Source organism: Dryas octopetala, chromosome 3 (assembly GCF_963921425.1).
Source record: "Dryas octopetala chromosome 3, drDryOcto1.1, whole genome shotgun sequence".
Taxonomy (NCBI): domain Eukaryota; kingdom Viridiplantae; phylum Streptophyta; class Magnoliopsida; order Rosales; family Rosaceae; genus Dryas; species Dryas octopetala.
In genome coordinates this window covers 13,079,863-13,185,851 of record NC_141368.1, presented here as the reverse complement: position 1 = coordinate 13,185,851, position 105,989 = coordinate 13,079,863, and the positions used below count along the sequence as shown (strand labels likewise).

Genomic DNA, 105,989 nt, shown 5'->3' with positions numbered 1-105,989 from the left:
AAGTCCAAGATCAACAGAGAAATAGATGGATGAACATATATGGTATCGCCTCTGGTTGAGTATGTAACAATGGTTCATGTATTTCCAGTTTCCTGCAGTTGAGAAACAGCTTATTTTATTGGTTTGATTTTGTTCTGATATGATGGTACATTGGTTACTGGTAGCCAGTAGCTACTGTACATGGGAGAGGCACAGTTTGCACATCTCTCTCTGACTCTTTTTGACCATGTCCATTAATCCAAGCTACCAAGTAATTAGAGCTATATGCATCATGTATGTATGCATGCATGACTGCATGTATGTATGTGTCCATGATACTAATCATCAATATGCATGAAAAGTCCATGAGCATTGAAAAGGTTCAAATTAATTAGAGCTATATGTGTGTATGCATGCTACTAATCATCAAACTAAATTATAGATACATTGCAAAAGAAGATCATTAAAGAATTGGGGGAGGGAAGAACAAAGATATTGATTTTTGAGTGTTAGAGCATTAATTCCAGTTCCAAGGAAAAAACTAGTAAGGTAAGTTAAAGATGGTACAATTAACGGCTAAATAAATATGATCAGCTGGAGGGCTCACATTTTTTTCATCTCTGAAAAGTTTGTCAATGTCTCATGAGTCCGGCATGCACATGAAAATTTGATGCACAATATATCCCATTAATAATTTTATAGATTTCAAATCAATGGTGCTGATTTATTTGATAGCTATATGGAAAAGATCAAATTAATGCCTCCTCCCTGATCAACCATATATAACTTTATATAATCACACTCTCAAGTCTCAAGTCTAAATAAGTCTCAAATCTCAACTAGAGCCAGGCGCTACTCATCTTCTTCTCAGTTCTCATCATCTTCTTATAATTCTCCACTCTTTTTTGCCTCCTCCTCTTCTCATCTTCTTTACTAATCTTCCCATTATCATTTTCTTCAGTAAGCAGCAGTTGGTATTACTTAATCTTTGTTTCTTTCATATTCTAACCATAAGGAAGAGCAAAATATTAGTATGATATTTCTTTCCAATTGGATTCAGTGTTTTAAAAGAGATTCCAGGGATGCTTCCACTATTTGGATCGATGATAAGGTTTTATAAGATTTTCAACCAGAAATCACAAGCATTTTGAGATGGGTGGTATAGGAAAGAAAAAAGAGGTATCATTTTTTTTTTATCTTTTGTTATCACTTGTTATAGCCTGCTTGCTCTATATGATATTTTCTTATGCTAGCTCTTTAAAAATTCACAATCTGTTTTTGTTATTTCATGTAAGCCTCTTGTTCAAGAGGATATGCCTGCGATTGCATATTTACTCATTTTTATGTTAAATATTTTTTCCATTGTCCATTACAGATATTAAGGGGTGATCCATGCACTACCAAAAATGGAAGAATGTCACTCATAACGCTAAGCGCCACTCAAAGGAGGGTATGAGGTTTCCAAGACATTTCTTGCCACAACAGTTGTCACCATAATGTCAGCTAAGTTCCTAAGCCTCATTTTGGCAATGTCATTTCTTTTGTAGAGATTGACAATCTCAACTTCCACAAGCCCTACAATAGACATAATGAGTGCAATCCACTGCCATCACTTTTTGGTCATTGAGTGCCCATTAATACTATGTAACAAATTAACTTTTTATCAGTTATTATTCTTATTCTTCCCAATCTTATTGAAAAAAACTTTCTAAGTTGTGTATTTTGAATGTTAAAAGTCAACATGTGTACAATGATAATCGTTTCTACATCTTCATGGGAGACCATGCATGAAAAAAAGTATTTGTTTTTAAAATTACTTATGTATTGATCGATATCACAAGCATCGCATTTTCATCAAGAATTAAAGAAGTCAACTTGTTACTTTGTTGTATGCATATGTAACACATGCGAAGAAGTCAACTTTTTACTTAGTTTTCATGACATGAGTGAGATGGGGTGAATGGGAAATCCTACCTAGGTTCGATTCTCCTTGTAACAAAAAACGACCATACGATAGAGTGCCTAATTACTATTTACATCTCATAAAAACTGATTCACTCTGCATATAGCTAGCAACAATGTAGGCATAAAGGCCTCCATATATAGATTTGATGCACAAGCCATAGATTTCACAATCTTTTCTTGCATTTGTCAGACTTCCTTCAGTTAGTGTATGCAAAGATATATAACAAGTAGCTAAAGTTCAACTAAATGGCAACAGCAGTTTGCTAATCAGTTACACAACAAATAGCATTAATTTGCGACCATGAGGAGGAGTCAGTGTTGTCATGTAGAGTATTCTTGACATCCAATTAGTGACTACTAGGAAGACTCTTAACTATATCTAGAATATAATTAGCTTCACTTAAAAACTCATTACGTTTGCCAACTGGTAGTATTTTGAATGACCTCACTAAAAAATATGTGCAACCTGATTTAATAAAGATGAGGCAACTTAGGAGACATATTAGCTGTGGCTTGGCAAGTTTGTTTTGTTGGTGTTGTGGGCTTAACTCTCGTGGTATCTTCTCTTTCTCCAATGTAATTAGTACTCTCTTTGGCTGTTACTTCTACAGCTGCTGTGATAATTTTTCATGCCAAGAAGAAAACAGGTTGATGTTATCAAATCACACAATGATTCTTTACTTTGATGGATTTAGGTTAGAGATAAATACCACTAGCCAATGATTAGTTAGTGGGCTTAGTTAAACTATGGCCAACACTACTTGATAGTTTGAACTACCTTACCAACTAGCTTACCACCATTTTGTAACAGTGTTAGCCAGTAGCCAAACAGTTGATCTTTCTTTTTTAAAAACGAATTATTATTCTATTGAATCTATTGATTCATATCTTTCTTCTTTATGCTTGTTAAGTAATTGTGAATGCTTTAATTTAATGCCTTTTAAATTGGAGTATATATAAAGCTCCTCCCTAATTAATGTTATGATGGAGGAATTCACCAGGATCCAGCCATGCGACATATTTTACACCTTCCAGAGGCGGCTTGATCAAACTCAATTTATTACAAAACTAATTTGAAGCGAGAGTAATATTATTATACCAAGGATTCAGCATTCTGAAATTTTCAGAAATTGGGTTTATTTGTCAATACAAATTTTTCTTTTTTTGGTGCAAAATCACCTTTCAAGAATTTTTCCAATTGGAGCTCTTTTTCCCACAGAAGCAAAAAGGGGGTAAAATATGGGTATTTTCTGATCAACCCCCAAATGGAGCATTATTCCCATAATTATTACTACGAATCTTAAAAATAGAATACAGTCACAATATAAAGACTAGAGGGGTACAATACGCCTCAATTGTATAGAATACAATAACCTTCTATAATATGTGACGACGAGCACGAGGAATGAAACCTTCAAAAGAATACGGTATATGCAGCTAACAATAGCATCACCTGAAAGAAAGACATCATTGAAAAGAAAACATGTTAACATATTCATTTGTTAAATAGTGAGCGAGCATGTGTGACTACGCACGTGCATGCATGCGCATTTGTCAAACTTCTTTAACAAAGTCTTCCAATTGTCCCCGTTTTCATACACTACAGAATATATGAAGTGAATCTAATTCCCAGTGCAGAAAACATTAAAGGTCCACTTCATATTAGGGTCATAGAGAGACTTGCCAGAGAAGCAAAATCATGGCATCAGGTACCCAAGCATTACTAGTTTTAGAATTATAGTGTACCTTTTATGGTCTGTGTATGTTAGTTGGTACAAAAATTTCCATGTTAATATAACTAGAGAATTCTTTGCTTTAAGCATGGAAACCCTTTTTGGGTACTACTCATAAGACATGGTTATTTGAATGTGATCAATAGAATACTTAATTCCATTTACATTGCTCATGCATCTCAGCTTGCCAAGCAGTGAAACAATGATTAATTTGTTTTGACCAGAGATTATGAAAAAGTTAAACAAGGCATATTACAACAAATTTATGATTTTACTGCGACAGTATTCAATGTTTCAAAAGTTTATGGAGAGAGATACCAACCTCTTATTAACTTAACAATAAGAAAAGAAATTTCATTTATCATTATAGTTGAATACAGAATTTTTACACTTTTAATCTCAATTAAGTTTCTCAACCCTAAAAGTGACCAGAATAGCTCAGATTTCTGGACCTAATTGGAAAATTATCGCCACAGTTGCCTCCATTCCATTCAAACGGGGTATGCCACATGAATTGTCATCTTGCATTTTTACCTATTTACATGCAATATCTATTTTATTCAGGGTCCTAAATGGAAGAAAAAAAATGTGTCGTTATGTGCAAAATGAAATTTCCACAGAATTAAAACCAGATAATATCATTCGACACGTACATATTACTCTTGTGGTTCAAAATGAAAATTTTACCTCAATAGACATAAGTTCTGAAATCTTGGACACGACCGCAACAATTAGTCAGCCTGCAGACAGACAAAATTTGCATCAATAGCAGGGACAATGCACATGTTCAACTGCATGCTAGATTCCACAGGGAAAAAAAGAGTATGCTCACTTCCAGAGGAAAAAAAAAAAAAGCGTGCCCGATTCCACAGGGAAACAGGTGTATGCTAGATTCCACAGGGGAAAAAAAAAGTGTGCTAGATTCCACTAGGGTAAAAAAAAGGTGTGTGCTAGATTTAGTAAGTGGAACGAGAAGAAAGCATATCCAGATTTCTCTTAGTGCATGTTATTGTTACTCATAGTTTGTTATTTTTATCCATCCCCATCTCTTTCAAGCTCAAATCCATTTGTAAACAAACATGTCAAATCATTATGCTGGGCCCTGATCTGAACAGTAAGAAATCTCCGACTTCCATTTTATTTTCCTCCTCTTTGGTTTTACCTAGCCAATAGTAAGTACTCTTGTTTTAAATCCCAACATCCAAAATACAGGCATATGCATATATGTGCTGTTCCTACTTTGATCTACTTTGTTTCAATCCATGCATCTGATGGGTAGCTATATTCTGATGATTACATTAGTTTACACATTTGGTTTGTCACAATTATGATTACAACTATTACTAATGAAACACAAGTCAATGATAAACTGCATCAAATTTGGGTCATTTGTAATTCTAAGAACAAACCTCATTCAAAAAATAAAAAGCTTAATGTCCTCTTTCATTATCTAATGAAGTTGCTTTCCAATGTAGGCTGCCAACAAAGCTCAGTTCAATGCTGAACCATTTATGTTAATAAGTTTTTAGAAGGCATTTATTTCTCTAATTATATTTTAAAAACCACACTATTAAGACAATACACTCCCATTGAACAGCATGCATGAACTCCCTTCCTAAAGGCTAAAGTTATTTTACACAATTACATCCAAAACAAGAGTAAGCATTGCATCAAAGCAGGGCTACGGCCCTTTACCTTCTCATTTTTTGGGGAAAAAAAAGCTTTCACTGACTCATAAACCTCATTAATAGGCCTTCCAGCATCAATCTGCGGGTGACAACAACAGTGATCACAACAAACATGCAAGAACATATTGTTAAGAAAACAATTATAACAAAATATACATGCAATAACATAAACCCCAAAATAAAAAGTAAAATCAATGCCAAAAGATTACCTTTCGAACCTTCCCCTTGGAGTCATAGTACTCTACCACAGGAATACTAGACTGTAGGAAAACCTTAAACCGCTTCCTTATTGTTTCTATGTTATCATCGTCTCTCCCCTTCATTGACCCAATGAAAAGTATACAGATACAACGTCAACATAATTATTTTGAAAGAAAAAAGAGATGATATCATAATACCAAGAAAGCATACAAATTCCTGTACAAGGAGAAATCACATTTGTCCAACCTGATTCCTACCCAAAAGGCGCCTCTCCATCTCTCCTTCAGAACATTCAAAAAACAGGACAAATGCAGGCTCGATTTTAGTCTGCATAAGCATTAACACAGTTTGGCATTGGCTTCAACAAGTAAATGAACCATTCAAGAAAACTGGTCAATTACTGAAATTTGTACTTCAAGTCATGAAGAAACTTGTTCAGATGGCTTACCACAGCCTCAAATGCAGCACGATTTTCTTCATTACGAGGAAACCCATCAATGAGAAATTTGTTATTCCCACTTTCCAGCATTGCTTGTTGGAGAAGTTTAATTGTCACTTCGGAAGGAACAATCTTCCCTTCTTTAATCATGTTTGAAATCATGGTCCTGTCAACCATCAAAAAAGTGTTGTTACAGACATGAGACATGCAAAACAATTTTGATGGGGATCCATAGTCCAGCATAATTTTGCAATCATTTCTCATATAAAGAAACATAAAACAAGACTATGAAAAGAGATTTTCAATCTGAATTACACTTTGAAACTGCATCTTTCTTAACCTTTAGATGAATATTGCCATAAAAAGAGATTTAGATTTTCAGTTAATGCTTCAATCAATCCAAAAGGATTACAGTTTTAAAAATGAATATTTTGTACAGACTTTGAAACAAATATGCCATACCCATTTTCGGAACCAGATTTGATTTCTGCTCGTAGAAGATCACCAGCACTGAGATGGGTATACCCAAAGTGCTGAACAATGTTTGCACACTGGGTACCCTTTCCACTGCCTGGGCCACCTGGTCAAACAAAAGAAGCAACTGATAAAAGTCTCCATAGGTACTTTAAAAAAAGAGAAGGGGGTACCAAAAAAGTGGCTGGAGGATTTAGTGTAGCTAGTCAAAAGAAAAGAAAAGAATACCCCTAAGATAAAGAAAATAATGATGAATACTTAAAAGGAATGGAATAAAAGCGAAAAATATACTTCGTAGTGTAGTATTTTCAAGAATTGCAGCACATGTAAACTGTAAAACTATTTATGAAACAACCAAACACCGCTGTGAAGTTTAATCTAGTTAGAACAAATGGAACTAGCTATATGCTGTGCCCGCCTAACCATAGAGTGTATGGAGAAATGAAAATTCATGTTTTGGATTAAATAATTAGTCGGATCATTTCAGTAATAAGTCTGACCAGGTCAGGGTAAATTGAAATCAAAACTTAAACAGCCTATTAATCATACTTAAAGATCATCACTTTGACACAATAATTTAAATCATACACATGTAGGCCTACACCTATTAAGCAAAAGCAAAAATAGAAATTAAAAAAATAATAATAATAAGAACCAAGATTAGCAGATCTCCCAGGTTGATTGCAATTGTAAATCTCAGAAAAACAAGGATGTTTAGAATACAACTACTTCGAGTTAAATATTTTGCTTACCCAAGACAAAAACAACTGTAGGGTTCAGATCAGCTAAGCTTCCATTAGCCTCCTGCAAAAAGATGCATTTTTCAGGTTAAACTTCGAAAACTTGTGTCTGAATTTAAGCTTGAATTATTGATCGATTAAAAGTATAAAATAAATATATATTATGTGTATAATAAATTGAAATCACAAAAACAGCATCTAGAATACTGCCCTCGGGATAAGAAAAAATGAAAGCATTTCATTTCTAAGTTAATTTAGCACTGAACAAGCCAGAGAATGGAAAGTATGCAAAACTCTTGATTGAATAAAAGTATGAAATAAATAAGTATATGCTATACATGTTATATATTGAAATCACACAAAAACCACTTCTAGAATATTGTCCTTGGGATAAGACTAAACAAAAGCATCTCATTTATCAGTTAATTTAGCACTGAACAGGCCAGAGAATGCACTACAGTACATAATTGCAGAAACCTCTTATTGATACTAAAAAGAAAATATACCTTGTTAGCAGCATCAACAACTGTTCCCATTGGCACCAACTAATTGTCTCTGAATATTCCTATCTGCACAAACGAAAACATTGCAATTATAAACTTTTAAGTAGACCAAAAGAAAAAAGATCAATGCCATATTTGGATGTGCAATCTTTGTTCAGCTAACAAACTGTCATGTATGCATGGAACATCTATGTGTGCATTTGTATGTATGTGCATTTATGTATATAAAATTGCCATGAAATGTCTAAACTTGCCTTAATAACCTAGAAAAGTGCCTTTTAACAAATCTTCTAAACTGTGTGATCTACAAGCAGAGGCTATACAAATCAGAAACAAATTTTATTACTTTGCATCAAACTATGCAAATTCAATAAGCAAAACAAAAAGTGTAGAATAGATTTAAAGTGACTAGCAATTTTCAACTAAATGTAAAATTTTTCTGAGAACTAAGATCTTTCCATCAAAAAATTAAAATAATTCAATACAAATCCTTCAGTCATTCAGTTCTCCAAAGATCCAACACAAATAATTTTAGTTTTGATCTAATGCAAAAAGCTAGGTGATTTCTCTTACTTAAAAGGTTAATTCAACCATTAATTCTTCTTCTATTTTCCTTTGTTTTCTAGTAAACCAAATATCAAATTACCATCAACCTGAAAAAGATAAAATGGTTAACTGCACATTGCACAGATCCAAGCAACAACGCATATACCCAGAAAATGTAGGCTGAAGCTTAAAACTAAACCAAACAAAAAAAGGCAAAAGTAGAACAGAATGTTTGAATTCTCTACTCTTTGAAAGCCAATTCAACACATAAAAATTCAAAATTCTATTTTCAATATTTCCCTCCTTTTTCCTCAGGAACCAAACAGTGCGCATCAATTCAACACTGATCAGAACTACAGTTTATTTTGTGGGAGATCAGAACTACAGTTTATTTTATTGAAGAACAGAACTACAGTTGAGATCCAAGCAAATCGAAGCAAAATTTGCATGATCACAGGACGGAAAGGCCAAAATTCAAGAAAACAAAGATGAATTCATCAAATCATGCAAGGTGAACAGATATTAAAGCACAGGGAGACTTAGATCGAGCATTAAACAGAGAAATGTAAGCTAAAATTCCAAAGAAGAAAAAAAAGATCAACCTTTGAAAATGATTAAACAAAAAGGATAAAGCTTGATGTTTCTACTCCCTTTCGAAATCTAACAATGAAACATCTACAAACACAAAAATTCAAAAGCGTAAACTTTTTCCCTCCATTTCTACCAAACAAGCACGGATCAAAGCCACAGCGATCAGATCCACGCGAAATTTGCGGAATCAGATAAATGCGAGCTCAAAACAGAACAAAATCAATCAAATCAAACAAGGCAAAGAGATATCCAGCATTAACAAACACGATGCGAAACATCAAAGACACGAACAAACACGATGCGAAACATCAAAGACACGAACAAACACAGATCAAACCTAATTCCATTGCAGCAGAGCATGTATGCAATACACATATAGATAGATACATGTATAGAGATATACAGAGAGATGTACATGAATACAGCGAGCTATGCGTACCTTTGGAGATGTGAGGATCTGAGCTTCGTTTGCGAATTGTGCTCTGCTTCTTCTGCTTAAATAGATGGGAGGGTGTGTCTGTGTGTTTTGAATGAGAGGGAGACAACAACTCGGAGTCTCGGAGGAATATGAGCTTAATCGTGACCTTAATTTGAGCGTGTTGGTCGGTAGGGGTAAAATGGGAATTTTATAAAATAATATGGGAGTTTGCTTTGCGTAGTTGCAACTTGTAACGGCTAAAGCCCCCTGTTTAAATGAACTGAGATGAAAACTGTGGTCTCAGGAATTTACCTTCTCAGATTCTCAGTTAAAGAGCATAATTTATAGGAATTCAGTTGTAAAATTTTGTGTAATGTAAGACTGTTGAGGAGCTAAATTAAAGACTTAAATTTAGAGTTGGAGCTAAGTATTAATATGAGAATTACGTTGTTTGATAATTATTTTTAACTGTATTGTCTTTTGTTTAACAAGGTGGATAGAAATCGAAAGAAAAGAGAAGAGTAAACTAAAACAAATCGAGATCTAGTATCTAAATCATCAAGTAAAGTATGTTCACCTGGGACAATTGTTGACCTGATGAGGATAATATCAAGGAAATAATCAATCGAGATATAGTTAATGATGAGTTTTAGCATAAGTGTCAGTTTATTACTCACGAGTTGCTGAGGAGGTGTGAAAAGGGTGCAAAAGCTCCAATATTGGGAATAAATTGTTGGCTGTTACAGGGGAGCTACAGGGCTGGAATAATTTTTTTTGACAAAAATGACCTTGAAGACATAAAGTTTATGTTTATTTTTTTATTATATTGGAATGAATCGAACCATGAATGTAGCCTAATCTTAACATTTATCCCACTCACCTTCACCACTTGGGTTAAAAGCTTGTGTTAATTATAGAAAGAAAAAAAAAATTAGTTTAAGCCTATCGAAACCATTTTTTCGTCACTAGTACAAGGACTATCTCTCTTTTGGGTTTGGTCTCTCATTCACTGATGATCTATATGCATGTTTTTCCGACCACATTTTTTGAAATATATTGTTAATACTATTATAATTGTTACTCAAAACAATCGGATCGATTTAACTTAAATTCACACTAATACATTTAAGAGATAATTAGGTTTAAGTCATTTAGAAAAATAATTTTTAGATAGAAACCGCATGTGTTTTAAAATTTATAAGAAAATCATTTTAATTCATAATAAAGTCCTTTAATTTATAAGAATTTTTTTAATTCATAATAAAGTTCTTTAAATTTATAAGAAAATCTTTTTAATTCTCCCGATTTGAAGGGTATTTCCCTTCCTAGGGTGTAGAGTGGGTTTTATAGAGGCTTCATATTAGGTATTAATTCTGGGATTTTAGATGGAGCCCAAAATTCCGAAGTTAAAACCTAATATAAAGCCGTCAAAGAAAAAAAATAAAATGACTTGATTAAAAACTCTAAATCACTACCAGTCTTACTCTAAGAAACACTCATAAAATAAAATAAGCTCTAAGTCTCCCTACATTTAATTCAGATTCAAGACCTAAACTCAACTTGATCGAACTCGAAAAACTCAACTTATAAAAAGTTTAGTATTGTTTCAAAAATGATGACCAAATTTCTCATTTTAATGCCATTCCATATTAGATGAAGGATAACCTTATTCTGATAAGTGGTCCATGAAGTATTGGATAAAAGTAAAAGCTAATGAGAATAAATAAAGTTGAAAGCATATGTACCTGAAAACCTCACGTTTGAGCGATTGATGGCTTGAAAGTTTTTTAGAACAGTCAACTTGATCAATAAGTTTATAGTTTCATTCAGATTATGATTGAGTTAAGTATTAGAATTTTAGAAATATAATTAAAGATGTTGCAAGATTTTAATATTTTTAATATTTTCTATTTAATTAGAATGGGAAGAGCACAATTTTTTACTTTTCATTTCTTGTAACTTTTTCAGATGGTTCTTAAGAGCCTATGAATTACCTCTATTTTCATCATTTTCCTATTATTACTTAAAAGACTTTTTACACATTTGTTTTCACTCTCCAGCTTCTCAAATTTTTAGTGGGTTTCTTTAGCCAAATGAATGTGTTATTTTTTAATTGGTGGAGCCTTGGGCTCAAATATTGGTACTTTTTTTTTGTTGGTACAATCTATTGCATATTGGCCAATGTGAGTCATACAACAGTTGGGCTGTTGTATTTTGGAAGGAAAAACGTCAACAGAAACATTTATTGCACCGGTTCATGGTTTTAAAAATTGCGAGATTTTTGTGACTTATAAGTTAATGTCATTGCTTCTTACATATAACATTTTCACTTGGAATTTTGTTGTGTGCAAAAATTAGCTACGTACTAACTTTTTTTTTTTTTTAATGAAAAATTATATTATTTTTACTATATAAATACTGTATTTACTCCCACAAAAGAGAACTAAGAAAATTGTCATATTAGTTTGGGGTACGTATAGCATGAAATGATGAAACAATAAGTTGAGGACCTCAGTAATGACCATGAAACCCAAAATGTACTTCATGCATTAATTGATGCCTAATTATGCTAGGAATAACTAGAGAAAGAGCACATGGGAACATGTTACAAATGTCATGTTTTAAAAATGAAGTTTGGTATACAACACTTTTAATTTGTTACTAAGGAAAATTAAGTTGGACATTTCCAATCTCATGTGCCTAATTTACTTATCTTAAAGTGTTGGTAATGTGGTGTGGTGAGAGTTTAAGATCCAAGCAATCGATGGCAAAGTACTCTCTGGAGACATGGACTATACATGGGAATGGGATGATGAAAAATATATTCTTTCAATATTAAAAGGAATCAGATTCAATTCCTCAAACAAGGCCCATTATTTGTGGCCTTGTGGGGTACTTGATTCTTCTTCGGTTGCTCCTTAATTGGTCCTTACCATGATCTCTTTTCCACTCCCCATGCCATTTGACCATTCCAATTGGGTGAAAACTGAAAAGTCATGAACATTTTGAGTTTTTTTTTTTATTTTATATAAAATGCAGGAACATCTTTAGTTTCTGACCTTCATCTAAATTCATATCAATTGTAAAATTATAATAATTCAAATTGTTATGAAAATATTATTTTTTACTAACTAGCTACTAGTCTAATGCTATTTCCCGATGTTCCAACTCCTAAGTCTGAATTTCCTTTCCCTTAAACTATAAAAAATAATATTGGTAATGTTCCAACTCCCAAGTCTGAATCTCCTCTCCCTCTGATTAAAAAAAAAAATTTGTTTTGATCTAGGGAGAATTCAAACTTTAAATCCCTCCACATAAAATATAAAGAAATATCATTAGACTAATAACTAATTATCAAAAACAATAAAAAGACGAAAAATACCACTAAGTAGAATAAAAAAAAAAAAATCATGTTTGGAACAAGTCTATAGCAAATTAGCAATTAGGGGATTTTTGGATCCAGTGTCTCATCACCTCTATCTTAGTGGGGTATATTGTATATGAATTTTAAAAGACTTTTGTGGAATTTAAAAGTCATGTGGTATTCAATTAAGACTTTTAAAGACTTTAAAAGAGTCTGTAAAAATCTATGTGCATTCAAGTAAGAATTTTAAGGATCTATTCAATTAAGACTTTTAAAAAATCTATAAAAGTTTCTGTGTATTTAAAAAGTCATTGAATTTTATGGAATTCATTTAATGATAGATTTGTAATGACTTTGAAATACTTTTATGTGTATTTTAAAGTCATTATAAATTCAACCTCTCCCCTGTAGATTTTTAAGGAGTCCTATAGATTCTGTAGAATTCAGTAGAACTCTGTGAAAATCTGTAAATTTTGCAAAAGTCTATCACTTAAAAAAAGTCTACAAAAGTTTTTATAAATTTATATACACTATACCCCCCTTAGACTAAGCATGTGTGTTTTTCTAATTTTTGATTGCAGCTAGTCCCTACTTAAAAAAAAAAAAAAAAAAAGGTAACAATAGATTGCTACAATCCTAATTAAACAAAAATCATATTCATTTCTTAATTAATATATGAAAATGATCTCACTTCCTAAAATTATGGGATTGCAATTTATCTAATCCATATCCATTTTGTGAATTACTTGAAGTCTAATTGTACCAAGTTGTCGTTTGAAAACATACCAAAGCTAAAAACACCCAATGCTGGTCAGCCCATGTAGTTATGGGTGTTGGGCCTACTAGCCAAGGTTAAAATTAGCATTCACCCACGATATGATGAATGAATGGATGTTGGCCATGATCCACCCATGATGAAGATGAAGAGTGGGTCATGGGCCTGTTGGCTTGGCCCATATGGTTTTGACTGTTCCTAAATTGTTCATTGTTGAAATAAAGGATCAAGGGGGGGATGCAGACAGACTTGCTGCTTTGAGTCACAAGTTCACAACTTTAACTAGGGTCAGGAATTTGTATAGATCAAATACAAGTCCCTTGCTTTGGCATTCACGCGTCGATTGACTCCTTTTATATTTACATATTTGTATATAATTTACAGATTATGTTAAAATGAAGTCTGATGAGAATTAATTCGATGGGAGTAATTAAACCAATAATCTTTTTGGGTTATTTTTTTTTAAAGTCCATTTCAGAAATTAGGTTGATAATTGAGCCTATTTGCTCTAGAAAATTTCAGCCCGATCCACTTCAATAAGAAGCGCATAACACAGAAATCATTAAGCGCTCGACAATTGCCACTGTGCGACATTAGATATTTGAATTGCAAAAAACACTAGTGTTATACTATTATTAATTGTCACTGTGCGACAGTGGCAATTTGCCCTTAAAAAAAAAAAATTCTCACCAAGGGCTCGACGCCAAAAACATGACAAATCATAACGTAGGCTTTATTTGTACAAAGTAAACATATTTATTATTATAACTTTTTAGGTGAGTTTGTTTATCATTAAGAGCAGTAAAATGGATTTTAGATTAATTTTTTTAAATTTTTTTTAGGGTTATTTACAAAAAAGTCAATAAAACATTTCAAAATTACAAATAGGTCAATGAACATTTTATAAATCCCAAAATAGTCACCATTGACTAAAATGAATTAAATGAAATTATGCATTTTACAAAAAATGACATAACAAATACTAAAAATTACAGCCATTGCTATTACAATAAAAACAATGGGCTGGGGCAAAAGGGAAACCAGTAATGGGCTGGGGCTTGCAGAGCTATTGATTAAACCGCAATTTATGAAATTATATAATTGATTAAAAATTTAAAATGAGATATGAAATTTGGTATTGTCCTTTTTGTAATTTTTAAATGTTTTATTAATTTATTTGTAATTATCTATTTTGTTTATCGGAGTAAATAAATAAGTTTTTAAAAAAACCTAAATAGATAATTAAGTAACAACCAATAAAAGAGGCACCAACTTGTATCTAAATTGATGTAATAGATGATATATTAATTTATTAATTGCTGTAAATAAATAAGATCTAGAGGAGCCCGAATAAATGATAAACTCTTATATTAGTTGAGATTTATTAAGTTGAGATAAAATGTGGTGCATGAAGCACTAATCTTGTCTTTTTAGATTCCTAGCATTATTATTTTAACACTCAACTTAAAACTAAAGGGAATTAGAAAGGATTAAAAATTTAAAACATAAAAGTCTTTTTTGGCAATTTTTAGAGAAAAGGTTGTTTTTTTTTTTTTGGTTTAAAAGAAAGGTTTGTTTAGTATTTGCTAAAAAAAAAAAAAAAATATTCGTCCCCCGCGTATTAAAGACGGGCCAGCATGACTGGTTTGACTCAGAAAATTGGGCATTCCCAGTCTTTTCCAAGTGGGGGTGGTGGCAACTGGCAAGCGTTTACAAAGGGCTGGCTTTAATTTTCTCTTTCTCACAAACTTTACGAGCAACCGAATTACCAAACGAAGCAAAATTTTAGCAAAATGTAAAACCAAAAACAACACAAGTCACTCACTCTCCAGTCTCCACTACCAATAGCATCACAACACCTCCATTATTAGCTCTCCTTCTCACTCAGTCCTCGCTCAGTCTCACTTTCAACACTCCAAGACATAACAATGTCAAACTTCAACTCTCCGATCAGGCTCTCTTCCTCTCTCATCAAACGCCTCAAGCACAGAGTCAGACTGGGGACTAATCCTCTGCTACCCCACTCCAGATCCTTCACTACAACCGAGGGCAACCGCCCAATCATTGTACACAAGCGCAGCCTCGACATTCTTCACGACCCTTGGTTCAATAAAGTAACCCAAATCAAACCCTTTCGATATCAGTTCTGTTTTGCTTTATAAGTTGCTCTCTGAAGAGTACTGTTTTTTAAGATCAAGTTGTGGTTGGATTTGATTTATGTGAAACTAGTTTTGTAAATTGGATTCTGTGTGATGGGTTATGATTGAAGTGATTAATTATTCAATTGTTGCAGGTTAAGTTATATCAAACTAAATCATGTAGATTAATAATTTAATATACAATCCTATTATTGGAAATGGGGTATAGTTAAAGCAATGTGCCCAGTGTTTTGTTTTGTTGATACAGAACTCTTTTTGTATAATGTAAATTCAAATATGAACACCCGGTTGTTTGTCAGACAATGAAAATATCAAATTTGAATAAGTGTTGAATTGCAGTGCTTGATTATGGCTTTGTGTGTTACTTATTTGTTGCATGTGAATTGTGATGGTGCTATATCATTTTTTAGTTTCCAATTTTTGCTTAATTTTATTTTTAAGTTACAAAGAGTTAATTTTAATTTTAATTTTTATTAAATGATTGTCAAATAGGGGACGTCATTCTCCATTACAGAACGAGATCGTCTTGATCTTCGGGGACTTCTCCCTCCAAATGTTATGTCTACCGAGCAGCAAATTGAACGCTTCAGTAAGTCTATTCTTAGTGTTTTTTTTGTCAGTTCCCATGGATTTTTGCCTTCTTAAGCCCTTTGTGCTAATTCAATATGACCCAACATCAGTTTTGTGCTTTTGGTTATTTTATGACGCCAATTAATGGCAGTGCTCCTTGGAAGAAACTAGAGTGCTTTTTCTTCTTTGTATGTTTGATAAAGATGCCCACAAATTATATAAAAAAAATGATATGAACTCTTTTTTCATGCTTCCGATTGAGTGGTGTATCCACTGATTCCATTTCCCCTTATATCTTGTATAAAACAGTGTTAGGAACAGTTTAAAGGTTACTTTTTTCTCTCATAGTTAAAGGTTTTATTTGATTGTGTGATTGGCTAGAATTTCATCATTGGAGTTTTGACTAGAACATCCAAGTTATTGTTAATGGACTGATTTTTCAAAGAACATAGTTTTAGGTATTCTAAACTAACATTTGGAGTATTGACTACTCCTGACTGGTGGGATGAATGCTTATGTGAATTTCATGGTCAAGTTTCAATCAGACAGAGCTTACATGCGAGGGAGGCACTGTGGCTATGCGTGGGAGACATTGTGGATATGTGCAAAAGTATTACTAGTGTGGTAATACTTTTGCATATTTATGGATTTTTTTCGCAGCATTATGCTGAATGAACTGATGCATCTCAGCTTTTAAAAACCTAGCGATAAATCTTTTCTCACATTGTTTCACTCTTAGCTTTAGAATGTCCTAATCCATTTTATTGCCATATGAACTAACTGCATATTCCAGCAATAATGTTATAGAAATTTTTTAATTGACAGTGGCTGACCTGAAGAGACTTGAACTGCAAGCTAGAGATGGACCATCTGATCCAAATGCTCTAGCCAAGTGGCGGATACTTAACCGGTTGCATGACAGAAATGAGACAATGTATTATAAAGTAAGTCACAAACTTCAATACTTATGTACTCTATGTTGAGGTGTATTTGGAAATTTCTGTGTAGCATTTACCTTCATCAGGTGATAGTTCGAAATATTTGCTAACACTGGCAATCTTGGTTTTTTGTAAATTTTTTTTTATCTTGTCACAGAACTAATGAGAAAATATTTTATGATTATAGGTAGACTGGACTTTTACTCAGCATTAATTACAGAGAAAGCTTCTTCAATTCAAAAAGACATTTTCAAATTTAGGCCCTTTTGATGTCAAAATATTTCAGTCTTAGTTGCAGGAACAATGTAATATACATCTCCATCCCCAGAAAGAGTTTGATTATTGCCTTTGCCCTTCCCTGAATATATATGTATATGTCCATTTTATGTTGCAAGGTTTTTGTTATCTATCCTTCTCAAGTGGTACCCTTCAGAGCTAATTTCCTACTACTGTACTAGTGGATGTTGAAAAGTCTGAGCTTGAATTTGAGTTTTTTAGGATTGTGGCTTTAGTCTGTGTTATCATTGGCAGAACAGAAATGTTTAAAACTAACAAAAAAAAGAAGAAAAGGAAGAATCTGTTGGTACATGTTATGCCTAATAATCAAAGCTATGCTGAACCTTAAATTAGAAATTTCAATATAATCTAGCCTATAACACTGCACCACTGCACCACTGCACCAGGCAACACTGATCCACCAATAGGACTAATGCCAGAACTATGTGCTGTGCATAATCATAATCATCACTACACCACCATGACTACCACTTCCATAGCACTACCAACTCTCTTCCATTGATGAAATCAGTCTCTCTGTTTTGTCCTTGTTTTGGCTTAGGGTGCCTACAAGAAATTCTCAGCCTTGTTATGCATGCACGTACATATTCTTTGTATGTCAAACTTCTTAGATAAGTTGAAATGTTTCATATTTTATAATAAACTTGTCATCTTTGAATTTGACAGGTTTTGATTGCCAACATTGAGGAATATGCGCCTATAGTCTACACCCCTACCGTAGGTCTTGTTTGCCAGAATTACAGTGGTCTGTTTAGAAGGCCTAGAGGAATGTACTTCAGTGCGGAAGATCGTGGAGAAATGATGTCTATGGTTTATAATTGGCCAGCTGATCAGGTTTTTAATTGGTCGAGGGTTTTTTAATTAAATGGCCTGCTGGTTCACTTTGCTTGTATTTTTTCCTTTCCTATTAATATGATCTTCTCTGTTTTCTATTAAAAAAAAAAAAAATCCTCTAATGAAGTCCCTTAGAATCATCTGGTAAACAACTCTTAGACACTGAAATTTAGTCTCGGGTATCGTTATTTGAGTGTGTAGAGTCATTTCATTTTGCTTTATTTATCGGTCCCAGTTTTAGTTTTCTTAGTCTCATATTGTCTTCAGTATGCCAGTTTTTGGTGCTTCTTTTGCTATCTTCCCTGTATTTTACTCTGCTATCTAATAAAAGATACCAACAGGTTTGTTGGCTAGTTTTTAGGAAATTCTGTGGACTTGTTAACACACAAAACTTTAGAAGTACAAATATAGTATTTCAGAGTAAGAGATGTGGGTTTCATAATTGACTGGCTAACTTATAGATTATCCTTAATATGTGTCTGAAAATAAGATGTAAAAGGTTTCAAGTGTGTGTATTATGAGGTCAACTGTTGAAGGTGGAAAGTAAAATAGAAAACACAGGTCAATCTTGTTTACCCTTCCTCTCATTTTAATATTTGCCTTACATTGTGGGTTATGAAAAGTGAATACAATATGTGAATTTCAGTGTTGGTGTTTCATAAAAGAGTGCAGCTTAATTTATGTGATCAAACATGAAATTTGTTTGCAGGTTGATATGATTGTTGTTACGGATGGGAGCAGAATATTGGGTCTTGGAGACCTTGGAGTCCAGGGAATTGGAATTTCAATTGGGAAGCTGGATTTGTATGTTGCTGCTGCTGGAATAAACCCTCAAAGGGTAGGTTCTTGCTCATTTTTCTTTCTTATCTTATGTTTTGTTATTGAATAGATAATTCTGATGTGTTTATCTTAATATACGCATCCAAAAAATGTGGCAAAGGTGTTTACTCCTTTTAGTAAATTTGTATCAACGGACCCATTTGAATAACAGTGATCCTCATATGTAACATCAATATTCTGGACTTTATTGAGCTGTATGGTATTAGCAATGCCTTGGGTCATTTGGACCAAAAGAAATAAGAGAATCTTCGAAGAATATAGCGGGATTGGGTAGGGAGTTATGGGGCAATGTTCGATTTTGGTCATCTATTTGGGCATCCACTTCTTTAGACTTTAAGGATATTCCAATTTCTGCTATTTTGACAGATTGGAAGGTAGCTGCTTGTCAGCATATTTAGGCTTTGGGCTCTGTTTGTAAAGAGTATTTTTGTCCACCATTGCGAGTTAGTTTCTTTAGGCTTTGGCTTTGGATGTTCTGTTTTCTGTTAGTTTCATGTCGTATCGCTGAAGTGGATTTCTTATCCACTGTTTTTTCCTGTTTTTGAGTCTGCTTACTAAAAATTCTGTCCATTTAAACAAAAATTCTGAATTTATGACAAACCTGTTGACGTGCCAATTTTTTTCATGGGACGTCCTGGTGTAATGGGCTAAAATTTGGGTGGAACCAGATTTTCCCGTCTTTCTTTGTCTTCTTGTAAATTAAATTAATTTAATGTTTCTTATATATAAATATATTATATAAAATCAACTGCTAGTGGGTTCCTGTTGTAATAGTAGGGATACTTTCATATTTCAAAAAAATAAAAATAAAAATGGGTTACAACTAATCTTTTTATATCATTTTATATTTTCACTGTCACTTGACCTGGTGAACCTTCATGCTGGTTTGTGCTGTGCATCATTTGGCATATACTCTCCTCTTGGTCACTAATTAGTTGAAAAGTTCCTTCTTATTGTTCTTCACCCCTTATGCTCCACCCAATATAGGTACTTCCTGTTATGATTGATGTTGGAACTAACAATGAAAAGCTGCTCAAAGACCCCATGTGTAAGTATTTCCTCTTTCAATCTTGGTCAATACTTAGTAGATGTTATGATCTTTTTGCATTGTATATATGGTAATAGATGAAGACATTGAAGTGGTACTAAAAAAATTGGTTAAATTCATTTCATAATACAGCTATTCTATTTCTAAGGTTATGAAAACATGGTGCTGGTACGTGATGACAGACTAGAAACTCAAGTTTTCGGATTATTTCATTATTTTGTGTTCCATCATCATTTGATGCCATGCTATATATACAATTTAGGTTGTTCATGTGGAGTAATTTGTGAGCACATATCAGGTTTTTTTTTTTTTTTTTTCTTTAATACATGTTATATAATAGAGGAGCAGTACAAAAGGGGTAGGTGGTGATTCCTTTTCCTATAAGGCCGTAAAACAAGAATCTATTGCAATTGTGGGAAAACAGAACACACAAAATGAACACCTGCAAAACTTTTCCATTATGATATTATTTAATGAATGTTGATTTAAGTACCAATATCTCCTATTCTGCTTCTCTGATTGAACATGTTTCTTCACCTTCACTGTCTCTTAGATGTAGAAGTAAAAAAGAAAAGATAAAGAAAAGGCAAGTGGCAGTGGTATTATTGCAGTTTAAATTTTTAATTAAAACCCACTTACTGTTTTTAAAATATAATTAGGAGTGGGAGAGGCTGCAGCCATAGTTATATCCATTATAGTCAACTATAGAAAGCACATATTTATTATTTTATGTCTCATTTCGCCCTTTGTATGGCTGTAGAATTAAGTACATTCTTCAAGTATGACTTTTGACCTTCACTTCCAAGTTTATGCATCAGATGATTCGTATTTATTTCTGTCCAAGGTTTTTCCTCATGTACATGAATTCTTTAATAGTTGATCTTATCCCCATAGAAATCAACAACCATTCTTTTCTTTATTCTTAGATTTGGGATTGCAAAGACACCGTCTTGATGGTGATGAATATATTGCTGTCGTCGACGAATTCATGGAAGCAGTGTTTACTCGTTGGCCGCATGTGATTGTGCAGGTAATTTGAAGTGTCATACATCTTTATTTAGATACTAGAAGCTGGAATGCATTAATGCATCAATTTTCTTTTCCTTTTCCTTTAAAGAATTACTTACAAAATTTTCATGTACAGTTTGAAGATTTTCAAAGCAAGTGGGCCTTTAAGTTGTTACAGCGCTACAGAAATACCTATAGAATGTTTAATGATGATGTTCAGGTAATTAACTTTTTCTGTTTCACATGGTAGCATCTGAGCATCTTTATTAGAAGGTTGTGTTATCTTTTTTATTAATCAGGACTGACCCAAACTGCTTGCTTGCCATGGGGCCCCTTTTGAGCAAAGGCCTCATTCACAATTTTACTTAAAGTCATGTTTGAATGTCCAATTCTATAATTTTTACTAAATGCCTATTTCTATTTAAAATGTCCAATCATATTCTTCTTTAGGCCACTAACCTTTCCATAAAATAATTAGAAATTTGATTTGAGACAACACTGTACATATTGACATTTTCTTCTAACATCGTAGAATTGGATTGGGAAAAGAGTCAAAAGATTGATATTGTACCTTTTAAACATAGAAGGAAGTTGATTTTTTGGAAATTTGATAGAAGGAAGTTGAGCAAGACTTCTCAAACCTTTTAATAATAAAGCTTGTATTCAAAATTTTGTTGCCTCTCCGAGTGTGGTGTAAGATAGGGCTGCACATTAGAGAAGGTGTTGACGTGAAGTACAATGTTGTCTCATTCCCTAATAGCTTGAAACTTTTGGGATCCAATGATTATCTAATAGTAAGGATATGCGAAATTATATATATGGACCATGTTTCAAAATTATCTTATTCCTTACATATGGAACGTATTTCTGAAATTTTCTTAGATTGGTTCATGGAAATACAATTGTGATTCCATCTGGTATAATTTCATATCAATTCTTCTTACAGGGAACAGCAGGAGTTGCAATTGCTGGACTTTTAGGAGCTGTAAGGGCACAAGGAAGGCCAATGATTGACTTCCCTAAACAAAAGATTGTTGTTGCTGGTGCTGGAAGGTTAGTTCATAAAATTAATCCAATGCTTTAAAGCGTACACTTCTGAGCAGTAAAAGACATGAATTCAATTAAAGGAGTGGGGGGATGTTTTGATGGAGTGGTAACAAATACCAGATAGTGCTTTACTTTATTTTATGGATTAATGTCTGATGAGGAGTTGTTGGTCTTTTGAATGTGGTTGTGCGGTTGTGCCAGCAACAACTCTAAACACTTTTGTTTGCCTCTTCAGTTTGTTTCATTTTGTCATGGGATTTAGGGAAGATCTGTTTTCTTGATATTTTAAAGTTTTTGCTGAATAGTTATATGGTTTTCTTGTGGATTGGAGTTCCTTGCAGACTCCACTTTACATGTCGATAAATATGCAAATCTGCTGCCTGTTTTCTTGTGAGGCTTCACATTTGGAGTTGCATTTATGCATCTTTGTACTGAAAAATGGCTAAAGCACTTACAGTACAAAGAATCTTTGCTTAATCTTTCCATTGCTGCAGTGCAGGAATAGGCGTTCTTAATGCTGCAAGAAAAACAATGGCAAGGATGTTAGGAAACAATGAATATGCATTTGAGAGTGCAGGCAGACAATTCTGGGTGGTTGATGCCAATGTGAGTGGTCACACGATGCCATATAACTATCAAATACTCTTCCGACTTTTAAAAATTACTTTTGATAGTTAAGTTGGCCATTGTTATGTATATTAGTCAGACAAGATAACTAAGTTGGTTTTTATGTATACAGGGTCTGATCACTGATGAACGTGAAAGTATCGATCCAGATGCCCTTCCATTTGCAAAAAATGTCAAAGAAATTCATCGTCAAGGGTTAAGGGAAGGCGCAAGTCTTGTGGAAGTGGTTAGTGAATTTATCACACTTTATAATATGTAAATCATAGTAGATTGAGTGGCCAAAAAAAAAAAAATCATAGTAGATTGTAATGTCATCATCTTCTGCACATATAAGACTGCATGTTTAACTAGGTGGGATTTTTATATGTTATGAAATTGAAATTTAGCGGTGCAAGAGAAGATAGTGTTGCAGCAATTGGCATTACTAAAGTTTTTTTTTTTTTTTTTTTCGATCTATTTCAGATTACTTGTTTCTTAGATGCTCCCACTGAATTATATTACATAGACCATGTGGTTTATCTAAATGTGATCGATGCAATGTGTTAGTGATTTGAGCTGAATCCACTAGTACATCAAGAATAATTAGCAGTTAACATCCTTCCAACAATTACATTTTTATCAACTGTACTAAGTCTTGTACAGACATTTAAATTATGGATTAACAATTATATTATTTGTTATATTGTCTAATTTTAAATATTCTAAAAAGAAATATTGTCTGATTTTAAATTGTAGACAATGTCATTTGTTCACCACTTGTAATCACATTTTGGTAATCTTTGCTAATCAGGTTCAACAAGTGAAGCCTGATGTGCTTCTTGGACTTTCTGCAGTTGGGGGATTGTTCTCAAAAGAGGTATTTATAATGCATTCTATAACTCAAATGGTTTTCCAGTAAAAATCTTGGAGAGTATGACATTTGTTTGCATGCTTCCAAGATCATTTTGCATATTGAATAAATTGTTTTACAATTCAGGAATAATATTAATGTGTTATGATAAGAAATTGACACTTTTTGATGTCCACTAGTTTTGGTCAAGAAAGAAATGCTTGATTTTTCTAAGATAAGAAGGTTTAATAAAACTTGGCACAATTTATCTTTTCATGGTACAACTCACAGAATAAAATTTTTGGTTAAGAAAAAATGACTATGCATGTTGTCCTTGGTCATTTATAAACTCAGCTATTTTTAAACAGTTTTGTAAGATGCAATTGCAAATTCATAAGGATGTTATTAACTATCTTGGTTCGTTTCTTTAAATGGATCAGTTTTGCACTTTTGTAGTCCAAGTTCGTCATGTATGAAGGATCATTTGCACATCTCTCTCTCTCTCTCTCTCTCTCTCTCTCTCTCTCACGTCAGTATTCTTGCAAGATTGATGTCAAGCATATATATTTATAGGTATTAGAAGCCCTTAGAGGTTCAACTTCAACTAGACCAGCCATCTTTGCAATGTCAAATCCGACAAACAATGGTATGCCTTTCTTCCTTATTTTCCCAGGGGGGAGATGTTATGGAAATTCTGCTTAGTTCGTGTTGTTGAACTGCACTCTTTCATTTTGGGATAGCTGAGTGCACTCCTGAAGAAGCATTCTCTATTGTGGGTGACAATGTTGTTTTTGCAAGTGGAAGTCCATTCAAAGACGTGGATCTTGGTATGTATTAAAACAAATTTACTCTTTTTTTTTTTTTTTCTCTTGCATCTTTCTTGTTGTACACTTGTAGTATATTTTAAATATCTCCCATGTTGTTGAAGCTGATATGATGACTATAACATGTATTCCCCATAGTACAACTTGTTATCAGTGTGTAGCTTGTTACTGTCGGACCTATAATTACTACGGCACTGAGAATTTTTATTTTTTTAAAGATAACAAAACCCATATTATAAAACAGGGGGATGAAATTTGGGGCACAAATGGTTGTTGTGTGGCACACGTCTTCTTGCATATCATTCTTTTAGTAGAGCAAATCAACCATTATGTTTTGCCCTCTTTTCTGTTTGTTCATTTTCTTTTATGAAAAACCTTTTATTTTTTGTTCGTTCATGTACACTTTGGGATGACGGTACTGGATAATCTTGTAGATTAGAATACGTGTGTCGTGTGATAATTTTAAAATAAGGAAATGAAAGCAGTACATTAGTAGCATGTATGAGGAAAATTTATGGTTAGTGTGGAAGGTTTGAGTCTTCAAGATATTGTTCAAGGACTAAGGCAGGAGAGAGAAATTCACCTGTTGAGGATTGAAAAAAGAAAATTTGTTAAAGCTTAAAAGACATGGATCTCATACCCCTTGGTGCTCATAATAAAAATTTGACTTATTTAAAATCATGGACCTCACATAATAATGTAAACCAAGCTAAATGTTGAAAAACTTGGGATAGAATTAAGACGCATCATCATAGATAGGTAGGAGAATTACCAAAATAAATCAACATGGATACTTAGGCTCCCACAGACATGCATGCCCTCACAAACAAACATGCATGCATGTGAGAGTTACGGGCACACATGCATATGCCTGCATGTAACATACATACCAAGGCAAGCAGTTGTTTGATTTTGTATGGTGGCTCTCTTTCATGAAAAGAGCAATGAAAATTTAAGTTGTCTTTTTTCATCTAAAAAGTATTTAAGCTCTCTTTCTGATATGATACTCTGTGAGCTTTGCAAATTCATTGACCATTCTTTATTTCGTGGGCTTAAACTTGGCTATCCTTTTCCCCCTTTGGTATATCATTCTGCTGACCAAAAAACATTGCCCTTTCTGTACTTTCAAGGGAAAAAAAACAAAACAAAACAAAAGAAGGTTTCTTTCCAGTGCTAGAAAAGATTTCTCAGCTTCATTTATAATTTTATATAGCTAGTTAGTTATATTCAGATTTATGAATCATTTTCCCTGTGCATTTTCATTTTGATCAGAAATGCACTACAGGAGGTTCTTAACTAACTAGAGTTTTATATTTCATAGGGAATGGCCATATTGGGCACTGCAACCAGGGAAACAACATGTACCTTTTTCCAGGGTTAGTTATCCTCCTCCACTTTCTAAAGGGAATCCAAATCTAATTTTAACTATTTCAGTTTTGATTTTTTATGATTATAAATACATCTTTCTCCACGCAGGATTGGACTTGGTACCCTCTTATCTGGTTCCAGAGTCATCTCTGATGGCATGCTACAGGCTGCGGCAGAGTGGTATTTCTCATATGCTCTTATGAATTTACTTTTACTGAATGGATATTTCAACTGTCCAGCTTGACTTAAAAAAAAGAAAAGAAAAAAAAAAAGAAAAGAGAATTTCACAACCTTTGCATTTTAGGTATTGTCCTTGAATCATCCGTTATTATCAACAAGATTCATATTGACTCAAAAGAATTATCTGGTAAACAGTATGAATAATCAATTGGAGAGGGCGAATGCCATCGGCCCTACCCTAAAATATAAAATTCCTCTGTATTTTTTCAAAAGAAATTCAATGTGTTATAAACCTGCTTATTATAATAGTACAGATCCTATTCCTGATTTGTAATTATGTATATATACACACAGATATGTGTATATATGCATTGGATTAATTCAACTTTCAAGATTATATTCCAGAGTGGAAAATGATAATTAGTTTGAGTTCTGACAGTCAAATGTATACTACAGCCTAGCTGCATATATGACAGACGAGGAGGTTCTCAAAGGGGTTATATACCCTTCTATATCTAGGTACAAATCAGAGGCCTCTATTATTTTTTTTGTGTCCTCTCCCTTGTATTTTATCTTTATTTTACGTAAAAGGATATATATTCAAGGTGTTATGCATTTCTCTAAACCTGATTCATATTTGCAGCATTAGAGATATAACAAAGCAGGTGGCTGCAGCTGTGATAAAGGAAGCTATAGAGGAGGAACTAGTAGAAGGGTACCGCGAAATGGATGCTCGAGAGCTCCGAAGACTTAATCAGGTATATCTGCTATTTACCAAGAAATTTACTTTATTTGCTTTTTTGGATGATAGGATACTTCAATGCCATCTACATCTCTTTGAAGCACAATCCAACCTTGGTAATAGAGTCAGACATGGCATTTTTGCAATCATCGAATCATCACACAAGAGAATATTCGGAGTTATAATTTGATTGAAACGATTAATTCTCAGTGAAGAGAATAAAAAAGATAAATTGTTTGTTTGATAAGAAACAAAAATTTTATTAATAAAGAAGATGGTACAATTAGGATGAACAAGATACCCATCAAATTCAAGTTAACAACCTCAAGTAAAAGAACATACAGTAGTGCTAGACATCCCAACTTTTCGTTCCCAACTTATATGACATTCATACATTGGACACTAAAAAATAAAAAATAAAACCCAAAAGTAAAGTAATGACACATAAGGTGAGATACAAATGTTGGGAAAAAAAGTTGGGACAATTAGCATTATTGAAGAACATATTACATTCAAATCAAAGCTCCCCCAATCAAGATGAGCAATACAAAAAGGATTATCTCTAAAATGTTTAGAGAAAGAGGCCCAAAGATAAGCTAAGAATTTAATTCCTTTCCCAAGGTAAATCCATCTTCCCCTCCTTTAGAATAAAAAAAGTTGAATTACCCATCTTGTCTGCAGCATGTGGTGAACATATTCACTAATGCATATATTTGACAAGAATGTCTAATTTGAACCTACCATTTTTCAATTCTGTGATCAAGTGATGCAGGCACTCTTTAAACACACAAATGGAGTTATAAAATTCCTATTCTTATCATTTTGTTACAATGAATTTCAAATTCATAAACAAAGCATACCAGAAAGAACTTTCTATTCAGTTTTCTGATCAGTCAAATTCATAAGAAAAACTAGATCCATCCAAATCTGAAACTACTTTCCTATTGCGTCTTTATGACAGTCCTCAGACACATCCATAAGTGATTTCTTCAAAGCCTACTCTCTATCTCTTTACTACTTTGGAAGTTACTATAAAAAGATACCATTTTCTAATCTGATATCAGAGCACAACCTACGGTATATTTGTTTGAGAAAGGAACATACTGGAAGGAATAAGTAAGACCTGTGGCTTTACCATGTATATTTAATCCACGATAGCAGCATAGATATACAACAGGGAAAGCAACTTTTTTTAATCTCTTGCTATCCCCGTTGTATATCTGTGCTGCTATTTATTAATCTCTAGCCTTCATGAATATTCATAAAATATCCTGAATTTCTTGATTCTTCAAACATCACTGATTCTAGAATTGTAACGGTCATTGACATAATTTTGGATTGCAGGAAGAAATTTTAGAATATGTGCAGAACAACATGTGGAATCCAGAATACCCGACATTGGTTTACAGAAATGAATGATGACCTACAGACGAGAACACAATAATAGCATTGTTGTATGCATCGATTCTTTTGGCCAAAATTACCCGTTTTGTCATGCTGCTCTTCATTGCTGAGTATGTATCTTAGAACTTTCTATATTGTATTTTAGGTCTTGTGGCATAGATCTCTAATTTATACCATAAAAAAAAAAAAAAAAAACCAGACTCTTTTAGTGGATACATATGAAAATCAACACAATTACCATGTTCATATATTACTCTGGTGAAACTTTCTGATCCCAATTACAGCTTCTATGCGTTGTGGCTTGTTCATGTGTTTTTAAGTTACAGCAGTTCTGCACTTGCATTTGTGGTCATAGGAAGTAAATGAGTCTTGGTGTCATCATCATTTAAAATAAGTTCTCTATGCTCTGCAAATGGCTTTCTGCTTTTTCAAGGCAGACTCTGCTTAGGATAAGGGAAAAAAACAAAAACAAAAAACTTTGATATAAATCCATTCTGCAACATTATTTTTTAATGAACTACGAAGTCTTTGTTTGGAAGACACTACCTGTTAGTCTGTTACTAGTAGAAGCTGTTTTTTCCCCACTGGTGAAGCTGTTATTTTCAATGAGCACTTACCACTCCTATGGTAAGAGTTAAACTCTTGTCTTCCCTTCCCTTAATAAAACAAAAATAGAAAACATTGATAAACTCCCCTGTGCAAGTTTCATGACTAAATATAGTCGTTTAAATTTTTGTTGTTGTGATCCAGTTTTAAATTGAGTGTACGGTTGAATGCTTGTGCAATTATCATTCAGTAACAATAACAATCAAATGTTGGAGTACAGGAGTGCATGAAATTGTTTTTTTCTTGGACTTGTGTGTATTGAAATATTAATTTTTTGCTTTCACCAAAACAAAAAATTAATTTTTTACAAGTAACATGTAATGGAAAGTTATTTGTCTAGCTATGTTTTTAATGTAATTATTGCCTCTAACTAATCAACAGTTACATTGTTGTAGGGTGATAATTGTTCAAAGACTAGCAAAGAGTGTTGGAATGCTCAACTGAAAATATATACAGTCATTAACATTTGGACTGCCATTTGTTCTTTTTTGGTATTGGCCTAAAATAATAAATAATTTCTCATCCACCCACAAGTAACAAGGAAACTCTAGTATGAATTATTACAGCTTCATAGATTGATGTCAAAAGCTCTCATCCTCTGTCATCTCGATCTTGTTTAATGATGATTGATTGCCAGCATTTCCCAATCCAAAGTTTATCAGTCTAAGATGGTGTGGTGTAGGCTGTGTATTTGGTCATGTGGTGTAAGCTGCGTAGCTGTAGGCTCCTAATGTTTTAATTTTGGGTCGTCTAATTAAAAATCCAAAAAAAAAAAAAAAATTTAACTCAATTTCCAGTCGGCCCAAAAATTAATTTGGTCTTGTTTCCTATCAAAACATGGAAAAACTGCACTGTCATATCAATTTGTGGAGCCATCCTAAGACCTCCTAAATGCTCACTCAATCCCTATGAGTGGTGACATTCCCGCACTCTATTTTAATTTCTCTACCTACCTTATCATATCAAAATGATAGAGAATATTTTATATCCTAATTTATTAATTCTAACTAATGTGGCAGAATATGTCAATTTCTTAGATAATGTAAATAAATGAGGTGTAGAGGTGGCCCATAAATAACTAAATGACAAACTCCCACCTCAGTTGAGATTTATAAATTTAGGATACAATGTGCTGCTTGTAACACTATTGGTCTAGGCAATGGATTGGAAGCTCACCTCCATACTCTTTCATCTGTTATGATTTATGAGGATTGGTGGTGATACAAAAGTAGTACCCCATTAATTTACGGCACCCCAAATATGAGTTTCATGGAAGATAGGCTGCAATGGCTGCTTCGTTTCTTGGTTTTTTTTTTTTTTTTTGAGAAATAGCGTAGAATTTCCATTAGGAATCAATAAAATGTACATCAAAGAGAAGGGGATTCCGCAGCCAAGAGGCTCGTCTTCAACCCAAACAAGGAAATCATCGCAAGAAAGGGCATGCAATTATTATAAAAAAAAGTGAAATGCAATTATTATTTTTTTTTTAACAAAAGGGAGTGGGAAAATAAGAATGTGGGTGGGAATAGTGCCAATCTATCCTTATTTGTATATTTTTTTTTAATTTTCCATTTTATCCTCAATTAAAATAAAAAATTAACTTAAGCTCCCACTTGATGTAGCACCCTATCCCACCCCTCTTTATGGCAGCCTCTCCGGTCGGGACTGCCTCGGTCGAGACTGCCCCGTCCCCCCTCTCCCTCTACTCCACTCCATTCCTTTCTTTCATTCCCCTCAATCCTAACCCATCTCTTTCTCTGTCTCTTTCTCCCAAGTTCTATCTTGTGGCGAAGTGAGATAAAGAGAGAGGAGGTCAGTGTGGGAGGGAGAGGGGTTTGTCGTGAGGTGGGTTTCGAGTGACTTGTTAAACAAGATATTAAATCTTACAAAACATAAAGGGGTGTGAAAACCAAATTAATTAATCTAGCTCACCTTTTGATCAAGCATTTGAATCCAACACTCACAAGGAGCATTTGTAAGTGCTCAACAACTTGTAAGTGTTCACATTTGTGAACAGTTACAAATTTGTGACAATGTGTGTGACTAAGTAAGTGTTCACAATTCTACCACTCCAAGGATTAATATACAAATAAGTGTTCAAATTTGTGAACAGTTACCATAAATTAATACACATTCTTTATTCTTGAAAACATTGTATGCAACTGCAGTTGCAGCACTTGTTCATTGCTTCCACAAATTTGAAAAATAAGAAATTCTACCACTCCAAGGATTAATACACAAATTTGTAACAGTTACTAAATGTGAACACTTACATTTGAACACTTAGGCCTTCCACAATGGTGAGCTTGAGCTTGAGAGTGAGAGTGGGAGGAAACTCTCATTTTGTCTACAGTAGGCCGGAGGTATGAGAGTGAGGGTGAGTAAGAGTATGAGTTGAGGGCGAGGGGAGGGTCCAGCTGAGAGTGAGAGTGTGTGAGTTTTTAATTTAAGTGAGCCCCACCAGCATGCGAAAAGACAATGAAGGGCTTTTGAGAAATTTAAAAAGCTGAAGCTGAGTCCGGAAATTTGAAAGAAGCCAGGGGCAAAGCAGTACATGCGGAGGGATAAAATAAAGTGGCCGACAATCCACTGTTCACCGCAGCAGCTGTCTGCCACTCACCGGGACACGCACTTGACACACACAGGTGGCCACGATCTTCTGCCCGTTGCAGATCAATGGTCACCAATAAAGCCAGGTTTCAATTTAAAAATAATAATAAAATCCTAGCCAGCAACACGTAGCAGCGTCTGGAGGTTCAGATGAATGTATCCGTTGGAGATCAACGGCTACAATTAATTGACCGTTATAATGCAATTAAAAATATAAAAAAAATATTTAAAAATTCTGAAAAATTGATAACGGCTATTTCATCACTTTTCCTATAAATTGAGCATTCACACCTCATTTTTTCACACATCTATCTATCCAATTCATTCATTTTATCAATCTATTCAAATCACCTCACTTTTACTAGAAAATTCTTCTTTTCCAATTATGGAAAATGCAAAGAGAAAGAATTGGTCCAATGAAGAAGAGGTAGCGCTTGTTGAAGCTTGGATGGAAAATTCGGAAGATTGTAAAATCGGATCCAATCAAAGAAATATGGAATTTTAGAATAAAGTGTACGATCAATTTATTCGGAGATATCCTCTTGCCGTGATGAATGGGCGACAAATTGGGGCGGTCATGGCTCACTTCAAGAAAATAGGGCAAGCCACCTCGAAATATCATAAATGTATCTTGGCGGCCGAACGATCACATACTAGCGGGTAAAATCAAATTGATACGATGAGTTTTGTTGATTAAACTCAACATAAATGCCCCATTTACTTAATTAAATTCACATATTTATGTTTGATCAATATGTGTGTACTATATTTCAAATTGTGTATACTTTATTTTTCTTAGTTAAACTCAAATATTTTTGTTAATTAAATTCACATATTTATGTTTGATCAATATGTGTGTACTATATTTCAAATTGTGTATACTTTATTTTTGCTAGTTAAACTCAAGGAATTAAATTTCAAAATTTTCGGCGAAATTTCGCCGAAAATTTCGTTTTTTTAGGGTGTCGAAATCGAACACATATTTAATAATTTTTCGGAAAAATTTCGCCGAAATTTATCGAAATTTATCGAAATTTTCATATTTTCTATTTTCTCCAACTTCAGAAATTCACAAAAAATAGCTCGAGACTCCAAATAATTCACCGAAAAATTCTACGAACTTGTATTGATGAGTACTAATTTCCTATAACCTCAAAATAGTCAAATTGATTTCAAAAAAATTATGAAAAATCCTACTCTTATAATTTAATTCTGAAAAAAATAATAATTGTCAAATTCTTGAATTATCATTTTCTAAAATTCATTTCCACACAACTAAGCTCTAGAACCACAACCAAAGGTCTAAGTTAGTTAAAATAAATTTAAAGAAATTTCTAATTCCTTTAAAAAAAACCTTAAAACAAATTTGAAAAATTTAAGTAACAAAATTACCGTAAGCCAAAATTTGGGTTGTTATACTTAGTGAAGACAAAGTTTGGCTAAGTAAGAGACACGGGAAAAAAGGAAGGAAAAATAAAAAATAAAAATAAAAGACTGAAGAGAGATGCACGGGGAAAAAAGTAAGGAAAGATAAAAAATGAGGGGTGGTTTGGGGCCTTTGGGCAATTAGAAAGAAGAAAAAAAAAGTTTGAGATTTCTTTTAGTTATTTTAAACCTTAAACTTTAATACATTTCTATATAAACCAGATCAACCGGATCGTTCTGGTTTCTCCGTAGCACTTGACCATCATCCACGGCCATACCTACTCTTCTGGCCTTCCAGTGGATCTGCCGGTAGTTACTGAGATGTTTCAGCTGGGCAGCCTGGCGGGAGAAGTACTGCTCCTGGTAACTTTCGTCACTGACCGGGGGAAAGAGGCTTTCCATTATGATCGACGCTCTTCTTCTATTGTGAAGGGGGAAACTGTGGTATGACCGATATTCGACCCAGGGCCTTTTATAATAATTAAAAGTATCCTAAAGGGCTTAAAACCTAATATCCTAAAAAATATAGAGTATATAGGGTTTAATGTATAGATTATAGAGTATAAAGAGTATTAGGGTATATAAAATATATAGAGTATTAGGGTTTAGATTTTAGTGTATAATTAAATTATACAGTATAAAGAATATAATAATTTTGTTTATTCATTATACTAATTTTATTTAACAGTATTTGCTCCAGCGGACATTATATTCACCTTATATCACATGAAACATACTATATAATTTGATTTTTTCAATGTTTTTTATCAATTTAGTAGATAATATGTTAAATAAACATATGGTAAAGTTTCATTCAAAATTTCCGTATTTTGATAGCAATTTCCGTCATTTCCATCTAATTTCTGTCGAAATTTAAAAATCTTCGAAATTTCCGTCGAAATTTCCTCGAAACTCGAAATTTTATTCATTGGTTAAACTCAAATATTTTTGTTAATTAAATTTACATATTTTCGTTTGATTAATATATGTGTACTCTATTTCAAATTGTGTGTACTTTATTTTTGCTAGTTAAACTTAAATATTTGTGATAATTAAATTCAAATATTTGAGTACCATTTATAATTCATTAATTTGTTTTCATATTACTAGGTGAGTTTTGCCAACGCACAATACCAAGCAACAAATTCGGGAAGCCGTCCTTTTGCTTGGCACCATTGTTTTGCTAAGATGCAACACTTTGTGAAATGACAACATGCACAAACCGACACCACCACTGATGCCGACACCGAAGCTGAAGCAGTTCAATTGAGCGCGGATGAGGATGCCCCGACCTTTCAACCACTTAGCAGTAGTCGCCCGAGGCCACCTGGCAGAAACAACTCCAAGAGGGCCAAACAAGTTGATACTAATGATGATGACCTTGTCGATAATGCGACCGATTGATCAAAGAGCACACCAATTTCAAACAAAAGCAGCAAGATTATTAGGTCATGGGCAAGGAGCCCACCACCATGCACGAAGAACAACGAGCGTTTTAGGAGGCACGACATCGTGAAATTTTTGCGAGGTGGAATGCAAGTGCTGCTAACGAGGCCAATCAGGGCACGTCAAGCTCAGGAGGGTACTTCCCCAACACTGACTTTTCACAATATGACTGATGTGTCATTGTTTTTCCAACTATGTGTTGTCGTGTACTTTATGTATGCATTTTATTATGAATTAAAATAAAATACTCTATTATTAAATATGTCTCAGATTCCTTTACTTTTCTAAGATGATAAGATAGCCTATTATGACTGATGATAAGATTCTGATTCGTTAACTAACCAAGATGATAAGATTATGATTCGTTTAACTTTCCAAGATGATAAGATTGTGATTCGTTTAACTTTCCAAGATGATAAGATTTTGATTCGTTTACATTATCACACCTAGTCTATAAATTTCACCATGTCGTGCTTTCACCAATTCACCCTGCTTAGTAATCGCAGAAAATTCGTTTACACTTTGCTTCAGAATGTCTACCCCCAACGATTATAATTCAGATGAAGAGATGTTTCAGGCACAACTAGACATGTACGATGACCAGCTCGCAAATATCACGGCGTGTGCCATGGCTGCTTACCGACGACATACACAACGAAGTCAAAGAAGGCCAATACATGGAGGCACATCTCAACCACGACGATATATCCCTCGAGACCGCCAACTAGGCCATGGTCTTATTATGAGCAACTATTTCGACCTTGGAACAAGATATACTGAAGAGATGTTTTGACGGCGCTATCGGATGAAGAAATCATTGTTCCTAAAGATGATGCAAGATGTGTGCAACAAAGATGTCTACTTCAATAAAGACAAGACGCTGCTGGAAGATGGGGCTGCACGCCAGAGCAAAAGCTGACTTTGGTCATGAGAATGTTCTCCGCTGGGTACTCGGCTGATGCCCCAGATGAGGGCTTCCAAATTGCCCAAACCACCGTGCTGGAGTTATTCAAGAAGTTCATAAGAGTTATTCCGGAGGTGTATGGAGTGGAATACCTCCGCACACCAACAGTGGCTGATCTTCAACGGCTATTGCGTAAGGCTAAAAGAGGATTCCCAGGTATGTTAGGAAGTCTAGATTGCATGCATTGGGAATGGAAACATTGCCCAGTAGGACAACAAGGGGCATATCAAGGCCATTATCACACCCCAACTGTGATATTAGAGGCAGTTGTCGGGTACGACATGTGGATTTGGCATACCAATTTTGGTTTTCCAGGGAGCAACAATGACCTCAACGTATTGGATAACTCACACCTTTTTTATGATGAGGAGCAGATGCGAAACAATCAGATCAAGTATAAGGTTAATGGCAATGACTACACAATGAGGTATTATCTAGAGGACCGGATCTACCCCAAATGGGCCACGCTTATACAAACAATAACAAATCCGGTAGGAGAGGCAAGTCAGCTATTTGCAAGATATCAAGAGTCCTACCGGAAAGATGTCGAGAGGGCGTTCGGGATTCTGAGGGCTAGATGAGAGATTCTAAAAAAGCCCGCCAGAGGATGGAAAGCCAATGATCTGGGCTATATTATGAAGACATGCATAATTTTGCACAACATGATCATTGAGGACGAGCGTCCAGAGAACGAGGACGATGAATCAGACGATGACATTGACCACGTTCAGAAAATGATCTCCCAAGCTGTGGCACGGTATGACACTGAACCATGTGATGGAGGCCAAAGTTATCAGCCAATTCTTTTAGAGCAACGGCTTTCCCGAGTTAGGTTGATACGGTCAATAACACTCCACCAACAACTGAAGAATGATTTGGTCCAGCACCTTTGGACGCGAGAAGGAAGTCGTGGCCAAGCACGACGCCGACGCCGACGCCGGCGATGAACGCTGAAATGTTGAAGATGTCTCCAATACCATTGTGTGTTTGTTTGTGTTTGTATTTGTGGCTGTCGTTTTGTGGCTGTCGTTTTGTATTTGTTTGTGTTTGTTTGTGTTTGTTTATGTTTGTTTTTTGTTTTATTTGTTTATGTTTATTTGTGTTTGTTTATGTTTGTCTTAAATTTTTTTGTTTTATGTTGGTGAAATGAAATAAATGTATTGTTTTCTTGTTTTATGTTGGTGAAATGAAATAAAGATATTAAAATAAAGGTATTGGTGGAGACAAAATAGAGAATTTATATTTTAGGTAATAAAATTATAAATTCAAATATAGTCAATATTGACCTTATATTAAAGATCTCTTTAAAATAAAACTAATGATATAATTTTTATAAATATTTAAGCTATAAATTATAACTTAACTATAACTTAATTTAACTTAGGCTTAATTTAATTATATACAATTACATTACTCTCAGCTCTTACTCTCAGCACCACTGTAGCTTCAGCACATATCACTCTCACTCTCAGAAACAAAAAATCACTTTTTAGGCCAAAAAATCACTTTTCAGGCCATATCTTACTCACACTCTCACTCTCACCACTGTGGATGACCTTATTAAATAAGATTTTTATGGTAGAATTTCAAAAACGCTTATTAAACAAGATATAAAAATGACTTATTGAACACATTGTCTTTATTCTTAAGTGTTCCTCCTTGGAGTAGTAGAATTTCAGATTTCTAAATATGTTAAGGGCATGAACAAGTGCTGCAAACTGCAGTTGCATACACTATTTTCAAGAAGTGGTAGGACTTGACCACAACGCTCATAAAAGAAATGGTCCAGAAGACGAGGAACAACCACCCAAAAGCCGGGACAAGCATGAGCAATAGTAAAATGGAGGCAAGAGTTCCACACAAAAGGCTCATGTTATTCATGAAGAAGATCAGTTTTTTTTTTTTATTCAAAGTTTTTAAAAATATATTGGCAAAAAAAAAAGTTTTCAAAATATTAATTATTTTTACATGTGTGAAAAGATAAAAATACCCTTGACATGTTAGTAGATAATATTTTCACTAACAGAAAACTTAACGGAAGTATATTTTTGACACAAATAAAAATTGAAGTACTTTTTTACAAATTTTCAAAATTGAGATACTAACTTAAAATAATATAAAGTACTAAAATGTAATTTATTTTTTTCATTAATTAAAACATTTTTTATTTCGGATTTTAATAAGTAGATGGTTCAAAACGTGGGTTTTGTTTCTGTTCCGACTTCCGACACAATGCACCTCAATTGTCACGTTAAAAATTTAAAATTGTTCACATCAACAAATAGAATTTTTAAGTTAATCCTAAAAAAAAAAAAAAAAAACAGCCGGCCCATGTATCTCTGATCAGCTACCGTTCCGTGGCGACTGAACCATCCAAGTCCAACCCCCCCCAGCCGCCAAACACACACAAGATTCTAATTTCGTCGCACCAACTGGGACCCACTAACTAACTCACTCCCCGAAGAAATTTGAAATTTCAAAATTTTAAACGGTGTCGCTGAGGACCCATCTGGACCCCACCGCCCCCTCTAGATTATTCCCAACGGTGCGCACCGGCGCATTATATCATTCAACCCCGCGTCTCTTGACGCTTGTCCGAAACTCATAGAAAGAAAAAAAGCAGAGAACCGAATCGAGATTTGACCGTAGAGAATTATTAATTATATCGCGTCTGTTCCAAGTCAAGCTCTGCTGCTGCTGCTGCTTCTTCTTTGTATTCTTTCATCTCTTTCTTCATTTCTTAACGAGGAAGTGAAATTAGGGTTTTGAATTGGAGAGCTAGAGAGAGAGAGAGCTGAGATGACGACGATGGAAAGCTTGATTGGGTTGGTGAATCGGATACAGAGGGCGTGTACTGTGCTCGGTGACTATGGTGGTGATGATAATACTTTCTCTTCCTTGTGGGAAGCTCTGCCCTCTGTTGCTGTTGTCGGTGGCCAGGTCTGCGTTTCCCATCCTGAATACGCCGCCTTTAACTGTTTCTATATCGATTTATGTGAATTTGATTCAGTATTTGGTCTGAGAAAATGAGAAAGGATAAGATTTGTTTGGTAGAGATTTGATTCAAAGTTTTGGTGATGAAGATGAAAGTGCAGTTTTTTCTCTTTCAAAGAGAGACTAAAAAGAGTAAAATTGCTGTTAGAGAGAAAAGCATGGATTTTTGTTTAAGAGGCAAAGTGGAACTGATTTTTTTTCCCTTTTTTCTTTTTGAACTTGTGGGTAATTTTCGGAATGAGAACAGAGTTCGGGGAAGTCTTCGGTTCTGGAGAGCATTGTTGGGCGTGACTTTCTTCCCAGAGGATCAGGTTAATTCAAAACTTTGAATTTACTCAGAGTGTTGCTTTTTCTTTCATGGTATTCGATTTTTCATGGTGTTGTTTTTCTTATAATTGCAGGGATTGTGACGAGGCGGCCTTTGGTGTTGCAGCTCCATAAGACAGACGAAGGAACCCAGGAGTATGCTGAGTTCCTTCACATACCCAAGAGAAGATTCACTGATTTTGGTCTGTAAATTACCTACCTTATATGTTTCCTTTAAAAATGTACGTGTATTGTATATTTCTATTATATAGCTGTAAGATTGATCATTTTAGCTGGTAAATGATAGATTCGATATAAATAACTGAGTTGTTCTCCTTCACATCATTAAAAGAAAGTCATTTTTTTGTTATGTTCATAAGTTTTGACCACAGTTAGTGACATTACCTTTATGATATGTAAGTAATAGTTCAGGTCAAAATAGTTCTCCAGTTCTTGTTTTTTTTGTTGTTTTCAAAAAATAGTTCTCTAGTTGATCACCTTATATTAGAGCTGAAAATTTGAGGTATAGTCAGTGAGTATACAGTTTAGAGTTGACCCACCTTCAGTGCTCCGTTTATTAGGGGTTTAGGTAGAAGCAACCTGTGAATCTGGTAATATGGGGGAAATAGCTTCACATTACACTTACATTTTGAAATTTTTTTTAAATGAAAATTTGAATTCATCTTTCAGTTCGTTAGTCTAGGAGCTTTTTTTTTTTCCTTCAACTTATCATTACTTTTTGTTCTTGAATAGTAACCAATGTCACTTGCTCCTGATATGGAACTTTGCTGTTGTGAGTTGACAGTTGCAACATTTGTTTAGAGATATTAGAAACGTTCCTTATGACATTGTTTATTGCTTTGTTGCGAGATAATGTTCGCCCAAACTGATCTATTTCGGTCTTTGTGCAGCTATGGTTCGAAAGGAAATTCAGGATGAAACTGATAGAATAACAGGAAAGTCAAAAATGATATCTCCTGTTCCTATCCATCTCAGTATCTACTCCCCGAATGGTGTGTTACTATTTTCTTGTTTATTTACTCTTTAAATTTTGAATAATCAGCTCCCTGGAACCCTTGTCATCCAAGCAACGATCTGTAGAATTTTTAAAGCCTTCCAGCATTTAATATAACTCTTTTGTGTGTGTATACGCGTGTGTGTGTGTAAGTTCTTGCAAGTTAAAACTATACTGTGATTGCCATCCTTTGTGCTTATGCTTAGTTGTGGTTCCTAGCAATAATTGGTCATTGTAGTTTGCTCAGATGATTATTTGATGTATACACCCCTAAGACCATAATAAAAACAAGATATTCATTTGTCTAGTTTTGAGGCTATAGCATTCCTAAGGGAACAATTTTATGTTTTAAGTCGGGAGGAAAATATATTTGTCAATTCTTCGCTTTAATCTTTGCATATTAAGTGATCTAGTTCTGTCACTCCTTGGATAACTTTTAGTTATTAGTTATTTAATTTTTCCCCCCTCTCCCATTAGTATTTCATTTTTTCAGGTTCCTCTTTGTGCTCTTTTATGGCACAATTAAGAGAGGAATATTGGAGTTTCATTTTACATTATCAGTTCTTGTAGTTCTTATCCGTACTCTAATTCTTGATCTCCTTCATTTGGCAGTTGTCAACTTAACCCTCATTGATTTACCTGGTTTGACGAAAGTTGCTGTTGGTATGTTTTATTTCCACTGCTAATTATATATTGAACTTGCTTTTTTGCATGATGTGATTTTATTTGTCAGTCATCAACAGAGACAGTTATTCTTTGCAGAGGGCCAGCCTGAAAGTATTGTCGAAGATATTGAAAACATGGTTCGATCTTATGTTGAGAAGGTAATGAATCATTGTGAAGTGATAAACACACACAAACACATACATACAGGCATGCACATTCATGGGAGTTATGGACTGACTTATTGGCAAATGCACACCAATCTTGATGCCAAATGGGATGATTGAATATGTTGTAATTATCGTTGATTACACAACTTAATTTTTTCTGTTTGGGATTAGATTTGGTAGAGCAAGTAATTGAATCTTGTTCCTCTATGTCACTTCCAAATTGCCTTGTGCAATGCTGTACTAGTCATGCCCTTCACTTTTAATCATTTTGCCTAAATTCAATCAATGTTACCTTTTCATTTCACTTTCAGTGTAGTTAGTACATATTCTTAATTCATCGATTACTGTACCCTTTGAAAGGAAAAAAAAAATGATCTGACATTAAGATGGCTTGTCATGAAATCATTTCTATTCTCTATCTTATCATCTGTAATTTTTCGTCAAGTTTTTTTTTTGGTGCCATTAGTATTTTCTCTCCAGCCATTATATGATGAATAATTTTTTTTTTCTATAATGAACATCAGTTGTGCTCTAATTGATGAGTTTGTGCTTATTGTAGCCTAATAGCATCATACTAGCAATATCTCCAGCCAACCAAGATATAGCTACATCTGATGCTATCAAACTTGCTAGGGAAGTGGATCCAGCGGGTATGCTCTTTTTACTAATGATTGTATCCATTTCCCTCCTTTTTGAATTGTCCTATATGTAATTCTCTTCTTACGCAATTCTGTTTTTAACTTGCACAGGTGAACGGACATTTGGGGTGTTGACAAAGCTTGATTTGATGGATAAAGGAACTAATGCATTGGATGTATGATCTCTCTCTCTCTCTCTCTGTGTTCATAGAGCACACTCTTATGTAAATGGTTTTTCGGTGAGCAAGCTTTGTATTTGATTGTATAAAAACTTCCCAAATTGTTGGGATAAGGGTTTTACCGTTTTAGCAAGTTACATTTGCATTCAAACTACAGAAGTCTTTAATCATATTGAAGCCATGTATTGGTTTTTAATGGAAGTGATCCATAAAACTCTACTTTGGTTTTCTTTACATTTTCCTATGCTCGATGCCCTTTGCACTCATGGTTTTTTATAAAGATTTTTATCTGAAACAAGGAAATAGTTTATAATGTAATTTTAATTCTCTCTTACATGTTTGTCCCCAAAGGTTATTGAAGGAAGATCTTATCGCTTGCAACATCCTTGGGTTGGAATTGTGAACCGTTCCCAAGCAGATATTAATAAAAATGTTGACATGATTGTTGCGAGGCGCAAGGAGCGTGAGTACTTTGCAACCAGTCCTGACTATGGTCACTTAGCAAATAAAATGGGTTCAGAGTATCTTGCAAAAGTTCTATCAAAGGTATGAATATGAGTATCTTTGTTGCAATTGAAAATGTATTGTTCCTTGAAATAGGGTATCATTTTGATGGTTTCATCTTGTTTATAGCATTTGGAGACTGTAATTAGGGCTCGTATACCAAGTATCACATCTTTGATTAACAAAAGCATTGAGGAACTTGAATCGGAGATGGACCATCTTGGTAGGCCTATTGCCGTTGATGCTGGGGTGAGTTGTCTTTATCTTCTACACCTGACCATAAATTAGATGATCTTTGGGAAATCATAATTTTGTAACCAAGAGTTTGTATTTTAGGCTCAATTATACACAATCCTGGAACTTTGTCGTGCATTTGACCGGATTTTCAAGGAGCATCTAGATGGAGGGTAAGATTTATTAATAAATTTTATATATCGTCTCATCAATGTATTTCGAATTTAATTTTTCAGATGGAAAATTTGTATGGATCTAAAATCTTACCATTTTTCATCCAAGTTGGTTATTGGTTGGAGCATTTGTAAATCATGTAGTGTTGAGTTGATTTTATACCGTGATATGCTAGGGGATTTATCACGTTAGTATGTTGACTTATTCGTTGTCTTTTTACTTCTCAATATCCCTAGCATAAGTAATGACTTCTGGACTCACTTGAGATGTGAGTCATGTATATATGCGGGTGACCTAAATCTAATCTAGTATGCTGGACAACTCAATGCTGCTGATCTATATCTAATGTGGTATGCTTTGTTAATAATAACTGGTTTGGTGGGTACAGAATTTTGGACAGCCAGGGTTTGACAATTTGTAAGTAGTTAAGTACTTGGATACCCTAGGTTAATGGCTTTGGATTGGTTTTGACAGTTTTTGACACATTCCTTCCCTGCTGGAACCCAGATAATTTTGAGTGCTATCCTTGGTTGCTAGCTGAATAGTGTTACTTAGTATACAAATTGCATAATACGCTGCTTCACAGGGACATGCTAATGGTAAAAATTTGTCTTATTAGATGGACACAATGTGCATTCATTGTTTCTTTTATTCATCAATCAGAAAATTGATTGTTAAAGGTTCATTATCCACAACTGAATTGGCTGATTTCTTTTGACCAAAAATGCCTACAATACTACGGTCCAATGATATCTTTGTAATTCATTTTGTCATCTTAGGCGGCCTGGAGGTGATCGGATTTATGGTGTCTTTGACAACCAGCTGCCTGCTGCATTGAGGAAGCTTCCATTTGATCGACATCTTTCTATGCAGAATGTAAGGAAAGTGGTTTCAGAGGCTGATGGTTATCAGCCGCACTTGATTGCCCCAGAGCAAGGTTACCGCCGCCTAATCGAGGGATCACTGAATTATTTTAGAGGGCCAGCTGAAGCTTCCGTAGATGCTGTAAGTTATCCTGATTTCTGCACTCTCCAGTAATCAGGTTTTGTCACAAATGTATTTTAAAATTTATCTAATTGTCAAGAACGTTTGATAAATTTTTGCATCTTTGACTGACCAAAAGTCCATTCCATAGGTCCACTTTGTCTTGAAAGAACTTGTGAGGAAGTCATTAGCAGAAACTCAGGTAAAGGGAATTTTTTTGATAGTTATACAGCTTTCCAAGTGTCCTTTCAATGAGAAAGGGGATGGATTTTGATGTTCATGACTATAGGAATTGAAGCGCTTTCCGAGTCTGCAAGCTGAAATAGCTGCGGCTTCTAATGAAGCCTTGGAAAGGTTCCGTGAAGATAGTAAGAAGACAGCTGTTCGATTAGTGGACATGGAATCTTCATATTTGACTGTGGAATTCTTTCGGAGACTTCCCCAGGAGGTGGAGATGGGGAAAGGAGGAAACCCAGCTACCAACAGTACCCCTACCGCAGTCGCTGTGGACCGGTACTCAGAAGGCCACTTTCGGAGGATAGGGTCAAACGTATCATCTTATGTGGGAATGGTGTCTGAGACACTAAGGAACACAATTCCCAAGGCTGTCGTTCATTGTCAAGTCAGGGAGGCCAAAATGTCGTTGCTAAATCACTTCTATATACAAATAGGGAAGAGAGAGGTACTTTTTTTTTTTCTCTCTCTCTCTCTCTCTCTCTCTCCCCCCATTTTTGGTGAATGCACTTTCAATTATAGGTGTTGAGATGACTGCCTAGTCAACTGTATATTTACCTTTATGAGTGCAATGTGTTTGATTGGTTTGGACTGGTATAGCTATGTTGCCCTTCTGGTCATGGTTAATAGTTGCTTTGGCTTGTGGTTTCAGGGTAAGCAGCTTGGCCAGCTGCTTGATGAAGACCCAGCATTGATGGAGAGGAGGCAACAGTGTGCTAAAAGGCTTGCATTATACAAGGCAGCTAGGGATGAGATTGATTCTGTTTCATGGGCTCGGTGAGACAGGGGTGCAACTTAAGTAAATTAAATCAAATACCACTTAACCAATCAAATCTCACCATATTATTTGGATACTTGATGTTTATGGATATGGGGCTTGTTGGCCGAACAAAGATCTGTATGGTCATGTGTAATAGAATTTATTTTTCTTTTGTATTTAATTGATTAATATTGCCTTTATTTTTTTTTTGGTTAAGAGTGGGTTCACTTGAATCCATATATTTTGTATCTTATTTTTTACTACTTTTAAGTAATTGCTTTTTCCACATTTACATTTGCAAAAAACTGCAACTATTGCTAATTTATTGTAATCTCTTTTGATTTAAGAACAAGATATTTTCAAAGCCTAATTTTTATTTTTAAAACCCCCTGAACCTCTGAACCTAAATACTAATGTAATGATTTACCAGAACTTTTCTATTCAATGTACTTTTGGATTGACTCATGCGATAGAACCAATAGACTTTGATTTCTTACATTTTCGAAAATGTGTATTATACTTTCAGTCAACTTATGATTGTATACAATTTGGAAAATCCGATCACCTCAAACATTAGTTAAAAAAATAGTCAGTATACAATTAAATTTAATAAGAAAATCAATATTTAAGAATTGAGCTTTACACAAAGAGTCAAAGTGGTGATGATGATTAGTGTAACAAATGTTTTAAATCTTCTGTACATCTATAGAACCTATGTTTGTACTCGTTATATAATATATCAGATTAATCTTGCTTTACTTTTTATATACCCTCTTCTTTTTCTCCCCAATATGATTTTTTTTTTTTTTTCTGTTTGTATTTTAATTGTGTTTGCAAAATGTGACAAGGGTGCAAGATTGGTCCAACCAAGTAGACGGTTGTTGCAAAAGAAGAGCATGCGAATTTTTTTTTTTCTTTTTATCTTTTATGACAACGGATTATCTTTTTGATGCTAAAATGTTTACCTTGTACCTATAAGCAGGAGTGGATTACAAGTCATACACCTTACGAGTGTGCAATTCAAAGGAGACGAGAATTTACATCCTTGTGCTTGTTTGAATTTACAGGGAAAGAATCAGAATAAAAAAAAAAAAAAAAACGATTCTTGTTACTGGCATCTTTGAAATACCCAAAAATTGATCGTACCATATGTTTTTTTTTTTTTGACCAATGATCGTACCATATGTTTATACCCCTTTTAACACCTATATTTATAAATATAGATATTTTGCTCTTAAAATAATTAAGAGATTATGGTTATTATTGGCATGATCTTTTAATTAACAAATGGAGGATGAGACAAAAATAATGATGAGTGTCTAGCTTGTATGCATGAGTGATGCTATTAGCCTCTTGGTTCTTTGCCGAGGGTTGTGTAGCTGAAGAAATTGAAGGCCTTCAACCAAGCATAGTTGATATATCTTTGACTAGCCATAGTGAAGCTCTCGGCTGGACATCTTGAAAATCTATAAGTAACCCAACTCATTCAAAGCTCAGCTTAAGTTCATGGACAACTGTCCAACACTAAAGTACAATCCAGTTTATGGACAACTGTTCACTACTAAAGTGAAAATCATATTGGCCAAACATGTGGCTACATCTTGTTGAAAACCTTGGAGGCAAAGTAATTAAACTACTATAAAAGAAAGCTCACAAGGCAATTACCAAAGACCCTCTCCAACACACACAACCCCTCCAAAAAAAGGACAAAATCAAACCAACCCAGCAACTTTTTCTGCTATCAAGCTCTCAACATTTTTAGTCTTTTAAAGCTCTTTTTATATCAATTTCCTTTTATATTGTCGTCAACTTCTTAGCCGTTTTTAATATTTTCTTCATAGTTTTCCTATGCATTTCCTTTGTTGCTCTATTAAGATTGAATTTTCTCTAAGTACCAATTCAAAATTAATGTCATCTTTCATTACTTTTCAATCAAATATTTGCTCTGTTATTTATTTTCTTGGTTGTTTATATTCAAAGTCCTACTTAATCTTAGGCAAGAAAAGAATCTAGATAGGTTTTCCATTCCTTTTCCTATTGCACAATCATTAGTTAGAATTTAGATATTTAGTTTGGCGCTTTAAATTTTGTTTTTACTCTCGCATCAAATTTTTACTTTTTCTAATCGGCTATTCCAAGCCGATTAGTGGCACACTTGCGCTTACGCCAAAGGTCGGAAACCTCGTCACCACATACGGCAAGGCATGTTGTGGTCAAACTCGGAAGAAATGTTTAGGCCATAACACCATAAAATTTCATTTATCCGAACATGAAAATGTCTTCACCTCAATTTCAAAATGATTCTTTTGAGAAACAATAAGCTTTTATTGATGAGCCATCAAAGAATAATCATTAAATGCCTGAATACTGTACAAGAACAGAAGTATAAAATGGCTATTTAACTAGAAACTTACTGTGAAATGTGGATACCACATCATTTTAGTTAACAGCTTTAGCTCCTGTATTATTACTATTATAGGATATTCTCATTTTAAGTTGTAGCTGTTGTTGTTACTCTGCCTTCCTCTCCAACTCTTTCAGTGCTTCCCACAATTTTGGGTCACAAAAATCTTTTATAACGAAGGAGGCTCCAGCATCTAGCAACATTGTTTCAGGGTTCCTTCGGCCTACACCCACTACTGGCATTCCAGCTGCTACTCCAGCTTTCACTCCTGAAACCGAGTCCTTAACAAGCAAAAACACAAGGTATATCGAAATTTTAGTCGAGAATATTATTCTTAATGCTAAAGCACACAGTTCTGAGAGCCAAACCTCAAAGACAAAAGCATGCTTGTGTGACACTTCAAGTGCTTGGAGAGCCTGCAAGTAAGGGTCAGGAAATGGTTTTGCTCGATTGCATTCGTTTCCGATAACAAGAATTTCAAAGAAATTCAAGAGGTCCAATGTTGATATCAATAGCTCGCCATTTGGTCTTGGAGCATTTGTTACTGCAGCCCGTTTCAAGCCTTGATTTTCAATCCATTTGCACAACTCATGTAGGCCCTTAACAGGCTCTAATTTTTCAGATGCCAATCTGCACATATCACTCAGTAAATCAGGTTCAGAATGGGTCTCCTTGGATAAGAGAAAATAAAATGGATGAAGCATTTGTTTCGCCAGAGATGAAATCTTTGAGTATATAAAAGAAAAATGGAAATTCCAAAACTAAGTAAGTTGGTATCATTTTATCTAAAACTCCTTCCGTTCATGACAGAAGTATAACTCTCCTCTCCATAGTTATACCAAAGCATGTAAAACCAACATATACGAAATCAAGTATACAGTTTCCTGACAGTTTCTTGAACTTACCTTCGGAATATGTCTTCCTTATCGTCGAAAAATTTTCTTGCTCTTTCGAGATCCCAATCAGGAAAGAGGATACCACAAAGATCCTCATTATGCATTCCACTTATATTCTGAATGAAGAATTCCTCAGTGATAGGAACCCCACCATTAAAACCTACCTGAGGTACACTAATGTGTGAGTCTTAGAAGATGCTAAAAATGAGAGAGAGAGAGAGAGAGAGAGAGAGAGAGAGAGAGAGAGAGAGAGAGAGAGAGAGAGAATTCTACTTCTTGAAGTAGTTCACGAAAAGCATAATAATGGAGGGGATCTGAATCACACAATGTTCCATCAATATCAAATAGAATTGCTTCAAGAGGATCGAGAACAGCTAGAGAACATTTGCTGCCATCACATAATGGGAGGTGATTAAGGCCAGCAATAGAAGAACAAAAAATGAAAATATAAAGAAAAAGAAAACAAGATGTTGTTACAGGACTAATGGTTGGGCTTGATGGAGCACAATTGTTTGGACTAATAATAAATGGACCTTTCCGTTAAGATATCTTACAGGTCAAAATTTTAAACTGCTCAAAAAGTAGTCATGAACTTTCTTGTCAATTGTGTTGACAGTTGGACAAAAATCCATGCACAAGTATCTCTAATATATTTATGAATATTGTACATAGAAGATCTAATATCATGAGAGGCTTAAGGAAAAAATAAGGATGCAGAAAATCATCACAGTGTTCACAAAGATCATAATGACCTTTTGATCTTTTGTTCCACTCAAACTTTTCTCTATTCTCAGGGTGTACCGTATACGCAACTGTCATTGTTGCTTTTGTGTAATTTTGCAAAGTATAGCTGGATAACAAGATAAACAGACAGACAATTTCTAAGTCATCATTATGCAAATAAATTTGAGGTCAAGATTGTCTTAGTCCCAAATGCAAAGTCTGAAAGAGCACAATCCACTAATGTTGATTGTCAGGACTCATTTTTGCCAAGGGAAAGTTAAATTACTCAATGACATCTATACATCCAACGATGTCTATGATTAGTAAATAAGGCATGTGAGGCACCCTGAAAAAGTTGATGCAGCCTGCTCAGTTAAGAACTTGACAATGACTGCCAAAAGAGTAAAAAGAAGTTTCTTTTAATTGTTAGTTTTTTTAAGGAAGCAGTTTTGATAAACCATGAAATGCATACGAACAAAGCCATTGTCACAAAAATTTGATTTCTTAATATTGGAATTCAAACTAATTCATTCAAATATTCAGGCCAAAAAAAGAAACTAGTTCATTCAAATATCAACTTTTACCTAATCTAAAGATGCAAAAAAGTCAAGTCTTCGGCCCCTTATTCCCCAAAACAGCCAGAAGAAGAAAAAGAAAACGAAATGTTCACAAATTATGAATAAGGATTGCAATGCTTTCTAAATGTGCATTCTTGTCCTCAACATTTATCATTTGAATCATCAACCATCCATAGTATATGCCCATGAAATACAATGAACACTGAGACACAAACTGATACATACAAATTTAACCATTTCTATGATGATGGGTACGAATCAAATTGCCTGAAGAAAAACGAGAGTACAAGAATATCTTTTGCAGAACAAATTCTGATAACAAACAATTGTCAATTCACAGTCTATATTTGTACTAAATAAAAATAAGGTTGAAACCAGCAGCCTCATGTGCAAGAATATAAAAGGCATACCCATCAGGTGTGTGAGGATTTGATGAAATGGACATCCTGGTATGAGAGGTAGAGCCTAGTTTACTGAGGTTGTGTCTATGAATTGGAGTTTTCTGCAAATGGGTTTTGGGGAAGTGGCCATGAGAGAAGAGGTGGTGATGCTGAAGAAGCTGAGAGGAAGCAAGAGCTACCATAGTCTATGGAATGTGAGAATAAAAATGGGTTTGTCAATATTAATGCGAATATTATCTCGCACACGCTCCTTTTCTCTCTCTTGCATCCAAATTGAATGGCTCTTTTGGAAATGCTGATCTCCCCTGTACCATGGAGTATTGGGGTTGTCTACTTGTCTGCACACCTAGTTTGTTACTTTCTGACAAGAAAGAGAGTGACAATATTTGATATGCTAATTGAGTCAACACACGATTATTCGTTCGAATTTTCTAAACTCGAATATGGCGTGATTAAATGATTTATTGAGTCATAATATTTTACCTTGATTATTCTATATCTCCCAAAATATTGGATATATCATATACCGTGGATTGTTGATGATTGAGAATTGATTAGTCTATCTTCAATTTTATCTTAATTAAATAATTTACTCAATTCTGGCCAAAAAATATTTTACTCAATTGTGTTAAAAAGGTCCAACTATTTTTTATTTTTGAAGTGTTAAACCAGCCCACGTTATAAATTAGTTGATGTGTTCAGGGCCGAGCCATTGGCCATTTGGCCCCTTGCCAAACTCTCGACATATATATTTTTTTCAAAGGGTTGATCGAAACTATCCAACGATTTCAGGTTGTAAGTACTAACAGTAACTCACAAAATTAGAGTGAACCTGATTCAAAATGATTTGTGTTTTTGTGTATTTTTCATTAGTATATTTAATTTTTAAATATATATATAGATAACAAAAACTAAAAGGCATAACATTTTATGCGATTTTAGGATTGAAATTGACAACATTTTTTATTACCAAATTCAAATTGTAGTTAGAAGCAGGGTGCTCAATGCTTGTGCCGATGACTCAACTCATTAAAATGTGGAGCTATTTATTGAAAAATTATTATATACGTGTGTGGGTTAATCTATTTGTCTATTTATACTAATTCTGATTCATACTCATTTTATTACTTTCTTATTTTTATTCTTATTTATTTTAATTCATGTTCATCCTAATTTCAATCTAATAAATTTTACCACGTCTACCTATCACCAATTTACTTTTTTTTTTTTTTGCCCGTGAGATTCATTTTGGCCCCTTTTTTTTTGGGTGGTTAATAGGAGCGATCTCTTCGACCAAAAAACAAAAGAAGCAATCTTTGTGTTTTTGACAGTAAACTCGATAAACCTCGCGGAAAAAAAAAAATACGAAAAAAGAAAAGAACTTGATAAACCTCAAAACCTCTTTCACTTCGCCATTGTTTATTTGTTTGAGGTTCTACCAAGCTAAGACAAACTTGTTCAGAAGCTGGAGAGAAAGAAAGGATGAGCAGGGCTTGTAGTTTCTTCCAATTGTGGCACAGTCCTCCAAACAGATTACTACTGACAACCTCTAAATTTTCCAAAGGTTTCCCTCATTCTCTTATTCTCTCTCTCTCTCTCTCTCTCTCTCTCTCTCTCTCTCTCTCTCTCTCTCTCTCTCTCTCTCTCTTTTTCTCACTCTGCGTCTGTGTCTGTGTCTATCTTTTTTCTATAGAAAAATCCCTGATTTTTTTGTGGGTTAGTTCTACTGTATGGGTTCCTTGCTCTACTTTAGCCTATAAATTGCATTTTGATTTGTGCTGTTAATTAGTTGTTACCAGTTACTGTATTTGTTGTTATCTTTATTTTATTGTATTTTCTTTTCAATCTTTTGAAGTTCACAAGCTCATTTCCATTGGAGTCTCAAACACTTCTTCAAAACTCTCTGTTTTGCACCAGTCTGAGTTCCACCCTCCTCACTTTTCATTTTTGTTTTGTTACTGAGAAAAATAAAATTCTGTTTGGTAGCTGTAAGGTTGAGGAAATCATAGAAAAATCCAGAATTTTGCTTTTCATATTGTACTTGTTTCAAGAAAATGGATTACCCAATTAGAAAAAGAAAAGGAAAAGGAGAAAGGAGAATCACCCTGAATAAACTATGAGTAATGGAAAAGTTTTTTTAATTATCGAATTGCTAAGTTAAGTTTATTCTTTCCTCATTGTCATTACCCATTATTTTCCTGACTATTTTGAGTAATTTAATTCCATTTGGTGTGTGATTACAATATTCAGTTTCAACTTAAATGTCTTCTACCAATTACAAATAATTTCCCTCCTAATGCAGGCCCATACTTCACATCTAGTGCCAGATCTTATCCATTCCTGTGCTTCTGTAAGGACATACAAACTACCACATACGAAGTTGTCAATGGAAGCTATGTACCTGCAGCCCAAATTAAACAAGAAAGCATACCTACGGTATTTCTTCTTAATATTGGTATTTATTTGGTTTCAAGGACATGCTTAATTCAACATCAGGATATACTAAATGGCGAGTGAAGCAAAGAAAGAAAATGATATGAAAGAAATATCTTGTCCTGAAAAGGAAAAAGAAAGAGGAAGCAAAGGTTTTACATTCTATAATATTTATTTATTTAGTTCCATGCAAGTATATTATAACAAGAGAAGTCAGTATGTGTTCGTGTTCATATAAGCAACTGTATGTTTATGTTTTCTTTAATATTACGCATGAATTGCATTCCATATTATTTCTATTACTATCATTTTTCTGTTGAATGATAAAAAATGAGAGACGTAGGAGAGACCTTATGAATAAGTATTAGGGCATGGTGAAAACTTATGTGGGATGCAAGATTTAAGAATAAATGATTGACTGCAGTAAAGGTAGGTCCTTCTTGAGCAGTCAGAGAGGGATTTGGGTTTAGATCAATAACCATGCTGAACAAAGTTTTGATGACAAAATGTTTGGGACTTAGAAACTGCTGGCAGTATAGGGATTATTGGAGTAGAGAGAAAGGTTGACTTTCCAATGTGTGCAGGAATATCATTGAGGACAAGTTCTTTATCAGGAAATAATCGATGTGATTGACAAATTCACATCGTTTGGCCTGCTGACAGGGGAAGTTTTATGTACCATGTACCATGTATACAGACATATAGTACATGTATACAATTTATGGTTTGAGGGTGTTTAGCTCAATCATTTATCAAGGTTTAAAGATCCTTTTTGATTTATTTTAGAAAGTAATAGTTGTATGCTGTGAAACGAAGTTCATTTCTGATTAATTGGTGCATTCAAATGGCATTAAACTTTGGTAAAGTTGACCTTTACAACTTGAGCATGTTTGAAATCATTGGATCTTCGTGCCATTTATATTATTGCATTGTTATAATTTTTGTTACTTAAAGGGAATTGTTCTCTCATGTTTAATAAGTTTTTAGCTTTATTCAATTTTTTCCTCATTGGTCTAATTTTGTTTTGTAATCATACTTTTTGCAATTTTTTTCATTAAGATTTTGAGACTAAACTAATAGAAAAAATAACGATGGCTATTATGGTCCAATTTTCTAATTCTAGGACAAATTTCCAGAAAAACTCAAAGGTGTTGGTGCTTTTCAAAAGCTACCCATGGTGATGCCCTCTGTTGACATTCTGCATTCAGCACTAAGGAAGGCTAAAAGGATTTCACCAACAAAGGGTACTTGTTACGAGCATGTGTTTTAGATCGATGTTGGCAGAACTACATTAGACTTGAATTAGATGGAATTGGTTTACAGAACCTGCTGTTACCCTTGATGTATAATTTGTTGATGTTTCAGGCATTGCCAATATTGCAAAGCGAGAAAGAAATAGAGGTGCAAAGCAACTTGATGCATTGATGAAAGTTTGTTCTTAACTTAAGTTTGTCATATTATTCTATGCACAATTTCTTTTCTACTTTACTGGTTTTATATGAAAATACTGTTCAAATATGACACAGTAGCCTTCTGTTTCCATCTTCAGGAACTGGCAGTTCCCTTGAGGACTTATTCAGAGAATTTTCCGAATAAAAAATTTATTCATCCTTATGAGCGATCTCTAATTGAATTAACTCTTGGGGATGGAAATTATGAAGAGGTACATCCTGAGCAAATCATGACCAATTTCCATTCAGAATAAATCAAGGATGTTATAATAATAAAAAGTTTACTGAAATAATTAGTCATACAATGTGCTTGTATGCTTGTGTTTCTTTTCAAAAAACAAAAATAAGCCATTTGCTTGTATGCTGTACAACAAATATGAGAGAGATTGGTATTTTGATGTTTCCTTCCATACTAAAATGCAAAGATGTATATTGTCTTTTGGAATGAAGTTCCAACATCTGGCTCTCAAATTAGTTTTCTGATTATTTCTACATTATGACTGACGTATATAATTTACTATTTTGTGACTCTAAAAGAATGCAGATAGGTCTAGTCTTTTAGACCTTTTTCAACTGCTCGCACTTAAAACAATTTTATAATATGATAATTGCAGGTGCTGGGAAAGGTGGATGCTCTGAGGAAGAAGGTTGTGTCTGTTGGAAAGGAACATGCATCTCTTTGTGCTAAGGTTGAAATCTTGGTTTTTTAAGCTTTATGGTACAATCCCTGCTTCAAGCTTTCAGTATGGCAATTTATGATCTTTGACATGATTGCATACGATTTACTTCTAGACTTCTAGTTGGCAGCTTATCCTTATTTTTTTAGGACACATGTTAAGTGGTATTTAATGATAAAAGTTAATTGAATTTTTATTATCCCTTGTTTATGCCTTCTCCCTTTGTGTCCCACACACTCTGTATTGCAGATTAATTTCTGCTCTCTCTCTCTCTCTCTCTCTCTCTCTCTCACACACACACACACACACACACAAACAGAAGGTACCCTCTTGAATGCCTTCTTTTGCTATACAAAGTCTTACGATTTTTTGTTTTACCTATATACAAGTTTTAACTTCTTGGAACCCAAACTGAAAGTAGGCATGAATTCTATGCCTGAGGAGATTTGGCTCTTCAAGATCACTACAGTCATATATATAAAGTTGATTTCCATAAAGTATCTAGATTAGAAGGGAAGTTTGGTTGTTTTTGAGAGGATGGCAATTGCATGAAGTTTTCTTTGTTTCAGTTAATTGGGGCTCTTATCATGTCGGATTGTAAGAAGAGTATTACAGTACATGGGATGCACTAAATCCCTGAAAAGTTTCATTCAAAGGGCATCATTTTTGCTACCGAAATTTTGTTGATTCCCTGTGCCATTTTGCTCTGGAAAATTAAATGCTCTTTAAGCTTTCTCAAAGACATCAAGCTAGTTTTAATTGCTTTACAGTTCCTTCCATCAAGTTGGTAATACCCATTGTAATAATAATTTTAGTTTCCAACAATGTGTTTTCCGTTCATATATTCTCCCATGTGTGTTGATTGCTTAGCATCCTGGAAACTTTCTTATCTATTTGTGATGTATTATCTTTATGAGGCTTACTTGTGTCTTCTCTTATCAGAAACACTGCATTCTGTGACTACTGTTACACATTTTGCTCTTCCATTTTTAATCATGCTATCCAAAATTACTTTGAAGTTCCATTAGAAAAAAAAAAAAAAAACTTTGAATTTGGGAGTAATGTAGTTTATTGATTTTAGAAGACAAGGATTTTAACTAAGTATTCAAATAAATTGTGGCAGTCATTGTCGAAGAAGGAAGCAGAGACAAGACTGAGTGAGGTCATTTCTTATCTTTAGCTAAAAAGGAAAAATCATTTCCATCTGTAGAGATATTTACTCTGCTGCGGTTTTACCTACAGGGTATAAAGAAAGTTGAAGAGACATTTAATTGTGAAGGAAAATATGTCGATGATTTGCTACACATAGCCAAGGTACTTTGCCTTCTGAAATTGGAGTTGAAAGGAAGTATAACATGTAATATGATTTTTTGGTAACTATTTAGTTGTTTCACAACACATATGCATACCATTTCTGCATTTCTTATGTACGTATTTATTTATGTGATATTTCTTATGTATGTGTCTGTGCATCTGATCTTTTACCATTAGTGCTGTAATATTCCATGAGAATTTAGGTCAGGCAAGTATGTATGTGCATTGTGCAATTTGCCTTTATTTTTAGGCACCGCAGAAGAAAAAATTGATTTGCTGTATTTTAGTGAAAACTAACTTTTTTTTTTCCCTTCGTGGGTCTTAAATTAATTAATTCTTTATATCTTAAATGCGATTTACACCTACTCAAATAAGAACTTCTGATGGATAATCTGTCTGTCATGCAGTTTTAGGAATTGCTTTAAATCTGCTATTAGTACACTAAATTTTGTATCATTTTGAGTTGTCTAAGTTTTCATACTGCTTGGTTTTTTTGTTCAATAAACTATAAATGTTTTCCTATGGATCCTTGTCTACTTCAGAATGCATTAGAACCTACGAACTTAATTGCTTAAACTAATTATCATGCTAGATTTGTATAACTATGGTTAGTTGAGTCATAATTGAGTAATATTTTTTGGAAGGCCATCTCTTTTACTTAGTTGTACTTGCAGACTTTGCGAGCAATGCCAGTAGTTGAACTAGAAACACCAACACTTTGTCTTGTTGGAGCTCCTAATGTTGGGAAGTCGTCTTTGGTCCGCATACTCTCTACAGGAAAGCCTGAGGTAAGCACAATTTCACTTAAATATGATGTGTTTTTTTTTTTCTTTTGGAAGAATAATACAGTTAATTAAAGGTGTTAATGAGACAAGTTGAATGAATGGCGGAGTTTGTTATCTTTAGCAATGAGGAGCCTTAAATGTTTTACTTGGGGTCGACATGCATTTTAGTCTTTCCAAAGGGATTATTCAAATGTCCCATTGTTGGTTTGTCCAAAGCATTGATATTCAAAACAAATGAATAAAAATAGTAAAAGAGATGCACAACACAAAAATTTGCATTAGATATTAAGATATTTGAATAGATAGGTCTAGCATGTGCTTTGATTAAAGTGCCAAAGATGGTGTAGAAGAAAAAGAGATAAATGCCAAAATAAAATATCTTTCTTGATAAAACTTTCATAGTGATCAGCTGAAACTAATTAAGCTGGCCGTGTAATATATTAATATTCATGGCATTCCTGAATGGGCTTTAGCTCAGGAAATGGAAGAATTTTTTTCCCATTGATACCAGAGCTACTGTGGTTACATAAGATCTATGATTAAAGAATTTTGGCCTAATATATTTAGAGCTTTGACATGGTAGTAACTAGAATGGAGCCAAATAACTTAAATTTAGTTGCCTTTCTTTTGAAGCGGATAAGAATTGTAATATTTGTTGAAGGTGGAGTGTGTTTAATATAGAGCAGTGGTTTTCTTGCTATTGCATTTTCGCTTAGCTTGAGAATTGCAGGGTTCAATGTATTTTCGTTTTGGTGTTACCGGGTGAGGTTGGGTTCACTTTTTGAGATGTTTGCTTGGTAGCAGGGAAGTTCTACTAAGAATATTGGCTAGAGTTTTTTGCAACTCCTACATGCAACTTATGGTATTTGTGATTGGATAGGAATCATCTATTCTTGAATGGGTTGACCATCCATTGTTGTATGGAAGTTTATGATTTTGTTTTTGTGATAGTATGAAAAATTTATTCTTCATTATTACTATTAATTGTTATTTTCATTTTTTTTCCCTTTTCTTTCGATTTAGATTTGCAACTACCCTTTCACAACAAGAGGAATACTAATGGGTCATATTATGTTAGACCAACAGACTTTTCAGGTTAGTCAATTTCTCTAATATTGCGAATGCAATATATGTTTTGGATTTTATATCTTAAATTTTAGTTATATCTAGAAATTGACTGCAGGTGACAGACACTCCTGGCCTGTTGAAGAGATGTGATGGTAAGCTACTGGCAGTTGGTTTTCTGTAGTTTAGAGTGCTTATGTTTAATTCGTTGCGCTCAGAGGTGAACTTTTGAGTTGAGCTCATTTAGAACTCTCATTTCAATTTTTCATCCATTAATTTATATGTGATGAATAAACTTGTGCTTCTAATGCAGAACTTTTAGGAACCATATATATTTATACATATATACATGCAAAAAAAAAAATGATTTGGCATCACATGAGCTCAGAAATTTTAAGGGATGCTTTCTTTGGCTCTAATGTTTGGCATAAAAAATGGTTTTTGGCTAGATAACTGGCTTTTAAACAAGATCAAAAGTTGTAAACTTGTAATACCTTCTATTATCTTTTGCCCTGCATCTGAGGAAAGGTATATTTCTGTCAGTCAATTGCACTGTAATCTTACTCTGGTTAAAGCACCACTGGTTCGTCTGATCTTTTCACTTGCAATGTATATGCTCAGGTTTTTTCCATGGATTGATGACACTGGTTAATTGGGTTTGGTAAGAAATTTTTTCTGTTTCTCCATGGTGTTCAGTCAGTTAAATCAGAGCACTGTATTGACAAGGAGTGCTTGGGTCCAGGTTGATAACTCTAAATTGCTGAGGGAACAATTGATATGTGACTTCTGATGGAGAGTGCTTATGTTATTGTTTCCTGAAAGGTTAAAATAATTAGATGTGTTTGACAAAGAATCTGATTGAATTTATTTAGCCTACCAGAAGAGGGTTGAATCGAGTTCGTTTTTCTTGAAATTCAAAAGATACAAGTCTAGCTCATTTTTTAGCGTAACACTATGGTTTCCTCATTCTGGTGATAGATCCATCATGAAGCGTGTTTTGGCCTTTAAAATTATAAGGTAATAACCTGCTTTTGTATCTGGAAATAGTAAAAAGAAAACTTATAAACATTTCCTACCCAGGAGTACAGTAATTATTTTAGTTTTTTCAGTTATATGCTGCTTTGGAGCACTCTAATTGTAAGTTGGTGTTATGATTTATCTCATTATTTGGCATAAGGCCAAATGGATGAACCACCCAATTATATTTTTTTTCAGTTACATGACCACTTATGATTAAGATATGTTATGCTAAGTTTTTTGCTTTCAAATGGACTGTGGTTGTGGTTGGTGTTTATGTTTCCTTGTTGCTCTATTGGCTTGTCATTGCAACTTTTTTGTGCTGCAGAGGACAGAAATAATTTGGAAAAATTGACACTTGCTGTCCTTTCACATCTACCAACCGCAGTACTGTATGTCCATGACCTCTCTGGAGAATGTGGGACCTCACCTTCTGATCAGGTATAATGTGGTGTGGTTACGTAGTACTGTTGGATTCAATACAAGATCTGAAACATAAATTCACATGGCATTGAATTGAATCAATAAATGAAAGGGATTTTTACAGCTCACAACAGATTGAGTGATGGTCTAAGAATAGGGTGCGAAATCACATCAATATGCTACATGATTGGGTATGCTTTATTGTTTGGGTTATGACTCATGTTTGTATGCTCATTTTTTCACTTTGAGAAGTACAGGGAGCAATAATTTTTGAACTTCTCATTCCATAAATGATTTTAAGATTATTCTACGCCTCTTCTCAAGTTAAGATCCTTTTTTTTTTTTTTTTTAATAAGAGAACAATTTTATTAATTCTCATTTAAGTGCATACATTGTGGACAAGAAGTCCACCAGGATACACACATCACAGCACAGAATAATACCACTTTATTTAGTAACCTATCAGCTACAAACAGAAAAATATAGTGCCTTTCAATTGAGTCAAACCACTGCAGATCTCCAGTTAGAGAATATCAATGAGAACGAAGAATTCCTAAATTCAGAAGATACTGATGCCCAAAGTGAGGCGCAAAATGCTCTCCCAAAGCTCCTCTTCACCTACTCCTTCATAATCATAAAAAATTCTTTTATTTCTCCTCCACCAAATTTCCCAAATAATAGCTAGCACACAGCAATCCCCCAAGACCTTAGCTTTCTTTCCCTTCCCAAAAAACTTGCCTCTCTCCTAGCAAAGCAGCACATCCTGCTGGGATAACCCAGATAATAAAAAGAGGTGATAGGGTGATAGACACATATGTGGTCTACTCCTTTGGAGTCTATCATTTGGGTTCACCCTTTTCCATGTGCCACCAGCCAACCCAATATCTGCACCTTTGGGGGGACTTTTTCTTTCTAATAGAAGAATAGGGAAGAAAACTGATCCACTAACATTACAGCATAATCTTCTAAAATAGGAATTCACTGAGAACTTCCCTTTAGAGTCCAAAAGCCATCTTCTTAAATCCTCTCTGCTAGTATGTAATCTGATTCCCTCCAAAATATGCAATAACTCAGCCAATTTCCGAATTTTCTCTTCTCTTAAATTCCTTTAAATTCAAATTCCCAGCTTAAAGGTGAAGTAGTACAGACTGCCATCCTTGCAATAACCTCATCCTGAGATCTGGATAGGTTGTACAGCCAAGGAAAAACCCTCAAGTGAAGATCTCCTGAATAGTCAGGTTTACAAGTTTTGCACTCTTAACCATAACAGAGTCATAGTGCCTTTTTGCTGTTTTGTCCTAAAACTTGCAATTTTTCAGTAATCGTTTGAGTCAATAAAAATCCTATTAGAATTATCAATCCTAATTCATTATTGAAGCATTGATCTGTCTTTTACTTCTAAGTTCTTACTACAGATTGAAATTTGGAGGAGCTAGGGCTCTTATGGATTTCCATGTCATCATATATTTTTGAATGTAAGGTCTAAGATCACTCTTATATAATGAAATATGGAGATCACAAGGTTTGGTGGGGGCTCCCAGTTTAGAATCTGGGTCTGCCTGGGGGATTTCTGGGTATTAAAAAAATATGGAGCTCACAAGCATAGACTACAAAATCTGACATAAACTTCATCCACAGCGTTTAAAAATTAATATTATTGTCTCTAAAAGTTAGCAAGTCCTGAATGAATATATGTAATAATAAAGAAGAAGAAAGGATCATGAGTGGCTTTTATGAATGTGTTGTGTCTTGACATTTGCGGATGGTTGGATTGTAAAATATGAAACCTCTTTTCATGATTCAGATGCTTAGCAACAAACTTGAATGGGGCACTTCAACACCACTTGAAACGGAAACGTTGTATTTTGTTACAAATTGTTCTTGTGTATCTGTGGATTTCATTTGAACTTTTTCTTTGCAAATGTAGGAAAAGAATTGGGATTTATTAAATGGTTGAGAATGGAATGGCAGTTTTTGAGATTAAATCTATGTACTGTATTCCAATGAATTTCTACCAAACCATATGGGGCAGGAAAATTAATTTTTCTAAAGTTTATCCCATCCCAGTTGCACCACAATTTTTTCTTATCTGAGAGAATTGCTATAATTTCTTTCTTTGTAATTCACCTCTATAGAAAATGCTCCACTTCACTGTAATGCTCTTTGCTCTTCCTTTCCAATATGTTTAACTTCATTTTTTTTTCTATGGTCGTGCAGTTTGTCATATACAAAGAAATAAAGGAGAGGTTTGGTGACCATCTGTGGCTTGATGTTGTGTCCAAATGCGATCTGTTGCAACAGTCTCCAGTGCTATTTGCTACTGATAATCGTGATGATACTGATCTGAAGCTGGCAAGGTACCGGCAAATGGGACCTGATGGAGCTATTCATGTGTCAGTGAAAAATGAAGTAGGGCTCACTGAGGTAATCTTTATATCATAATTTTACTCTCCATAATTTTATTGGACATGCAAGTCTTGACTTTGAATGTCTTATTGCATTTTACAAAAAAGGGGTATCAATTTCCTATGGTCTTCTATTGGTGTTGAAGTTATCAGTTAAACTCACAATGTGGTTGTCTTGTGCCTTTGTTTATTGTTCTACAAGGCAATGTCCCTTTACATGACACTGAAGATGATAAACCCTATTCCATTAAGCTGTCAAGCGAAGATTGTGTTCTCCATTAATTAAGCCCATCTTTCAATAAAACCACCCATGTTTCCCTCCTCCCTTTCTTATTTCTCCTTAGCACTGTGTATAGTCAAATGTTCTCTCTCTCTTTCATTTCTTCACTTATTGCATATAATTTTAAATACAAAAATTGAATTTTCAAATGCCTGAGGCTCACCTTGTGAAACTAAAGTGCCCCCGTCTCTTGTATTCCATAATAATGTGCCATGCTTCATCAATGAACTTCTTGTATGTAGTTTCTTACTAAATTAAATCAATATTTCTTTCCTCTAATTTTCTTGTAAACGTGTTTGCATGCAGTTGAAGAGTAGAGTGCATGAGCTGCTGAATTCTCAGATGACCCGGATTCAAGGTCAAGAAAGCAACCAAGAAAATCTTGAAGTTCTTACTTGAGAGATCAATTTCTACATTCAAAAAATATTTGTGGTTGCTTCTGGTAAAAGTGAATCAATTTACAAATTTGATCATCCTTAAGGAAGAGAAGCCAACTGTGACCTCTAGGCTGGCTCCCTGAGAAGCTGAATATCCGCAGTATGCCAGTGCTTGTCAATAATACACACTGCTGACTCTTCCGAATGCTTGGTTTACTTGTGATTGTGAAAATCTACTTAGGCGACCTAGATGATAGAAAGGCTGACTCAAATGCATTGAATATTTTGTATGTTAGAAATTTTTTCTTCCTAATTGGTGAAAGAACAGTGCATAAACAAGTCACCCATGTTTGTGTGAGCGATTGTGAACCGTTGATTGGGAGAGCTGTAGAATGGGTTCAGTTGTCTAGCGTGAAAGCTCGGTCATATTTATTTATTGATTTCACTAAGTTATTTCATACACATGCTAAATTCCATATTACTCTCTTCAGCTAAACTTGTAGAGATTCTATATATAAATTTTAGACTTTCCGAGTTATTGGTACTTTTATTTAAAAAAAAGTTAAAAGGGCAGCTGTTGTTAAAAACAATGTTTACAAGAAAGATATTGCACTTCAAATTCGTTACTAGAAGCACAGCAAGCACAGTGCATTGTACTCTCACAAAATCGAATGGACTCACTGTATATGGTAGGTTGGTTCCGTGCACTGCATCGAACGCACACAAGAAACTCTCTTATTAATTGTATTAGGGAAATGCTCTGTTCATGCTCTTGAAACCCAGTGCATGAGCTTTAGGGACCCATCAATATGAAGCATAAAATGCGACAATTGGAAACAATACTATTTATGACCCAATAGCAGCAAAAATGAAAGATTTTATATGAGATGTTGCATCCCTTGGATCCTTTCACCTGTAAAATAGTGTGCATTCAAAGTATGAGGTGGCATGACAATTGAAAATTTGAATGTACGTTCTCTTCACTGTATATTGAAATGTATATCTTTTTAACACACTGGGTTCAGAGATTCTTGCCTCTGACGGTTGCAACATTGGTGAGAAACTCTTTACAAATGTACTTGAAATGTATGCCATCTTCCTATTTTCTTCTTTCTTGCAGTACACGTACTTTCCTTTGTTATTCTCATTGGATTTCTTCTTGCTCGACCAAATTATCAATCCATTTCAAACAATTCCCAAAGGTTGGTTCGTGTGGCATAAACATGCAACGATTGATTCTGGCGATGCTGATGTCAGATATGGGTTCAATGGGCTGATCATCTCCCCCCATTGGAGCAAAGCTCAAGGGGTCTCTACTGAATTCATCTGCACAGCACAATGGAACGTTATGTTATGCATAACTTGTTAAAACAATGAGCTTAAAGCCTGAAAACACACATCCAAAACTTCAATCATAAGAAGGAAAGAGAATCAATCAATGCTCACCATAAACTGTATATAAGGAAGATGGGGGAGGGGTGGACATGAAATTGAGGCCACAGTAAAATCCCAATGCTAAAACTATTGTCATCATAACATAAGCTGGCACTGCCAATGCCCAGTACCTGAAAATAGTACCATAAATTCTAACATGCACTCAAATTCCGCAAGGACGACAAAATTATCACGTAGAAAAGTTAATGCTAGAAAGGCCACAATTTTGCCTGCGTTAGTTAGTTGACCACATGATGTGACTACCTATGTGTATATATTGGTGTTGCATTGATTATTATGACTAGCTGTTAATTAACATCAACTGCCACGTAATATAGTGAATTAATGCAATCAGAAAACGTGGTTCATCTACCATGACTCCCATAGAAACTCACCACCATAGCTGACTCTTGTGAAACTTCTTTCCACAAACTCTTCCATTAATAATCATGGACATAAATTTTTCTCTACCAATGCAAATATCCGAAGTTTGATTTAAACATGACTTTTAAATTTTCCTGGCTATAACAAAACATTGTCAAAATTTCAAGTAGGTAATGATTTAATCAAATGAATATCAAAAGAAAGATGCAGGATAAGAATGTTAAAGAAAAAAAAAAACACAGGAGAAAAACCAACCGAACCTATAAACAAAACTGACCTGCTGGGATAGTAAAAAATCCCAATGGAATGTAGCAAAGACTCAGGAACATATGCCCACACCAAGAAAATAACTGCTCACACAAAACAATACCAAAGCAAATTAAAAAAAAATTTTCTTTTTCTTTGCTTTATAAACTCAAAGTAAGAAGCATGGTGGATGAAATGGACCTGAAGCCACAACAGTTGATATGGCACCCACAAAGCCATAAACTTCATCAGGTTTGGGACCATGATTCCCAGAAGCCTTAGTATCATCGGCATTAACGTTCACGGTTGCCTTCCTCTTATTTGACACATTTATGATTCTCCTGGGACTGCAAACAGAATAGTAATCTTCCATGGTTTCAGAAATGGAACCACCACCACGGGTTGGGCTTTGGGGCTTTGGCCTGAGCTGGGACAGGGCTGGCAGAGGTATGGTTTTCTGATCTGTGGGGTGGGCTGGACCATTGGTGAAAAATCCCTGGTTCCCTGCCTCCATGCTTTTGTTCTGGGATTCCACCACAATCTCAAAATCTACTGATTACCAAAAAAAAAAAGACATTTGATCCCAGTTAGCACATCAACAATTTTGGGTCCTTATATCCTTTTTTTTTTTTTTTAATAGTTTAAATTATAGAAAGGGCCCTGGTTCTGTGCCTCCATGCTTTGTTCTGGGATTCCAGCACAATCTTAAATCTACAGATTACAAAACAGAAAAAAAAAAAAAAAAAAAAAAAAAAAAAAAAAAAAAAATTGATCCCAGTTATAGTTCATCAACAATTTTGGGTCATTTTCTCTTACTGGTTTAATTTCTAGAAGTGCATAATTAAGACAAGAAAATGGCATATGAGAAAAAGAGGGAACACTATAAATTAAAATATAACAAACAGAGATCTTTAGAAGATGGGAAATAAGTTGTGAATTTAATGCAACAATTTGCGTATCAGTTTTTGCTGTTATTGAAGGAGAGGGAGAGAGAGAGAGAGAGAGAGTACCTCTGGAATGGGGCAATGGGAAGCCAAATGCAACAGAAGGGACTGAGCGATGAGTTTTGGTGAAGTTGGGTTGAAGAGCAACAGTGGGTCTAGACGGTCATTACCAGATGCATATGTATGACCCAATAAGAAGAAGGGCAGAGTTGGCAATTTCTATTTTTCTGTGGCTTAGGCTTTCTACTACGACCCAAATGTAGTGACCCAAAATGAGTACTAAGACCCATTTTGATCTCCAACAGTGCTGTTTTATATTTATTTAAAATATGTATAATATTGATTAAATGATGTTTAATTTATAATTTATAATTTAAATATTTATAAAAATTATATAATTAATTTTATTTTAATAAAATTTTTAAAATAAGATTAATATTGAATATATTTAAATTTATAATTTTATTACTTAAATTATAATTTTTATATTTTCTCTCTATTAAAGGTTTGGGGGATTTTTAAAAAAAAAATCTTAAATTTTTTAGATTTTTTTTCAATTTTAGAATGATTTTTGTATTATTGTGAAAATATATATATATATGGAGTGATCTGGGTCATTGGGTATCAACGACCATTTAATCTAGGCCCTTAATTTCAAAATCGATCATTTTTTAGAAAAAAAAAAAAAAAGTGGACCAACGGTCCTTTAATTCGGACCACATATCTACCAACATTCCATTAATCACAATCGTTGGTGGTGTGCACACGTGTCAAGGGGATGTGAAGGAAAGCAGTAGCCGACAAGGGGGGCCCATGTTGTGCATGCTTCAACTGTACAGCTCCATCCTCTCTCCTCTTTCTGTTGTCACGTGGGTGGGTCCAATGCATTTTGGGTCTCAGTGTGACCCAGATCTTGGTTACACTTTGGGTCTTAGGTGGATTTGGGTCATATTTTCCAACCCATAGTGAGCTGCTATGACCCAAGTACAAAATTTGGGTTTTAGGTCCCAACTTCTAGGACCATAGTGCAAGGCCTTATTATTTGGTTTGTTACCCTAATATTATATCTCATATCTCACTTAATCGGTTCTGTCAAATTTGTCAATATCAACCATTAAAAGTGCTCATGTGGTGGTGTCCACATGGGCATAAAAATTAATTAAATATTATTTTAAAACTTCAATATTTTAAAAAATTCAAATAAAATTCAAATGCAATAAAAATTACAGAAGAAAAAAAGAATATGACATTGTTATCGATAATCCCAACAACTATAATTCTAAAACAATTAGAGTAACAAAAAATATAGTAATGTTACACTTACCATATTTTTATACCACAATTTTATACCACTTTACATGGCATTCATACATTGGACACTAAAAATAAAAAATAAAACCTGAAAAAAAAAAAAAAAGGAAATACCATGTCTAGTAAAGTAATGACACATAAGGTGAGATACAGATGTGGGAAAAAAAATGTGAGACAATTAGCATTATTGCAAAAAATAATATAAATTTACCATAAAATTTTGTTATAAACTTTTACTCCGCCTCTAGAGTGGATAACTGCAGCAAATCACACGAGCGATCACTTAGCATTTGATATGTCGGTTTGAAGTTAAGTTATAATTATGCAATATTGGGTTATACTTAATAAAGTTAAATCCATCGAGAATGAGGTCCAAAATGGCAAAAAAATTGGAGTCAATCAATTAGACAAGTGATCATAAGTTTTGAAAATAAAGCGGCGATATAAACTATTAAGAGGAAATTATAGATTTAGTCCAATTATTTTATACATACTTCAATTTTGGTCAACTAATTGTTCCACTTGTTCAATAAATGTCCAGATTTATTTCTCAAATTTGGTCTGTCTTTTACCCTATCAAATCTCATCCAAATTCAGCAAACATATACTTGTTTTAAAGCTATGCATTTCTTCTTTACAACCATATAAAGATCATTCAAATTGGAGTTCTAAAACTCAAGATAATTTACCTCAAAGTAGGGTACCCGAAACTGCTAATTTTTCAAACTTCACCCAATCTCAATTCTCTTAGATTCTAATACTCTAAATTTGTTTTTATGACTAAGAAATAATGAAATATAACTTATATTTCAATTATAATTGAAGAAAACACAACCTAAAAGATTTAAAGTCACAAATCTGGACCTTTATTGAATAAATGAAACAATTAGTGGACCAAAACATAGCTTAAAAAAGATCGTGGACCAAAATTGAACTATATATAAAATAAGTAGACCAAATCTGTAATTTCCTCAAACTATTAATTGGGTAAAATAGGAAATCATTTATGTTTTCCAAAAACATAAGGACACTACTTGGGTTACCCCTCCTCCCAAAATAACAATTTCGGTAATACCGGCGCATGATCGGAACCGTTCACTTTTTACATCACCTATTATAGATCATCTCTGCAAAAAATCAACTCAATCGGAAATCGTTTGATTATATAACTGTTGTTGATTAAATAGAAAAACAACGGTTTGGTCAAAAAATTACTCTTTAATTGAAAACCATCAATTTTTTCTACTTAATTGACAACAGTTATATAACCAAACAATTTCCGATTGATTTGATTTTTTGCAGAGATGATCTATAATAGGTGATCTAAAAAGTGAACGGTTCCGATCATGCGCCGGCATTACCGAAATTGTTATTTTGGGGGGAGGGGTGACCCAAATATTTTTCAAAAAATAATTAATTACGAGGACTTGTAACTCTAGTGGTTTAGAACATTTATACATACACCCAAAATCAGAATTCGAATACCCTTCCCTCTTTTGCCTTCCTTATAACCAAAATTAGGAAAAGAAGAAATAATCAATTATGACCGAAACACTTTATGACGTTGTGTAAATTATGAATACTTTACAATTTGATGTACAATTGAGGACTTAGGATTGGAATATCATTAAAGTTGACATGCCCCTAATTTAAGAAATTAACTCTGATTATTAATTACCTATTTAGTTTTAAATATTAGATTGCCAATGGAACAGATTTGCCACTAATTATAAAATATATATTCATACAATAAATGCATAAACCTTCAAGTCTTCAACATAATCGTTGCAATATTCTTACTTATTTTAATCCAAAAATGAATGAGTCCAAATCTTCTACTTATATTCTATATTGATTGTGTATATTTATGATTAAAACTATATTATTTCAAATTTTCAAGTTTTGATTTAATTTTTAATTCCCTTACTATATATATGGTTTAGTATAGATAACACACAATACTCTTGAAAAAAAAAAAAAAAAAAAAAGATAACACACAATCCTCCATTTATTATAGATGAGTTCAAAACTTATAGACCATAGTTCTTAATAAACAAAAAAAAAAAAGTCTTTATTTTATTTGGAATTCCATAATGAACTCCAAGCACTATAAATATTTAATTTGATATCGTTTTTATTATAATCACAGTACCAGTACAGAAAATCTAAGTTCAAAATCTGTAAACTTTTACTGATTTTGAAATACCTTGTTTGAGAGGTAAAATATATGCTTTCCTTATAGTAACCAGTCAAAATATTGTGAAATCAAAGCAACACTTTTGCAGCCCTACCATGATTGCTACAATTAAGCAAAACCTTTCCTATAAATCACCCTTGGTTCTTTTCATCTCTCAAGCGTACGTACCTCCTCCATTGATAGTTTTGCAGGTCTCAAAGTTTTCATTCCCATTCCTATTGTGCACTTGTTTTAAGTAACAAGTAGCGATGGCAGGAACTAGTGAATGGACTAGGGAAGAAGATAGAACCTTCGAGAATGCCATAGCGACAAACTATGAATACATTCAAAGAGGGGAATGGGAGAAAATTTCTTCTTTGCTTCCTAGAAAATCCATTGATCAAATAAAATCACACTTCACAGAGCTATTGATGGATGTAGAGGCTATTGAGTCTGACGAGGTGCAATTTCCAGATTACAAAGATGATCATTATTCGATGGAGAAAAATGAGGAGTCCGACGAGATGTCACTTTCTTATTATAAAGATGATCATTATCCTGTAAAGATGATGAAAGAAGACAATATTGATGGTAATGACGATGATGACAACAAAGAGAAAGAGTAAGTCAAAGAAGTGATTGATTAGTTGCAACCCTAAAGATGATTATATTAAAGTTTTGATAGTTAAATGAATAATGTTGCAACCCTAAAAGAAAAAAAAAAAAAAAAAAATTGTTGCAACTCTAAAGATAATTGCAATTTTTAATATAGTAACAAGAGTACTGTTCTGCATTGGACGTGTTCAAGCCTTCTCTGACCTTTTTCTTTTCTTTTGTTTTTCGTGATGTAATCTTAATTATGGTACCAATACCATACTACCATTCATTAGCATGTCTGTGCAAAGTCTCAACATTCCTACTCATGAGAGAGATTTTCTTCACAAAATACATGACTTTATTCGTTGAGTTTTAACCGCTGGAGTAGACTATATATTGGTCATTACAATTTAATTAAGGTATAAAAATAACATATTTAAAAAATAAAATAAAAACCTTCTAATATTACGAGAATAAACAGTGAATGAATCAATTTCTTGTGCCCAAAGGTGTGTTTAAAATACTTGAAGAGCTTATTTGAGATCTTTCAAATCCTTCCCAATTGTGGAGGAATGGAATGTTATTTTAAAGTCGGTCTAAATTCAAATTTGCATGGAACCTGCCACAATTTACTCTGACATAATAGAAAATTATTATGAGATTTTTTTTAAGAAAAATTATTATGAGATTTAATCCGCGAGTAATGCATCATACATTCATACTGAACTTGATTTCATTTAAGAAGACCAAATGATAACGAATATGCAAACAAAGCCCAAGCACCCCAACAGGCCAGTCACACCAACAAATAAAGAAAATGGCCCAAAGCCGAGAAAAGATGGAGCCCAACAACCACAAAACAAAGAAAAACCTAGAGCAAAACAGATGAAAAGCAACAATCCCAATAACTTGAACATGAACCCTAACCAGCCTGAAAACCCTAAACGACACAAAAATAAAAAATAACATCCTAATTCCTCATTAGTGGAGAGATCTTAATGTACCCCATTTGCCAATTTGTGGATAACAAGGGTGTTTTGGTTTTGTTTTTTGCCAAATCGATTAGTTTTTGACGGACTTTTAGTTAGTTTTGGTAAACATTTTCCACTAGTAGGGTTTGAACATTTACATAAATTGGATTTATGGTCTCTTTTTTACTAAACTAAAATATGAGAAATTATTCTGTATAATCGATATACTGGCACGTGATATAACCAATCTATGTGTTATAATATAAGCGAATGTTATTAATACTATACCCTACAAATATAAACATGACATCCAACAATACCCTTACACGTAAGATTGGGTACACACGTGGCGGTATATCAATTATATCCAATAATTTACTGACATAATAACTACCAAAAGCCAAGGAGAGGGTGTGACAAAGTGAAGGAAAAGAGGTTTGGATATATAATCTAAAACTTGGGTAAGAGGGGGTAGGATGGTGGATATTTTACATGTATTTTAAATTCAGTGGATGCATTGGGCCCAATCTAATTAATTTGGTCCAGATTGCATCCATGACAGGGGGACCATTGAGCCAAATGGGCTGGGCCAATATTTATAATAAAGCACAATTAAATACTCTTTAAATCATAGTTAAATATATAATACTGTCAGAAAGTAGAATTTTATTTTTTAATCAAGCGTCAAATCCCATTTAAAATTGATTCTTTGTAACTTGTAAGAGACAAAAAAAAAAAAGAAAGAAAAAAGAACTTCTTTAGTACGTCATTGGTTACTGATTATCATTGTTCAAACTTCAAATTAAGTAAAGAGTTATATATTATCATATCATTGCTCATTATCGGCATTAATTATTATTGACCGTAGTTGGATAGTTGAATATTTCTTTGTTTAAGACAAATTAGACCACATCAAAGTTGCAAACCAAATGAGTTCCTCATTTGAATGTATTGCTAGATAGATAATTTAATTAAAAACATATGTGCATGTGAATTGTACTGTATATACTGCTCGTTTGAGACTAATTCAAATAACTCTTAAGTCTCTATCTCTAACCGTCTTAATTAGCAGCAGCTATAGCCGTCATCCATCATTTAGAAATTAATTTGTTGTCAATGATCGATTAATAGGAAGAATAATCATTAGGGATTTACAAAAGTATGTGGAATAATCAATTCAATTTTGGAATCATTTGTTTTTGGTAAGACAACAATTTTGGAATCTTGAGCTTAAGGATTCCAATATGACAAATAAATAAATAAGTATATATAATTTGAGAATATTTATGGGTACAATAGAAATATAGAATAGTGTTCATCACTTGTATATATGATTAATATGTACTCCATCTTTTCAAGCACTTTAGGCTTCGTTTGGTCAGGGAATTAAATTCATGGGAAATTAATTCCTATGTATTTTGTAGGGGGAAGAGAATGTATAAGATTCTTATCCCTATAGTAATGCTGTAAAAGGGACTAAGAAATACTCTTTTATTTTCATTCACATGTTTGATTTGTGCAAAGAAATAAAAAATGTTCAATTTTTTAATTATACCCAGTCGTAAATTATGTAATTAATGTTTTTCATAGAAAATAGTTGGACATAATTAGTATTTTTAAATGTTGATGAGGACAGTTTAGTCTTGAAAATGTGTAATTAATGTTTTCCCACTGGAAAGGAAATGCAAACCGGAGTTGCTTGGAGGGTTTCATTTTCCCCTTTTTGAAGGATCATTTTCCGATGGAATAGGAAATGATTTCCCATGGTTGCATTTACTATACATAGAAAGGAATTACTTTCTCATTTTTAAGCCCAAATTCCGAAACCAAACAAGGCCTTAATGACACATACCAATTTAGATTTTAGGCCAAGTAGTTCAGTAGTTGTTCTCTGCCTTTTTATTCTTAAATGTTGACAATTCCTAGATAGACCAAATAGAAACCTAGTTACCCAAATTCCAATATAAATATACCATATATAAACAGAAGTCCTCAGCTTTGCTGTTATGCTTCATTTTATAACTCACTTCTTCATCTCATAGGTAATTATTTTCTTTGAGGAGAATAATTTGTTCAATTTTTAGAACATATTAGAACAAGAGAGAGCAGGAACGGTGCAGCTTTAGACTCACTTTCCTTTGACAGTTTGCTTTAGCCATAACGACCCATATGCTCTTAATAGTGGGGACCTTATATGGTGGAGCACTTATACCCCACAATTTTTTTTTTTTTTTTTAATGGGAATTAAGTAGCAACTTCAATTAAGGCTCATGGCCAATAATAGTGTCTTCATCAAGCAAGGCAGCACACAACCAAGAGGGATACCCCACAATTTGATAAAACACACAATGTAACAACATTCGTTAATGAACAATTATTTTATTTATTATGAACATTTAAAAAAAGAACAACACAATATTAATCAACCAATGGTTCTAAAATTTATTGGCTTAAACCACAATCGAATTTGACTACTACTTTTTTTTGGGCTAAGAAAACAATGTTAAAATGGGTGGCTTTAGCTCATTTTTTGCTCTCATATTCAAGCTAGCACATGCAAGCACAAATATTCATGTCGTTCTTGACACAACACGGTATGTATAGTCCTATTGTGCCCATTTTAAATTAGTTGAACTCACGCCATGCTTATGTCATGTCGGCGTTATATGCTTTGTATAAGTATATCACAATCTTTAACTCCTAGTTTGTTTAAACTTCAATACTTTTTTTTGGCCACGTTTAAACAATTAAACTTCACTATTAAATTCTCAATTTTTATATAAATTAGGGCTCTTGACCCTTTTTTTTTGGGGGATTAAAAACGGGCTCTTGAGTCTTGACCCTTTTAAAATTTGAATGAAGTCTTTCTATTATGAAAATATTATACTTTTCGTTGACTAACTAGAGATACATATTTTTTATGATTAGTTAATTGTCATGACCTTGTTTCCCTTATCCCAATGGTTATGGCAGTTTTAATTGTCATGGGTGAGAGGGAAATAAACAACGTGGTTTTCTTCGACTTTCTTTGATGACAATGATATTTTGCTGAATGTCAGCTAATTTTAACTTAATTAAATAATTAAGCAGACATGATTAAGATTCAACTTAATTAGCGATTTCATATATTCATGGAGTTCGATCTCTTGGTCCACCAAGGGGCTGCTTGCTCATTTTGCATGTCGAGTTTTGTCATTTTCGAGTTAGAAAACAAAACACTTCCCTATGGACAAAAAAAGAAAAGAAAAAAAGTAAGCAAAACAATGTTGATGATATGTTTCGAGTTAGAAGCTGGTGATGATATGTTGATAATTGACCCATACGAAAAATTAAGGCCAAACTGTGATTTTAAAAAAATTAGGCAAATACTAATTATAACTATCTTATATTCACAACCAAACTTCGATTTTCATGATTTCTCTTCCCCAATCTTTAGATCTCCTTCCAAGAATGAAAGAAGATCGAAGACTATGAGGAGGCTAAATTTATTACATTACTCTTAGAATTTTTGCTTTCAAAACAGTGATTCCAGAGCCTCACTAATTACATAAAGAATACCATTGACATGCACTGCACCCTCCAAATTAGTCTATCAAAATTATTATTGGTTTGGTTGACCTTTTTTTTTTCGAAAGATTTGGTTTCGTTGACCTAGTTTTATTAAAGTTTTTTAGTCTATAGTTATCTGCTTAATTATCGGCATTGTCTTTCATCATCACAGACCAAAAGTTTTAATTAAGTTCTTTAATTGCATGTTTAAGACAAATTAATTAGACCATTTCAATTAAGGTTACATGTGATCATTTCTTATACATATAAGATGTTATTAAATGTATGACAAAAAAAAAAGATGTTATTAAATGAAAGTATATTTCAGACCAAAAGATATTATTAAATTATCCCATTTAATAATTAAATGGGGTTAGGAACGCAATTAATTAATTAGATAAATAATAATGTTAATAAAAACACTGCTAGCTTCTAGATTTCAATAATTCATGTACACTATCTCAAAAAAAAAAAAAAAAAATCCATTTCTGTATCAGTGACTGGCGGCAATCAATCAGCATTGGATAATCGTTTCAGTTCCCAGCACAAAACAATTATCATTATAAAGTATAAACTGATAGTTAATTTAAGGGCAAATTACACAAAAATACCTTAACTAGCCACCCTATATCGCTTGAGTACCCCAATAAAAAAAAGTTGCTCGTAGGTACCTCAATTACTAATTTTGCACACCCAGGTACCTCCGTCAACTTTTCCGTCAAGTCTGCCGTTAATCGCTTGAGTACCTCCGCCTCCCACCCCTCCCTTCGAGACCCACCCAATCCAGCCACCCACCCCTCCGACCCCAGCCACCTTGCCGCCGACCCACCCCCTCTCTTTCCACGCCCCTCTCCTCTCTCTCTCTCTCTCCCCGAAACCCCAGCCCAAGCCCAGCCCGAGCCTAGTGACCCACCCCCTCCTCCCTTTGCCTCCCCCAGTGACCCACCCACCTCCCTCCCCTCTCCGGCCACCAGCTCCATCTCTCTCTTTCTGTCATTCTCGATCTCTCCCTCTGTTTCTCTCTCTATCTCTCTCTCTCTCTTATAGATCTGAACGAAGGTGGAGCTCAGGGCGGGCGGGTCGGGCTGGGGTTTCGGGGAGAGAGAGAGAGAGAGAGAGAGAGAGTGAGGTAGAGAGAGAGGAGATGGGAGGGGATAGAAAAGGGGTGGGTGGCTCGGTCGGGGAGAGAGAGCGAGCGAGGCCGAGAGAGAAAGCGAGGGGCGAGGAGAGAGAAAGAGTGAGGCAGAGAGAGGAGAGAGGGGGTGAGTGGTCAAGTGGGTCGGCGGCGTGGTGGGTGGATCAGCGGCAGGGTAGCTGGGGTCGGAGGGGGGGATGGCTGGGTTGGGTGGGTCTCGGAGGGAGGGGTGGGAGGCGGAGGGAGGCTGGGAGCTAGCCCCTGCAACTCCATTTTTTTGTTTTTTGTTTTTTGTTTTTTTTTTGTTTTTGAGTTTTTATTTTTTTTTTGTTTTTTTAAATAATTAGTTCATTTTTTTAAAATTTTTTTATTTTTTTATCCACGTGGCATGTTTCTAGTGTGCCACGTAGGCAATTAACGGCAGGCCTGACGGAAAAGTTGACGGAGGTACCTGGGTGTGCAAAATCAGTAATTGAGGTACCTACAAGTAACTTTTTTTTATTCATTGAAATACTTTTGTGTAATTTGCCTTTAATTTAAAATTACTATATAAGAGGACATGATCTCTTTGATGGCATTAATTGGTTCCAACTTTGATACCATATGGCTTGTTTGATTTGTAATATATATGATAATCTAGTTTGAGTATGTGTCCGGCCAAAAATAAAAATACTTAATTGGTTTAAGGTCCCTGATAATATTTTTCTGGGTAAAAGAATACAAATTTTCTGGATGAATGCTTTAAAATTATAAATTTTGAAACACGGATATGTAAATGAAACTTGTAATGTTTAAACGTCTGAAGAAAAGTAAATGACATGTTTTTAATTTCTATTATTTATTTATTCATTGGAGAAACGTTTAGGTCGATCTAGAGTGAGTGCTACACTAGAACTAATGATTGAATAAACTCTCTTATCTTATCTAATGACTTTATTAAAGAATAATTGTGTGTGCATATGGATATAGAAACACGCACTAGGGAGTACTGGAGTAGGGACCCCACTAATCCAAACCGTCCAATCTTCAGTTGAAAAATAACATTGGTTATGATTATAGTGAAGCCAAAAAGTACGACTCAAATTTTTTTGAATCTGATTCACACTACATTGGGAGTTCTTCTATCGATGTTTAGTAACGTTTTGTTCGAAGTAAATAAAAAATTTAAAACTCCAGTATTTTTTTACATATTCAACCGTTAACGTGTCTTCGAGAAACACTTCTTTAATTATAACCATTTTAAATTCGCTTGCAAAATTCAAATCCTGTTCATTTCTTAAGAAATTGTGTGCAGGTAAGTTCCTATGTCAATTCATGAGCATTAATGACAGGACCCTCTTGAGAAGTTTCAATTAAGTTTCATCATAATTTAAAATTTTAAATGAATTATGACATTCATAGTACTGATTTATTTTCTTATTATTCAAAATTGCTAGCTTGATATATATTATTAATTCATTTATTAATATAGTTGTCAAGTATAGTATTAATGCTTTGATTATAGACAGTCCTAAATTCAAATATATATGTTTTATTCCTATATGCATTTCTTTGCCTTAATTTTCACATGTAAAATAAGGCTACACAAGTGAGGAAGGGAATTAAATTAATATATATTTTTTGTTGAGCTTAAGTTTTTGAGCTCAATAGCTGTAAAGTGTAACTCCTTGATTGCAGACTCAAACTCAGACTCTGCAATATTGGAAGATCTAAAATTTGAGATGAATTATCTATTAGGTTACTAATTTCAAATTGATTTGGAATAATGATTTACTCTTTTAGTAAATATTGGTTTTCAAAATGCAGGGAAAACTAACTACTGATCCCTTAAAATAGCATTTCTTTTGTCAGTGGGGTGGTTGTATGTTTCCTGCTTTAACTTATAATGGCATCTACTAGTTTTGCTTAACTAATAATACACTTCATGAGTGATGGTTTTGTGGGTTACTAGCTACCACAAGAATACGACCTAGTCTAAAGATATATATGCACTAAGGAAGCACTATAGTACTATAACATGCTTAAAAAAGTTGAATTGCGTGGGTGGGTGCTCTATAGCCCTGAATCCTGATAGCTATAGCCTAGATCTTCTTTGCATAGAAATATTGAGTCAACATATGTGCAACCTTTTTGGACTGCACTGTGCAATATTATCATGTCGTTGATTTTGATAAATCTTGCATGATGAGTATATACTATATACCATCTTATTAGACACTTAATTCATCATTTGATGTGTGACTAGTGCTCAATCTCTGCACGTTTGCCTCTTTTTTTAGATGGTGATATAGTGGATAAATATTCCATCTTTTGGATGACATGAGAATTCTTATATATGGTTCATGTTAAGAGTAATTTTACTTGGTAACTACCATATTGAATATTCAATCTAAAAGTTTAATTAAGTTCGTAGATGTTTTGGAATTCACTTCTCTAATAACTGAAAAAAGATTGGATCTTGTGTGTCGGCTACGCGTTAGGTCTCTCTCTGGTGAGGCAGTTTTGTCTTTTCTATCTATCTTTCATAAATTCATATTAGAATTAATTACTATAGGGTGCATGTTATGTATCTTATTTAATCTCTAATACACCAATTAATTTTATTTAACAACAAGATAATTATCAGTTGCATTGCCAGCTGACTTATTTTAAAAAATGGTCAATTGCCATTTTATTTCTCTCTCTCTCTCTCTCTCTCTCTCTCTCTCTCTCCCCCCGTTATGTCTCTCTTCTCTTATTCATCATCATCTTCTTATTCTGCTTTTTCGCATATCTGGAACTTTTTTTTTTGTCAAAAAATTTGGAACTCAAATCTAGAAAAATATTAAAATTATGAACTGAAATTGCAAAATGAAAATGCAAACTGAAACTGTGACTTTTTGAGTTTGTTAATTGTGTCAGACAACTAAAACTGCGACTTTATAAAAGTGTTCTCTATAACTGAAATTGCGAGTGAAAACTGAAACTGCGGTAAAAACTAAAACTGCAGGTGAAAATTAAATTTATAGTTGTAGGTGAATTGATGTTACCTTAAAATTAAATTTGTGAGATTGAGTGCTTTTAGTTAACTTTTTGAGTTGTGAGTACCTTAAAATTAATGAACGCTTTATATTATGGGTCTCAGAAATGACTTTGAAATTTTTCATAAAGAAAGACATCAATCAATAAAACAATCAATCAAGAGGCTATCAGCGTATACGTATATAGATATAGATATAGTGAGTGTGCGTGCAAGGTGTAGGTATACCAAGTATTCCGTCGATTGATCCACTAGGAATTTGGATTGATCAACAAGGCAAAACTTTGAAAAGAGAAAAATCAATTCAATCGGTCAGAATTTATGTTTTTTTTTTTTTTCCTTATTTTGTTTTTTTTTTTTTTTAATTTCATTTCTGACCGACTTAATTACTTAGGCCCTTAGGGTGTAAAGAATCGCTGTTTTACAACTTGGTGTTTATAATACAACTCCCAAGTTTTGGAGTTTTTCTTAATTTTCTATCCCAATTCTTATAACGTTGATTATTTTAAGTGTAAAAACACTTTTTGGAGCTTAGTACGTGTTTAAAGTTAAAACTTTCTTGTTTTGGAAAATTCTGGGAGCTAAACCCATGCATGCTTTGCAATAGGTCCGGACTCTTTTCTCTATTGTGTGTTTAGAGTAGTCTTAATATGGTTGTCTTTTATGAGGACGACTGTGTAAAACAAAATTCAAAACCGAAATGGTCAAAGCTTTGGTTGCATCAAATTTTGATCTACAAGGAAGTGACAGAAGTGTCATAATTTCTAATTTTCTATGTCCCATAATAAATTTCGTGGAAGCGTACATACATGCATGCTACATACTAGTCTTAATATATGCGGCTCACAAAATTGACAAGTTGTATATTCAATTTTCTTGTTCTGTATTATCTGATGATATAATTATGAGTATGGTGACACTTCAAATTTTGTCTATTAGTACTCCTGCTCTGGAATGAATAGGTCTTGTTCTATATATCTTAGCTGGAAGTAGAAAGGTGTAAAACCTCATGCTAATAAAAAATATGATTTCTTTCGAGCAAAAATAAAAAATAAAAAATATGTTATCTATACGACTATACCCTAAAATAATATGTTAATTGAGACATTCATGAATTACATATAAATCTAACCAAGCCACCACATTTCATGTGTATATTTAACTTTTATTCTAAACATGTACTTTCCAAGGAGTCTATATGTGTGTGCTCTGCAAATCTGCAATATGCATGTGTCTAACTTAGTAACAGATAACAGTAATTTTTGCACAAGCACTGATCAACCAAAGAAAATGTACCAACATATAAAGAAAGAATCACTTAATTACCTGGAGTTTGTAAATGTGCTCCGCTTTCTTCAATGGAGCTAGGTGAGTAAACTCACCTATTAAAAAAGTTCATGCATTCTTTGGGTCATTTAGAAATTAAAAAAAAAATCTCGCCCCAAAAAGCTAAGAAATAAAAAAACTCGCAATAGCAATATTTCATGATTTCATATTTTCATGTTAAAAATTTGAATTTACTAAAGATTGGTTGATTGACTTCGAAATGCAACCTGTTAAGTTGGGGTTGATCAACCAAAGAAGCCCTCAGTCTACAAGTACATATGTACAAAAAGCATTAGGTAATCAAATCTTAATCTATCAATAATACTAGAATCACTAACTATTATATCAACGGTTGATTATTAATTAATGTGGCACATAACATGTTAGTTTCTATTTAAAGTAAATGAAAAAAAGTGAGTCCAAATATAAACAAACGAAATATTATCATGTCGATTGAGATTGAAATAATTGAGACAATAATTTGTGTTTGTAATACTGCACTTCTAAATGAGGGTATCAAATATTTTGAAATACGAAATTGAAAATGTAATGAATAAGAAATTGGAGAAACTGTGGGAATGAGGCATTAGGTAGTGGCATTTAGTTTTACTACAAGCAAGACTTTTTTTTTTTGGCCAAGTACTACAAGCAAGACTTTGAGTTATGAAAAGGCCAGGTTTGCCGACTGTAGGTAGAAATGTGACCTGTCCCTTTGACAATTGGATGCAGTGGACATTAAAATTTTAAAGCAAGTTGATGAATGATGATGAATTGATGATCCCCCAGACAACAGCCGTTGGGTCAAACGCGTACGGACCGAGTTGGGTGGCCAAAACAAAGAGCTTCAAGCCCAAGCCCAACCTCAAGTCAAGTCCCTTGTACGTCTCTAATTAGTCTTTACTTTTTGTTTTAATTTGAAATCTTGATTCAAATTTCACGAGAAAAAGAGGAGAAGAGAGATGGGAAATGAGTTTATGGGTTTACCGTTTACCGTTTACCTTAGGGAAAGAAGAAGATATAATATGATTTGATTGTTTGAGAAGGACAAAGAGTGAAGATATAAATTTTCGTCATAAATTATTGTCTTCCTAATTCTCTCTGTTTTGGGGGAGAGATCTCAAATTTAAATCCTCCATTTTGAGTTTGGAGTTTTTTTTTTTTTTTTTTTTTTTTTTTAAGTTCCTAATTGGTAGTTTAGGTAAAAGATAAAATCAAGATATTTTTATTTCCTTTCAAATTTGTTCAGTTTTGAAAGTGGACTAAAAAGGGTTACATTCTCCTTCAATTTCCCTCCCTCTCATTCATTACAACTCCCATTCAAAGGATGAGTGGCATCTCCCCTTTATTTTCCTTCTTTTTTCTTTCTTTCTTTTTCTTCCCACCCAAAACCCTATCTCAATATGGTTCATGAATACTATGTTTAGTTTACTTTAGATAAGAAGAAAAATAAATGAGAACAGAAAAGAAAAGAATTAATTTTTTATGCTTTGCTAAAGGAGTTAGAGGAGAATAAAGGCAAGAAATTTTGGTAATTTTTGATGTTGTGAACCAAATTTTTTTCAAGTCTCACATATTTTGTGGAGCGCCTCTCTTGATTTGCTCATCTATTTTCTATATGTCCTTATAAAAAAAAAAAAAAAAAAAATTCTTTTATTATTTATTTTATTCTTGTCATTAATTAACCAAATATAGTACCAATAAATGGTAAACCTTAGTAGCAACAAGCCAAGAAACCAAAAAACATAGAAAAAAAAACCCAATAAGATTTTAAAAAACAATTAATCCAATAATGATAAGAGAGTTTAGGTCCTAAAATATTGGATGAATACTTTTCCGATGGGAGGAATTAAGAATTCCCTCTCCCAATAATAATGCTAGTAAACCAAAGAAAATTATAAGTAAGTCCAATTTAAATATTTGAAAGGCTTCCAAAAGCCATATGCTTTGGCTTTGTCTCCACAAAGCAGGAGATTTAATTTGCTCCAGCCAATTCCCAGTTTAGTTATTGTCAACCACGCGCCTTAAATTAGTGATGCATCAACATCACCTCCAAGGGGGTAAATCTAACCCAACCAATAATTACATAGTAAACTCCCAAGTCCCAACTAGTCTAGAACTCTAGAAGATCAATAAACAAAGTAAATCTAACCCCATAGATTATAGATAAGCTAGAATTAATTAATTGTCAGAGACCCAGAAGCAAATTTCCCACCCAATAATTAAAACTAGAATTTTCTTTACCTGCCAATCACAAATTGACATTGTAAAGAAAAATTTGTTGAGAAAAAGAATCTCAAATCATGAAATTAAGAGATTGGATAGGGATTTATAAAGTGTTGGACATATTTACCAATTATGATTATGATCATGAAATTAAGACATTGAATGTTGATGTATAAGGTGTTGAACATCTTTACCAATTATAATTGGTTTTGATTTAAATGCTCTAATTTTTTTAATGTTATTACAGGCTTACAGCATGCAATTTACATGTTAGGTCACAACCACACGTGTTTACATCATTCAACATATATTGTATACTTAAGTAATGATACACATGAAAGACATGTTGATCTTAAAAATTGATATTGTTCAAAAATCAATTAGAAGGTACCCAAAAACTAAAAAAATCAAATAATTACCGTGCATAAATGACTAGCAACTGTAAAAACATGTGAAAAACAAGCAAAATATCTGTTTTTGGTAAGTATGATTTGAGAGATAGGCATGCAGTTTTGGTAAATAACAAGAGCTGTTACATGCATGAATAGATACATTAACGATTTCTTCAAGGCTTTTAGCCAAGTTACATTGACCCAAGCTAGCACCAGTTGTTCTTCTTCAAGTTCAACTTTGACTCTCCCCCTCTCTCTCTCCAAATTTAATAAACAGACCAAATAGCCTTTGCACACCTCACACCCCCACACACACCCACATAAAAACTCCCACCCACTCTCTCTTTTTTTCTCTATGAAAAACCAAAACCAGGAAGAAGAAGACAAAGCTTCCCCTTTGGGCCAAACCCTTTTGCTTCCTCACCTTCGATTCCCATAGAGAAGAAGATCTCTCTCTCTCAATCTACAGAGCACAGAGAAAGAGAAAGAGACAGAGACAGATAGAGGAGCTCAGAAATGCCACACCCCAAAATTACCTAAAAGCCCATTGCTTATACATAGTTCATACCTTTACATACACACACATTCCAAAATTCAATTGGGGTTCGGAAAGTAAATGCTTAAATGAGGTGCAAGAAGCACCCCACCGACCTCACTTGCACCGTCGGTGTCTGCTCCTCTTGTCTCCGGGAACGCCTCACCGCCCTCATCGAAGCCCAGACCCAGGCCCACGCCCAAGCCCAAGTCCAGGCCCAGCTCTCCCGACTCCGCTCCTTCACCGCCGAAGAAGTCCCACGCAAGTCCGACCCCAACCCCAAGCTTCCGCATCCGCCGCCGCTCATCTTCCCCCGCTCCGTCTCCCCCTACGTTTCTCGCCGAAAATCGGACGACTCCACGTGGCACCACCACCACCGTCCAGATCATCACCAACACCACGATCGTCACCAGCACCGTATTCGATTCTACAGCACGCCCCAGGTGGGCCCTACCTTCGGTGGCACCACCACCACAACCACCGGTGGCTCGTACAAGAAGAACCGGGCCAAGTTCTCGCTCTTATCGAGTCTATTCCGGTCCAGATCCGAGAAATACTGTTCGGATCCTAGGGTTTCGTCTCGGGATTCGCTCCACACGTCGTCACCATCGTGGTTCTCGACGATCTTCGCCGGCAAAAGAGGGAAGCAGCAATCGAAACAGCTCTCCGGCGACGAGTCCTCGGGTGGTGTCCGGAGACCTCGCCATAGATTCGATCGTGGAATGTCGCCGGACTTAACGCCCGATGCTGGAGGCGGAGCTCTTGACGACGACTGCGATCGATCGCCTTCCGGCAGCGGAGACTCGTCGGCGTCGCCACTGGATTGGAAGAGGACTCCGGCGCAGGCTACGCCATCGGCACGGCGGACACGTGGCGGGCAGGGGAAGAACGTGTCGGGGTTGGCATTTTGCCTGAGCCCTCTGGTTCGGGCCAGCCCGAACCCGCACTGGAACCAGAAGGGGTTCCCGCCGGATCTCGGCATCGCCGGCGAGATTAGGGTTGCAGCGAAACCGCACTTGTCGACTGCGGCGTCGTTTTGCAAGAACCGGTCGAGGAAGCTGGCGGACTTCGGGAGAGCCAATCCTAACCGTTGATCGTTCTGACCGTTGAGTCGTTGACGACCCTGCTGTTATTATGGTTTTGTCAGCGTCGAAAGTACGGTTTTGCCCCTTTGTCCTTCACTTTTTTTTTTAATTTTCCTTTTTTTAATTTTAAACATATGGATGATAATTAAATTTATAAAAGCAACGGTGGCTCTCTCTCTGTACACTAATGTTGTTGGTTACCAACTTACCTCAGGAGTCAGGACAGATTTTTTGTTGTATAATCTGGAATCTTACATAATTAATTTAAATACAGTGAGTAATTTTTGTGGAATTACGAAATTGCCCTCCTCCCTGTTAACTTTCTTTCCTTACGCGCGTGTTTGCTTTTGTCGGGGTTTGAGTCTGATGAGTAAGAACGCCACCGCATTGTGGGACTCGGAACCATGAGCGATCATGCTGGTGCTCCACACTGAAAAAGAGCACACAGCAACTGAGCCAAATGCGTGGGGTCAGGTGGTTCAAAAAATGTGATCCAGTGGCTGGCGTGGGCCCACGCGACCACTTAAAGACTAAGGTGGCATCGTGACCATTAATAACTATGACTATGTTGGTGGGGCCCGCAAAAGCCAGGAAACTCTCTCCGTCTCTCTCTTTCTCTCTCATCAGTCATCCACTCATCCCTGAGCTGTTTTATTGTGTGTGCTTTAAATTTTTCAATAAATTCTGAGACTCAATGGATCGGATTCGGAAGCTTGGGGAAGGTAATAGGTGGGGGCCACGTGGGTAATATTAGTGGGACCCGATCGAATGGACCTGGGCCACACCTGACCCGACCACATTTGCTTTATTAACGGTCATGGAAAGAAATAAAAGAAATAAAAGGGTGGGGTCGGTCTGAGGTCTCTCCCTCTCCGGAACCGGCGAATAAAAGGGATGTTCAATCTTCGATATTGTCTCAATTTCCCAAATTCTGAATTTTATGTAAAATTTACATTTGCATAATTGCATTGGTATTGTTAGATGCGAGGGAGATTAAGTAAGGATGTACTTACTTTACTGAACTAATGAGTTTTTACCTCAGTCTTACAATTATTCTTACAACAAAATTAGCTAAATCAGAAATTTTTTAGTCAATTTATTATTATCAACTTAATTTTAATTTTATTTGAAGCTTCTTATGTTAAATCCATGCTAACCAGTCTGATTGAGCGTATGTTATAAAAAGTATTTGTTACGTATGAGCGTCCATATGTACATGCATGTTTCTTACCATTAGATCAACAGGTTCATCTATTTCTATCTCAGGGGATAGTTTGTTGGGGTAATCTGTTTTGTCCACATGAGATGCAGATGTTTGCAACTTAACCACTCCCGATATAAAAAATATAGTTTTAGTTTTTAGGTGTTGATTGTTGACAAATTCATTTTTTTACTACTAGAGTATATATTTTTAAGATAAATTACTCTCAAGTCCAGTATTTAAAATATTTTTAAGTAGAAATCTAACCAAATAAAAAATTAAGTTGAAGCCCAATTTATTCGCGTGAGCGGGCCTAGATGTCGAAAACAAGCTATCGAGCGCTCGATGCATCCTCCACATCTGCATTTGCAAATTTTAAGTTGCAGATGCTTTTTTTTTATGTTGCAAATGCATCTTTTTAAGTTGTAGATGACATGGTTAAAGTTGTAGATACATGTTATAGGTTGCAGATGTAGCTTTCAGATATATGGCTAGATTGTAGATGCAGCTGCTGAGTGCTTGGCAAAAATCACTGAACATTCGGTAAGAATTGCCGAGTGCTCGGTAGAATTTTTGGCCGTCTGGGCTATGAGTTAAATCTTTCTCATTTTGGGCTTATACTTAAAGCTTTTTTTTTTTTTACTTCTATATAGTCGTCACATTTTTTTTTTACTTCCATATAGTCATCAAATAGTCATCACATATGTTAATTTGAATGTTTGATTACGTAAAATTATGTTTTTTTTTTTTTTCCACTCAACATAAAATTATGTTTGAATACCAAGTTACCAACTATCTTTTGTCTGTTAATATTTGTCTTATCTCAAATTCGAAACCTACTTTCAGAAAAGCAAAAAGAAATCTTGTTTGAATATAGGATTGTGATTGAAGGTTTTTTTTTTTTTTGGCCACTGTGATCGAAGGTTTATAGCAATGTGATTTAGATTTAAATTCAGTCATATATAGTTTATGACTGTTGAATAGTTTGATGTGCCAAAAATAATGTTTTTGTTTTTTGTTTTTGGGCATTGCCAAAAATAATGTTGAATAGTCTGTACTTGTGCATAGAACTTTCTTTATTCTTGTGCCGATGTGCTGGGTGCAGTTTGATGGGTGTGGTTTTCAAGAGAATCGTATTCAGTACGGTCAATGTCCTTTTTGTTTAAAAATGAGGTTCTGTTAGTTCCCATTTCCTTTTCATTGGGTAGATTAATTATTTGATTTAAAGTTTGTTTTGGACTAATAGCATGAATATTTGATGTCTCATGTCTATCTTCTTTTTCTTGGTCTGAAAAATAAATTGATGTTTATTTTCATAATTGTAAGAACTAAGAAGTTAAATCATGGTCTTCTTTTGTTTAAGGAAAATCATGGCCTTTTTTGGGTCTACTTTTATTTTCTTTTGGTGCATGGGTTTCTTTTACTCATCATATAAATGTTATGAACTTTTTTTTTTTTGGCCATTAAATGTTATGAACTTAATGATCTTAAGTTTGAAATAGTGTGTTTTTTTCTTTACGTTCGAAACAATTACAAACAAAAGTACAATAAACCTCAAACACTAAACATCTCATCACCATAAACCACTAAATAAAAAAAAAAATTACACTATACTAGAAAAATGCATCTTTAAAAAAAATCAAAAGTAAGATAAGTATTTGCATCATTGCATGTGGTGCAGTGTATGCGTCACAGACAAAACTCTTCTCGTATAGAACGAGAGAATGATGATATTGACCAAAAAAAAGGACAAGAGAATGATGAGATATATGTTACAAATTTACAATGTTACCTTCTCCAAAACAAGTCCAATTTTGCTTGATTCATTTGGGAAATGAAATAATAGTGCACCGTGGCCAAGCCATAGAGGCACACGACCAATAAATAACATAGTCATCAATCAGTCCAATCCATCTATTAAAGCTTGGCATTCTATCACAAAAAATTGGGAAATGAGAGCTATTTTTTTTTTTTTAATTCAAAGTAGAAAATTAAAGAAAATGATAGGCCATATTAATGTGGTGGACTGGACTGACTTTTCCATGTGCCAAAAGTACTAATTTCCATCCACATTAATAGCAAATCATTAAAGACATTAGACTTTCTATCTCTATTTTCTTCATTTCTTTGTACCTTACCGCCAAATTTGTCCATTTTGACTTCATTATTCTCAATCAATTTTGGAGCGCCCCATTTGAATCCAAATCTGGAGATTAGACTATTTGTGATCTTAAAATTTATTATGACCACGTAATTAATTCAAAAGAAAGGCCATAATTTAGTTTAATTTAGTTTGTCTGCCAAGATTTAGAGGATTTTTCCATTCCTATTTAGTGGCTCTCACAAATCACAATAAGCATGAAAGGATGGATAGTAGATGTATGATGTGAGTTGAAACTAAGGGTCAACTTCATTGAATTGCATTTAACCCTATTATAAATTATTGAACTCTAGTTTGCTGCAGAATTCAGATTTCAGACCCATCAACCCTAAAAACAATCCATTTATTACATAAAAAAAAAAAAAAATCCTGTCACATTTTCAGACTTCCATTTTGTTTTGCTAAAAAAGGGCTTTCATTTTTTAATGATGAGTTATTTTTCGTTTTATTTAAATATATAGAGCCGGAGAAAAATATTTATGGGATGGTCTTATATGGTTTATATGTCTATTTCTCTGACTCGAGATTAATTGCCTAATCTTGCTCTCCCCAACCTTGATTGTATGCCTCACACAAATCTTGAAGACTTCTTCTTGTTATAATTTTCCTAAACCCCTAAGGTTTTATAAACCATAGGCTTAGATTATAAGTCTAAAAGAAGTAGAAACAAGTTAACTTTGATCAATCCTATATCGACAAGGAAATCCCTAAAGAACCCTCAAAACTTGCTTTTCCTGAGTTCTGGCGCCATAGGTGCACCTCCATACGGGCAATGTGCTTGAGCACCAGCTAAATTAATCAGCTCAAGCTCCAACCGCGAGGTATGATGCCTCCTCTTGCAATTTTGCTTCCCTTGCCTCTAAACTCTAATCAAACTTCATCATAGAAAACCATGAAACCCTCCATGTTATCCGAAAAATCTCCAAATGCGAGCCAAATACACAACAATCTCTACATTGGCGAGCTCATGTCCAAATAAAGTGCTTTAACCATCTGCTTATGTTTAGACTCAAGCATTATATTAGCAGGTACCAAATAGAAGAATGCTTATTGTAAGCCCAAAGGGCCCCAATTTTTGGGTTGAAGGTTTTGGTCGACTAAACTCATAAGTGCCCATTGATCCTGTAATGCAAAAGTGCCCTTCAACAATTTTTTCTTGAAAGTTTGATTCAACTTAAAACACACACACAAAAAAAAAAAAAAAAAAATCCTCTGAAATTCCAAATAAAAAATTTTCATGTGAGCATGCACAGCCCATTATATTTTAATATTTTATATCATACCTAGCTTGAAATCTCAGCATCAGTCATGAAGATATAAATTATTTTTAATAGTTAAGTAATGACTAATGAGTCACTTCTCTAATTCTCTTCACAAATAAATTATAATTTGGCATGTATTAATAAAATTGGTTAGTAAAAAAAATATATACGCGTGTCAAATTGTAATTAGTTTGTAAGAAAGAATAAGTTTTTTAGGGAAGGAGCCAATCATTTTTCTTAGTATATTCTGTAGTCAAAATTTTTAGAAATATAAGTTTACCTATAAGGAACAACCATTTGATAAATTCCTTGGTTGTACTGGCATCTTCATCTACTACATTTTTTTTTTACATTAATGCAATAGAGCCTACCTATTGATAGCACACCCACCTTCCACTGTAGCACTTGATAAAAATTTTTAAATTCTTTTTAAAATTAAAAAAGAAAAGAAAAGAAAATCAGTTTCATTATTTAAGCCCACCATCCATAGCCATGGTGAGTTGTCCATTAATTGGTTGGTTAGAATTGGAGCCAGGAGAATGTTATGAACGGGAGAAAAACAATTATCGCTTTGGACTTTAAATTGGAGCCTGGAGCATGTATTTTTGAATTTTGATTTTGTGATTTATTCCATGATACAGTACGTACTCTTGCTCACTTTGGACTTTAAAAGTTGGGGTACTGAATAAAGTGGGTACTTGGAGGCAGATATTGATGGCTTTTCTGCCCAAGTCTGCCAAGCAAATTAATTAGGAAACACAAGTTAGGTGAGCTTGGTTTCAAAACGGAAGACAATAAAAAAGCAAGGCAAAATGGAAGAAGAAAGAAAGGAGTGACGTACTTCATTAGGCCCTGTTTGTTTCTTCAATACCATCATCGTCCCGCCGGTTTGGTATGCGGGGCTTCGGTAAATTTTCAAAGTTTTCTATTCTCATTAAAATAGAATCAAATCAACATAAATACATAATTATATATAGTATAAAAGAGATGAAACGAACTTATTTACCGTTAAATATGTTAAACAATAAATAGAAAAACAAAAAGGGGCGATAAATTCATTCCGACATTGTGTCTGTTTCCTTTGGTGATTGAGACTGATTAATCCCTTGGAGATATATATATATATCTCCTTCTCAATAGGTCAAAGGAGAGTTGACGAGATGAAGGTAATATTGTTGAAGATATCAAAGTGTTGCTCCATCAAATAATGCATGTCACTCACATTTGTCATTGCCCTAGGGAGGCGAATTCGGTGGCTCATGAGCTTGCTCGGTTCACTCAATCTTTGTCGATCGTGGTCTTATAATGTGGTTAGAGGAGGACCCTACTTGGCTAACGAATTTATTTTTGTATATGAGGTTACATCATGATAATGAAAATCCAGTTTGATAAAAAAAAAAAAAAATTCCTCTTCGTACTTTCTTCCTCAAAAACTTAAATGTCATCTAGTTTGTTCAACTTGTTTTCAGTGGAACACTCCAATAGATGCACAATGGTTGGGAACTTAAGGCGTAAGAATACGTGTCGAGAGGCTTAAAGAAACCTAACATGCAGATGAATAATAAATGTTAATAAAATTATTTTAATGAAATTATATTAGTGGATTGAAACTCCTTAATGTGCCTTACTTTTGTGCAGATTATGTGTTGCATGAATTTATGTATAGATCGGAATAGCTGAAAAAATGAAAATGAAAAAGATAAAGTTCCCAGTACCATCAGACCAACATATTCCAACTCCCAAATAAGAGAAAAAAAGGCAGAATCACACCATCAATTCAATAAAAAAATGTTCTATGACATCAATTTATTCATTGGTAACCAATAACCAGTTTTAAATTACTAACTTAAAAAAAAAAACCTTAACTAATTAGACCCATTTTATTTTGAGAAAATGACTTTAAAATCTACTTTACAACCTTTAATGTTGTATAAACTCGATCACCTAGTATTCCCAAATATTAAAAAGGTCCACGGAATAAGAAATAAGCCCACCTTTTAAAAAAAGGGTGCTCAAACTTACAAAAAAGCACACTAAAGGCACATTTGGTGCTATATATATATATATATATACATATATATAGTGCCGGTTGCCACTGTTTGACATAAACTCTGTAGTGATAGCCATTGTTTCACAGTGCTTTTGCAACGATGAACGTGACAATGGTTGATGTGACATAAACCTTATGTTGGTTTTATACTATTTTGACATGTTTATGCAAGAAAAAGACAAAAGGTTTATATAAGTTACTTTTTTATGGGTGTTGTTGCATAGTGAGAATAGCTACTATTCACTAGTGACAATAAATAATTGCAACTGTTGAATAGTGGCAATACTCCAGATGCGGAAAAAAAAAAAAAAGCAGAGCACGCTGGGCTCCGTGCCCAACATGTTTTTTTTGGTGTCTTCATTAAAGTGGAATGGATTGAGACTGGTTTTTTTTATAGTATGCCTTAAATTTTTTTTAAAAAAAGCCTATTTTCCATTATGGCTTAAAAAAAAACCCTTTTATATCTCGTCCCGTTTTTTACCCATTTCACTGATGGGTTCACCACATACTCTCTTAGAGTATAGACTGGAGTTGTGGAGGTTGCATGTTTGGTTAAAATTCTAGAGTTAAAATCTAAAATAAAGCCGATAAAATTGATGTTATTCGATTCATTTAAGGGCTCTTATAAAACTATCACTCACAGTCTCTCATAATTAATCCCTCATATTAGCCGGACTCCTTCTTTAAATATCTTTGATTGGTATCAGTTTTTTGTTTTCAAATATTTTTATTTTAGGGAATAAAAAAATCTTTTTATTTTAGTTAACTATATTATTATCACAATAATATAATATTATTATTATAGATAATTACACTTAAATCAATAACTATTTTCATAATTAGAAAATGCAAATATTGCTATTTTCAATTTGGGTTTGGCCAATGAGAATATGAATTTGTTTACAATTGGGTTATATAGATGGGCCCATGTGCATGCGCGGGCTTGTATGTTTTAGGATTTCAAAATCACAAACTTGCCCTTCATTAAATGGTGTGGTTTCGTTAGTAAGTGTTGAAGCAAATTTCCGTAAGATAGATGCAACAACTTAGAAGTGGTGATCTGGCTGATCAGAAGCCTTGTTGGATGATGACGTGGATGTTGATTTGAGATCTTCCTGTATGAAAAACAAGATCAGAGGAGATGGACCGGTGTGGTACCAGCCAAACACGCTCCTATGATGAAGTCAGTAATATGTATTTGGTGATGTTTGAATGTAAGTGAGGAAGAACAAGCGATGAACTTGGGAGAATGGGAAGAACAAGGTAAATGTTCTAGGTTTATTCTCAGCAAGTTGGGTATGCTTTTTGTGAGTGTAGGTTTGTGTAAGTGTTTGCCTGATAGTAGATAACTGGGTGAATTTGTGCATATGAGTTGGTTTATATAGGCAAAGGAAATTGTGAGGAGTAAGTTACCTGCATGTGGCTGACTGGTTGAGAAAGATCCACGCGTTCGGTCGTGAACAGTGGCATGCACAGCTACCCACCTCCTTTGCATTCAATGCAGCATTGAATGCAAGTATGGAAGGTTCAGGTGAACTGCCCCAATAGTCATGAATGTGAGCTGGGAAGTCTCATTTGTCAGAGGATCCTGTCAGGTGCACTTGACTATGGCGGTTCGTCTCAACGTGATCTTCCTTGGAATGGCGGCGGGAAGCCGAGCCGACCCGAATACATGTCCTCATGCGCATACATGGAGTCCATGTATGATTGCATCGGACATGGACTTTCGAACCGAGCAGATCCGGTAGATTGAGATCCCTCCGAGTTGTAGCTGACTGTGACTTGAATCTGAAGAGATTTTTCCCCAACGCCGAGCCGAGCCGAACCGGGATGACCGGGGAAAGATGAACAATCAATACTCTGGAAGATCCTCGGTTCGGGTTGGACCGGGCATGAAGGGCTTGCCATGATGATCCGATCTGAGCTGACAGAGGAAGTGCCGAGCTACGTGATGATGTGGAGGTCAAAACTTTGACCATTGAAAAGTCAAACTCCGAGGTCGGATTTGACCGGCCACGTGTCCAGCCATGATTGGCTATTGGATCGGTGTGGTTTTACCCACAAACAATAAGGTATGCATAGTGATTCTCAGTTTTGGTTTTCATGATTTTTCTGTACTGTTAGGTTAATGGATTTTTTGTGTTGTTGTTTTTTGAAGTTGATGCTAATGATTTTTGTTAGGTTTAATCTATATGTTGATAAGGAACATAGTAATGTGCATAATCTTTAATTTATGGCTTGTTTTCAGTGCTTTGTTTAATTATGTGATTTCATGATATGATTAATGTTTTTGTATATGAGGTTAACTCACCTAAAGTATTGGATGTTAAAAATGTCCGCTTAAGTTTTTAAAAATGTCAAAAAAAAAAAAAAATCAAGATATAAACGTATAGCCCGTCGAAGCAGTGCTCCGCGTTGTGGTGTTAGTCTGATAGGGTTCAAGGAGATGACAGTGGGTCTCTAGACCTCTAGGAACTCAAAACAGCGTATAGTTAAGCGAGTGTAGCCACATTTTTCCCTAGTATTAGTGCAAGTGCTCGTTACAATTTACGAAAACCTATTCGATATATCAGTTAGCTAGGTGACAAATCCTACAACTAGTCCTTTTTCATCTTATAAAAGAACAAAAAAATGAGATAGTTAGCCTTGGTTTGTGCTATGTTAGTATATATAATTAATCGCATATGCATATATAGTATTTGCCAGTATGATTTCAAAAATATTATCACAGAAGTCTTATCTGATCAATACTCACATAAAAAGAAACATCAGTTTCACTTCCAAATATTATTACCAAATGATCTTCATGCATAAACTTCTCTTTATCAGTTCTGTTAAAACCTCGATCTGTTGGAGGACATTAGATTTTCCTGGCCTACTAGTTTGCTTGCTTAGTCCTATGGTTCTGCATTGACAGCACTGCCCGTTTCTGTGTGTATATCTTTATCTTGGGATTGCTTTGCTTTTGGTTATTATTGGTCGATCTCTTGGTGCTCGTCTTTCCTTCTCTTAAGTTTGCTTCTGTTCCATCACAATAAGTGTTAGGAAATTAAGAAAACTTAAATGTCTAGTCCAAGATCGCACTAAGATAAGAAAAACAAAATATAATCTTAAATAAGCAGCAACGAAATACGCAAATAAGAACACAATGAACACACTATATATCATGGTTCACCCAATCAATGTGATTGGGCTACGTCGACAAGCATAGGCAATGAATCCACTAAGAGATGAAGAAATACACAAACAAAGAGGAGGTAGTCTCTTCCATACTCAAAGTATTCTCTCTTCACTCAATCCAATTCTCAATAGAGAATACAGATCCTCACTTAACTACAAATCTCTCTAGCTTAGAACCCCACACTACAAAAAATATGAGTAAAGCACACCCTCATTGGTGACATAGAATGAGGTGGCAATTAGGCAATAGAGACTGAAGTGTCTCGATTTTAACAAAAATGGGTGTCAATTGGGTAATAGGGACTGAAGTTTCCAATTGACACCCCATTTTGTGCCACCAATGAGGGGTGTGCTTTGCTCACATTTCTTGTAGTGCCAGAATTCTTTTAATATCTCACAGAAGAGCAATCTCTCTAATAGGGGTTTCTTACTTGCTTCTCACACATATTTTTAAGACTTGGGGTACAAAATTGGAGTAGATTAGGGAACAAGAAACTTCCAAAACGGGCTTATAAATACCAAAAAAGAAAAAAAAAATTGCAAATTTCCACTAGCGGTAGCGGGCCGATCAATCGGCAAGAACATTTCCACTATCGGCCAATGAATCGCCCAGGCCAATTTTTGTCTCCTTCACTGAAGCCTCTATGTGCAATCGTATCCCATGCTTCTGGGATCAATCGTATATGCAAAAACTCTAAAATCGTGCCCTTTTCCATGATTTTGAGCCACAAAACGCAACAATAAATTATTTGATACGAGAAAAAATCCATTTATGTGATGGAATTAAAAATTCATTCATTGTAATTCTAAGAAGTACACATATGTGATGTTTGCATATGTATGTATGCATGTTTGTTTTTGTTTTTTTTTTTTTGTTTTGAACTTGTTTCTATGAAGAAAAAGTAGAGTAATTAAGAATATTCATACCAAATCCAATGTTCTCTCATAGATGATGATCTTTAGTACAATGTTGGTAATGATCTAGAAAACATTGAAGAAGATCTTCATGGATTGTACATTTTAGAGCAGTCCAAGAAAGACAGGCATGATCTTCTGGGTGGTACTTTTTCAAGTATAAAAGACGGGCAATCATTTCTAGGGAATTCTTTTTCAATAAACGAAAAGGTACACGATCAACTGAAGAGGGTGGTAGGAGTTCATGAGAGAGAAATGAAGAAGAGGGAGAGGGAGCATCTTGTGCCTGCACTACAGCTTGGAGAAAACTCATCCATACCAATATTATTACCATAAGTATTCTCCAATGATTCTCCTCCATTCCTTTTGAATTTTCTGCTTTTTGAAAATGTTTGTTGTTTAAAGTTAAATATATACTATAAGTTTTTTAGTGTACATACACTCTAACATGCTTTAATGGCCAAATTATTTCAAATTTATGTATTTTATTTTGCCTTCTCAACTTAGGTTATAAAATCAGATCTATTGACTTTAATAAGGTACCAAATCAGGATTTTATTTAATTTTAAATACAAAAAATTTATGTCATTTCAATTTAGGTACATACTTTTTAGTTTGGATACTAATTAGTGGACGACAAATATTGATGTGGGGTTTAAAAACCTCGTCCAATGTTCGAACACTCACCTAACATTTTGTTTACAGAATTGTGATTTCATGAGAATCACAAAATGTTTGACTACATGACAGTTATAACTTAATTTTTTGCTTTTTTTTTTTGTTTTTTTTAAAGAATTCTTTGTTGTTTTTTAATGTTTAAATTTTAGGGTTTACAATGTAATCTCTAGACTTTAAGGGTCTAAATTATAAGCTCTAAACCACCATGAATCTTAAATCTTCATTAATTTTAATATGACTACATGAAAATCATAAGAAATGTTTGATTGCTAAGTACGTAGTTACTCATAGAATTTGAGCATCAAACCCAAAACCAATTGGTAATAAGTGGAGAGACCCAAGACTTTATAAACACATATGATAAGTTCTAGTTTTTCTATGTGAGACATTGCTTCACATTACTCAACATGCCCCCGCACGTGTGACGATATTTTGAGTTTAACACGTGGACAAATTGTATTAAGTGATGTGGGAGCACGTGTACGTAGCTGTTGGGTCTTACATGCATGCAGCTAGATAACCAAGCTCTATACCATCATAGAATTTGAGCATCCAACCCAAAACCAATTGACAATGGGTGAAGAGACCCAAAACCTTATAAGCACATATGCTAAATTCTAGTTTTCCGATGTGGGACATTGCTCCACATTATTCTTAACAATCATGATTATATAATAAAATATGAAAAATAAGTGTTTGAATGCTAGCTAGCTAGGTGTTTGAGCGATTGTAAAGAAATTTAGTCCTTGATAATATATGTGGCCCTAAACGAATTTTGCATCATTGCTTGGTACATAGATAAACGAAAAACAATATAGATGCTGGTTTGGTATTTAACCCCATTTTCATTATAAAATATTGATTAAGAAAAATATGTTGATTTAATTAACTATATGTCTCTTCACAATGTTGGAAATATGCATATGTTGTTTTAGTTATAATAATGCTAGGCCCAGGCTGTTCTAGTCTAGGTTATTTTTTTCCTTTAGGTTTAGGTCCCCATAGTACCAAAAAAAAAAAATTGTTAGGATTCCTTTTTGGCAAATGATAGGACAGCTTCAAAGACTAGAAAATGATACAACACGATACTCATCCAGTCAATCCATGAGGCGCAGTTCAAGTAGAATGAGATGAGAGAGGTGTATAGAGATCGTAGGTTCAAAACTCATTATAATAGAAAAAAATGATCATCTAGCCATAGCAATCAAAAGCCAACTGGAAGAGAGGCCCAACTTGCCTCATGAGGGAATCGAAAGCATATTGTCCAACCACATGAACAACATTACATTTGGTTTTGAGTTTGGAATAATCGAATTAAAATATTTAGAGATTTATAATGGAGAAAATTTACTTTATTTGTATTTTTAGTATTATAATGTGTCAATATAAGGCAACCATTGGTTGACACAAAAGCTCATCCATATATATCAAAGGGCTTATGGCTAAATTTTTAAAAACCCAACATGTACCCTTTGTTAATTAAAAAGCTAAAGCAAAGCAATTAGTTAATACTTTGAGGGCAAAATAGTAAAATAGAATAATTAAAATTGAAAAAAAAAAAAAACGAAACCACACACTAACAAAATCCATTACTACAATAATAAAGTTATAGACGACGGATTTTAACCGTTGTCTTGTTTGCCCATTTACCTGATGTCCACTGGGGTCCAACAAGACAACGGTTTTCTTGTCCATTGTCTTGATGATATTAATACAATGGTTATGCGTGTAAAACTGTTGTATATACACCCTCAAAAACCAATTGTTTAGAGAAAATTGTTGTTGAGCACTTATGTTGACATCGGTTTCTCCATAAAGAAAAATGTGTAACAACAGTTTAGACAACTTTTTGTTTCTAGCTATGACTCTCTCTCTCTCTCTCTCTCTCTCACTCCCTTCCCTTCTTTATCTCTCTCTACGACTTTCTGTTTCTAGCTATGACTCTCTCTACGATTTTCTCCCTTCATTTTTTATTGGCTAAATTTCACTTTTGGTCCCTATAATTTGAGTTAGGTTCTACTTTGGTTCATGTAGTTTCAATTATTCTAATTTTGATCATGTTGTTTATAAATAGTTGTAATTCAAGAACACATTAGCATTTTTGTCCATTAATCCGTTAAATTGATCATTGAATCGCTAACAGTATGTAAAATACATGACCAAAATTGAAATAGTTTGTAAAATACATGATTTAAACCACAACAAATTTGACGATTCGATGAACGAAAATGTTAAAATGTCCTTGAATTGCAATGATTTGTAAACTACGGAACCAAAATCATAACAATTGAAATTATAGAGATCAAAGTGGAACTTAGCTTAAATTACAAGGACCAAAAGTGAACTTTGCCCTTTTTTATTTCTTTAGTTTAAATTTTGGATTGAACTCCCTTTGGTTGTCGAGAAACCATAGAAAAAGAAAGGAAAAAAAAATGTAAATTATGGCTGAATTTTTCGTTTTCTATTCTTGTCATTTCTTGGAAAACAATCCAAGTTCTAAATTCACTCTTTGGTTTATTACATGAGTATGTATGCCCATGTAATAAACCAAAAGGGGGCATAACGCGGTAACATAACAAAATCCCTATATTTAGTTTTCAGAGCATGTTGAAAAATTTTAGGTTTGTTACTACCAACTATGAGACAATTAAAAAATTTAACCATAAATATAATCAATATCATAATTAAGCTAAAGGACAATCTGTGTATATTAAGTGCGTTCGTCAAGCCGTCAAGGTAAATTAGACAGCCAAGTGCTTTGACAATTGCGTCTTCATTTTGAGTTGAATCTATATATGCAGTTACAGCTAAATATTTTTTTATTGATTTTTTACTCGAATCTTAATTTTTGTGGGGTTGGTTAGGTTTCCTTATAGTGTGTTTTAAATGATTTATTAGTTGAAGACCTAATGTAAATGTTTTTTTATTGTGAATATATAATATAGCTGCAGTGTTGTAATTGCATATGTGACTAACAAACGTAGATCGGCAGCTGCATATGCAGTTACCATTCGATTTATTTATTTATTTTTTTACTCGAATCATAATATTTGTGGGATTGATTAAATTTCTTTATAGTGTGTTTTAAAAGGTTTATTAGCTATTTAAAGTTAATAATTCTATTGAGAATATATATACTGTAGTTGTAACTTACAGATGCAGTTAACAAACACCGATGCAGCGCGCTGTGGAGTACTCAAGCTGATTATTTTTGTCCAAGAAGTTAATAATGTTGTAATAATGTGGCTCGCCAGTTAGCCAAATTTGGATTAGATATATTGCACACCAACTCTTGTATGGTTGGAGGAAAGTCCAGATTGACTTTCTCCAACTTTGCAACCTGATAGATCTCTTTGGCTTCAGAGTATGAATTAAGTAGCCTTTTTGGGCTATTTCCTCAAGAAAAAAAAAAAAGTAATATGTTATTTTAGGCCAAATATTTGTTACTTGGGTCACTACCTTTGTCAAAGCCATATTCTGTTTTGATATCTCTTGATATTAGAGATAGCTAGAGGTGTACATTGGGCCGGCCCGAGTCTGGTACGAGTACGGTCCATTTAAAGTCAGCATGGTCTGGATTAGTCCATCATTAAGTGAGCTAGGTTGGGTCAAGATTTTCTATAATGGCACGAGCCATTATAGATCGGATCATAGGCTAGGCTGGGCTTAAGGTTTAAGATAATTAAGTCAGGTCGGCCCAACCTGATTATTAAATGGGCTGATCCGAACATGACACGAAGCATGAATGGGCCCATTGTACACCTCTAGAGATACCCTACATCTCTTGAGAAGCACAACGCTAATTGTTCACTACATATCAGCGAACTGTGTCTCACTCGGAGTAGTGATCCCAAGGAAAAGGGGTTTTCTAACTTCATTTTATTATTGAGGCCCAATTGTATAATTAAGTTCATTTAAAACATAACTCAATACTTCCTCATCCTTTCTCCTCCAACTCGTGTAACCCTCTAGTTTTTCTTTCGAGTTCATTTTATTCTTCCAAACAAACAACACCCTCACTATTTTCTCCCTAGAAACCCTTCAAAAGACCATATAAGCCCCATGAAAAGCTAATATAATTTCAAGGCTTTATTATATTTTATCCACCTGAATTTTGAGGCGGATCTCACTTCACTAACTAAAAAAATTTGTGTCAATTTACCATATGAATTAAAACTTTATTGCAATGTACCACCTCTTGCTCATTTTGTCTAAATTTTTGTTGAAAACAAGTGTTTTAGTCTTTTCAAGTTAGTTTTCTATTGAATCAAAACGGATAAAGTATAAAAAAATCTTTTTTTTTTTTTTTTTTCTAAAGAACTTGAAAAAAACCAAAACACCTTTTTTTTTTAACACAAGTTTAGACAAAATGAGCCAAAAGTGATACATTGCAATAAAATTTTTAATTTAGGTAATAATTTGACACAATTTTTTTTTAAATGGTGAAATGAGATCAACCCTAAAATTCAAGTGGGTAAAATGTTAAAAATGTCTAATTTTAAAGGCAAGAATACTTCTACAACCAATGTAATTATAAACAGTTGCTTGGGCTTTGGCCCGCCATTTTACCAAAAAAAAAAAAAATTAAAAAAATAATAATAATAATAATAAACAATATGGCTTACATGTGTATGTGATATGCCATTGATTAATGCTGAAAAGAGTAGCTGATGAAAAATAATCCAAGAAGAAAAGTTACTCCATTTTTAAATAATATATCAAAGTAAAGAATCATGGTTTGATTCGCTAACATCTGCCTGTCTTCTTCTTGCCTTAGAATCATCAAGGTAGTTCTGATAAATATAAGAGGCAAAGCCCCAAATAGCCAGAAGCATAGCAATTACCTTGACACCATTCATCTTGTCATGGAAAATTATCACAGCAGCTATAGGAGTAACAGCCAAAGAGAAAGTACTAATTACGTTGGAGAAGAGAGAAGACACCACGAAAATTAAACCCACAACACCAACAGAACAAACTTGCCAAGCCACAGCTATCCAGACTAAAGTCATCACATAAGAAACTCTGCCTGTACTGAAATTTTCCATTTCGCCGTGCAAACTCCTCCATTCCCCACTTGCAAAAAGACCCACAGTTGAAGCACAACTGGCAACCAGTGATGTATAGATTTGCATTTCCAAAACTACAGAGAAAGTTTCCTTTTTCAGAACCTTTTGGAATGTAAGCTGCATTAGGGAAAGCAGAAGGGAGTAAAGTGCAGAAGCTCCAAGGGTGCAAGTGAGGCCAATGATATGTTTCCACTTTGAGACTCCTTCTGGTCCATCGGAGTCATCATTAACAGCAATTAGAGCTGCGGAAAATGACAGGATGATCACTGAATTAAGAATCAATGCCGTGAACTTCTGAGAATTGATGAAGTAGGAGAAAACTGCATTGAAAGCTAATTGAGTTGCACAAATGAGGGAGTAAGTAGAGGCAGATAGGTACAAGAGTCCGACAGAATACAACATGTTGTCACCAGCTATGAGCACTCCAAGAGAAAAGTAAACCAAGGCAAGAACTGCAATTGAAGGTGCGGTCGAAGAAGTTGATTGATCTTTGGATGAAGGAAGAAAATAAAGTGGGATGAGAAGGACTGGGAAGGCTGCAGTTTGGACAAGTGTAGCCATCCACTTACTATTACCACCCTTGTCATAATAAAATCTCCCAAGTAAAACAGCAGTAGCCTGCCCCACAACGAGGAAGAATATGTTGAGTGCCACCAAAAACCACCATTGCCAGCAGCCAAGTTTGACAAATAGTGTTTGGTCCATCACAGTTTCATCTTTGGATAAGATCGATTCTTGGCTGTCTGTAGTCATATATATACACACATGTACACAGAATAGTTTTCTTATGGGTTCAGCAAATGATCGCAAACAATAGATTACAAAAGCATTTGAACTTATGGGGAATTATGAAACATGCACACACAAAATGCAACATCTATACAGATATTTTTCTCTACATTTCAAGTCTTTTTATAGACCAGGTAAATGTCAGAGACACAATTAGATTGAATTTATTGGTTGAAAGGCAAGAAAGATACACCCTCGTTTCCTCACACCTATAGTCAAAATAAATCTCCAATAATATTTGATAGAAATTACTAATGATTCAATGTTTTCCTGTATCTCTTTACTTGCAATCGCAAACACATATGCAAGCGTTTATCAAGTTGTCCCAAAACAAATCAGAACAGAAAAACCGTGAAAATGTCCGTTTTTAAAAAACAGAACAAAATGGGCCTTTTTATTTGGTCATTGCTTTTGTGCTCTTACACATATATATACCAAAGAACTATGAAAGGGTCATGCCAGGAGCCTTCGATCCCTTGATGTAACAGACTATAGCATGCACACTTCAAATTAAATATATCATGAATAAGCATTAGGAAACCAATATGTAGAAGTAACAATAGCATGCTTGAAAATTTCATTTTGCATCCTTGAATTTCATTATCTTCTCCTGCAGGTACAAAGGTGCTTTTAAGCATACACCTCTTTCTAATATTAAAGGGAGGAGGAGGCCAAGCATTAATTAGTCAAACATTTAAAAGGTTCAGAGTCCATATAGCATAGTTTTCAATCAAATAAACATTGAAGCAACGACAAGCCTACTAAAATATTCAGCACAAAAAGGTAAGTCGGAAACGAAGATGTTGAAGATTGGTCCACAAATTCATGCCTAAATTTACTAGAAATGGTTCAGCAATGGGACCATATCAATGTGAATCATCATAACTAACTAGTCAAAAGCATTAATATTCACCAAAAACACATAAATAAATAAATAAACAACAGTAATTAATAATTGAAATGCAGAATCTAGAAATCCCAATCCAATTGAAATTTTCAAATTCCAACAGTAATTAACCACCAAAGGAACTAAATACTATATAGAAAGAATATGTGTGTGACAAGATTCAAAGTGAGTCAGTGATTGATTATTTGATTGTAACCAGCTGAATTGAAATTGAGTGCCCAAAATTTTAAGACTGCATATTCTTTTCTTCCCATACATACAGTTTCTCAGCAACCAAACGGAGCCTGGGATTTTTTATTATTCTGATGAAAACCCAACAACATATTGATCGAAACAAACAAAACCCATATCTAATCTTCTCCTTTAACCACTAAAATTCAACACAACAAAACCCAAAAACAGAGAGCAAGAGAGAGAAAAAGAGCGAGAAAGAGACCTGGCGGTGGCATGTTGTTTGAGGCAGGCGTGACTGAAGGGAAGACTTTGAGTGTAGAACGCACTAAACGGTGACCACCACTATATTAAGATTGGAATTTTGGACAGAGAGGGTTTTAAGTGGGTATTACTATTACACTAATACGATTTGTTTGTGTTGGATACAATTACAAATTCCCAAAGGTTTTTATTTTCTTTACTTATCTGCCAGAATTAAAGCAGTTTCAGGATTCAAAGACAGGGGCCGAGGTTCAAGGTAAGAAAAGAGAATCGTTAGATTGGTATGATGAGGGATGATGGTACATGTACATACCTTTTAACCATCGAGATTCTGCCTCGTGGGAAAACATCAGATACCGGCCGGTGCTCAATAAAAGCAGGAGAAACTTTCCAAGAAGACCCAAAATGGGCTGGGAAGTACAGATGTATGATAGATTGATTGTGGTCAAAAAGAAGTACAGGATGTGTTCCAAAAACAGTGCAAAGACTGAATCTTTAATGATGATAATGAGGGTTTGGCCAAAAACAAAATGATGATAAAGAGGGGTATTGTTGGTACTTCGCAGTGGGCAGGCACAGCAGTACTCTGTCTTACAATATATGATTAATGATTAGAGGAAGGAGGGGTCACATTCTGGCTTGTTAAGGAACTTAGGAACCTGTCACCGACTGATATTAATATACCGTGCAGAGAAAAACTTGTTTGTCTCCATTGCAGGCAAGAGAGAATAACTTCTCTCTCTCTCCTCTTTTCTATCTTGTGTGGGAAGTCACGTCTCTTATAATGAATTATATTTTAAAATTTTTGATGAAATTTTGCCGAAAATTTTATTTTTTTAGAATGTTGAAATCGAAACACATGTTTAATAATTTTTTAGAAAAATTTCACCAAAATTTTGGGAAAATTTACCGAAATTTATCGAAATTTACTGAAATTTACCAAAATTTACTGAAATTTATCGAAATTATCAAAATTTTTATATTTTTTATTTTCTCCAAATTCAAAAATTCACCAAAAATAGCTCGAGACTCCAAATAATTCACCGAAAAATTCTACGGACTCGTATTGATGAGTACTAATTTCCTATAACCTCAAAATAGTCAAATTGCTTTCAAAAAAAATTATGAAAAATCCTACTCTTATAATTTAATTATGAAAAAAATAATAATCGTCAAATTCTTGAATTTTTATTTTCTAAAATTCATTTCCACACAACTAAGCTCTAGAACCATAACCAAAGGTCTAAGTTAGTTAAAATAAATTTAAAGAAATTTCTAATTCCTTTAAACAAACCTTAAAACAAATTTGAAAAATTTAAGTAACAAAATTACCATAAGCCAAAATTTTGGTTGTTACACTTAGTGAAGACAAAGCTTGGCTAGGTAAGAGACACGGAAAAAAAAGAAGGAAAGATAAAAAATAAAAAAAGACTGAAGAGAGAGGCACGAGGAAAAAAAGTAAGGAAAAAAAAATGAGGGGGGGGGGGGTTTGGGGCCTTTGGGCAATTGGAAAGAAAAAAGAAAGGTTTGAGATTTCTTTTAGTTATTTTAAACGTTAAACTTTAATACATTTCTATATAAAAAAAATAATTAAAAGTATCCTAAAGAGCTTAAAACCTAATATCCTAAAAAATATAGAGTATATAAGGTTTAATGTATACATTATAGAGTATAAAGAGTATTAGGGTATATAGAATATATAGAGTATTAGGGTTTAGATTTTAGTGTATAATTAAATTATACAGTATAAAGAATATACTAATTTTATTTAACAATATTTGATTTCTTCAATATTTTTTATCAATTTAGTAGATAATATGTTAAATAAACATATGGTAAAGTTTTATTCAAAATTTCTGTATTTTGATAGCAATTTCCATCTAATTTAAAAATCTTCGAAATTTCTATCAAAATTTCCTCGAAACCCGAAATTTTATTCCTAACTTATAATGAAGACATGTAAATTTCTCTTTAGAGTGTATACCTCTTTATTCTCGAGACCACGTGATCACAAATAGTTATATAATTATTTATTGTGAGGATAAAAAGTATATTCCCGTTATAGATAAATTTTCTCTATAATTTATATCATTGTTCGAGGTGTTTTTTTCTTTATTTATTTATTTTTTATTAAATAAATATACGATTTTAGTGAAAGTTAGATTCACTGTTTATTTATTCAATGACAGTTACATAACCAAACGATTTTTTATTTGGTTAATTTTTTACAGAGATATCTTTAAATGGTAATCTAAAAAATGAATGATTCTAATTATGAGTATATAATATAAAATGACGTAATGTTTATAATTTTGTTGATTAGAATAAGATCAGCATATAAGGATTAGTAAAGGATCTAAAAGCCATAAAATATACATGTGGTGTGCATTTTTAATTGTTGAAACTATTGAATAGTTTCACATTATAACTGACTAGCTGTAAGTAACTTTGTGCCTTTGTGAATGTTCTCAATGATTGAAGAGCATATCTTTGCAAAAGGAGAGATGGTGAAGCGTGTGTTGGTTGCTAATCTGCAGATGTTTTACTCATTCAATTACTACAAACATGATTGTTAATATTAAGTGAAACTGAGATACCCACATTATGCGTATCTCCGATCTCATTTTTGATAAATATCTCATGTCAGATATTGTTTATCCTTCTATTTTCTTCATTTTAACATATTAGTTTCTACTATTTTTTCATGTTTTAACATATTTAGTTTTTTATATAGAATTGCTTAATCAAGGGTATATATGGTAATTAGTATTTTCTTGAAGCCTTAACACCAAAGAGTGTCTTATGACTTTATAATAATAGAGGTGCACAGAAATATATTAAAATTAAGAACATATTTAGGCGAAAAGACATTTTTCATCCCTATAGTTTGCCTTCATTTGCACTTTCATTCAGTCTTTTTTTTTTTTTTTTTTGTCATTTTCAAACTTGTAATTTACTTTTGTTTCCAACTATAGTCCAAAATGTTAAATGGATTCAATTTCATCTAATTTTATCCATGCAAGCATCTAATTTGAGAGTACTACCGTCATTTTAACCAAAAATGACTTACCTAAATTATTTATGAGAATCCAAAATGATTGAAGGACCATATGCAAAGAGAAATATCTCATAAGAATGTTGCATCAACCCACCTAAAGGTTGCAAAGATAAACATGTCCACTTTTTAGTTAAAAAATGATAAATAAACCTGTGTTATAACTGAGAGGCATGTTTTTACAGTTCCGAGCACTTGATAGCCCCCGCCGAGCGCACTACGTGTCATTTATTTATTTAATTTTTTTGTGTACTACTAGTTACTTGTTATTGTTCAATAGTGGCAATTAGTAACAACCATTGTTATTTACTGTTTTAATGTGGGTGGATGTGACTTTATAAGCTAGAATTTTGTATTCAATGTAGGTTTTATTAGTTTTCACATGTTTATGTAAGAAAAAGACAAATAATATATCTATAAGTAACATTTTTATGTAGTTTCAAATAGTCACTATCAAACAATGATTATTTTACAAAACACGAAAAAAAAAAAAAAAAAGCATCGAGCACTCAGCTTATTAAAGTGAACAAGCCAATTAACGTGTTTTGGAAGGTGAAAGGGGAGGGGCTGGTCGGTAGGAAGGAGGGAAAACAAGGTGGTCAAAGCAAGGTATCGCTAACAGTGGGGTAGCTGCTGCAGTCAGTTATAGAGGGAGAAAGGGTAAGGTAGGCCTCACCAAAAAGCCCAAGACCCGAAGCCCGCTCGGCCCATTAGGCCTGAAGCCCGATTTGGCCTGAAATTTGGGCCGGCCCGGCCCGAAAGTCCCTTAGGTTGGGCTTGGGCCATTCCATTGAAGTCCATGGGCCGCCCGAAACCCGGCCCGTTTAGGCCCGCCCAAAGCCCGACCCAAAGCCGAATTTGGGAATCATAACATATTTAATAGGTTTTTCGTTTGTTTACTTTAATAAATTATTAATATGTTTATTAAGTTATTATATAATATTATAATGTTAGTAAATAGTAATAGTGTAAGCTATGTAATACCATAAATAATAAAGCAATTAACATTTAAAATTATATATAACATTACAACTATAATAAAACATAAATGTATATGTGTATATACAACTTTTATAATACAACTATAATTAAAGTTATTAAACCACGATCGTCAATTCATTAATTCAACGATCTGAACTGTTCATTTTCTATTTTCATAGTCAAATATCATACTTACAAAAAATCGGCTAAATTAGAATTCATCTACCTATTCAATTATCATTAGAAAAATCATAATCGTTCATTAATTCGACCACCGTTACGTCACTTTTACATCTCCGATTAAGCTAATTTTTTACAAGAATTCTCTTTGAGTGGGAAACTAAAACTTGAACGGTTCAGATCGTTGAAAACACGATCGATATGTGAGCTTCTACATATAAATACACTTGAAGAGTAATTCTAATAACTTTTCCGTTGAAACCTTGTTGTTTCCATAATTATGAAGACCACAACGTGATTTCAACAATCTGACCCGTTCATTTTCTATGTTCATAGTCAAAGATCATCCGTACAAAAAATCGGCTAAATCGAAATTCATCTACCCATTCGATCATCATTAGAAAAACCATGATCGTTCATTAATTCGACCACCATTATGTCACTTTTACATCTCTGAGCTAATTTTTTGCACGAATTATCTTTGAGTGAGGAACTAAAATTTGAACGGTTCGGATCGTTGACAACACAATTGC

At 34.1% G+C, this 105,989-nt stretch overlaps 9 protein-coding genes across 15 annotated transcripts; 5 read left to right on the top strand and 4 right to left on the bottom strand.

The window, feature by feature from the left end:
- Positions 1-3,133: 3,133 nt before the first annotated feature.
- PYR6 (P-loop containing nucleoside triphosphate hydrolases superfamily protein) lies at positions 3,134-9,443 on the bottom strand. Of its 3 annotated transcripts, none has more exons than XM_086237555.1 (10): positions 9,299-9,441; positions 7,726-7,788; positions 7,232-7,283; positions 6,468-6,585; positions 6,015-6,171; positions 5,813-5,893; positions 5,575-5,682; positions 5,373-5,444; positions 4,365-4,417; positions 3,134-3,397 (listed from the first exon to the last, which is right to left on the bottom strand). In XM_086237555.1, the coding sequence occupies exons 2-9, from the start codon at positions 7,753-7,755 to the stop codon at positions 4,409-4,411; spliced, it is 627 nt and encodes a 208-aa protein (XP_086093681.1). In that variant the 5' UTR covers positions 7,756-7,788; positions 9,299-9,441; the 3' UTR covers positions 3,134-3,397; positions 4,365-4,408. The 3 variants fall into 3 exon arrangements, with proteins under 3 accessions (XP_086093681.1, XP_086093682.1, XP_086093680.1); XM_086237556.1 differs by lacking the exon at positions 3,134-3,397 and adding an exon at positions 4,011-4,211 and having other exon boundaries at positions 9,299-9,442; XM_086237554.1 differs by lacking the exons at positions 3,134-3,397; positions 4,365-4,417 and having other exon boundaries at positions 4,477-5,444; positions 9,299-9,443.
- Positions 9,444-15,175: 5,732 nt separating this feature from the next.
- On the top strand, positions 15,176-29,313 carry NAD-ME1 (NAD-dependent malic enzyme 1). Of its 2 annotated transcripts, XR_015121083.1 has the most exons (20): positions 15,176-15,530; positions 16,068-16,164; positions 16,971-17,089; positions 18,047-18,214; positions 18,924-19,052; positions 20,042-20,102; positions 21,029-21,132; positions 21,247-21,330; positions 22,057-22,163; positions 22,652-22,763; positions 22,897-23,010; positions 23,575-23,640; positions 24,187-24,259; positions 24,354-24,440; positions 25,759-25,813; positions 25,914-25,985; positions 26,442-26,504; positions 26,629-26,743; positions 28,072-28,241; positions 29,133-29,313. XR_015121083.1 is itself a non-coding variant. In XM_086235668.1 (19 exons), the coding sequence occupies exons 1-19, from the start codon at positions 15,345-15,347 to the stop codon at positions 28,144-28,146; spliced, it is 1,887 nt and encodes a 628-aa protein (XP_086091794.1). In that variant the 5' UTR covers positions 15,176-15,344; the 3' UTR covers positions 28,147-28,433. The 2 variants fall into 2 exon arrangements, 1 of the variants encoding a protein (XP_086091794.1); XM_086235668.1 differs by lacking the exon at positions 29,133-29,313 and having other exon boundaries at positions 28,072-28,433.
- A 5,437-nt stretch (positions 29,314-34,750) lies between these two features.
- On the top strand, positions 34,751-35,763 carry LOC147291072 (uncharacterized). Its single transcript, XM_086235865.1, has 2 exons — positions 34,751-35,004; positions 35,091-35,763. The coding sequence occupies exons 1-2, from the start codon at positions 34,751-34,753 to the stop codon at positions 35,761-35,763; spliced, it is 927 nt and encodes a 308-aa protein (XP_086091991.1).
- A 2,014-nt stretch (positions 35,764-37,777) lies between these two features.
- LOC147291071 (phragmoplastin DRP1E) lies at positions 37,778-44,325 on the top strand. The gene is made up of 15 exons (XM_086235185.1): positions 37,778-38,122; positions 38,424-38,487; positions 38,578-38,685; positions 39,394-39,495; positions 40,110-40,160; positions 40,260-40,321; positions 40,890-40,980; positions 41,080-41,144; positions 41,499-41,693; positions 41,781-41,900; positions 41,988-42,058; positions 42,839-43,064; positions 43,195-43,245; positions 43,333-43,725; positions 43,930-44,325. The coding sequence occupies exons 1-15, from the start codon at positions 37,982-37,984 to the stop codon at positions 44,056-44,058; spliced, it is 1,869 nt and encodes a 622-aa protein (XP_086091311.1). The 5' UTR covers positions 37,778-37,981; the 3' UTR covers positions 44,059-44,325.
- Positions 44,326-46,327: 2,002 nt separating this feature from the next.
- On the bottom strand, positions 46,328-49,362 carry LOC147291070 (haloacid dehalogenase-like hydrolase domain-containing protein Sgpp). Its single transcript, XM_086234919.1, has 5 exons — positions 49,049-49,362; positions 47,611-47,725; positions 47,347-47,501; positions 46,810-47,071; positions 46,328-46,722 (listed from the first exon to the last, which is right to left on the bottom strand). The coding sequence occupies exons 1-5, from the start codon at positions 49,219-49,221 to the stop codon at positions 46,549-46,551; spliced, it is 879 nt and encodes a 292-aa protein (XP_086091045.1). The 5' UTR covers positions 49,222-49,362; the 3' UTR covers positions 46,328-46,548.
- Positions 49,363-50,334: 972 nt separating this feature from the next.
- PDE318 (P-loop containing nucleoside triphosphate hydrolases superfamily protein) lies at positions 50,335-61,728 on the top strand. 2 transcript variants are annotated; one of them, XM_086234917.1, is made up of 14 exons: positions 50,335-50,603; positions 51,342-51,475; positions 52,596-52,716; positions 52,838-52,902; positions 53,022-53,135; positions 53,538-53,612; positions 54,724-54,762; positions 54,843-54,914; positions 55,589-55,702; positions 56,723-56,794; positions 56,883-56,919; positions 58,110-58,222; positions 60,422-60,628; positions 61,196-61,728. In XM_086234917.1, exons 1-14 carry the CDS (start codon positions 50,522-50,524, stop codon positions 61,286-61,288), a joined length of 1,338 nt encoding a protein of 445 aa, XP_086091043.1. In that variant the 5' UTR covers positions 50,335-50,521; the 3' UTR covers positions 61,289-61,728. The 2 variants fall into 2 exon arrangements, with proteins under 2 accessions (XP_086091043.1, XP_086091044.1); XM_086234918.1 differs by lacking the exon at positions 50,335-50,603 and having other exon boundaries at positions 51,353-51,475; positions 52,609-52,716.
- Positions 61,729-62,236: 508 nt separating this feature from the next.
- On the bottom strand, positions 62,237-64,447 carry LOC147291068 (phosphatidylinositol N-acetylglucosaminyltransferase subunit P-like). 2 transcript variants are annotated; one of them, XM_086234920.1, is made up of 5 exons: positions 64,341-64,447; positions 63,532-63,882; positions 63,362-63,434; positions 62,713-62,831; positions 62,237-62,592 (listed from the first exon to the last, which is right to left on the bottom strand). In XM_086234920.1, the coding sequence occupies exons 2-5, from the start codon at positions 63,842-63,844 to the stop codon at positions 62,411-62,413; spliced, it is 687 nt and encodes a 228-aa protein (XP_086091046.1). In that variant the 5' UTR covers positions 63,845-63,882; positions 64,341-64,447; the 3' UTR covers positions 62,237-62,410. The 2 variants fall into 2 exon arrangements, with proteins under 2 accessions (XP_086091046.1, XP_086091047.1); XM_086234921.1 differs by having other exon boundaries at positions 63,532-63,879.
- A 16,841-nt stretch (positions 64,448-81,288) lies between these two features.
- LOC147291067 (uncharacterized) lies at positions 81,289-82,885 on the top strand. The gene has a single exon (XM_086237619.1). The coding sequence runs from the start codon at positions 81,598-81,600 to the stop codon at positions 82,600-82,602; it is 1,005 nt and encodes a 334-aa protein (XP_086093745.1). The 5' UTR covers positions 81,289-81,597; the 3' UTR covers positions 82,603-82,885.
- Positions 82,886-98,725: 15,840 nt separating this feature from the next.
- LOC147291066 (putative purine permease 11) lies at positions 98,726-101,695 on the bottom strand. 2 transcript variants are annotated; one of them, XM_086236922.1, is made up of 2 exons: positions 101,554-101,695; positions 98,726-99,852 (listed from the first exon to the last, which is right to left on the bottom strand). In XM_086236922.1, the coding sequence occupies exons 1-2, from the start codon at positions 101,588-101,590 to the stop codon at positions 98,759-98,761; spliced, it is 1,131 nt and encodes a 376-aa protein (XP_086093048.1). In that variant the 5' UTR covers positions 101,591-101,695; the 3' UTR covers positions 98,726-98,758. The 2 variants fall into 2 exon arrangements, with proteins under 2 accessions (XP_086093048.1, XP_086093049.1); XM_086236923.1 differs by lacking the exon at positions 101,554-101,695 and adding an exon at positions 101,242-101,518.
- Between the last annotated feature and the right edge of the window lie 4,294 nt (positions 101,696-105,989).

Coding starts and splice junctions, on each gene's coding strand:
- PYR6 (XM_086237554.1), bottom strand. CDS start 7,755: ATGGGAACAGTTGTTGATGCTGCTAACAAG. Junction 5,683..5,812: donor GCCTTTTGGGTAGGAATCAG/GTTGGACAAATG, acceptor GGGTCAATGAAG/GGGAGAGACGATGATAACAT. Junction 5,445..5,574: donor CCAAGGGGAAGGTTCGAAAG/GTAATCTTTTGG, acceptor TGTCACCCGCAG/ATTGATGCTGGAAGGCCTAT.
- NAD-ME1 (XM_086235668.1), top strand. CDS start 15,345: ATGTCAAACTTCAACTCTCCGATCAGGCTCTCTTCCTCTCTCATCAAA. Junction 18,215..18,923: donor ATAATTGGCCAGCTGATCAG/GTTTTTAATTGG, acceptor ATTTGTTTGCAG/GTTGATATGATTGTTGTTAC. Junction 26,744..28,071: donor AGCTCCGAAGACTTAATCAG/GTATATCTGCTA, acceptor TTTGGATTGCAG/GAAGAAATTTTAGAATATGT.
- LOC147291072 (XM_086235865.1), top strand. CDS start 34,751: ATGTCTACCCCCAACGATTATAATTCAGATGAAGAGATGTTTCAGGCA. Junction 35,005..35,090: donor ACAAGATATACTGAAGAGAT/GTTTTGACGGCG, acceptor ACTTCAATAAAG/ACAAGACGCTGCTGGAAGAT.
- LOC147291071 (XM_086235185.1), top strand. CDS start 37,982: ATGACGACGATGGAAAGCTTGATTGGGTTGGTGAATCGGATACAGAGG. Junction 41,901..41,987: donor CTATTGCCGTTGATGCTGGG/GTGAGTTGTCTT, acceptor TTTGTATTTTAG/GCTCAATTATACACAATCCT. Junction 43,726..43,929: donor TACAAATAGGGAAGAGAGAG/GTACTTTTTTTT, acceptor TTGTGGTTTCAG/GGTAAGCAGCTTGGCCAGCT.
- LOC147291070 (XM_086234919.1), bottom strand. CDS start 49,221: ATGGTAGCTCTTGCTTCCTCTCAGCTTCTTCAGCATCACCACCTCTTC. Junction 47,072..47,346: donor AAGGAAGACATATTCCGAAG/GTAAGTTCAAGA, acceptor TGATATGTGCAG/ATTGGCATCTGAAAAATTAG. Junction 46,723..46,809: donor AGCATGCTTTTGTCTTTGAG/GTTTGGCTCTCA, acceptor TTGCTTGTTAAG/GACTCGGTTTCAGGAGTGAA.
- PDE318 (XM_086234917.1), top strand. CDS start 50,522: ATGAGCAGGGCTTGTAGTTTCTTCCAATTGTGGCACAGTCCTCCAAAC. Junction 52,717..52,837: donor AAGGATTTCACCAACAAAGG/GTACTTGTTACG, acceptor TTGATGTTTCAG/GCATTGCCAATATTGCAAAG. Junction 56,920..58,109: donor CCTGTTGAAGAGATGTGATG/GTAAGCTACTGG, acceptor TTTGTGCTGCAG/AGGACAGAAATAATTTGGAA.
- LOC147291068 (XM_086234920.1), bottom strand. CDS start 63,844: ATGGAGGCAGGGAACCAGGGATTTTTCACCAATGGTCCAGCCCACCCC. Junction 62,832..63,361: donor ATTTTTTACTATCCCAGCAG/GTCAGTTTTGTT, acceptor TACTATTTTCAG/GTACTGGGCATTGGCAGTGC. Junction 62,593..62,712: donor TTCCTTATATACAGTTTATG/GTGAGCATTGAT, acceptor TGTGCTGTGCAG/ATGAATTCAGTAGAGACCCC.
- LOC147291067 (XM_086237619.1), top strand. CDS start 81,598: ATGAGGTGCAAGAAGCACCCCACCGACCTCACTTGCACCGTCGGTGTC.
- LOC147291066 (XM_086236922.1), bottom strand. CDS start 101,590: ATGTTTTCCCACGAGGCAGAATCTCGATGGTTAAAAG. Junction 99,853..101,553: donor AGAATCTCGATGGTTAAAAG/GTATGTACATGT, acceptor ATATGACTACAG/ACAGCCAAGAATCGATCTTA.